Raw genomic sequence first — 144,179 nt, forward strand, 5'->3', positions numbered from 1 at the left:
AGTATTGAAAGTGACATTAAAGGACCACTCTGGTTCACACACTGGCTAGGTCAGCCAAATGAGCTCACCCCTTGATAAAACTTTGCTTGTAAAATCATAGCTGCAAATCTCTCCCTCCCTTGGAAGCCTCTTCACATTGGGAATTTGGTTAGAAGAACCAGCCATTATAAAGGGTTTGGTGGTTTACTCCCAAATGTTTCTAAGACACTAGATCAGCATTGCCTGAGTTTACCAACACTTAGCGCCAGTTAAGTCTTTCAAATGCCTAGCGCCGGGTGCGTGTCAACAGCTAGCGTCGGTTGAGTCTTTCAAACACTTAACGTCGGTTGAATTGCCAACACCCAGCGCCAATTCCGTGCCAGATGTCTAGTGCAGGTTGAGTCTTTCAACACTCAGCGCCGGTTAAATTGCCAACACCCAACGCCAGTTCCATGCCAGATGTCTAGTGCTGGTTGAGTCTTTTAGCATTCAGCACCGGTTGAGTTTACCAATATCCAGTGCCGGTTGAGCTTGTCCAAGGCTAGTGCCGACTGTGATCGAATCTCTCGCACTTGCCACAAATCTTAGTCGTGACACCTTGAACTTAGCTGTGCCAACTAACAACTGTCTCCACGTCCTTTGGTGTCTCCTTACACACACGAGCAACTGACAACCGTCATGATGACGGTTCACCTCCTGCAACCGTATGCCTTCCGCGATGGTCCACCTCCCATGACCGTTTGTCTCCCACCGAGACTTCTACAACAACGGCGGGAAACCTGCTGGAAACCTATTGAAAAACTCCCATGTCTGCAATTTTTCACCTGGACAGCAGCAGAACTTCACCGAAAACTTCTGCAAACTTCCCTCAAATTCCTCCAGAACCTCTGCAAAAACCACTAGCAATGTCGAAAAGTTACCACAATGCCGGGAAACTTCTTAACAATCCCAAGAAAACTCGTAAGACGCATGGAAATGCTCTCAGTTTCACTTCCCGCCTCTTCTACCAAAAATTGTTGTAGTCAGAATCTCTTTTGTTTCCTTGAAAACTCCTCGGAGAACATTCCTTTCCGCTTCTTTCCCTGAAACTTCGCCAAATTCTTGGAAATGTTTGCAAGCCGAAGGTCTTCCCTACAAAACCTTTGCTGGAACCCCACTGTTGGCCAAAAACCTTCCCTGCAAAACTTTTGCTGAAGTCCCACTACTCGCCGGAACTCCAACCGAGCACCCTCTCCTTACGATTAAAGAAAACCTTTGCTCATGTCATTTTTACCCTTGGTGAAAACTAAGGGAAAACGGGATCTTACTCCCTTATATAGACTACACTACCCTCAAATGCCGCTCACAAATTGGGAATTTCAATCGTGTCCAAGGGAAGCCAAGTGACGATGAGCGGGGTTGATCTTTCACTAGAGGCCTGAGGTAACTCTCATCGATCCATCCCTAGCGCTAGTTGATGTAGCGCCAGGTGAATTTCAAAACAACCCTAGTGTCGGTTGTGTTTTCAAAACAACCCTAGCGCCGGTTAACTTAACGTCGAGTGTGTTTTCAAAACAACCCTAGCACTGGTTAACTTAGAGCTGATTGTCTTCAAATGATATCACAGACTGTTCACAGCGTCAGCTAAGTCCAAACAACCCAACACTGATTGTGTTTGAGAACTCAGCACTGGTTGAATTCTTGCAAGAAATCACTAGTGCTACACTTGGCGCCAGCCGTATTTTTAGTAGCCTATTGTCACCTCCTCCATGTGGAAGTCTTGTGTGTCCTACCACTCGTCCCCAGTGATGTTGCACCCAAGCTGTGATCTGTCATCCCTAGTGATGTTGCACCCAAACTGTGACCTATCATCCCTAATGGAGTTAGGAATTATCCCACATCCCCATAGGAGTCACACCCATACTCAGCTCATTGTCCCCCGTGAAGTTAGGGTCATTCTTACCTCATCAATTTTTGGTAGGTCTGTTTCACACCAAGCCATCTTTCACCCTAGAGAGTATGCTTACCCCCCAACTAAGCCTTCATGAGGTCCGCTTCTATTGGCCATCCTTCATCAGGTTACCATTTCCATCTGAGCCCCTCAATTTGTGAATGGTCTTAACCATTTTAACCCAGGGAGTCGGATTGTCATCCACAAATCTATTCCCCATAGAGGTTCATTTACATGGATACACAACCCCGGTTCGTGCTGCATGACCTTAAACTGCACAACAATGGTCTGAACTATATGACCTTAAACTGCAGCGGAGGTCTAGTTGCACGACCTTAAACTGCACGGTCCTAGTTGTATGAATTTAAATTGTGTAACCACGGTCCAGCTATATGACCTTAAACCATAGTGCACGTCCTGACTGCATGACGATAAACTGCTTTGCACAAGTCCAGGAGGCATGACCATAAACTCGCCCCCACATACGTGCACACGCCTTTACATGCATTTTCACACATGCCTTCCCTAACCTACTTATTAGTGCATGCGCGCCACCTTCATTACCTCCCTAGTGAGTTCAATCCTTTCATCACCATTCCTCATTCCCCAGTGAGTCTCACCTGTGCTCACAAAATGGTGAACCATCCCGCCATCTATATTCATTGTAAGTTAGTGGGTCACCATCGTCCACTCACATTTCATACATCATCCATCTCTCATAGGTAGCCTAATGCCATTTCCCCAAGTGAGTCAAACCACTACCACACTCATTCTATGGCCTCCACAAACTTCCATTCATCACCATTACGATCCAGCTGTATGACCGTAAACCATAGTGCATGTCTAGGCTGCATGATGTTAAATTGTTTTGCATAGGTCCAAAGGCATGACCTTAAACACGCCTTCACAAAAAAAAAAAAATGAAAAATAATGGGCATGGTGTATACCTTAACAAGGGAACGCTATGAGTAAAAATGACGGACAGGTATTGTCACGAAACCATGAGTAAAAGAGTTCCATGAACAAAAACCAAGGGCGCGGTGAAATTACGAAAGGACATCGTGAGTAAAAATGGATGAAAAGGGTGGACAAAGCTGAAGGGTTATGAGTAAAAGAGCCCCAAAATAAAAAGAAGTTGGTGAAAACCGTCTCTATAGCGCCGCTTCCCAAGTTCAAGTGAAAATCTATAAAGGAAGTTTGAACCAATAAACAGGTTGATGTCGTACTCGTCTTAACAGGAAACTTCAGCCCTCACTCAAAATAAGAAAATCCCTGGTGTCACAAAGCCACAGCTCCAAAAATATGAGCTTCAAGAAAATGATTCTGACAGCTTAAGTCTAGTTGCAAAACGACTCGAAAGACAGAAGACTCGCAAAGACAGTAAGACAAGTCTCATGAGGAAGAAAATTATTCCCACGAGGTCACAAACACACTCTAGAAACAAACACTACAAAGGTAGGAAACTGACAAAGCAAGGGGAGACCCCGCCAGAGACGTCAGCCCGTCTAGCCGGCATGACTAAACCTTCGGGATTGACTAATAGAACCTACCCCCGGCTGGACTCGGTAGACGAGACCCATAGTTGTACTCTGAATATCAAAAGAAAACTTGGTGTAGCAACAAACCGAGCCTACTAAAGAAAACCAATGAACCTAGACCAAATGGGAACATTGCCCTTCTACATGGCACTTAATTGCCAAGCGGGCTTGATTCTGACTGACGAGGTCCATGCAAAATTCTCAGCTTTAAAATCACCAACAGTCTGCACAAGGGTGAGGACTTCGATAAGATCCCTAAAAAATGTCTCTTCTCCCCCTAAAGTATCCACGGACGGACCCGCGAAGAATGTATCCCTACGTCTAAGCAGCCTAGTTACACCATTACATGAATCTCCTCGGTGTTCACGTGCTCCTGTGACTAAGAAGAAAAACAATAAAAGCCGAAAGGAAATTTTTTGAATGATTTTCCTTCTCGCTTCTCTTGAAGCACAACATTTGGCAGGGCAAGTTATTTGAACATAGTTTTCAACACCTTGGTCCTTGGTAGGAAGCAGGTCAATAAAGTCTACAAAAAAGTGGAAATCCCCAAAAATCTCATAATGGCCCCAGAATTTTTCAAGATCTTCATCAGTACTTCAAAAGACCACCTGCTGAGTTTCATCGTGATCAGACATGCCTAAGGCAGTGAACACAAAGAAACAATGTCAGCGAAATCAGTCTCTAGGACCTTAAAATGGATCCCGTAATTAGATCTATACTTTTTGTGCATTGAACAGTTGTGGGACCACCTCCATTTGATCTAGCATTGTCGAAAACCCCTATGGATCAAGTTTCGACTTAATCGGGCACTCCATGACAAATTTATGAGTAAAAGACTAAAAAGGGGTAGGACGCACACTATTCCTATGTGGCCACCCTGCACTAAAACACCATTAAAGGTGGTTGTTTTATTAGTCATGTGTAGTAACTTTCAGGGCGTATGTCTAACTCGTTCCAAGTTGGAGTGCTCCCAAATTGGTGAGCGGGTTCATCTCATTAAGACGAACAATTCAATATACGTTACGCCCCGGAACGAAGCCCGAGCAGAGAGAAAAACTAAATGAAAGTCGCTGATCCATGAATGAAGTTGCAAAAAATTCAGCAGCAGCATGCCTTGTTCGAGCAGCCAAATCACGACGCTAGCATACCCGATCGACACAAAACCAATTGCATTATGTGCATGAGGTTCGAGATTATCTTTGATCCGAACCTCATGTACAATTAACAGTTGGCTTTCACACACGAAGGTGACAAAGCTGCTGTAAATTCCGGCTGTTGGAATCCAAGATTCTGGCCAAAAACTGAAGATGACAAAATCTTCATCCGGACAAGAAATCAAGCTACGTTCATCATTGCGACATGATCATGACGATATGCTCAATGTGATTCAATGAAGAAATCATGAAGAAATATCAAGGACTTAGCACACAGTCGATCTGAAGTTTTCAAAATTCATCTAAGATTCAAGTTTCATGATCATGGCTCATGATTCATGGCTTGAAGTTGATATCAAAATGATCGCCATGTCGAGCCCTACAAGAAAACAATAATCCTTCGATCAAACGAACATTATGACTACCTCAGGTTAGCCATGGAAGATGACACAAGCTCTCGGGCAGCAACAGGGATTGCTCTGGAATTTCACATATTGTTAGGCAGGGGCAAAACACTCCTTTTGCAGCAAGTTTTAAAATTTCTTGAAATTAAATTAAATTGTAATTATCTTCAATTCTAGCTAGTTTTTGGGTGTACACCCATGTTTTAGCCCAACTCTACATAAACATGCAAAGCTAAATTGTAAAGATCTTTTCAGTTCATTTTGGATTGATTCAATAAAATTTCCATTCCTGCTTGAGTTTGTGAGTACGTCTTGGAAAGGGAGAGAGGATAAAGAAGAAGAGGACTGATACATTTACGAAAGGTAACTTTCTCTCTCCTCCCCTCTTTTTCATATTTACCTCTTTCTCTCTCTTCTCATCTCTATCTCTTTCTCTGTCTTCTTCTCATCTTTATATCTTTCTCTCTCATCTTCTCTTCTTATCTATCTCTTCCTCTCTCATCTTCTCTTCTCTTCTCATCTCTCTCTTTCTCTCTCTTCTTCTCATCTCTATCTCTTTCTCTCTCATTTCTTATCTCATCTTTATCTCTTTTTCTCTCTCTTCTTTTCATCTCTATCTCTTTCTCTCTCTTCTTCTCATCTCTATCTCTTTCTCTCGCATCTTCTCTTCTCATCTCTATCTCCATTCGTTCTCTTTTAATGTAACTGGCAAGACCTAGTGCCGGTTGATTTTCTCTCTCCTCCTAATGCAACAGACAAGGCTTAGTGCTAGTTGGTTTTCTCTATCCTCTTTTATCAGTCGATGAGACCTCACATCGATTAATTTTCTCTCTCTTCATCTCTCTCTTCTTCTGTTAGTCGGTGAGACTTAGCACCACTGGTTTTCTCTCTCTCTTTATCTCTCTTTTTCTATCAGTCGATGAGACTTAGCACTGACTAGTTTTCTCTCTCTTCGTCTCTCTCTTTTTCTATCAGTTGGTGAGACCTAACACCGACTGGTTTTCTCCCTCCTCTGTCAGTCAGCGAAGGCTTAACATCGATTGGTTTTCTCTCTCTTCTTTTCTCCCTCTCTTATCAATCAGTGAAGGCCTTTCACTGGTTTGTTTTCTCTCTCTTCTGTCAGTAGGTGAAGGCCCAATGCTGACTGGATTTCTCTCTCCTCTTTTATCAATCATCGAAGCCTAACATTGACTAGATTTCTCTCTCCTCTTCTATCACAATCGATGAAGCTTAACGTCGACTGTGTCTTCTCTCTCTTCACCTCTATGCAACACCGTCGATGAAGCATAGCGTTGATTGCATTTTATCTCTCTTCCTTCTAAACACAGTCGACAATGCTTAGGCCTGACTGTGCTTTCCTTCCGTCTCTCCTTTATCCTCTCGTCTTTCATACTCTTCTCTTCTCTTCTTCTTCCTCCTTCCTTCTATCTCTTCTTCTCTTCTTATTCTTTCCTCATACCTTAATTCTGCCACTCCATTGTTCGACTAAGAGGGATTGAGGTTAGCCTCTCATGGTAGTCCTATCGTCTACCCGTATTGTTGTTGTACCTAGATTGCTTGGCCCGATTTATTTCCACAGACCGACCATCGTGCTTAGCTAGTCGATATTGGTAATGACATCTAGTAGTGATCCGTGAGCTATTCTTAGTTATCGAGCCCGTTTCGCTACCATGTCAGGCCGATTATCCACTAGCCTAATCGCCGATCTGATCCTCTCGCTTAGTTGAATTCTTCGCTCCCCCCATCTTTCTTTCTTCGTTTTGAATGTGCATGCTTGTATACGTTTATCAAAGAGGAAAAGGGTGAGGTCTGACCCACCTGTCCTGTAACCTTTTCCGTATGTTTGTGATTGCAGAAAAATAGAAAACAAGAAGAACTCTTCCAAGGGAGGCGATTCAGAACCAGTTTTATCACTGGGGGGTTTTCTTCGTGATCTAAGAGGGCGCCCATGCGAGTCAGCCAGAATAAGTCTCGAACCCATCTTTAAATTCTTCTCTCATCGGTTGATAATACCTGCCCCCAGTTTCGAATGGGGTTCCCGAGAGAGAGATCTCAAAAACGTCCCAGGTCTTCCCTCGAAACCCGAGACGTGCGCCGCCCTATCCTCAAAGGATCCCGAGGGCGCGATCAAGGAACCTAACCACCGGGTTCTATGGAAGTATCATTCACAAGAAGAATCAACATGGGAACGAGAAGATAAAATCCGAAATAAATACCCCCATCTGGTTCATTAACTAAATTACGATTTCGAGGACAAAATGTTTTTAAGGGGGATGGTGTAAGGACCAAGACTTCCCAACCTTGGGAAGGAACATGACGGTATAAGTCTTTGAAGAGAGACGGGCAACATCATTTGAGAAAAGAGGGAGGCAACACTGCTTATGGAGAGAAGGGCAACACTGTTTGAGAAGAGAGAGAGAGGCAGTACCGGCTGTGAAGAGAGAAGGGCAACGTCGTTTGAGAAGAGAGATGAGGCAGCGCTAGCTATGAAGAGAGAGGGGTAACACCATTTGAGAAGAGAGCGGGGCAACGCCATTTGAGAAGAGACAAGGGCAGCACCATCTGTGAAGAGATAAAGAAGAACAATGCCCTGTGTATCACTGTCGTGCATGCCAATGCCGTGTACGACATTGTCGTGCATGAACAAAATTTTTCACCTACCAAATGCAGGCTGCCACATATTCCACTTGTCCTTGTGCATGAGTGGTTCTTGCCACTTGTCCATTTTCATTTCCATCTCACGCTCACTCTCATGCCATTTTCATTTCCCCCTCTCTCTCTAAGAGCCAGCAGTTAGAGCCATTGTGAGCTCACTGTGACTGCACTTTTGGAGCCTTAAAAGGAGCTTGAAGGATGCTGTGACAGAGGATTTTGGAGGCAAACCTTCTCATTAGGTAAGTGGATAAACCACCATTGCATCAATGTTATAAGAAGGCATGAAATTAAGTATTTACAAGTATGAGATGAGTGATAAGAGTGAATGTATTTTAGCAATTTCTATGCCTTGTTTCACTAAAATGGTGTCTTTGTTGTATGATGAATTTTAGTGTTGAGAAAGAATCTATGGCTTATAAAATTCTGCAGAAAAAAAATGTATATAAATGGGTGTATATTGAGAAGGAACAGTTATTATGATGTTATTCACTGAGAATTGAAAGTTATGGACCCTTATCTTGAAGCATGTTAACTGTTACTATGAAATTCCAGGTACATACAAATTTTTGTAATAGGCTTTTGAACAGTCAAATGAGGTCCAAATGACCTCAAATCACTGCCATTAGAAATATATGTGAGTCTATTAAAATGTTTATTTTTCCCATTGTTGAAATTCGTTATAAATGTGAACTTTTATTCCAATATATATAAGCATGTCACTATTGACTTTTTTCTGAGTATTTTAATTATCACTGCAGTTGCTATTGGTTTTGACTAAATAAATGAAGTCTATTTTCTCTGAGTAGGCTTAAAATCACGTCTAGAAATTATTTCTAAATTCCTACTAGATTGAAAGTTATGCAATTATTAGTGAAGGCATGTCACTGTGTCAGAACCATCACTTTGGTTATCATGGACTTTGAATGACCAAATAGAGTCCAATCGCTTTCAAACTACCCTTGTTGGAAAGATATGTGTTTTAGCCATAATTTTGGTTTTGGAACTATTTTCAAATATCCTATGGATTGAAAGTTATATCGATGCTAAGTGAGCCATGTTACTATCTCAGATGCACAGTAGGGTACAGATAGTGAACTACCATTGCTTTGAACTTGTGAAGGGCCAAACGGGGTCCAAATACTTTCAAACTACCCCCATTTGAAAGATATGTGTGTCTAGTATAAAATTTGTTTTGAAACTGTCTCTAAATTCCTAATAGATCAACAGTTACTTCTACTAATGTGAATTGTGATACTGTTTGAAATGACGGGAAATATGAATAGTGATACTAAAAATGAGATACTGCTACTGTCATAATGTGATACTGCTACTGCCATACTGGGATATTGCTACTGTTATATTATGATACTTCTATTTCCATATTATGATCTTGCTACTGTCATATTGCGATATTGCTACTGACATACTTTGATACTGCTACTGTCATATTGTGATACTGCTACTGTCATACTGTAATACCGCTACTACCATACTATGATATTGTTACTGTGATACTACTACTGCCATACTATGATACTACTACTCTTATATTGAGATATTGATATCGTCATAATGTGACACTGATACTGTGATATTGGAAATGTGATAATGCGATACTGGGATGCTGATGTGATACTAACCACTACGCAATGGGACATTGGTAGTGACACTGTTATACTGGGATATTGCTACTGTTATATTATGATACTTCTATTTCCATATTATGATCTTGCTACTGTCATATTGCGATATTGCTACTGACATACTTTGATACTGCTACTGTCATATTGTGATACTGCTACTGTCATACTGTAATACCGCTACTACCATACTATGATATTGTTACTGTGATACTACTACTGCCATACTATGATACTACTACTCTTATATTGAGATATTGATATCGTCATAATGTGACACTGATACTGTGATATTGGAAATGTGATAATGCGATACTGGGATGCTGATGTGATACTAACCACTACGCAATGGGACATTGGTAGTGACACTGTTATACTGAGAAAACACTGTGATACAGATAAATTGTGATATACTGTGACACTGACCACTACGTAATGGGTCACCCATTGGTAGTTGGATACTATTATGCCAGCAAATGTTGACTGCACATCGACCTCAATGATAGGACTGCGGTCGGGAAGTGAAATTGAGTAATTCGGTGGGTCTCCCCCCCCAATTGTAATAAGTATTACGCATTGGGTCACCCAATGGTAGTGTAACGCTCTCTCACCAGAAGGGCATATGAGAGGGTCGCGTCTTGCAAGGCCACTGCCTATGGAAACCTCAAAGCATGCTGGGGACAAGTGCGTGTGTAAGGACAATACAAAGTGGGACACCCACTTGTCATTGTCCTCTCTCCTGAACAACGGTAGAGCTTCAAAGTTACAGGATTGACTTGACCTGATCGATGAAACTTCTATTTCAGGAGTAGGCATCTCTAACTTTTACTGTGTGAAAATGTGATATGTCAGCCTTACAGTTCTACTTAAGATGGAATGATTCATGATTTATGCATTGTATATTCCTGATAATTGAATTGGGTTTATTCTTACACTGTTAAAGCACTGAAAGTCATAAGGGGGAAATATTTTCTTTATATCTATGTAATTAGGGAGTACTGTTAACTGCTATCACTGTTTATAAAGTTGAAATGCAATGGTGTAGATCTGCTTACTGGGCTGTTAGCGCATTCCATTTATTTCCCATGATTGCAGAGTGATAGTCTCTAATCTAAAGAATAGCAAGCTGGCTTACATGCCAAACGTGTGAATCTTGGAGATTGGAGAAAGGATTCTACAGAAGCTTTTCATAATAGGTGTTTGGGGGCTGTCACTGAAGTGTTTTATGTAACTCTGTATCTTGTGGGACAGTTGTGCCTTGAACTAATTGTAAAAGAATTTTTGGATAACGGATGTTAATGGAAATGGTTGTGTTTTTGGATTTATATTTGTGTTTTTTATTGGATTTTAATTTTCTTCATGGTTTTCTCTAGATTCCACCTTTATATGCGTTGAGCCACTCCCACTTGAGTGGCGCTCGCCACCTCATGTCGCGGTCCTGCACTCTGTCGACCTCCGGTATGTATGGTTTGGGGCAAGAGGGGAGAGGTCGTGACAGCCGGCGTCCAAGTGGTATGCCCGACTTCCCTCGAACTCAGTGCAAACCTGGGAAGAGATGGAGCACTTGTTTTATAAGCGCTTCTACAAATTTGAAAGAGAAGTCCAAGCCATTGAGCTTCTCACAATGATCCAGGGTCTGGATGAGCCAGTTGATCAATTCATTGCAAGATGGAGAGATCTAATTGTGCAACAGACCACCCCTATGCTTGAGAATTATGTTGTTCAAACATGTGACGCAACATGCGGTCGGAGATCTCCCTGCATGTCGAGGCTTCAAACCCTACTTCTATATCGGATCTGATCTCTAAAGCAGTCCGCATAGAGAGCCTCTTTAAGCATCATGGCAAGCCCCAAGTGCCATCATCAAGCTGGGAAAAGGTCAAAACTCTAGTAATGCTTGGCCCAATTCTCAGGGCAATCAGTGGAGAGAGATGATCAACGTCGCTCTCACCGTATCTGATCCCAAGAAGGCCTGTCCCCAAACCCTGGATTTCTTCAATGGGTTGATCCCCACAAATACTCAAGGGACACTTCAGGCAAGTCAACAACAGCCTCAGTCCTACACTAAGGTGCCTTCGCCTCTTACCCTTTATGGAGTACCTAGAGCCCATTCTTCCATTGCCAACATTACAAGATTTCTTTCCTGAGTCAGTCGCTTTCGACGACCAAGAACTGCAGCCCGGTCTAGAGGGCATTCCTAAGCATTCCTCTACTCAAGTTCCCGATACGTTCGACATGGGTGATGACATTAAAAGTAGCCCTCAACAGTACAAGCAGGGTGAAGACCTTAGAGATCCCCTACACACGTCTGACAAGGTGGCGACATTAAAAGCACCCCTAAACGATCCAAGCAGGGTGAAGACCTTAAAGATCCCCTTGCACACGTCCGATAAGGTGGTTTGATGCCTCGAGCTTACCCTCAGCTCAGGTTGACCTGGTGGCATGGCTCCGGGTTTGAGATAGACCGGGGACTTGAGACCGCTCTCTCGTGAACCACGTAAAGAGGACGCGAAAAGGAATACCAACCTATGAGAGAGGAATTTAGTTATGAGGCGAGACTTACCTCAAGTGGGTCTGTGACACGCTTAGGCTAACTCGCATTGGCGCCCTCTTAGATCATCTAGAATGCCCCCTAGCCTGTGGCTAATTCGAAATCGCCTCCCTTGGCTTATTTTTTCCTACCTGCAAACACACACACACATTAGAATACAGACAAGTGGGTCTGAGGACCCCACCTTATCATAGGGTGAGTGCACACATGCGTGTATATTAAAAAAAAATGGAAAATAGAATGATGGAGTCTGTGTCAATTTGACAGCCTTACGGCGTCTCCTTGACAAGGGACTCTTAGTACATATGTAACAATAAAGGAGTAAATAAAAGGATGAGATAGAGAGTCAAAGAGGAAAGAAGAAAGAAAGAATGATTTGAAGGTTGGTCTGCTTTTCACCCTGTACTACAAAGAAATAAGAAAGAAGAAAATGAAGGCTGGTCTGCATTTTACCCAGTACTTCAAAGAAATAAAGAAAGAAGAAATTGAAGGTTGGTATGCTTTTCACCCAGTACTTCAAAGAAATAAAGAAAAGAAGAAATTGAAGGTTGGTTTACTTTTCACCCAGTACTCCAAAGAAATAAAGAACGAAGAAATTGAAGGCTGGTCTACTTTTCACCCAATACTTCAAAGAAATAAAGAAACGAATTAGAGGATGGTCTGCTTTCCACCCAGTACTTCGAAGGTAATGTGTATTTTGGAAATGAAAGAGAAAAGAGAGACGAAGGCTGGTTTGTTTTTCACCCAACTCTTCAGAAACAAAAAGTATTTTTGAGAAGAGAGAAAAAATGAATGAAGTCTGGTTTGTTTTTCACCCAGATCCTTAAGAAAAGTGTTTTCTTTAGAGAGGGAAAGAAGAAAAGAGATGAGAGAAGGTGAAAGATGTTTAACCGGAGAGCTAGACTGGCACAGTGGCAAGATTGGCACAACGACTGGTTTGACGTGGCAGGTAGATGGGAACGGTAACTAGACCAATACGACGACTAGGTTGCTTGACGACAAGACTGGCACGACAGCTGGTCTGGCATAATAGCTAGTCTGATGGGGCTGCTAGGCAGATAAAGAAAGAAGCACCCCGCTAGGTAGTGTGTTGCATCGCGTAGGATAGAAAGGGGGAGAGAAGAAAGAGAGTCGTGCTCAGCAGAATCCACTGCCTTGTCAGACAGTGAGAAGAGAAAAGAGAGAGTCGCGCTCGACAGTGTTCAATGCCATGTGAGACAGAAAGAAGAGAGAAGAGAGAGAAGATCATGTTCAACTATATTCACTACCGTGTGAGATAGAGAAAAGAGAAGAGAGACAAGGTCGTACACGTCAGTGTTCATTGTCGTGCGAGATAGAGAAAAGAGAACAGAGAAGGTCATGCTCGATAGTGTTCACTGCTGTGTGGACAGAGAAAAGAGAAGAGAGAGAAGGTCGCGCTCGGCAATGTTCACTACTGTGCGAGACAAAAAAAAGAGAAGACAAAGAAAGGAAAGAAGAAAAGAGATAAAGGAAAGAAGAAAGAGAAAGGAAAGAAGAAAAGAGAGAAAGGAAAGAAGAAGAAATAGAAAGGAAAGAAGTAGAGAGAAAGAGGAAAGAAGGAAGCGAAAAAGGAAAGACGAGAGAGAAAGTCGTGCTCAGCAGTATTCACTGCCATGCACGACAGAAGAGGGAAAGAGGAGATAAAAAAAAGAAGAAAGTGATAGAAGAGAGAAAAAGAAGAGAAAGAAAGTCATTCTCGACAGTATTCACTGTCGTGCATGACAGAAGAGGGAAAGAAAGAAGAGAGAGAAAAAAGAGAGAGAAAGAAGAGAGAGGATAGAGAAAGTTCCTTTGAGACTTAGGTGTACCCATCCAAATTTTCTCTGTCCTCTCTCTCTCTAAGCCGTGACCTAAAACTAAAGCAAAAGGGAATCTTTAATTGACAAAAACAAAAGGGTCCTTTACATGTAGAAAGTACGTCCTTATATAGAAGTGGGGCCCAAACATAGGTGCAAGATCAATTTCTAACCTAATTGATGAAAATTAACAGTCAAATGAATTAAAGAAAATGAAGAAAATAGGGGCAATTTTGCCCCTGCACCAACAATTCGTGAAATTTCGAATCAGTCCCTGTAATGGCCATGCAATCTTCCCGATCTTTCGGGATCTGTTAGGGTTCTGTCTGATCTTCATCCGACCAAAGGATTATTCTTTTCTTGATCGGCTCGGGATGATGATCGTTTGATACCCTTTTCGTGTCATGGATCGGACTCTCGGGTAATGATCATGAAGAAGCAAAAACATGGGAAAATGTGCGATCTTAGATTTAGGATTCAGCCCATTTCTAAATTTTTTTGGTTGATTTCTTCATTATAGCCCGTCGAACATGTTGCCACAATAATTTTGCAAGAAGGACAGCTCCATTTGGTGCCCGGACGACGGTTTTCCAAATTGGAAACTTTGGTCGGAGTTTGGATTTTGGTGGCCAGAATTGCAGCAACTTCAGACTCATCATGCGTCGAATCTGACCATCCATCATGTGCGAGGTTCGGCTCAGATGAAGCCTCTGACCTCATGCTCATAATGGGTCTGGTTTGAGGTCGATCCGACGTGCAAGCGTCGTGATATGACCATTGGATAAAGGGGACGTGTTGTTGAAAATTTCCTACTACTTTTGGAAGTTTTTTAGTGAACTTCCCTCTTTGATTTTTGTCGGCTCAAGTCGTGTTATTATGTGTGCTGCATATCAAATTGACCGGATCGTCGAGACAAACATGCTCTCAAAATTTGGGCTCCATCCGACTCGAGATGAAGAAGATATGGCCATGGAAAGCTTACCCCTGAACTTGTGATGCATAGTTTCCATGAATACAAACTGGTTCACCTAGGGTGCACCGTAATAGTGTACGACCTATCCATTTCGGGTAATATGACCATAACTTGCTCCGAAAGCGTTTGATTGTATCGAAAATTAGTACCCAAGGGTTTTCGAATGTTCTGAATCTAACGACGATGGTCTGAAGACCATTTGATGCTCCGATAATGGTGTTGTATTTCAAAGTCCTTTTTCAGCATGATAGAGGCAGAATTTCAAAAACGTTTTTATCGTCTACATTACCTTAAACTCGTCCGATTGCAACGAAACTTTGCAAGTGTTCTTAGGAGATCCTTAGCCAAGTTCTTGCACCTTCATAAGCCATTTTGATACTGTGGGAAATGTTATGTTTTGATCAAGGCTTATTGATCTACGGCTTCTGTAGTCCACAAGCATTTTGGTACCTACGGACTTAGATTACAAACTGCTCTCTCCTTATTCATGCGGGGGACACATGTGATGAAAAATGACCTCAAATAGCTTGCCGCACCGAATGTTGTGCTTCAAGAGAAGCGAGAAGTGAGAAGTGCAGCATTTGGACACAAACTTTTTCCTTCGACTTTAGTTTTCTTCCTAATCACCGGATCACACGAACGCCAAAGGGACACTCGTGCAAAGCTGCTTTCCGAAGGGGTGACCAAGGTGCTCTAACGGCTATGGACCTTGTTGTGGACCTAGACGTGGCTTTTGGGGGATATGTTTAAAGTCGTCACCCTTGTTGGACATATTGAGGGCATTGTTTGCTGCTACATTAGGTCTGCTTTGACAAGCAGGGTACCTCTGTGGGTCCCATCCTACCAGCCCAGTTGGGTACTTTTATTGGTTGTCCTGATTGTTTGGTCCAGTTAGGGAGGGATTTTTGCGAGGCGACCTTGAAAGGGTGTTACCCTAGTTACTATGGGCAGTTATTTACCTGATTTGACAGTTTGTTACCTTGTGATGGATCTTGAGGGATGCTTTTAATGTCAACACCCCGTTGGACGTCTGGCAGATTATTTTAAAGTTTGAACCCTATTGGGCGTATGAGTGGCGTTGTTTGCAGCCTCACCAGGTTTGCTTGCCCTGGATTAACAGTTTCTTGCCTATGAATGATTTTGTTTTGGGTCTCAATAACAGGGTATTTTGCTACTGAGGAATTTTCTTGAAATGCTAGCTGAAGCCGCTTATAGAGGCGACCACTGCATCAACCTGTTTATTGGTCCGAGTGCCTTGGCGGGTTTTCACTTGTACAAGGGGAAGCGGTGCCGTAGAGACAATTTTTACCAACCTCATTTTTATTAGGCTCTTTTGCCCATGACCTGACGACCACGACTGCCTTTTTCCATTTTTGATCACGGTGCCCTTTGTGGGTTTTTACCGTTCCTGATATTTATTTTATGGAACACTCTTACTCATGGTTTCGTGACCATACCCGTTCGTCATTTTTACTCAAGGCCTTCTCCTTTCGGGCTTACACTGTGCCTTTTTTTTTTGTGGGGACGAGTTTAAGGTCATGCCTCCGGGACCTAGGCAAAGCAGTTTAACGTAATGTGTCGGAGATGTGCACTATAGTTTAAGGTCATACAGCTGGATCATGATGGTGATAGATGATGGTCTGTGGAGGCCATGGAGTGAGTATGGCGGTGGTTTGACCCACTTTGGGGTGATGGCACGAGACAGTCTACGAATGATGGATTGTGTTTAGATGGAAGGTCAATAACGGTGACCCACTAGCTGACGGTAAGTATGGATGGTGGAATGGCTCATCATGATTTCGTGAGCTTGGGTATGACTCATTGGGGAATGTTACGAGTTCTTGAAGGATTATGGAGATCAAATCGCTAGAGAGGAAATGGAGATGATTGTTGAAAGGTATTATTCATCAACATGAGGCCCCTGCTTAATAAAGCCTAGCAAACAATAGAAATTCCGACAGTCTCAGAATAACACTGAAATCAGTTAAGATCATATCAAGGTCTCTTAAAAGTCTCATGTTAGGTTTCGACGTAGTCTAACATGTCTAAGGTAGTGCAGACTGAGGAACAATTCCAGTAGAATCGGCCTCAAGCACCCTAAAACGACCCCTATAACTAGGGCTACATTTTTTGTGTCTCCAATCGTTTTGGGACCACCACCATTGGATCCGGTACGGTCAAAAACATCTAGGGGGAAAAGTTTAGACCGAACGGACACTCCAAGAAGACGTTATAGGAAAAAAATTAAAACAGGAGGGGCCGCATGCTATTCCCATGCAGGCACCCTGCAACTCCACGCCATGGAAGGGACAGCAACGACCAGTGATTGTTGACACTCATATCTCACCCGTCCAAAGTCAGATGCTCCCAAATTTGGTGAGCATATTTGTCTAGTCAAGACGAGCGATTCGATATGTGGCACGCCCCATGACGACACCCGAGCACGAAGAAAAGCTAAACATAAGCTGCTGATCCGTGAAGAAAGTGCAGAAAATTCAGCAACATCATGCCTCGCTCGAGTGGCTAGATCATGCCACTCGTGATCCCGATCGTCGCGAGACCAATTCCATCGTGTGTGTAAGTTCTCGAGATATCACTGACTCGAATCTTGTACGTGATGAACGGTCGGATTCTACACACAAAGCCGACGAAGTGACCGCAAATTCTGTCGTTGGAATTCTAGATTTCGACCAAAATTTCAACGTTGCAAAATCTTCGTTCGGGCATGGAAACGAGCTATGTTTGTTACCCCGCGATCGTAACGGTATGCTTAGTGTAATTCAACGAAGAAATCACCTAAAAACATCACGGAACGAGCATACTATCGATCTGAAGTTTCAAGATTCATTCAAATTTCAAGTCACATTATCGTACCCTAAAACCATGATCCATGGCTCAAAGTTGGTATCAAATCGATCGCCATGTCGGGCCCCACAAGAAAACAATCATCTTTCGATCAAATGGGCTTCAAAACAACCCCGGATCATCCATAAAAGATCATGTAACTTTTAAGACAGCATAAGGACTGTTTTGAAATTCCAAAATTTATTAAGAAGGGGTAAATCTATCATTTTATACCTTATTTTCTAATTTCTTTTAATTCAATTGAATCTTAATTTCCAGCAGGTTCAATTTTGATCAATCCACTCATGTTTAGGCACACTTCTATATATACCACGTACTACCATTGTACACATGGCCTTCATTTTGTTTAATGAAAGTTTTATCTTGCCTATTGAGAGAGAGGAAGGAGAGCGAAATTTTTGGGTCGATTCCTTTGGGTTCAGTATTTCTCAAGTGCTCACTCCTCTCTTTCTCTTTCTTCTCTTTCACTCTCTTTCTCTCTCCTTTTCCACAATTGCTCACTCCTCTCTTTCTCTTTCTTCTCTTTCACTCTCTTTCTCTCTTTTTCTCTCTCCTTTTCCACAAATGTAGAAGCCTATCGCCGTTTGTGCTTCACTCTTTTTTCATCTTTTTTTCTTTCCTTTCTTCTTGTGGTCCCACATGACCACCAACCCTCTCTCCCCTTTTCATTTTACCCCTGTATGACCACTCCCTCCAAGTGGACCCTGGGTACCACCTCTTTCTTTTTCTGATGGTCCTATCGCCATCTCGCGGGTGAAACCCTACCAATTGCCGTCTCACGCGCCAACCTCTGCCTATCGCCATCGCGCATGCCAGCCTCCACACCATCGCCGTGTGCCTCTCTCCACCCATCATCGTGCGCCAACCTTTACCTATCGCCGTCTTGTTCACGACGGCCCAAAGCATTGCCGTGCGCCTCTATCCTCCCCATACCCACTGCCAACCCATTGCCGTGCGCCTCTATCCTCCCCATCCCCACTCGTCGTCGCTGTTACTGGCATCCTAACATTCTCTTCTCTCCTTCACCTCCATCGTCTACAACCAAGCTTCCCTTCTTCCCACCATTCTTGTCCATCTCTCTTCTTCTTCCCACCATTCTCGTCCATCTCTCTTCCCTTCTTCCTGACCCGACCAATTGCTGCTGTCTTCCACCTCTTTCTCAGCCCCTTGCCCTTCTCTCAGTCATCCCTACCATTACCATTCTCCATCTGCTACTGCTGCCCTTTCTCTTCAACGCTCCACAACCAAGCAGCAGCCTCTGTTACCCGCCTCTCTCTCCGCCATCTCCCTGGCCAGCCACCACTCTCGAACTCCCTGTGACTCCCACACCCGACTGCAGTGTACCACCATTACAGCCTCATCTCTCTTCGCTTCATCAAGCCTTTGCCTCCACAGCTAAGCCATCCCCAATCTCAGCCCTTTCTTTCGCCACCACTTGCTTCTTCCCTCACCCCGCAACCATCTCCATCTATCTGCGACACTCCCTTTCATCTCCGCTCCCTCCCTATTTTCTCGTGCTGCTTTCGCCCCCATCCTCTTGTGCTCTTTCGCGACACTCCGTTTCATCTCCGCTCACTCCCTATTTTCTCGTGCTGCTTTCGCCCCCATCCTCTTGTGCTCTTTCTTCCCTGCCATTTGACGCTTTCTCACTCTAAAAAAACCCACAATGAACGTTTCCCTTTTCCTTGTTCCCTTTTCCATTCTCTAATTGTTCTGATTTCACCCATTACCCCATTTTAGTCAAAATCTCTTTCTGTCCTTACTTAAACTTAAAATCTCTCATAAGCCAGCACTCTGCTTCTATTCATGTGAACCCACAACTCAACAACTCACTCTCTTCCTTAACCGAATCGTTTGTCGTATTTGATTAAAACATTTTCTCTCTCTCTCTCTTAACTAACAAATTCATAGGTTTTGTCTTCTATTCATGTAAACCCACATCACAACAACTCACTCTCTCCCTTAACCAATCGTTTGTCTTGTTTGATTAAAATATTCTCTCCGTCTATCTCTTAACTAACTCATAGGTTTTGTTTTATTAAAGGCTCCACTCTCCCTTAGCCAATTTCGTATTTTTATTATTATTTATTTTATTACTATTTCAGTAGCTCTTTTTACTTTATCTCATTATTTTATTTCTTTTATTGTTTTTACCCCATTTTATTTTATTTTATTTACTTCATTGATTTTCCTTATTTTATTTTATTTTATCTCATTTATTTTCTTTTCTTTTTATCCATTTTATTTTATTTTTGTTCATTTCATCTTACTTTATTTTACTCCTTTACTTATTTTATTTTATTTCATTTTAGTTCCATTTTCTAAATTTTCTTTTCATTATTCAATTCATCTCTTTCATTTTCATTTCATCTCATTCCACTTTACTTTTCATTTCACTCCATTTTATTGTATTTTATCTTTGACAAGTCAAGGTCCCCAAACCCACTTGTTGGGACGTCTTACGTGTGTGTGTGTTTGCAGAAAAGGAGAAACAGATCAAGGGAGGCAATTCCAAACCGGCCATAGGCTAGGGAAACTTTCCAACGAGATATAAGAGGATACCCAAGCGAGCCAGCCCATGTGTATCACGGACCGACGTGAGGTAAGTCCCACCTCACGACCCAAATTCCTCTCTCACTTGTAAGATACCTGCCCTTGTTCTTAAACAAGGCTCCCGAGAGAGCGATCTCAGGTCCCAGGTCTTCCGAACCCAAGACACGTGTCACCCGATCACGTAAATCAGGGGAGACGAGATCGAGGCACTAACCAGCTTGGCGACTCCACTGGGGATATGCTACCCCATCGTTGGATCATTCTTGTTTGACTTTTCTTTATTTTTATTCCTGTCCAATATACACACATCTGTCTTTGGGGTTACTTAGCCCCTTCATCCGAGTTGGGGGTTCGTAATCCCCGCACTCGTGAGTCTTCATCGGGAATAAGTTTCGGGAGCCTTGTTCCCGACCTTTCTCCTGAGCATCAACCCTATATCACGCTCCCAGGTCATCACTTGGATAGAGGTGAGGATGGACCTAAAATTCCCTCACTGCCTACCTCCTTGCAATGGTGGACCTTCTATCAACGCACCTTGCATTTGTGGCACATATGCCACCACACATAGCGCACACCCTGTTACCGGCTACTCACGTACCGATCCCACTGCTCGGGGCAGCCCAAAGGCCACCCCTCCCTCTCCCGCGACTGACAGTTCATCTGTCGTTGCTCCTAAGAGTTGCGACGAGGCTACCCACCATTATTTATCACATCGGGCCCTGTGACAAGAGGCTCGACACCAGAAGGAAGAAGCTCTGAAGCAACCACCTCGCACACATCCACCAAAGCTAGTGGACCATCCATTCTAGCTACACCTCGGGGCAAACTTCAAGTTACCTCGGGACACAGTCAGGGTTTCAGTTTCCTTGGACTTGGCCTTGCACCTCCTTTGCATGCACAGTCCACCACTCGGGGCAACCCTCAGGTTACCTTAATGCATGGTCAGGGCTCGGGTCTCCTTCGACTTAGCCTTGTACCCCTTTCACATGCATACTGCACTAATCGGGGCAATCCTCAGGTTACCTCGGGATACTGTTAGGCTTCGGGTCTTCTTGGACTTGACCCTGCATATCCTCAGGGCAACCTTCAGGTTACCTCGGGACACCCTCAGGGTTTGGCTCTTCTTCATACGGGCTCTTCACAGCCTTTGCCTATGCACTGCATCACTCGGGGCAGCCTTGTTGCTGCGTCTGCTTGAGCACACGAGCGGGAACCTCCTATTACCCCCTCCCAGCACATGCCTATTCACTCTCTGAGGGACGGTCACACAGCCGTTCCAACACACACACATGCTCACGGTACCGGGCTTCTTAAGGCCGGAGACGCTACTCGAGCCCGGGTCGACCCCTAGGTCACCCGAAGTCCTTCTTCTAAGGGCGCACACGCGCTAATCACCGCACCAGCCAATAGCACACCTTACACCGTATGCACATGCATGGATCTAGCACTACATCCAGTTCCAACGGCAATCACGAGAATGAGTTGGAAGAACAACTCACCTTCGCCCGACTGCAGTACTACCAAGCCATGAAGAAGGAAAATCACCGTCACACTCAGAAATGGGCCAAGAGACCAAGACATTGAAGGCCCAGCTCAGGGGCAAAGTAAAGAAAGTGATCGAAGACTTCTCTTCCAATGATGAAAGCCCCTTCCCCTTTGCTGACAGCACCAATGAAATAACTCCTCTGTACCCCGAAGGCATAGTGATTCCATGCAAAGCCAGTTGCATGTCATGCGTGCTGCTTGGGCGCTCCTGGCAATAACAGTACAACCTTATCCTATGAGGGTTTCACATTCCCATTGGGACGAAAAGCCCAATTCTGATGGGGCCACATCCCTTGTCATCATCCACCCAATGAGTCTTGCCTCTGACAAGAGCTCGTCACTCTCATTCGAGGAAATTCATTCCCTAATAGAGGATGAGATGGTCAACATTCCCTTCGCTGACCACCCCAATGAAATAGTGCCTCCAGCTCCTGAAGACGCCATGATTCTTTATGAGGTTGACCATATATTGGCTCAATATCTTAAATGTGTCATGGCTCCTTATGAGGACGATCGCATGTTCTTCCGATATCTTGAAAATGCTTCCTCGATGATGATGGTGTGACCTCATTGTCTTTTGAGAGTTTCACATTCTCATTAGATGATGAGGACACCCATGCCTTTGAAAATGAAGTAGGCCTGAGGGAAGGCTCAATGATCTTCGACAATGATGTTTTTGAAGCAATAGCAGCCGAATCCAAGATTGTAAGCTCCGAGGCTAGTAACAAGAAAATAGAAGAAGATTCCTCAAGTATGGCAGTTGTTGAAGCTATAGTGATCGACGAAGTACAAAAATCCTATGGAGACGAGATTGCGCAAGTCAAGGCCATGATAAGGCGATTACAAGTTGAGATGAGGTCAAAAGATGAAATAATGGAAACTTTGTGCCAGGAGGTATTGGCGTCACGTAAGCCTGAGCATACCCCGTCGGGGCACCAAACCTTCTTTATTGTCCCTCAAGCACCCCATCTGGTCCTCGAAACATCACCATTAGAAGAAAAGGCACTCCCACCCTCACGTCCCTCATTACCGGTCTCTTCCCCAACGACTCAGGTTGGGGACGAAGAATTAGTGAAGGGCATGGTAGATGAAGCATTGAAAAAGTACAATATCCCAGTGATGGAAGAGCTAAATCTTTATCAAAAGCCTTACCCAGCGTATGTTGGCCATACTTCATTTCCACCGGGCTATCAAAGACTCGACTTCCCCAAATTTGATGGTACTGACTCATCGTGTTAATAGATAGCCCATTTCATTGCAGCCTATGGCGATACAGCGAACAATGAGCACCTACTGCATCGACAATTTGTGGAAACCCTTACAGGAGCTGCATTCAACTGGTACTCTCGGTTACTATCAGGGTCAATCTCATCATGGGCAAGAATTGAGGAGGAGTTCCTTAAGCGCTTCTGGGACATAGAAAAGAAAGTGCAATTCTTTGCACTCTTTGAGGTGAAACAAAAGCCACAAGAGCCAGTGATCGACATCGAAAGGTGGTGAAATCTGGCCATCAATCTGGCCACACTGATAGGTGAGCTGCATAGACGGGATGCACCTAGAATTGGCTCGTTATATCACTTCATCATCACCCAGTACATTCGCCAAGATGGTCGACAAGGCAATTCAAATTGAAGGTTTGCTCAAACACCATCGTCTAGATGCATGACCCTAAACTACATGGTCCAAACTATATGACCCTAAACTGTAGTGCCGATCAAGATGCACGACCCTAAACTGCATGGTTCAAACTATAGGACCCTAAACTGTAGCCACAATCTAGATGCACGACCCTAAACTGCATGGTCCAAACTATATGACCTTAGCCTGTAGCAAAGGTTTAGTTGCACGACCTTAAACTGAAAGGTCCAAGATATACAACCTGAAACTATAGCACACATCCTAGTGGCACGACGTTAAACTGCACAACATACAGTCTTGGAGGCAAGACCTTAAACATACCATCAGGTCTCGGTAGATAACCTTAAAACACGCCCAATTGATGGTCACAATGGCATGACCTTAAACATGCTTTCATAAAAAAAAAAAAAAAAAAAAATTACGGACGTGGTGTGCACTCCCAAAGGCCACCATGGGCAAAATATGTTAAAAACGAAAAAGACGGGCATAGTGAAAACCCACAAGGGCACTATGGGCAAGATTTTCAAAATAAAGGGAGTGTGGTGAAACCCTTTGGGGCACTCACTCTCAAATGATGGGTGTGTTGATCCTCCCCTACTAGTCATCACGAGTAAAAATGTCAAACATCCTTGTAGCAAGACGTTAAACTGCACGACATATAATCCTACATGTCTCCATGGGGTTACCACATGACACCCTTCTACACATCCTCTACTTCATCCTTCTTCACAAGCCCCCAGTGAAAAGACACCACCCCTTCGATGTGTCCTCCCAAATCAAGGTGTACCGCGGTCGTGACTGTGAGGCTTCGAAGCAAAGCATGCATTTCAAAGCATGCGCCCACCTCTACAAAGCCATGTCTCAAAAAGGCATAACACAGTTTCGACTGTGAGGCTTCGAAGCAAAGCATGCATTTCAAAGCATGCGCTCGCCTCTACAAAGCCATATCTCAAAGAGGCGTACCACAATTTCGACAGTGAGGCTTCGAAGCAAAAGCATACATTTCAAAGCATGCGCCCGTTTCTACAAAGCCATATCTCAAAAAGGCGTACCACACTTTTGACCGTGAGGCTTCGAAGTAAAAACATTTAATCATCAAAGCCTGCATCCACCTCTACAAAGCCATATCACAAAGAGGTTTACCACAGTTTCGACTGTGAGGATCTGAAGCAGAGCATGCAATCTTCAAAGCATGCGCCCGCCTCTACAAAGTTACATATCACAAAGAGGTGTACCACAGTTCCGACTGTGAGGGTTCGAAGTAAAGCATGTAACCATCAAAGCATGCGCTCGTCTCTTAGAGGCGTACCAAAGCCTCGGCTGTGAGGCTTCAAAGCAAAGCATGCAAGGCATGCGCCCACCTCTACAAAGCAATATCTCAAAGAGGTGTACCGCAGCCTCAACTGTATACTGTTACACTTGATAGGGCACTTTCACCACCTATTGTACCCATTCCACGCATCACCATTACCTCAAGACTCTCCTGGCCTCCATTTTTCAAGTTAAGTCACACCATCATGCACCTTTAACTACTCATGACCCCACTTCTTGTCATGTGTGCCCTTATGCTAGACCCCGTTACCGCAAGGCATGTTCGACCACTATCCCCAATGGGATTACACCTAGGCTCCTGCCTGTCATCCCTAGTGGAGCTACATGAAGCCTCGTCCTTCACCCTAAAGAGTCACACTTTCCCTCTTAGTCCCCAGCGAAGCTCACTTTCACTTGCCCCTCCTCCTAGGGTCACCACCTTTACCTAAAGCTCTCTGCCTGTGTATAGCCTTACCTATTCTATCCCCAAGGAGTCCGATTGCTATCCACAGACCTATCCCCCATGAAGCTTCATCTACATGGTGACCCACATCATGGTCTGTACTACATGACCTTAAACTGCACAGCCTTGGTTCATGTTGCATGACCTTAAACTGCATAGCCATGGTCCAAACTATATGACCTTAAACGGTAGCAGAGGTCTTATTGTACAACCTTAAACTGCATGGTCCTAGTCGCATGACTTTAAACTGCATAACCATTATCTAGCTGTATGACCCTATACTATAGTGCACGTCCTGGCCGCATGACGTTAAGCTGCTTTGCCCAGGTCCAGGAGGCATGACCTTAAAGACTCCCCCACATACGCACACACATCGTTTATGTACATTTTCACGCACGTCTTCCCTCACCGACCTGTTCATGTGCGCATACCACCTCCATTTCCTCCCCGGTGAGCCTACTTACACGCACACGCCCTTTACGTGCATCTTCATGCATGTCTTCCTTAGCCGGCACATTCGTGTGCGCGTACCACCTTCACCATCATTACCATCTTTTCCCTCAGTGAGTCTTACCCATGCTCACCAAACGGTAAACCGTTTCGCGAGTCATACTCGCCGTCAGCTAGTGGGTCACCATTGTTCACCCACCATCCATCCATCATCAACTCTTCACGAGGAAACTTCATGCCATCTTCCCAAGTGAGTCAAAGTCATCACTAAGCTCACTCTATGGCCTCCACAAACTACCATTCATCACCACTACGGTCCAGTTGTATGACCCTAAACTATAGTGTGTATCCTGACTGTATGACGTTAAAAGGCTTCACACAGGTCTCGAAGGCACGACCCTAAATATACCTTCATATAAAAAAATGGGCATGGTGTAGACTTGGACATGGGAACACTATGAGTAAAACTGACGGACGGGCATGGTCATGAAACCATGAGTAAGATAGTTCCATGGAAAAACAAAAACCTAAGCACAGTGAAGACCTCAGAAAGGCACCGTGAGCAAAAATGGATGAAAAGGGTGGACATGATCGCAAGGTCATGAGTAAAAGGGCTTAGGAATAACAGAAGTTGGTGAAAACCGTCTTCACAGTGCCACTTCTCCTGTTCAAGTAAAAACCCGCAAAAGGGTGCTTGGACCGACAAGGACCACAACCTCAGCTGACATTCAATTTCCAAACAGACAGAATCCTGGCTAATGAGGTCTGCCCAAAATCCTCAAAAGCCAGCATCCAATTGTAATACCAGATGGCTCGCCAGGGAGTGAGAGCCACATAAGATCTCCCACAGTTCAAGATGGCTCATTAAGGGGTGAGAGCCGCATAAGATGCCTCGCACTTCAACCGCATGGCTCATCACGGAATGAGAGCCGCATAAGATCTCCCAACGACATGGCTCATCAGGGAGTGGAAGCCGCATAAGATATCCCAACAACATGGCTCGTTAGGGAAAGAGAGCCGCATAACATCTCCTTAGTTCAACAGCAACAACAAGAATCCTTGAGCGTGAGGACGATGACCAAAAGATCCCTCCAGAAATGCCAAGGACCATTAGGAAGGCAAGAAACTGACAAAGCCAGGGTCTAACCTACCACATGCTTCAGGGTATGCCTCGCCAAAGCCCCCTAGCCTACATGGGACAAGACTTTCGGAATGGGCCAGAAGCTCCCGACTAGACCCCGCTAGACGGGACCTGCAGAGATACCCTGAGCATCAAAAGCAAACCTGGTGTAGCAGCGAATAATACTGACCAAAGGTTTACAGCAGTCCCTTGAGGGTGAGGACTTTGACAAGATCCCTTGAAACTTCCTGAATGATTGCATTTCTCAAATCTTTCAAAGCACAACATTCGGCGGGGCATGCAGTTAAAAGGTATTTTTCATGAACATGGGGTCCCCGTTCAATAAAGCCTAGCAAACAGTGAAAATTTTGATAGTCTCAGAATAGCCTTGGAATCGGCCAAGATCTTCATAAGGTCTCTCAAAAGTCTCCTGGCAAGTTTCGTCATAGTCTGACATGTTTAAGGTAGTGCAAACTGAGGAACAATTCTAGCAGAATCGGCCTCTTGCACACTGAAACGACCTCTATAACTAGAGTTACAATTTCAATGTCTCAAATAACTGTGGGACCACCACCATTGGATTCGGCACAGTAAAAAACCTGCAGGGGTCAAATTTCAGCCCAAACAGACACTCCAGGAAGACGTTCTAGGCAAAAAAGTGAAACAGGAGGAATCGCACGCTATTCCCGTGCGGCCACCTTGCAACTCCATGCGATGAAAGGGACAGTCACGACCAGTGACTTTCGACGCTCATATGTCACCCGTCTCAAGTCGAATTGCACTCATATTTGGTGAGCATGTTGGTCTAGTCAAGACGAGCAATTCAATATGTGGTACGCCTTGACGACACCCGAGCGCAAAGAAAAGCTAGAGAGAAGTTGTTGATCCGTGAAGAAAGTGCAAGAAATTCATCAGCATCGTAGCTTGCTTGAGTGGCCAGATCACGCCGCTCGCAGGCCAGATCGTGGTGAGACCAATTTCATCGTATGTGTAAGGTCTCGGGCTATCACTGACCCAAACCCCATACGTGATGAAAGGTAGGATTGTGCACACAAAGCTGACGTAGCGACTGCAAATTTTTTCACCGGAATTCCAGATTCCGGCCAAAATTTCAAAGTTGCAAAATTTTTGTTCGGGCATGGAATCGAGTTGTGTTAGTTGCCCTTCAATCGTAACAGTATGCTCAATATAATTCAACGAAGAAATCACCGAAAAACATCAATGAACAAGTGCACTATCGATCCGAAGTTGCAAGATTCATTCAAATTTCAAGTCACATGATCGTACCCTAAAAACACGATCCATGGCTCAAATTTTATCAAATCAATCGTCATGCTAAGCCTTATAAGAAAACAATCATCTTTCAATCAAACGGGCATCAGAACAACCTCAGATCATCCAAAAAAGATCATGCAAGTTCTTCGGTAGTACAGAGATTGTTTTGCAATTCCATAATTTGTTAAGAAAAGATAAATCTGTCATTTTGTACTCTATTTTCTAATTTCTTTTAATTCAATTAAATCTTAATTTCTAGTAATTAGGTTTAATTTTTATCAATCCACCCATACTTGAGCACACTTCTATCTATACCATGTATTACCATTGTACATAGGCCCTTCATTTTGCTTTGAAATTTTTATCTTGCCTATTGTTGAGTCATGTCTTGGGAGAGAGAGGAAAGAGAGAGAAATTTTTGGGTCAATACCCTTGGGCTTAGTGTTTCTCTCTCCTCTCGTTCTCTTTCCTTCTCTTTCTCTCTCCTCTTCCACATAAGCGGAAGCCTATCGCGGTGGTCTCGGCTTCACTCTTTCTTCATCTCTTTTTCTCTCCTTCCTTGTTGTGGTCCCACATGACCACCAACCCTCTCTTCCCTTTTCATTTTACCCCTGTATGACCACTCCCTCCATATGGACCTTCAGGACCACTTCCTCCTTTTATTTTTGTTTCCGATGGTCCCTCAGGTTCGCCCGTCTCCCCTTCTTTTCTCGTCTTCCCTGACCTCGGCTCTTCTGTTCCCTCCCTCGTGGTCTATTTCTCTCTCTCCCACATCCCATGTTCTTGTGAGACCGCCATACCCCGAATGCTTCTCACCCTATCGCCGTCTCGCGCACCAACCTCTGCCCATCGCCATCTTGCACGCCAACCTACACACCATTGCCGTGTGCCTCTCTCCACCTATCGCCGTGCGCCAACCTCTACCAATCGCCATCTCGTGCACGACCGCCAACCCATTGCCGTGCGCTTCTATCCTCCCCGTCCCCACCCCTCGTGGCTGCCTCTAGCAGCCTAACATTCTCTTCTCTCCTTCACCTCCATTGCCTACAACCATTATTCCCTTCTTCCCACCATTCTCGTCCATCTCTCTTCCTTCCTCCTATGAGATCGACCATTTGCTGCTCTACCCCTGTCTTCCACCTCCTTTTCAGCCCCTTTCCCTTCTCTCAGTCATCCCTACCATTACCATTCAGCCTCTGCTACTGCTACCCTTTCTCTTCAACTCTCCACAACCAAGCAGCAGCCTCTATTACCCGCCTCTCTCTCTTTTTCCTCCCTGGCCAGCCACCACTCTCGAACTCCCTATGACTTCCACACCCCACTGCTGTGTACCACCATTACAGCGTCATCTCTCTTCGCTTCATCAAGCCTTCACCTCCAGAGCTGAACGATCCCCAATCTCAGCCCTTTCTTCCGCCACCACTTGCTTCTTCTCTCAACCCGCAACCATCTCTATCTCTCTGCGACACTCCCTTTCACCTCCGCTCCCTCCCTATTTTCTAGTGCTGCTTTCGCCCCCATCGTCTTGTGCTCTTTCTTCCCTTCCCTTTTACGCTTTCTCACTCTACAAAAAACCCACAAAATGAACATCCCCCTTTTCCTTGTGCTCTTTTCCATTCTCTCATTTGTTTGTCGTTTTCACCCATTACCCCATTTTAGTCGAAATCTCTCTCTCCTTACTTAAAACTTCAAAAAAAACAATAACATGTAAGCCACCTCTCTCGCTTCTATTCATGCAAAACTCAACAACTCACTCTCTTCCTTAACTAATCGTTTGTCTTATTTGATTAAATTATTCTCTCTCTCTCTTAACTAACTAATTCATAGGTTTTGTTTTATTAAAGCCTCCACTCTTCTTTAGCCGATTTCCTATTTTTATTAATATTTATTTTATTATTATTTCACTACCTCTTTTTACTTTATCTCATTATTTTATTTCTTTTATTTTCCTTACCCCATTTGCTTCGATTTTATTTACTTCATTGATTTTCCTTATTTTATTTTATCTCATTTATTTTATTTTCTTTTTATCCATTTTATTTTATTTTCCTTCATTTCATCTTACTTTATTTTACTCATTTACTTATTGTATTTTATTTCTTTTTAATCCCATTTCCCAATTTTTCTTTTCATTTTCAATTTATCTCTTTCATTTTCATTTCATCTCATTACACTTTACTTTTCATTTCGCTCCATTTTATTTTATTTTATCTTCGACAAGTCAGGGTCCCCATACTCACTTGTAGGGATGTCTTACGTGTGTGTGTGTTTACAGGAAAGGAGAAACTGGTCAAGGGAGGCGATTCCAAGACAGCCATAGGCTAGGGGGACTTTCCAACGTGATTTAAGAGGGTGCTCACGTGAGCTAGCCCGAGTGTGTCACAGACCTACGTGAGGTAAGTTCCGCCTCACGACCCAAATTCCTCTCTCACTAGTTGGATACTTGCCCTTGTTCTTAAACAAGGTTCCCGAGATAGCAATCTCAGGTCCTGGGCCATTCAAACCCGAGACACATGTCACCCGAATACCTAGATAGTGGGGAGGCGAGATCGAGATACTTAACGAATGATATGCGTGTGCGGACAGACTGGCTAGGGGAGGCATGCGTGGAACAATTTGCAAAGGGCGTACGTGTATTGGAGGGACACACGTGTGTGGAGGCGTATTTAAGGTCATGTCCTCGGGACCTAGGCAAAGCAGTTTAACATCATGCGGCCAGAACGTGCACTATAGTTTAGGGTTGTATAGCTGGACCATTGTGCGAAGCAGTTTATCGTCATGCAGGAAAGACGTGCACTATAGTTTATGGTTATACAACTAGATAGTTGTACGAAGCAGTTTAACGTCATGTGGCCAGGACTACAGTTCAATTGGACCATTGTGCAAAGTAGTTTAGCATCATGCGGCCAAGACGTACACTATAATTTATGGTCATATAGCTGGATCGTGGTGAGTTACCATGTATGTGGGTTGTCAATGAGCGATGCACTACATAGTTCAAGCAGGGTAAAAACCTAAAAGATCCCCTGCGCACATCTAAGTCCAGTGACGACGTTAAAAGCTACGTGGTTCGGTCCAACTTGAGTGATGACCCTAAAAGCTCTCTCCCTTCTTCTTCTTTTATCCCTGACCCTTTTACCCCTAATTCTTCTTCTTCTTCTTCTAACACATCTTTTGCAGGTCTGACTCTTAAATGCCCAGACTTTGAGGCTCTAGACAAAGAACAAAAAAATTGCAACATTAGCAGGCGACTTCAAAAACAGCTAAAACAGATGATGGGCCAAGCCGGTAGGTTCCTGACAGTTGCTGATGCCTTAGTGTTTAAAGCCAACAAGAAGTCCCATCTCACTACTAAGAAGCTTATCGAGCAACACAGGAACCTTAAGCGCAAGAAATCCCAACAGCCTTTGAGCCCGATTTCGAGCAGCTGCTGAGAGATTCGAGCAGAAAGAACTTTCACTCTCACGAAGCATGTCATATGGTGCAGATCTCTGAAGCATTGACCAACACTGACCAAATCGGTCTAAGGTCAGGGAGGAGGTTACAGTCGCTCATGCAGAAACAAAAACTCTTGAAGTATCTTAGTCCACCACTCATTGGTTAGGTGCCTTGATCTCGCCCTCCGAACCAAGATTAATTGGTGGCACAAGTCTCGGGTTTCAGGGAGACTTGGGACTTTGATGAGAGAGGAATTTACGGTGGGTTCGGGGATTACTCGAGCTTGCTCACATGGCGTTCTCTTAGATCACGAAGAAAGCCTCCCAGTCATAAAATTGGTTTGGGATCACCTTCCTTGGCTTGTAGTCTCTTATTTCTGCAATCACCCACATATGGCAAATGTGACAAGATAGGTGGGTCAAGGGACCACACCTTGCCTTCAAGTGAATGTACATAGGCATGCACATTCAAAGGATAAAAAGAATGAGAAAATGAAGATTGGGGTAAGAAGAATTCGATCAAGTGGTGAGACCGACACAATGACCTGACTAGCAGGTAATTGACCTGTCGTGGTAGTAAAATGGGCTAGGTAGCTCAGACTGGCTCAATAGAGTTACTCCTAGACAACTATAACAATACTGACCAGCTAGACACAATGACTTTATCTGCTGTGACAATAAAGTGGGCACAGTATCTATAACCGGCATAATAACATTACAGCAAAACCATAGGGCTATCATTGAAGGCCAGTCTCAACCATTCTTGATCAAAGGAGAGAGTAAAAGAAAGAAGAGATATCAGAGAGGGAAAGAAAAGAATAGAAAGAGATGAGGAATGAGAGGAGAAGAAGATATAAGAGAAGAAGAAACATAATAGGATAGAAAACCAGGAAAGAAGAAGAAGAGAGAGAAGGGAAGGAAAGGAGGAGGAGGACACAGATGGGAATGAGAGGACATGGAAAACTCAAACGACGATGGCTTCTCCTGGCTGTGAAATAAAGAAAGAGGAGAGAGAAACCATGCAGGTGGCAAAGGGCTTGCACCAGCTGTGCCATAAGAAAGAGGAGAGGGATAGCTCATTCGGCGATGACTTTTGCCGGTTGTGAAAGAAGAAAAGAAAGAGGGAGAAAACCTAGCAGGCAATAGGCTTGCGCCGACTGTTACAAAGGAGAAGAAAAAGAGAGTAACCCAGTCGGTGTTAGGCTTGTGCCGGTTGCGATAGAATAAGAGAGAAGAAAAGAAAGAGAGAGAAACCTGACCGGCGTTGGACTTACACCGATTGTGACAGACGAGAAGAAAGAGAGGGAAACCCAGCCGACGAAAGGCCTGCGGCAGCTGTGACAAAGGAGAAGAAATAGAGAGGAACCCAACCGGTGCTAGGCTTGCGCCGGTTGTGATAAAACAGAAGAGAAGAGAAGAAAGATAGAGAAAGATAGAGAAGAGAAAATAGGAGAGAGAAAGAAGGGTGGAGAAAGTAAAGAGGAGAGAGAAAAGAGGAGGATAGAGAAAGAAAGAAAAGAGGAGGAGAGAGAAAATTATGTTATCGAAGGGTACCAACCCTTTTCTTCTCTCTCCTCTCTCTTTCTCCAAGATGCACCCACAAACTCAAGCAATAAGCGAAATTTTATTGAATGAATGAAAGTTGAACTCTAGGTTTTTTCACAGTAAAGCTTTGCATGTATATATAGATTTAGGACCAAACACGGGTGGATGCCAAAAAATAATCTAAAATTGAAGATAATTACAATTTAATTGAATTAAAACAAATTACAAAAATGGGTGTGAAATGACTGTTTTGCCCCTACTTAACAATGTATGGAATTCCATAACAGTCCATGTTGCTGCTCGAGAACTGGCGTGATCTTCCACGACTGATCTGGGGTTATTCTAATGTCTATTTGATCAAAATACTATTATTTTCTTGTAGGGTTCGGCATGGCGATAGATTTGATACCAATTTCGAGTCATGAATCATGTTTTTGAGCCATGATCATGAGACTTGAATTTTGGAAGAATCTTGAAAATTTTGGATCGATTGTGTGCTCGTTCCTTGATGTTTTTTTTCCATTCTTTGTTGATTCACATTGAGCATGCTGACACGATCACATTGCAACAAACACTGCTCAAGTTTGTGTTCAGATGAAGATTTTGTCGTCTTGAGTTACAACAGCTTCTATGCCAACCATTCATCATATACGAGGTTCGGACCAGAGATAGCCATAGACCTTACGCACATAATGCGATTGGTTTCATGTCGATCGGGTACACGAGCGCCATGATTTGACAGCTGTAGTGAGGTGTACTGCTGCTGAAGTTTTTGTAACTTTCTTCACGGATCAACAACTTTTTTCTAGTTTTTCTCCCTTCTCGGGCATCATCACGAGGCGTTCCACCTATCGAAACGTTTATCTCAATGAGACGAACATGCTCACAAAATTTTAGCACAATCCGACTTAGTACGGGTGAGGTATAGGCCCTAAAAGTCACTGCCCGTGACTGTGGAAACAACCACCTTTAATGGTGCTTTGATGCAGGGTAGCCACACGAGAATAGTGTGCGGCCTACCCTGTTTTGATATTTTACCCATAATATTTTTCTTGAGTGCATGATTAAGCCGAAACTTGACCCATAGGGGTTTTTGACCGTACCAGATCCAATGTCGGTGGTCCCAGAGCGTTCGATGCACAAAAAATATAACTCTAGTTACGAGGTCCATTTTAGGGTGCTAGAGGCCAATTTTTTCAAAATTGTTTATTTGTGTTCACTACCATAGAAATGTCTGATTGTGATGAATCTTAGCAGTACATAGCGGGTCCAAAGTCATGGTTGACTTAGCCTTCTTAAGGCGTCTTTTACTTTGTTGGAATGACTTCTTTGGTGGTTTGCTGAGGAGCCTTGGGTTTGCGTTGTTTGCTACTACCCCAGGTTTGCTTTTAACGGTCAGGATACCTCTATGGGCCCTGTCTGCCAGGTCCAGTCAAGGGCATTTTTATTAGCTGGTCCCAAAAGTCTGAGCCTGTCAGCTAGAGGGAATTGTGGTGAGGTTGACTGAAGTCTCTGGCACGTTCGCCCTGACTTTGTCAGTTTCCTACATTCGTAGTGGTCTTTAGCATTTTAGAGTGTGTTTGTGACCTTGTGGGAATAGTATTCTTCCTAATGAGACTTGTCTTGTCATCTGGACAAATCTTCTATCTTTCGAGTCTTTTTTGCAAATGGACTCAGACTGTCGGAATCTTTTATTTGAAGCTCATATTTTTTGGGTCCTGGTATGGTGTTGCTAAGGATATTTCTTTTTTTAAGTGTGGGCTGAGGCCGCCTGTTGAGGCGAGTGATGCATCAACCTATTTATCGACCCAAGCGTCCTTTACGAATTTCACTTGAACTTGAGAAGCGGTGTCATAGAGATGATTTTCACCAACTTCTTTTTATTTGAGGCTCTTTTACCTATGACCTTTCAGCGATGTCCACCCTTATTCTTCCATTTTTACTCACGATGCCCTTTCAAGTTTTCACCACGTTCGGGTTTTTATATCCGGAACTCTTTTACTCATTGTTTCGTGACCCTGCCCGTCCGTCATTTTTTGTTATGGTGTTTCCTTGACCAGGTATACACCAAGCCCATTATTATTATTATTTATGTGTGAAGGAGTGTTTAAGGTCATGCCTACAGGATGTGTGCGAAGCCTTTTAACGTCATGCGGTAAGGACGTGCACTACAGTTTAAGGTCATACAGCTGGATCGTGGTGGAGATGGATGGCCATGGAGTGAGTATTGTAGTGGTTTTAGCTCACTTTTGGGGAGATGTCATGAGGCTATCTATGAAAGATGGATGATGTATGAAAGGTGGGTAACAAATGGTGACCCACTAGCTTACGACGAGTATAGGTTGAGGGATGGTTCACCGTTTTGTGAGCACAGGTGAGACTCACTGGGGAATGGTGGAGGATGGTGAAATGAATTGACTTACTGGGTGGTAGTGAAGGTGGTGCACACGCACGAATGGGTCAGTTAGGGAAGACGTGCATGAAGATGCACATAAAAGATGTGTGTGCATATGTGGGGGCGCATTTATGATCATACCTCTGAGACCTGTGCAAAGCAGTTTATCGTCATGCGGCTAGGATGTGCACTATGGTTTAGGGTCATATAGTTTGGACCATGGTTATGCAGTTTAAAGTCATGCAACTAGGACTATGCAGTTTAAGGTCATGCAACTAGACCTCCACTATAGTTTATGGTTGTATAGTTTGGACCGTGGTGTTGAGCCTTTTAACATCATGCAGCCAGGATGTGTACTATGCTTTAAAGTCAAATAGTTTGGACTGTGGTTATGCAGTTTAAAGTCGTGCAACTAGGACCATGTAGTTTAAGGTCGTGCAACTAGACCACAGCTACAGTTAATGGTCGTATAGTTTGGACCGTGGTGTTAGGCCTTTTAACGCCATGCAACTAGGATGTACTACAGTTAATGGTCGAATAGGAGTGTTTGAACGTATTTTCAGCACCTTGATCCCTGGTAGGAAGCAGGTCAATAAATCCTATAAAATAGTGAAAATTCTCGACAGTCTCAAAATAGTCCTAGAATTGGTCAAGACTTTCATTAACACTTCAAAAGACCACCTACCAAGTTTCATCGCGATCAAACATGTCTACAGTAGTGAGCACAAAGAAACAATTTCAATAAAATCGATCTCTAGCACCCTGAAATGGACCCTGTAAGTAGAGCCATACTTTTGGTGCATCAAACAGTTGTGGGACCACCACCATTAGATCCGGCAAGGTAAAAAACCCCTATGGGTTATGTTTCGGCTTAATCGGGCACTCCAAAACAACGTTATGGGTAAAATACCAAAAAGGGGTAAGCCACACACTATTCCCGTGTGGCCACACTCCATCAAAACACCATTAAAGGTGGTTGTTTTTACAGTCACCGGTAGTCATTTTTTGAGGCCTATAACTCACTCATTCCAAGTCGGATCGCTCCCAAATTTGGTGAGCGTGTTTGTCTCATCGAGACGAGTAATTCGATATGCAGTATGCCCTGTGATGACGCCCGGGCAGGGAGAAAAACGAAATGATAGTGGCTGATCTGTGAAGGAAGTTGGAGAAAATTCAGCGACAGTGGGACCTGTTCGAGCAGCCGAATCGCGACATTCGCATACTGGATTGGCACGAAACTAATTGCATTATGTGCATGAGGTTCGAGGCTATCTCTGATCTGAACCTCACGTAGGATGAACGGTTGGATTTTACACACAAAGGAATCAACGTTGCTATAATTTCGGCCACCAGATTTCAAGATTCCGCCTAAAAACAACAAAATCTTCATCCCGACAGGAAATCGAGTTATGTTTGTTGCAACGCGATCGTGACGGCATGCTCAGTGTGATTTAATGAAGAGGTCATGAAGAAACATCAAAGAACGAGCACAAAATATATTTGAAGTTTTCAAGATTCATCCAAGATTCAAGTCTCGTGATCATGGCTCAAAAGCATGATTCATGGCTCGAAGTTGGTATCAAAACGATCACCATTCCTAGCCCTACAAGAAAACAATATTCTTTCAGTAACATGGGCTCATAAGATCTCGCGCATTAGCATGGACTGTTCTGAAATTCCACACATTGTTAAGCAGGTGCAGAACAGTCTTTTTGCACCCATTTTTAGAATTTCTTTAAATTCAATTACATCGTAATTACCTTCAATTAGGGTTCCTTTTGGGCGTCCAACCATGTTTGAGCCCAATTCTATATAAAAAGGCATTGCCTCATTGTAAAAAGACTCTCAGTTCATTCTTTGATCATTAAATAGAAAATTCCATTCTTTATTGAGCCTGTGAGTATGTATTGGAGAGAGAGAGAGGAGAGAGAAAAAAGGGTCAGTACCCTTTAGGCAGGTAACTTTCTCTCTCCTTCTCTTTTCTCATCTCTCTCTCCCTCATTACAACTGGCACAAGCTTAGCTGCAGTTGGTTCTCCTCTCTCTCTTCTCTTTCATCCCTAGTGTCGGGTGGGGTTTTCCCTCTCTCCTTCTTTTTTCATCCCCAACACCGGGTGGGGTTTTCTCTATCCTCCCTTTCTTAACAATCAGCAACCCCCAGCGTCGGTTGGATTTCTTTCTCCTCCCTTTGCTAATAGTCGGTGAACCCTAGCGCTGGATGGATTTCTCTCTCCTCTCTTCCCAAACAGTCGGCAAACTCTAGTGTCGATTGGATTTCTCTCTCCTCTCTTGTCGCAGTCGGTGAAGCTTAGTGCCGCCTTGATCTGTCTCCCTTGCTTCTCTCCCGTTGCAACCTGCGCAAGCCTAGCATCGATTAGTTCTCTTCCTCTCTTTTCTTTTGACAGTCGGTGAAACCTAGCGCCACTGTCTTTTCCCTCTCTTCTCTTCTGAAACAGTTGGTAATGTCTAGCGTTGACAGCATCTTCCTTCCCTCTCTCTTTTATTCTCTTGTCTTTTCTCCCTCCCTCTGTCTAATCCCTTCTTCCCTTACGTCATTTTTTCCCCCATAACCACTACTTTGCCATTCTTTTATTCGACTAAGAGGGATTGAGGTTAGCCTCTAATGGAAGTCTTGTCGTCTAGCTGTAATGTTGTTGTGCCAGGATTGGTTGGCCCGCTTTATTGCCACGACAGACTGAACATTGTTCTTAGCTATTTGGTATTAGTATTGAAATCTAGTAGTGATCTTGTGAGACGATCTTAGTACCGAGCCTGTTTTGCTACCACGTCAGGCCAAATACTCTTCAGCTTCATCTTCTCATTCAGTAGAACTCTTCTCTCTCCTGTCTTTCTTCTCTTATTCTTTTTCAATGCGCCATCTTGTGTACGTTCATTAAAGAGGAAAAGAGTGAGGTCTGACCCACCCGTGTTACAACCTTTGCCATATATGTTTGTAATTATGGAAAATAGGAAGAATACAAGCCAAGGGAGGTGATTCCCAACCAATTTCATACTGGAGGGCTTTCTTCATGATTTAAGAGGGCACCCACGCGGGCCAGCCCGTGTAAGTCCTGAACCCACCATTAAAATTCCTTTCTCACCGGTTGGTAATGCCTGCCCCCGTTCTTGAATGAGGTTCCCGAGTGAGCGATCTCAAAAATGTCCCGAGTCTTCCCTCGAAACATGAGACACATGCCTCCCAATCATCCATATCCCAGAGGGCAAGATCGTGGCACCTAACTTGCTTGGTGACTCCACTGGGGACTTACTACCCCTTAGTCGGATCGTTCTTGTTTCGCTAGTTTCTTCTTTCAATAACTTTTCACATTCACTTATGGATGCTGGGTTCTGTAAACCTTTTATCTGGATGGGGAATTTTCTTATCCTTGTATTCAAAAGTGTCCTTAGGGAACAAGTTCCTTCTACTTCGTGCCCGATAATCCTCTTGAGAAATGACCCCCTGTCTAGCTCTCAGGTCTTAACCCAGACCGGTGTGAGGTGGGACTTGAAGGTCCCTCACTCCCCATCACTTCACTGTGGTGGAAACTCCACCAAGAAGCCTTGTGTGGGCGGCACTTATGTTGCCTCACGCAGCATGCACCTTGCTGTAGGCAAGTCCCTTGTCGATCGTGTTTCTGAGGTACGCCAGAAGAGGCCGCCCAGTCCCTTTTCGCACTAGGCAAGCAAGTTACCATTTCTTCTGGGGGTCGCCATAGAGCTACCCCCCACATTCCTACACCATTGGACTCTATCGCTAGAGGCTCAACACCTAGAGGTGAAACCCCACAGTCTCCACCCCTCACACACGCAACAAATCTCGTGGGTCACCAACTCAAGCCACACCTTGGGGCAAGCCTTCGGTTACCTTGAGCTCGTGTACAAGATCGAATCTCCTAAGGCTAGGTCCTGCACACGCTACTCATATGCATCTCATTGCTCGGGGCAACACCGTTATTACGTCAACCCGAGTGCACAGGAGACGACCTCCTCGTCCTCCTACTATGCACACACAAGCGCACCCTGTAAGGGGAAGGCATACACCTTTTCTCTTATAGACACCTGCACGTAGTTCTCGTCCTCCTAGGCCAAGATCACTTGCATGTGCTTGGGTGGACCCTCAGGTCCCCCAAGATACTTCTTCAAGGAGCGCACACGCATCGCCATCTCGGGCGTCCCCTCACCCTCAGCTCATGCCTTCTCATGAGTCAACCCTTTTCTTGCATGCTCCTTCTTCATCGAGCAAGCACCTTCAATTTGGTCATCTCTCTTAGTACTTGAAGGTTTTCCCCAAGACTACCATCGTGAACCAGCCCCATCACTTAGGTTGTGTCTCTGGAGCTCATAAGAGAGCTCGGGGCATGGACATCATGGAAGATCGAGTCCTTCATCCTCCCCAGCCCAAGAAGACTCTAATTCTTAGCCCTCATCCATTGCTGCACTTGATGGAGACAGCTCTCTCCTGTGAAAGAAGAGCTGACCAATCGTGAACTAGATCGCACTTTTGGCGTGAGGTCCATCAAAACCCCAAGGCTAAATGCGATAGAGGTCTACGAATTTTGACTAGGGAAGTGACCAAGGCGGTCGAAACAGCCAGTTTTGACGACCCCCTTAGTTTGAATCCCTTCTACCCTCTTCAGACAATAAAGCCTGAATAAGAGCTTCATGAGCCCTGTGTTGTTGCTACCGTCGCAGAAGAAGACCCGGCCACTCAACAGCCACGGTCCCGAGACCATCGAGAACTGGTCCAAAAGAGATCCATGTATAGGAGTTGCGTTCAGTCAGGGCATGCTGACCCCCTATTGACTGGCCTATCACGTACGACCCGCCAATCTCACAAGACTTCAGCTACTACTTAAGTTGACCTCCCTAGAGAAACAGTCAGTGTAATGGTCGTAAGCGAGCCCGGTGATTCACAGGAGGATCGCATGAACAAGTTTGAGGATATGGTGCACGCGATGATGGAAAAGATCGATCGTATTGACTTTGCACGTCAATCGGCAATGCCCTCCATTTACCTCACAGGACATTTCTATCCCTCATCCGGTCTCTCAGTTAGATATTGACACTATGGTCACTCGTAGCCTAAAGAACAGACAAATTCTAAGGATACAGTGCGCGATGCCTTATTAAAGACCATAACCCACCTATATTGATCAGGTCCCGTTCCCCTCAAACTATAAGAAAGGGAAGTTTCCTTTATTCAGTGGAAGCACCTTCCTAAACTAGCATATTGCGCACTTTCAGGTAGCATGTTAAGAAACAGCGGTTGACGAGAGACTTCTTCTCCGACAGCTCATTGAGACCCTCGATGGCCCGGCATTCCAATGGTATGCCCGACTTCCTCCAAACTAGGTGAATACGTGGGGGGAGATGGAGAAACTGTTCTATCAACACTTATATGAGGTCGAGAGAGAGGTTCAAACCATCGAACTTCTCACCTTGACTCATGACCCAGATGAGCCCGTGGATTAGTTCATATGAAGATGGAGAAACTTGGCTTGCGTGCAGAACATGCGACCTGAAATCTCTCTACATGTGGAGGCCTCTAATCCGACCTCCATGTTAGAGTTGATCTCTAAATCAGTTCACATGGAAAGTTTTTCATGCCATCATGGTGCGACACGATAACCATCTACAAGTTTAGCAAACAACCGGGGCAATGGTAGCTCTCGAAATAACACACGGGGAAGCCAACAGAAAGGGGTAATTAGTGCATCTGTCATGGTCACTGATTCAAATAAGGCTCCCCCCCAAACTTTGGACCTCTCTAAAGGGATAAGCACTGCAAAGGTAACACCTCAGGCTAGTGAGTAGCAACAGTTGTACAATCGAGTTCCTCTACTAGCCTACTTTGATCGGTGTGATCATTTCACCAGGCATAAGAACAAGGTCTAACCCTTCGAGAACGAATAGGTCCCTGCACTTTTTCGATTATTATTGGAACAGAATATGATCCAACTTCCAGAAACCAGGTTCACTTAACAATCTGGCCTTGACACTTAGGCGAATTATTGTGCTTACCATTGGAGGATCAATCATCCTACAGATGACCGCTACACACTGAAGGATATTTTTGGGGCCCTGATTCAGAAGGGTCAGATAAATCTTGAAGACTTAAAGAAGGCCTTCTCGGCAGTTGAGGCCTCCCATGCCATAACCATCCAAGAGGAGCACGAAATGCCTGGTATCCTCTACACATTCTATCATAATGCTTCAATAAGGCATAATCTCCCTTAAGCAGGCGAGGCAACCCCTTCTCCTTGTTAAGGGGCCTGAAGGTCGTTGATGTCCATATCATCAGATAAGAGGTCATTACTTGATAGAATGCACAACGTTCCTTGATATATTTGCAAAGAAGATGCAGGAGTGTCAAGAATTTCACAACCTCCCCAAAATTCATCCCCAAGACACTTCCCCATCAAGACAAGAGGATCTCATAAAGCAAGACCTTCCTATCAGTGACCCTGACTCTGCGGAACCCTCGACTTCTCAGCCATGGATAATCTGCCGTAGCAGAAGCAGACTCAAGTCCCTAAGGCAAGAAGCGGTTGGCCAAGTTAGAGTGGATCCCAAGCCCTTAAACAATCAAACATCATCTCACAAAACCAAGAAGAGACGGGCACGAATTGCGGCTCGCTGAAGAAACAAAATCGCTCAACCCACAGTCAAGCATGAATTTCTCAAGCCCCTTCCCCTGCTGCCAGCTTTGCTGGACTTTATCCCCGACACATTCCTTCTTTCTTCTTCATCCTGTCAAGAAGATGTTCCTACCCCATCTCCCACTCAGCAAACGTCTGATGAGGGTGACGACGTTAAAAGTACTCCCCAGCGGTCTAAGCAACGGAAAGACCTAAAAGATCCCCTGCATCCGTCCAACTCTGACGATGACGTAAAAAGCTGCTCAGATCGGCCTGATGAGGGGAACGACCTTAAAAGTCCCCCACCTTCTAACCCTACGCCTCATTCTTCTCTTGCTTCTCATTCTTCCTCATCTATGTCTCTTGCAGGTACAAATTTGATATGTTTGGACATCGTGTCTCTCGACAGAGAACTTGAGGGATCGAAACAAAGACGCAACTAAAACGATTGAGAAAGACCTTGGCACAGGCAGCAGGATTCCTAACAGTTGCTGATGCCCTAGTAGCTAAAGCTAACGTAGAGCCACCTACCACAATGAATCACAAGAAGCCGAAGCCAAAGAAACCTCACTGGCCACCTAAGCCTGACTTTGAGCAAAGATTGAGAGAGTGAAGGGGGCAAAGTTTCTACTCTCAGAAAACCTGCCACATGATACAAGTCTGTGAAGCACCAGCCCGTGTGGACCAAACACTGTAGATAGCTGCTCAAAGGCCATGTGATTCGCATTGGAATACTTCTTGCACTACAATCGTTGAATCCCAAATTCCTTGTAATCTCCAATACGAGCCCCTGTAGTTCGAGAAACAATCCTTATTAACGGAAGACCCTTCCATTCCTCAAACGGGGGAAAATGCAGAAATTATAATCCACTCTAGGCCTTTATCGGAAGCAGAGATGTCAGGATCATGGGTCTTTACACTTGAGGTCGATCAAAAGATCTTTAAAACAATGATGACGAGTTGCAAGAGGCTCCAGACGACTGGGAAGAAGGTGGTCAGGCCACGACAGACAAACTTAAAGAAATAAATCTTGGGGAGGAAGCAGATCCTAGACTTACCTTTATTTCAACGAGTACATACCCAGAAGAGAAAGTGGAGTTTACTACCTTCTTGAGAGCAAACCGGGACTTCTTTGTTTGACACTACCATGAGATGCCTGGTTTAGACCTTTGAGTCGTCGTTCACCATCTCGGCATTGATCTGACTGTCAAAATTTTTTTAAGAAGGTTCAGGCCTAATCTTGAGATGCAGATAGATGCCAAAATAACCAAACTTAGACATGCAGGTTTTATCCGTGAAGTCAAGTACCCGAAATGGCTAGCAAATGTCGTTTTGGTCAAGAAGAAGAATGATCAAATCAGGGTCTGTATTGACTTTCACGATTTGAATACCGCTTGTCTCAAGGATGACTTACCGTTGCCATTTACCAAGATGCTCGTCGCCTCTACAGCTCACTGTCAAATCTTCTCCTTTATGGACGGATACTCCGGGTATAATCAGATATGGATGGCGCCTGAAGATGAAGAGGCCACAACATTCTTAACTTTGAAAGGGGTCTTCTAGTATACAATGATGCCTTTTGGATTAAAGAATGCAGGCGCCACATACCAGAGAGCAATGACGACCATTTTTCGAGACATGATGCACACAGAGGTGGAGTGTTATGTGGATGACCTAGTGGTAAACTCTAAAGAGTAGGATGCTCCTATGAAAGATCTTGAAAAGGTGCTCAAGCGCTTGCGTCTCCATCAGCTAAATATGAACCCCCAAAAATGCGCTTTTGGCGTGCGTTCAGGAAAATTCTTGTGGTTCATTGCCAGACATCAGGGCTTGAAATTGAGCCAGTTAAGATCAAGACAATCCAAGAAATGCCATCACCGACTTAACTTCGAGAACTGCGCTTCCTCCAAGGGCATGGCATACATTCGTAGGTTCATCTCGAACCTCTCGGGTCATTGTAAACCCTTTACACACCTGCTAAAGAAAGATACACCATTCATCTGGGATGAAGCATGTCCGGCAGCCTTTGATGACAGTTAGCATTATTTACTCAACCCTCTAGTACTCTATACACCAGTATTAGGAAAGCCCTTCATTCTATACGTGACTGCTTTAAACGAGTCACTCGGAGCATTGTTAGCACAAAACAATGAAGAGGGAAAAGAGACTGCGTTATATTACCTCAGTCGTAGGATGCAAGGGGTTGAGAAGAATTATGCCCCAATAGAAAAGATGTGTCTAGCCCTGATCTTCGCAGTACAGAAACTCTGCCATTACTTGCTTGGTCATGAAGTAAAACTTATATCAAAAGCTGATCCTGTAAAGTTTCTTCTGACACTCCCATGCTTGTCTGGACACCTTGCTAAGTGGGCATTTTTGCTGATGGAGTTCGATACCATGTATGTCCCATAGAAGGCCATCAAGGGCCAGGCCTTAGCTGACTTTCTTACGGTCCACCCCATACCGACTGAATCTCCTTTATCAAGCTACCTCCCCAATGAAGAAGTATTATGTGCTGACCTTGTGCAGGCGTGGGAATCATATTCAACAGAGCTTTCCAATCAAATCGAGGAGGCGCCGGAGTAGTATTCCTGACTCCTAGAGGAGGAGTGTTGCCACTTTCTTTCTCTCTCACTCAAGCCGGTTCTCATAATGAGGCAGAATATCATACCCTTATAATTCATCTCGAGATAGCCTTTGATCTCGACTTGGAGCGGCTTAAGATCTATGGCAACTTTGAGTTGGTTATCCGGCAGCTCAAAGGGATCTATGATGTTAGAAAAGACACCCTAAAGCGTTATCACAATATGGCAAAATTGCATATAGCCCAGTTTGAAGATGTATCCCTGAGTAACATCCCCAAGAGGCTAAATTCGTAGGCTGATGCACTTGCAAAACGCGACGCTACAATTCAGTTATCGTCATAAGGACCCACACTTGTTTGGGTGGCAGAATGGAGACACATCGAACTAAGAACCGAGGTCGATGTGGATGATGAGAGAAATATCTTCCTTGAGTTCCCCCCTTATCCATTTGGAGCACATCTATTAGCCAAAGAAGTAATCAAGACTGAACAATCAATAACAAATAGTGAAGGAACTAAGGGTCGAAATCAGGAACAATAATTCTTTGACCCAATGTGCACAGAAATTGAGCAGGTAGAATATTGGAGAGAGCCCATCACCAGTTTCCTAAAACATGATAGGCTTTTGGAAGATCGTGCCGAATGTAATAACATACATTGAATATCCACCATGTGTACCCTCCTCGAAGGAGATGCTCTCTTTAGATGGTCGTTTGACGGCATTCTTCTTAGATGCATCAATATCCAAGAAGCACGTAAGGTGTTAGAAGAAGTCCACTTAGGCATCTGTGGACTACACCAGTCCGGTCCTAAGCTCTATGAACGAATACACAGGTTGGGATACGATTGGCCTTCCGTGATAGCCGATACCTTAAGCTATGCTAAAAAGTGCCAAGTATGCCAAATACATTCCAGCCTGTTTCACCAGCCTCTAGAGCCCTTATATCCTACGGTTGCGTCATGGACCTTCTCACACAGGGGTATGGACATTGTAGGGTCTATTGACCTTCCTTCTACAATGGCCATATTTTTATCCTAGCTGCAACAGATTACTTCTCTAAGTTGGCTGAAGTAGTTCCCCTTAAGCAGGTTCCTAGGACGACAATGACCTACTTCGTTCGACATCTTATCATATACTAATTCGGAGTGCCTGACTGAATTATATTTGACAACAGCTCGTAATTTAATAGTCATCACATTGGTTTCTAAGTTAATCAGTTCAGTGTTGAATGGAGGTACTCGACTATGTACCACCCTCGGGTGCATGGATTATCTGAGGCTTTCAATAAGACTCTGTGCAATGTCTTAAGAAAGTCAATATAAAAAACAACGAAGAACTGACATGAGAATCTTCCCGCAACACTGTGGGCTTATCGTACTACTACCTGAAATTCTACTGATTCCTCTAGTCTATGGGGGTGAAGCAGTTTTACCTCTTGAAATACAAATCCCTTCACTGCGAGTCACTATTCACCAAGGAATAACCGAAGATTAGAGAGTCGAGCTCAGGTATCAAGAATTGGATGCACATGATGGAAAGAGGTTAAAGGCTAAGCAGAACCTTGAACTCAACTAAGGGAGAATGAAGAGGGCTTTTGACAAGTCTGTCAGATCTACTCATTCACTTGTGGTGATCTACTCTTAGCTGTCAAGAGGCCTATTATTATGCATGGACGACATAAAGGAAAGTTTAAGTCTAAGTGGGAAGGTCCCTTTACAGTTAAAAAGGTCTTGTCTAACAGAGCCTACATGCTGACACATCCTGATGGAGAGGAGGCGATGCCCCTATCAACGGGCGATACCTAAAGAAGCATTATTCGTGATGTGTATTCAAAGGAAAGGGACTCAATGCAAAAATAAGCAAGATAGTTCAAACTAAAATGCTAACTCTTGTTATTGCAGTAAAAAAAAAAAGAGTTATTACAAGAACCCATTACTGGGGAGGTTACAAGTCTCTTGCGTCTGAGGATAAGAGGACAGTTACAAACCAAAACTTGTATTTTTGCTCTTGTATCTGAGAGTAAGAGGATGGTTACAGGCCAAAACAAATGCAAGTCCCATGAAAGGAAGGCTCCTACATGAAGATGAAGTGGAACCACTCGGAAAGTTAGTTTTAATTCATCTGACGAGTAAGAGGATGGTTACAGGCTGGAAGACAAAGCACAGCCACACCACGAATTTAGCCTCAATCCATCTGATGTGTATGTTAAACATACAATCCAAATACCTCATCTGTTGTGTATATCGAACATACGATGTAGGATCCATTCGAGGTGCATATCAAACATACGAGATGGGCTGCCCTAGTAAGGAGTTGACCTATGACGAAAAGCACACCATGTTCACAGTGGATGCGCATCCACAGAACAACACGGACACCACCGTCGTACTGCTGAATTTGGTTTCCAATGGGTACCACAGCTCACGTCACATCCTTCATCACTCTTTGCCGGCCCATGAACATCGTCACGTGTAGCTCATCGTCGAGCCCCTCACGTGACTTATCGACACATGCGAGTGTCATTCTCCACATTTTGATAAGCCACACGTGCTGATCAGCACCGACTGAAGCCAGCACCGTTTGGGTCCTCCAGAGGTCAGTGCCGGTTGTGTGCCCAACCCCTAACACTGACTGTTTTGCTTGAGGGTCGTTGTTGATTGTATCAGCACTCTAAATCATCAGTGCTGGTTACCTTAGTGCCAATTGCACTTCTGTTAGCACTGGCCCTGTCCTGACTATTCACCTCCTGAGACTCCTTATTTTTCAAAGCTTAAGTTTCGCATCCTGTTAATGAAAACACGAATTCCAAGGGTGACTGTTCACCTCCAGCAACCGTATACTTCCTCATGACAGTTCATCTCCTACAATCATACCGCCCACCTCCTGTGATCATTCGTCTTCTTTCAGAACTTTTGCTACACAACCATAAATTCATCGAAAGACTTTCCCACCTATGTCATTTGGCTTGGACTTCACCAGAACCTCACCGAGAAACTTCTCCAAACCTCCTCAAAGTTCCCAGAAACCTCTGCAACACCATGAAAATTGTTAGAAAGTCACCACAAGACCGATAAACCTCTTAAAAATTCCCTGAAAACTCCCAAGATGCGCAGAAATACTCACTGCGTCATTTCCCACCTCTTTTACCAGAAAAATTACAGCCCGAACCTCTTCTGTTTATGGGTTAACTCGCCTTTCCTCGTTGCTCTCCCTGCAACTTCATCGAATTGTTGGCAAAGACTTATCACTGAAGGTCTTCCCTACCAAATCGCAGGAATCCTGCGGTCTGCCAAAGAACCTTCCTTACAAAACTTTAGCTGGAGTCTTATTGCTCAATGGAACTTCAACTGACCAAAGAAAACTTTGTCTTAAGTTGTTTCTTTACCTTGGTTAAAAATGAGGGACAAACAGGGTTTTACCCCCTTATATAAACTACACTGCCTTCAGATGCCCCTCACAAAATGAGAATTCCAGTCGCGTTGAAGGAAAGCCAAGCGACGGTGAGCCAGGTCAGGCTTTGACTCAAGGCTCGAGGTGACTCTCATTGACCCATCGCCTAGTGCCGGGTGAATTTCTAACCAACCTAGTGTCAGTTGACCAGCGTCAGGTGAGCTTAAAAACAACCCTAGCATCGGTTGACCAATGCCGGGGGAGTTTCAATACAACCCTAGCATCGGTTGACTAGAGCTGGTTGAGTTTTGAACCACCTTAGCGCCGGTTGACTTAGCACCAGTCGTGTTCAAAGAACATCACGGCTAGCGCCAGGTGAGTTTTTGAGCACCCAATGCTGGTTGTGTTTTTGAGAGCTCAACTCCGATTCGACATTCAAAAGAAACCATGTCGTTACACTTGGCGCCAGCTATATTACAAACAGACCATTGTCACCGACTCCTAGCTAAAGCAGTGTATGCCATACTAATATTGCTAGTAGAGTTGCACCCAAGCCGTGATGTGTCATCCTTAGTAGACTTGCACCCGGGCCGTTGCACCCAAACCATGACCTCCCCCAATGGAGTCAAGAGCCATCCCTCATCCCCTAGTAAGTGTCACACCCATACTACAACTCATTATCCCCATTGGAGTTGGAGTCATGTTTACCCTTACAATCCCCAGTGGGTCAGCTTCACACAAAGCTACCTTATTCCTAGGGAGTCGATTTACTTGTCATAAGCCAACTCTCCATGAAGTCCCATCTTTCACCCTAGAGAATACGCTTACCCCCTTTAACCCTAGTGAAGTTTTCTTCTATTGGTCCTCCTTCATCAAGTCACCATTTCCATCTGAGCCTTTTGCTTGTGTATGACCTTAACCATTTTATCCCCAGGGAGTCAGATTGCCATCCACATACCTATTCCCCATGAAGCTTCACCTACATGGCGACCCACATAATGATCTAGATGCACGACCCTAAACTCCATGGTCCAAACTATATGACCTTAAACTATAGCTGAGGTCTAGATGCTTGACCTTAAACTACATGGTCCAAACTATATGACCTAAAACTACGGTGATGGTCTAGATGCATGACCTTAAACTCCATGGTCCAAACTATATGACCTTAAACTATAGTTGAGGTCTAGATGCACGACCCTAAACTGCATGGTCCAAACTATATGACATAAAAGTACATTGATGGTCTAGATGCACGACCCTAAACTCCATGGTCTAAACTCTATGACCTAAAATGACAGTGATGGTATTGATGCATGACCCTAATCTCCATGGTCCAAACTATATGACCTTAAACTGCTCAGTCCATACTGCGTGACCCTAAACTGCTCAGTCCATACTGCATGACCCTAAACTCATGGTCCAAACTATATGACCTTAAACTGTAGCGGAGGTCTTGTTGCATGACCCTAAACTGCTCGGTCGATACTGCATGGCCCTAAACTGCTCAGCCCCCATGGTCCAAACTATATGACCTTAAACTGTAGCGGAGGTGTAGTTGCACGACCTTAACACTTCTCAGTTCTAGGTGTATAAATTTAAACTACACCATGGTCCAGCTGTATGACCTTAAACCATAGTGCACATCCTAGTCGCATGACAATAAAAGGTTCAACACCATGGTCCAAACTATATGACCTTAAACTGTAGACGAGGTCTAGTTGCACGACCTAAAACTACACAGTCCAAGTTGTATGACTTTAAATTGCATAACCACGATCCAGTTGTATGGCCTTAAACCATAATGCATGTCTTGCTGGCATGACGATAAACTGCTTCGCACAGGTCTAGGATGCATGACCATAAAACTTACCCCCACATACGTGCACATGCCTTTATGTGCACTTTCACAGACGCCTTCCCTAACCTGCCTGTTAGTGTGAGCGTGCCATCTTCATAACACCCCAGTGTGTCCATTCACTATGTCACCATATATCATTCTCCAGTTAGTCTCACCCGCACTCACAAAATAGAGAACCATCTCTCCATCCAAACTCGTTGTAAGTTAGTGGGTCACTAAACGTCTACTCACATTTCATACATCATCCATCCTTCATAGGTAGCCTCAAGCCATCTCTCCAAGTGAGTCAAACCACCACTATACTCACTCCATGGCCTTCATAGACTTCCATTCATCACCATCATGGTCCAACTGTGTGACCTTAAACCATAGTGCTCGTCCTAACCGCATGATGATAAACTGCTTCACGCAGGTCTCAAAGGCATGACCATAAAACACGCCTTCACAAAGAAAAAGAGAAAAGAATAATGAGCATGGTGTATACCTGAACAAGGGAACTCGATGAGTAAAAATGACGGACGGGCATGGTCATAAAATCATGAGTAAAAGAGTTCCGTAAATAAAAAAATCGGGCATGGTGAAAATCCGAAAGGGCATCGTGAATAAAAATGCACAAAAAGGGTGGCTATGGCCGAAAGGTCATGGGTAAGAGAGCCCCAAGTAAAAAGAAGTTGGTGCAAACCGTCTCTACGACGCCGCTTCCCTAATTTAAGTGAAAACCCATAAAGGGCGATCGGAGCAATAAAATCAGCTTAATGCAACATTTTCTTACACAAGCAACCTCAGGCAGCACTCCCTTCATCATCAAGACATTCAACATGCTGTAGACGTTAAAATCATCCCTCATCTTCCTTCTTCAGTCCTAAGTGAACTGGTAGCCCAGTCGACATCTTTCTTTAGTCCTGGGTGAACAGGTAGCTCAGTCGATGTCCTTCTTCAGTCCTAGGTGAACAGGTAGCTCAGTCGACATCCTTCTTCAGTGCTTGCTAACAACTTGCCCGATAAACATCTTTCTTCAAAGCTGGGTAATGACCTACTCAGTTATCATCCCTACTTCAAAGCTGGGTAACAACCTGCCCAATCGATCTCCCTCTTTAGTCCTGAGTAACGACTTGCCCAGTCATCATCCCTTCTTCAAAGCTAGGTAACAACCTGCCCAGTCGATCCTCCTCCTCAGCCTTGGGTAATGACCTACTCAGTCATCATCCCTTCTTCAAAGCTGGGTAACAACTTGCCCAGTCAACATCTTTCTTCAAGGACCCTCTCCCCATGCATGAAATGTGCATGCCTTCTCCTTTTCTTATGGACCTTCTCCCCATGCATGAAATGTGCATGCCTCCTCCTTATCTTATGGACCTTCTCCCCATGCCTGAAATATGCATGCCTTCTCCTTTTCTTATGGACCTTCTTCTCATGCACGAAATGTGCATGCGTTCTCCTTTTCTTATGGACCTTCTCCCCATGCATGAAATGTGCATGCCTTCTACTTTTCTTATGGACCTTCTCCCAATGCATGAATTGTGCATGCCTTCTCCTTTTCTTATCGGCCTTCTCTCCATGAATGAAATGTTCATGCCTTCTCCCCCTCTTATGGACCTTCTCCCCATGCATGAAATGTGCATGCCCTCTCCTTCTTCTATTATGGACCTCTCTCTCCATAAGGCTAGGTGACAAAGTATCCTAGTCAAGGTAAGAAGCTGACAAAGCTAGAGCGGATGCTGCCAGAGACATTAGCTCGCCTAGCCGGCACGACCAGACCTTCGGGATCGGCTAATGGAACCTGCCCCCGATTGGACTCGGTAGACGAGACCCATAGTGGTACTCTGATCGTCAAAAGAAAACCTGGTGTAGATAACATACGTGGCACCAATTTGTCTCTTCTCCCTCTAAAGTCTCCATGAACATACCCACGAACAATGCATCACTAATTCTGAGCATCCTAGTTGCACCGTTACGTGAATCTCCTTGATGTTCACGTGGTCCTATGGCTAGGAAGGAAAAAGTAAAATCCGAAGGAAAAATTTTGAATAATTGTCCTTTTTACTTCTCTTGAAGAACAACAATAGGTGGGGCAAGCTGTTTGAATGTATTTTTCAGCACCTTGGTCCCTGGTAGAAAGCAGGTCAATAAAGCCTATAAAACCGTGGAAATTCTTGACAGTCTCAAAATGGCTCCAAAATTGGTCAAGATCTTCATTAGCATTTCAAAAGATCACCTGCCAAGTTTCATCATGATCAGACATGTCTAAGGCAGTGAACTCAAAGAAAAATTTCAACGAAATCGGTCTTTAGCACCCTGAAATGGCCCCCATAACTAGAGCCACACTTTTGGTGCATCAAACAGCTGTGAAACCACCACCATTTGATTCAAAATGATTGAAAATCATTTTGGGTCAAGTTTCAGCTTAGCTGGGCACTCCAAGACAATATTATGAGTAAAATACTGAAAAGGGGTAGGCCACACACTATTCCTATGTGGTCTCACTCCATCAAAAACAACATTAAAGGTGGTTGTTTTTACAAGTTAGATCGCTCCCAAATGTAGTGAGCATGTTCATCTCATTGAGACGAGTAATTTGATATGTGGTGTGCCCCATGATGACGCCCAAGCAGGGAGAAAAACTAAATGAAAGTGGTAGATTCATGAAGGAAGTTATAGAAAATTCAGCAGCAGCGCACCTTGTTCGATCAGCTTGATCACGACACTCGCATACCCGATCGACATGAAACTAATTACATTATGTGTGTGAGGTCCGAGGCAATCTCTGGTCCGAATCTCACGTACGATGAACAGTTGGATTTCACAAACGAAGGCGTCAAATCTGCTATAAATTTCGGCCACCGGATTTCAAGATTCTGGCCAAAAAACCAAAAACAACAAAATCTTCATCCGGACACGTACGTTTGTCGTAACGCAATCGTGACAGCATGCTCAGCGTGATTCAATGAAAAAGTCACGAAGAAACATAAATGAACGAGCACACAATTGTTTCGAAGCTTTCAAGATTCATCAAAGATTCAATTCTCGTGATCATGGCTCAAAAACATGATTCATGGCTTGAAGTTGGTATCAAAATGATCGCCAAGCCAAGCTCTACAAGGAAACAATAATCCTTCGATCAAATGGGCATCAATACACCCTTGGGTCAGTCATGGAGGATCACGCAAGATCTCGGGCAGCAGTAAGGACTGTTATAAAATTCCACACATTGTTAGGCAGGGTCAAAACAATCTTTTTGCACCCATTTTTAGAATTTCTTTAAATTAAATTAAATTGTAATTACCTTTAGTTAGGGTTACTTTTGAGCATGCACCGTTGTTTGGGCCCAATTCTATATAAATAGGCACTGCTCATTGTGAAAAGACTCTAAGTTCATTATTTGATCATTCAATAGAAATTTTCATTCTTACTTAAGCTTGCGAGTACGTCTTGGAGAGAGAGAGAGGAGAGAGAAGAAAAGAGCCAATACCCTTCAAGAAGATAAATTTCTCCCTCCTCCCCACTTTCTCTCCTCCCCTCTTCTCATCTCTCTCTCCCTCATTACAACTGGCACAAGCCTAACGCCGGTTGGTGATCCTCTCTCTCTCCTCTCTTTCATCCCCAATGCCAGGTGGGGTTTTCCCTCTCTCCTTCTTCTTTCATCCCCAACGTTGGGTGGGGTTTTCTCTCTCCTCTCTTCCCTAACAGTCGGTGAACCCCAGCACTGAGTGGATTTCTCTCTCCTCTCTTCCCTAACAGTATGTGAATCCTAGCGTTGGTTGGATTTCTCCCTCCTCTCTTCCCTAACAGTTGATGAGTTGGATTTCTCTCTCCTCTCTTATCATAGTCGGTGAAGCCTAGCATTGGCTTGATCTCTCTCCCTTGCTTCTCACCCATTGCCACCGGTGTAAGCATAGTGCCGGTTGGTTCTCTTCCTCTCTTCTCTTCTGACAGTTGGCGAAGCCTAGCGTGGACTGTCTTTTCTCTCTCTTCTCCTCTGAAACCGTCGGCACTGTCCAACGCTGACTACATCTTCCATCCCACTCTCTTTTATCCTCTTGTCTTTTCTCCCTCCCTCTGTCTATTCCCTTCTTCTCTTACTTCATTCTTTCCCCCATAACCACCACTCTGCCATTCTTTCGTTCGATAAAGAGGGATTGAGGTTGGCCTCTCATGGAGGTCTGGTGGTAATGTTGTTGTGCTAGGATTGCTTGGCTCGCTTTATTGCCATGACAGACTGGCCATCGTGCATAGCTAGTCGGAATTGGTAATGACGCCTAGTAGTGTTCCCATGAGCCGATCTTAGTACCGAGCCCATTTTGCTACCACGTCAGGCCAAATACTTGCCAGCTTGATCCTCTCACTCAATGGAACTCTTCTCTCTCCCATCTTTCTTCTCTTCTTCTTTTTGAATGCGCCTGCTTGTGTACGTTCATCAAAGAGGAAAAGGGTGAGGTCTGACCCACCCGTCTTACAACCTTTTCCTTATATGTATGTAATTGCAGAAAATAAGAAGAATATGAACCATGGAAAGCGGTTCTGAACCAATTTCATTACTGGGGGGATTTCTTCATGATCTAAGAGGGCGCCCACATGAGCCAGCCCAAGTAAGTCCCGAACCCACCTTTAAATTCCTCTCTCATTGGTTGGTAATACCTGGCTCTGCTCTCTAATGAGGTTCCAAAGAGAGCGATCTCAGAAACGTCCCTGGTCATCCCTCGAAACAACTCCTGATCATACAGATCTAGAGGGCAATATCCAGGCACCTAACTAAGGAGCCTTGCCCATTTGACTCTCTCAATCTCTGATCAAATTCGGGCTCTTTCTTTGGCTTCGACTTATTGTGCTTCTTTGAAGAAGGTGGCTCTGCCTTGGCTTTAGCTGCCAGGGCATCAGCAATTGTTAAGAATCCTGCTGCCTGCACCAGGGTCTTTCACAATCGCTTCCGTTGCATCTTAGTTATATTCGATCCCTCAAGTTCTTAGTCAGGAGCCTCAAAGTCGAGACACATCAAGATTGTACCTACAGAATAGACAAAAGGGGGAGAATAAGAAGCAAGCGAAGAAGAAGGAGGAGAAGGGTTAGAAAGTGGGGAACTTTTAAGGTCGTTCCCCTCATCATACCAATCTGCACAACTTTTTGCGTCATCATCAGGATTGGATGAATACAAGGGGTCTTTTAGATCTTTCCCTTACTTAGACTGTTGGGCAATGCTTTTTAATGTCGTCACCCTCATTGGACGTATGCAGGGGGGCTTTTAGGTTGTTCCCTTACTGAGACCATTAGCAACTACTTTCAAAGTCGTCACCCTCATCGGACGTGTGCTAAGTGGGAGACGGCACGGGAACTTCTTCTTGATCGGAAGAAGAAGGATGAAGGATCGTGTCAGGGATGAAGTCCAATAAAGTTAGCAGTGGAGGAAGGGGCCTAAGAAACTCCTACTCGACTGCTGGTTGAGCGGTTTTGTTTCTTGGGAGAGAAGCCCTTGGTGCCCATCTCTTTCTTATTTTGTGAGGTGATGTTTGATTCACCTCACTGGGGTGGCAAACCGCTCTAGCTTGGAGAATAGCTTCACGCCTTAGGGACTTGAGTCTGCTTTGGTCATGGTAGATTACCCATGACTTGAAAGTCGAGTGTTATGCAGAGTCTAAGTCATTGATTGGAAGGTCCTGTCTTGTGAGATCTTCTTACCTTGATGAGGAACTGATTTGGGGATCACTTATGGGGAGCTTGTAAAATTCTTGACACTCCCGCATCTTCTTTGAGAATATGTCAAGGAAAGTTGTGCATTCTGACAAGTAAGTACCTCTTATCTGATGATATGGACACCAATGATTTTCGGTCCCCTAAACAAGGAGAAGGGGTTTCCTTGCCTGCTTCAGTGTGATTATGCCTTCCTGAAGCATTATAATGAAGAAGGCGTAGAGGATACCCGACATTTCGTCCTCCTCCTAGATGGTTACGGCATGAGAGGCCTCAGCTACGTCGAAGGCCTTCTTTAGGTCTTCAAGCTTTATTTGTCCCTTCTGATTCAAGGCCTTGATAATGTTCTTCAGGATGTAGCAGTCATCTATGGGATGATTGATCCTCCGATCGTAAGCACAATAATTTGCCTGAGTGTCAAGGCCAGATTCCTCAGGAAACTTGATTTCTAGAAGATAGATCATATTTTGTTCCAATAATAATTGGAATAGCGCAGGGACCCATTCCTCTAGAAGGGACAGAAGTTGTTCCTATGCTTGGCTAAATAATCACCCCGATCAAGGTTTGGTTGGTGGAGGTACCCGATTGTACGATGGTTGTTGCTTGCCAGCCTGGGGTGTTACCTTTGCTGCGGTTACCCCTTTAGAGAGGTCCAAAGTTTGGGAGGGAGCCTTCCTTGAATCAGTGACCATGACGGCTGCACTGATTACCCCTTTCGATTGGCTGCCATGTGTGTTATTCTGAGAGCTACCATTGCCCCAGTTGTTTGCTGAACTTGTAGATGGTTGTCATGTCCCACCATGGTGGCGTGATAAATTTTCTATGCAAACTGATTTCGGCATCAACTTTGACATGGAGGTTGTATTAGAGGCCTCGACATGTAGAGTGATTGGGCCGCATGTTTCGTACGTAAGTTTGGACTGCGTCCTTCTCAGGCATAGGATTAGGATAGTGGGAAGCCAAGTTTATCCATCTTGATATGAACTGATCCACGAGCTCATAAGGGTCTTTAGTTAGGGTGAGAAGTTTGATGGTTTGAACCTCTCTCTCAACGTCATAGAAGCATTGATAGAATAGTTTCTCCATCTCCTCCCATTTATGCACCGAATTTGGACGAAGTCGGGCAAACCATTGGAATGCTAGGCCATTGAGTGTCTCAACGAACTGTCGGAGAAGAAGCCTCCTGTCAGTCACTGTTTCCCGACATGCTGCTTAGAAGTGTGCGATATACTGGTTCGGGGACATGGTTCCACTGAATAGAGGAAAATTCCCTTTCTTATAGTTTGAGGGGAACATGACCTGATCAATATAGGAGGGGTATGGTCTTTGATAAGGCTTCACACCCTCTATGCTCATAATTTGTCTGTTCTTTAGGCTATTGGTAACCATAGTGTCAATATCTAACAGAGAGATTGGATGGGGTACAGAATTGTCCTGTGAGGTAAATAGAGGAGGCTGTCGTGGAGGTACACCATCAGAGTGATGGGAATTAACCTCGTGGTTAGCCGACTGGCGTGCAACGTCAATACAATCGATCTTTTCCATCATCGTGTGCACCATTGCCTCAAACTTTTTCATGCGATCCTCCTACGCACCATCGGGTTCATTTAAGACCATTACGTTGACCGTTTCTCTAGAGAGTTCAACGTTAGTGGCTGGTGAGGGCTTGCACGCTTGATGCGTTGTACGTAGGGGGTTAGATTGCCCTGACTGAACTTGACTCTTATTCATGGATCGTGTTTGGACCAGTTCTTGACGTTCTTAGAACTGTGGCTTTTGAGCCGGTTCACAACAGTCTTAAGACCATGGTTGTTGTGTGGCTGGGTCTTCTTCTACGATAGTAACCATAGCATAGGGCTTATGGAGGTCTTATTTAGTCTTCATTGTCTGAAGGGGGTAAAAGGGATTTAGGTGAAGAGGGTCATCAAAATTGACTATTTTGACTGCCTTGGTCACCTCCCTAGTCAAAAATTGCAGACCTCTATCGCATTTAGCCTTGAGATTTTGATGGACCTTGTGCCAAAACTGCGATCCAAGCTGTGGCTGGTCAACTCTTCTTGCACAGGAAAGAGCTATCTCCATCAAGTGCAGTAATGGATGAGGGTCAGGAACTGAAGTCATCTTGGGCCGGGGAGGATGAAGGACTAGATCTTCCATGAGGTCTGTGCCCCGAGATCTCTTATGAGCTCAAGAGACATGACGAAAGTGCTGGGGCTAGTTCAGGATGATACTCTTGGGGAAAACCTGCGAGTACCAATGCTGAAGTTGCTTGCTCGATGAAGAAGGACCAGGCAGGAAAAGGGTTGACTCATGAGAAGGCCTGAGTCGAGGGCGAGGGGATGCCCAAGACAGCGACGTGTGTGCCCCTTGAAGAAGGATTACAGGGGACTTGGGGGTCCACCCTGGCTCATGCAAGTGATCTGGCCTAAGGAGGCCGAGAACTACAAGCAAGTGTCTGTAAGAGAACATGTGTAGGCCTGCCCCTTACAGGGTGCACTTGTGTGTGCATAGTAGGAAGACGAGGAGGTCGTCTCCTGTGTACTCTGGTTGGCACATTAATGGAATTACCCCGAGCAATGAGATTCATATGAGTAGCATGCACAGGACAAGGCCTTGGAAGGTTCGATCTTGGGCACGGACTCGAAGTAACAGAAGGGTTCCCCTAGGTGTGGCTCGAGTGCTTGACCTACAAGCCTTGTGGTGTGTGTGAGGGGTGGAGACCGTGGGGTTTCTGTCTCGAAGTGTTGACTCTCTAGGGATAGAGACCAATGGTGTATAAATATAGGGGTTAGCCTTATGGCGACCCACATAAGCAATGGTAACTCGCTTACCTTTTGCAGAAAGGGACTAGGCAGCCTTTTGACGTACCTTAGGAACTCGACCGGCAAGTGAATTGCTGGTGGCTGGGTGTATGCTGTGTGGGGCAAAATAAGTGTTGCCCATGCAGGGAACCTTGGTAGAGTTTCCACCAGAGCAAAGAGATGGGGAGTGAGGGACCTTCAAGTCCCTCCTCATACTGGTCCAGGTTAAGAAAGTCCCTCCTCATACTGGTCCAGGTTAAGAGCTGAGAGCTAGACAAGGGGTCTTTGCTCGAGAGGATGGTCGGGAATGAAGTCGAAGGAACTTGTTCCCTAGGGACACTCTCGAATACGAGGATAAGAAATCCTCGATCCAGATAAATGGGTAATAGAACCCAGCAGCCATAAGTGAATGTGAAAAGATAATGAAAGCAGAAAACAAAAGAAGAAACTAGCCAAACAAGAACGATCCGACTAAGGGGTATTAAGTCCCCAGTGGAGTCCCCAAGCTGGTTAGGGACTTACTCGGGCTGGCTTACGTGGGCGCCCTCTTAGATTACGATGAAAGCCCCTCAGTAATGAAACTGGTTCGAAATTGCCTCCCTTGGCTCGTATTCTTCTTGTTTTCTGCTTTTCTACAATCACACACATATATGGAAAAGGTTGTAATATAGGTTGGTCAGACCTCACCCTTTTCCTCTTTGATGAACGTACTCAAGCAGGCGCATTCAAAAAGAAGAAGAGAAGAAAGCTGAGGGAGAGAAGAGCTCGACTAAGTGAGATGATCAAGCTGGCGACTAATTGGCCTGACGTGGTAGCGAAACGGGCTCGGTAACTTAGACTGGCTCACATGATCACTACTAGATGTCATTACCAACACCAACTAGCTTGGCATGATGGTCAGTCTGCCATGGCAATAAAGCGAGCCAAGTCATCCTGGCAAAACAACATTACGACTAGATGACCGAACTTTCTTGAGAGGCTAACCTCAATCCCTCTTAATCGAATGAAAAGATAGCTGAGTGGTGGTTATGGGGGAATGAATGAAGTAAGAGAAGAAGGGAGTAGACAGAAGGAGGCAGAAGAGACGAGAGGATAAAAGAGAAAGGGAAGGAAGATATAATCGGTGCTACACATTGCCGACTGTTTCAGAAGAGAAGAGAGAAAGCAGTCGGTGCTAGGCCTCACCGACTGTGTCAGAAGATGAGAGAGAGGAAGTAGTCAGTGCTAGTCTTCACCAACTGTGTCAGAAGATGAGGGAGAAAGGAAGTAGTCGGCACTAGGCTTCACCGATTGTGATGGGAGACAAGCAAGGGAGCGAGATCAAGTCGGTGCTAGGTTTCGCCGGCTGCAATAAAAGAGGGAGACATCCAATGGGCGTTAGGCTACGTCGACTGTGGCAACAGAGGAGAGAGAAATCCAACTGATGCTAGGCTTCACTGACTGTGACAAGAGAGAAGAGAGAAATCCAATCGAAGCTAGGGTTTTTCGATTGCATTAAAGAGAAGAGAGAGAAATTCAATCGGCACTGGGTTGAAGGAAGAGGAAAGATAACCCCACTCAACGTTGGGAATGAAAGAAGAAGAAGAGAGGGAAAACCCCATTCGATTTTGAAGATGAAAGAAGAAGAAGAGAGAGAAAACCCCCACCTGATGCTGGGGATGAAAGAAGAAGAGGGAGTGAGGAGAACCAACCGACGCTAGGCTTGTGCCAATTGTGATGGGGGAGAGAGATAGAGATGAGAAGAGAGAGAAAGAGGGGAGGAGAGAGAAAGAGGGGGAGGAGAGAGAGGGAAGGAGAGAGATTTACTTGCCTGAAGGGTACCAATTATTTTCTTCTCTTTCCTCTCTCGCCAAGATGTACTCACAGGCTCAAGCAAGAATGGAAATTTCTATTCAATCATCAAAGAAAGAACCAAGAGTCCTTTTACAATAAGGCAGTGCCTGTTTATATAAAATTGGACCCAAACATGGGTGGATTCATCAAATTAAACCTAATTGCTGAAAATTAAGATTTAATTGAATTAAAAGAAATTGTAAAAATGGGTGTAGAAGGACTATTTTACCCCTGCTTAACAATGTATGGAATTTCAGAACAGTCCCTACTGCTGCCCGAGATCTTGCATGGTCTTCCGTGGCTGACCCGGGGTTGTTCTGATGCTCGTTTGATCGAAATATTATTATTTTCTTGTAGGGCTTGTCATGACGATCATTTTGATACCAATTTTGAACCATAGATCATGTGTTGAACCACGATCATGAGACTTGAAATTTTGCTTGAATCTTGAAAACTACGGATCAATAGTGTGCTCGTTCCTTAATATTTTTTTTTTATTTCTTCATCGTAGTTCACTAACCATGCCATCACGATTGCATGACAACAAACATAATGCGATTTGGAGCCTGAATGAAGATTTCACAACTTTTGAGTTTTGGCCGGAATCTGAAATTTGATGGACACAATTTTAGTTATTTCGTCGGCTTCTTGCATGAAATCTTACCATCCATCGTGTACAGGGTTCGGACAGATGACGGTCCTGGAACGTACGCACACAATGGAATTGGTTTCGCATTGATCCGTTGTGCGAGTGTCATGATTTGGTCCATCGAGCGAGGCGTAACGCTACTAAATTTTCTGCAACTTTTTCACGAATCAACGAATTTAATTTAGTTTTTCTCTTTGTTCAGACGTCGTCACGGGGCGTGCTACATATCGAATTGTTCATCTTGATGAGACAAACACGCTCACCAAATTTGGGAGCGATTTGACTTGGAACGAGTGAGATAGAGGGGCCCTGAAAGTTACTACCTGTGAATGTAAGAAAAACCACCTTTAATGGTGTTTTGGTGCAGTGAGGCCACACAGGAATAGTGTGCGATCTACTCCTTTTTAGTCTTTTACCTATAACTTTGTCTTGGAGTGCTCGATTAAGCTAAAACTTGACCCATAGGGGTTTTCGACCATGATGGATCCAATAGTGATGGTCCCAGAACTGTTTGACACACCATAAGTATAGATCTAGTTATGGGGTCCATTTCAGGGTGCTAGAGACCGATTTTGATGAAATTATTTCTTTGTGCTCACTGCCATAGACATGTATGGTCGCAATGAAACTTGAGAGGTGATCTTCTGAAGTGTTGATGACGATCTTCACAAATTCTGGGGCCATTCAGAGACTATCAGGAATTGCCATTGTTTTGTAGGCTTTATTGACTTGCTTCCTACTAGGGACTAAGGTGTTGAAAAATATGTTGAACCATGCGACTCTCATGGTTATTACCCCTTCAAGCCCGACCCTTGAATTTGGTGTTCTTTCAATGGTGATGGACCCAGCTATACCCTCCAATCCTATTTTTAGCGGGGTTTTTGGCATAATTGCAGACGTGCTCCGTTTAGGTCTCTAGGGTTTAAGGGAGGTACCTTTTGCTGAGCTGGGTGAGGAACTAGCCAAAATCAGAGAATTTGTACTGCGACCACTGTTTTTGGGAACACACCAGAGTCCTCTCTCATTTTGATGCTACCTTAAATGAATTTGAAGAGCTAGAGGTCAAGAAGATTGCATCATGAGGCAGAGACCAACAGACTGGCTTCGTTAGAGGTGTTAATCTCAAGTCTTCATGAGGAAATTGATTCCTAAGCTTAGAAGAAAGCCACTATGGTTGCCCATTAGCTCGATCTCAAGATGGACGGGAGAACTTGCTTCAACAAGATGGCTAGAATAAGGGCCGAGATGCAAAAGCTATGGAACAAAGTTAACGAACTTGAGAAGGAGATGATTTATAGAAGGTCCTTGGATGCTTCTTTGATTGAGGATTTATCAGAACTCACTCGCACCAATGAGTTAGATACTGTCTCCATGGAGCCGGAGCCTCAAATGGTGATCGAATTGATGGAGCATATTCAGGACACCGAGGCTTCTTCTACAGGATGCAGAGCGAAATCAATAAGATAATTGATCATTTTTTATAGTGTCCTTTGTTTACTTTTCTTTCCTTCTCTGTATGCCAGCAATTGTACAAATTTTGGGTTTATGAATGAAAATGCCTCCATTTCCCTTCTGTCTCACTTTGCTGCATAATTTTGTTTTGCTGCATCTCATCTCTCGCTCTTAGATAGACAACATCTCAGGCCATTTACTACTTCTTCCCTTTCACCGAGGGAAACCCTAAGCCCTAGTTTGTCATGGGACAAACTGTTGACGTTCCAATGACCTTAAACAAAGGAGCAATTGCTTCTTCTCCTCTTAATGTTTTATTGGACAGGGCTCATAATTCATTTTTCTCCACATTTTATGAGCCTGCTGACTATAAATAGTCCAATCAAGAGGGGTTTTAGCTTCTATTGAAGGCATATTTACTTCATGTTCATCATATCCCTTGGTCTCAAACACGAACTCCTTTAGATGTTTTGAAGCGATACGCACGACCTCCAATTGGCTCTGGAGACTGCGAACCTTGCTTCTAAACTCTGCCATGGGATCCTGTTCTTGAGGGTGTGAAGGATGTCTTTTCTCTAACTGCTCTCCTTCTATAGAATCAAGAAAATGCAGGACCTGAGGAACATCCTCCTTACCTACGACAACTGAGGTTTGGAATATCTTCCGTGGTGGCTGGCGTGCCAATTCGACTTTCAAGAGCGCAATAGGAAATGCAGGACCTTTTGATGATCTAGTGTACAAGTAACCTTTAGAGCTGGGAGTTATGTCCCCATGACTTCCTTAATCTTAAGAGAGACTTCGGGTCCATCTTCTTGCGAAAGTGGCTCAGAACAAGGGGTAGAGGGGGAAGCCTCATCTTTATGTGAAGAAGGAGACTCCTTAGGGATGGTGAATGGGATGTTGGGGTGAATGGGAGTCAGAGGGAGGATTTGGTCTTGTCTTTCCTCTTCTTTAAACATGTTTGCCAATGTTTGCCCAACGTCCTCAACATCCTCATGAGGAGAAGGTTCTGTCTTCGTGGTAGACTTGTGATCCCTATTATTCGGCTTTTCGGGTGAAACCAGATCTGTGATGTAATACTTAGCATCAACATAGTGAGTTTCGGCTATAGGAATAGTTCTTTTATTAGCATAGACCGTATGCTGTCTCCCATCTCGACTATACTTGAAGCACTGATGCAATGTCGATGAACCACCCCCTGGTCATGGAGCCACCGGCAGCCAAGAAGAATGTTGTAGGATGTGTGGGTGTCAATTACATGAAACTTAGTGTAATCGTTTAGTTCACCAATTTTGAGACGAAGATGAACTGTGCCACTCTGCTTTTCTCCTGATTGGTTGAACCCCTAAACTGTGATGTGGGTTGGAGTGAGATCTTCTTGGGATAAGGTTGGCTGTTGACCCTCCATCTAGCATACTTCGGTTGATGGGGCATGCGTTTAGTTAACCAGTAACGAAGAGAGGGAGATTGTAATAAGGACCCCAATTTTCTAAACTTAGACACTCACAGCAGTAGGGTGGACGAGCCGATGCCCGATGCTAAAGAACAAGGCTATCACCACACATGAATGGAAGTATCGCCACCCGCGTAAGAGGTAATGCCGTGAGTGTAGCGTCGTGAGGTGCATTTTGTGGAGCCTTGCTGTCAGGAGCATCATCGTGTGGAGCATTGTAGGAGGAGCATCGCCATGTGGAGCCACACCATGAGGAGCATCGCCGTGTGGAGCGTCGCCGTGAGAAGTATCACGTTGTGGAGCAATGTTGTGTGGAGCCTCACCATGTGGAGCATCGCCGTTTGGATTAACGCCGCCTGGGCTAACGCCGAGGGTGAAGACGAAGGAGTATCACCGCGTGCATAAGGCAGTTTCGCCTTGCGCGTAAGGGAGTATTGACGTCTGCGTAAGAGGCTATCGCCACACGCGTTGAGGGCGAGCATTGAGGAGAATGTGGCCATGCGCCTGTGGTTTATAGTAGTTTTGGGAGTTTCTTCTAACTCATGTGTGCCAAGGGGTAAATGCTGTTATACCCACAATGACGGTTGTCTCCAATGCTTGCTGAGCCCATAATAGTGATATCCCCCATGCTTGCCCTTCTCTCTCTCCTCTTGCATACCACTTGTTATTTGTGTGATGCCACTTGTCCCATGCTACAACCACTTGTCCACTACATGCTGCCACCATATGTGATTATTTATTCACCCCACCACCCATGAAATGGGCTTTCTAGCTCTCTCACCCACGTTCACCTCTCCTCCCTTGGTCATTTGAGCTCTCCAAACCATGTTCCTTAAGCTTGGACCTTAGCCATTGAAGTTGAGCACTCAAGGTGTAGTTGGAGGAAGACTTTGGAGTTTTATTTCAAGTAGGTAAGTGGATCTAACTTTGATGTTTCTCACTTTTGTTTGCTGTATGCTATTTAGATCATCAAAGTGTGAAGTCCAAGCATGAATATGGATGTGATAGTAAATATGTGTGTGAATGTATGACATCTGGCTGGAATATGCTTTGTATTTTCCAGAACTGTGACTCTTATTCTTGTGATAGGAAGAGTATTGAAAATATCTATGACGGTTATGATAAGAAAGAACCCCTGTGAGTAAATTTTAATATAGAAAAGACCTTGGTTTAATATTATTTTAGTTTGGATGTTATTAGTCATTTTCTGAAGTTTGCGAAAACTATGTAATCAAATTCTATGGAATTTACATCATTTGTGATGGACTTTTGACTAAGAAAATAATATCCAATTGGTCTCAATCTCTACCATTTGAAAGGTATATGAGTCTAATTTGAGTTTGTTGTGTATGACTGGCTGAAATTCTTGAGAGTTTGGGAGATATGTTTTTTGGCCACTGCCAAAATTCTTTACGAAAATAATGTTATGTTTCAAATTAAGAGGGTATATCACTGTCGACTGTTTTCCAGGATTTTTCCCTAATACTACTGTGGGCAGTGATTGTAACTAACCAAATGAAGTTCATTTTCGACCAAACCATAACTATTTGAAATATACTTGAATGAGATAAAATTGGCATGCAGAAACTATTTTGAAATTCTTCTTGAATTGAAAGTTAAACTTTGTTTTATGAAGATATGTCACTGTGGAGAGCTTTTATAGAACGCAAAATTTATACCTCAGTTGCCATGGATTTTGAATGAACAAAAGGGGTCCATTTTCTTCCAAACTACTTCCATTTGAACGGTTCATGAGCAATATTAAATTCACATGTTGAGCTATTTTAAAAATTTCTTCTGGATTGTGAGTTATGAAGTAAACTTTAAGGACATGTCACTGCCTTCATTGCATAGCAGATTTCAGATAAAATATTTTCATTCCTTTGCACTTTTGAGGGCCTAAAACAAGGTCCAATTGTTTTCAACCTACCTTTATTTGAAAAATAGGTGTGTCAAGGATAAAATTTGTTTTGGAACTGTCTTCAAATTCAAAACGAATCAAAATTTATGACCCTATTTACAACCAGATGTCACGGCTTGAAATTGCAGTTGAACACTGTTATTCTGTGATATGAACATTGTTATTCTATGATATGGACACCATTACTCTGTGAGCCTAATGCTGCTAAAATGTGATGTGACACTACCAAAATGTGATAGTGTTGCTTGTGTTATGTGAATGGGTACCTACTGTGTGAATGATGGTATCATGTTGTTATCTGTTATGTGAATGGGTACTTGTTGTGTGAATGATGATACAGTGCCGCTTACGTGTTATGTGAATTGGTACCTACTGTGTGAATGATGGTACCGTGTTGCTTATGTATTACGTGAATGGGTACCTACTGTGTGATTGATGGTACCGTGTTGCTTATATGTTATATGAATGGGTACCTACTGTGTGAACGATGGTACCGTGTTGCTTATATGTTATGCGAATGGGTACCTACTGTTTGAATGATGGTACCGTGCTGCTTTTCTAATATGTGAATGGGCACCTACTGCGTGAAGGATGGTGCTGGCAGCTAAGAACTTTCCCTAACTCCCCATTATAGGAACGGAGTCAGGATGTGAATGTGAATATTTGGGAGTGTCGCACTCCCCAGATCTATATGAGTACTAGACAATGGGTCACCCTTTGATAGTTGGATATTGTGACACTGCGATAGTTATGTGATTATTTGAGATGTCATATTGACTTGAGATATATGATTATCTGAGTTATGTGTCAGATCTAAGTTAAGTGTTAGGCCTGATGAATAGGGCTAAAGAGTGTATTGTGGCTAATGATTTGGTTATGATCTCCTGTTTGTGTGAATCTGTTGAAATCTCATAGATTGCTTGTGTATATGATATCTTACATCTTATATTGTGCCTACTCTACCATGAAAAGCATCATCCTATAATTGTGATATAATTGTGATGCATGAGTCCTATTATATGAGCATGACTTAGAACCTTGATTTGTGATGTGTGATATTATTCGTAGGTAAGGATGCATGGAACCAACGATGCATGATACTGTGATCTACTTACTGGGAGTTTTAGCTTATTCCATTGCTTCAACCCTTGTAGTTTAGCGGCTGCAGGTCTAAGATAGCTGGGCGGTGATCGTGTTTGGTGGACCGCAGGCCCGAGCTAGACTAGAAGATCTCCTTGTTTTTTAAGGTGTCAGCTGGCCATCGGCCGTTTTGTTCTATTTGTGAAGCTTTGAAATTTTGTTCATAGGCTTTGGTGCCTTCGATGAATTCTAATATTCTGGATACTGTAGTTATGAATTTTGAGAATGCATATGGATATGAAAGGTTTTAATTTATCCAGCTTTTGTTGTTATTTCTTGTGGGAGTTTGTGCTTCTTCTTGTGGTTTGTTTGAATTCCGCATTTATAACACGTGTTGATGCCACTCCCACCTGAGTGACCATATGTGACCTCCGGTCGCGATATTGCACTTTGTCGCCTTTCAGTTGGGTACGGTAGGGGTAAGGGGGCAGGATCGTGACAGTTATGGTATCAGAGCGGCCAGGATAAGATTCTTGACGTAAGAAGTTTAGAAGTGTCTTGGGAATAGTTTTGGGTAGATTAGTAACTGAGTGCTTGTGTCTTAGATTGAAGAGCCAATAATGTAGGTTCTAGTAATGAAAACACCGAGGCCCTCAGTGAGTTTATCAAGACCTTAGGGGCCATGACACATATGATGAAGGAAGCCTTGCCGATGCTATCCACCCCTACCCCAAGACAGAATGATAATAAACCTTACAGAGTTGTTTAAGAAGCTAGCACCTCCAACTCTCTTAGGGCAAGGAAGTGTAGAGAACATAAAGAGATGTCTAATGCAAGTGGAAAAGATTTTTAGAGTCCTACAGTGCTCTGATGAGCAGAAGGGGATGTCGAACATTAGTAGCATTTGGTTCAGCAGGCCTGGGAAGAGGATGAGATAGTACCTACTTCGGAAGGATTTTTAGAGGCCTTCAATGAAAGGTATTTCCTTGAATCAATAAAGTAAAGGAAGGAGGCTGAATTCACGGAGGTTAGAGAGGTAAGCAATTTTGAGAGAGGTTTGTGGCCCCATATCAGAGGGAGAATTTTGTTTACCAATCTTAAGGCCTTTTTACGATTGGTGAACTTGGCTAGGAAGGTGGAAAAGGACTGTGACGACTATCAACTAAGGAAAGAGAAGCGAAGGACTGGGCCTCTACCTTCTGGGGGTCCACGAGAAAAGGGAATATGGAGGAATGGAAAGACCCAAAAGATCTCCCAAGGTGATGTCCATGTGGCTTCTGAGTGCTGGCTGAACACCAGGACATGTTACTATTATGACAAGTCTGGCCACCTGATTAGAGACTGGCCGACATTGAAGAATGAACCCAAGTCAAAAGCTCAGGGTTGGGTCTTTGCAATTAAAGGAGAAGGAGCTAAGGCCTCGACTTTGGGGAACTAGGAGTGTGTTTTGATTTGAAATGTAGAATCTAAAGTTTTGTAAGACCTTATTTCCTCTCACAGTTATTGTACTACCATAATTTGGCATATCTAATGAAATTTTGACCTTTACTAACTAATTGTGCTTAAATTGTGTGCTCTTGATTTGGGGAATCCTTAGAGATCCTTTTTTATGATAACTGTGTGGAACTTTGCTTGAGGGGTGTGTCCTCCTCTAGCTAGTTAGAACTAATATGTGCCCTGTGATTAAAGTGATAAGTGTTTATGTTGTGACATGTGTGGTCAACCTTATAATGAGTAAAATGTGATGTGTGAGACATGGTATGAATGTAGTTAGGTGCCTACTTTGAGTATATTGTGGGGCCTGACCTTGTGATTTTGTTAAGTACCTGCTTTGAGCATATTGGAAAGCCTGACTTTGTGATTTGTTAGGTACTTACTTTGAGCCTATTGTATGGCCTGACCTTGTGATAGTTAGGTTCCTGCTTTGAGCATATTGCAGGGCCTGACTTTGTGAATTGTTAGGTGCCTACGTTGAGCATATTGTAGGGCCTGACCTTGTGATTTGTAGGTGCTTGCTTTGAGGGTATTACATAGCCCGAATTTGTGATTTGTTAAGAGCCTACTTTGAGCATATTGTAAGGCCTGACCTTGTGATAGTTTGGTGCCTGCTTTAAGCATATTGCAAGGCTTGACTTTGTGATTTGTTAGGTGCCTACTTTGAGCATATTGTAGGACTTGAGCTTGTGATTTGTTAGGTGCCTGCTTTGAACGTATTGTAGGGCCCGACTTTGTGTTTTGTTAGGTGCCTACTTTAAGCATATTGCAGGGCCTGACTTTGTGATTTTTTAGGTGCCTACTTTGATCGTATTGCAGAGCTTGACTTTGTGATTTGTTAGGTGCTTGCTTTGAACGTGTTGTAGGGTTGACTTTGTGATTTGTTAGCTGCCTGCTTTGAGCTATTGCAGAGCCTGCCTTTGTGATTTGTTAGGTGCCTGCTTTGAGAGTATTGCAGGACCTGATATTGTGATTATACCATGGTGCCTACTTTGAGCGTATTGTAGGGCCCAACTTTGTGAGTCTGTGGTGCATTCTTTGAGCATATTTCATGACCATGACCGAGACTGTAGGGTGCCTTCTTTGAGTGTACTGCAGGACCTAATATTGTGATTATACCTTGGTGCTTGCTTTGAGCATAACCCGACTATATGATTCTGTGGTGCATGCTTTGAGTGTATTGCATGACCACGACTGAGATTGTAGGGTGCATGCTTTGAGCGTATTGCAGGACCTGATATTGTGATTGTATCGTGGTGCCTACTTTGATCGTATTGTAGGGCCCTGCTTTGTGATTTTGTGGTGCATGCTTTGAGCGTATTGCATGACCACGATCGAGATTGTAGGTTGCTTCCTTTGAGCGTATTACAGGACCTGATATTGTGATTGTACTGGGGTGTCGTCTTCGAGCGTACTGTATGGACTAACTTTGTGACTGATATTAATAGAAAGCCTACTTTGAGCTTGTAGAAGGGCCTGACCTTATGATGGATAGTAGTGAGGCATCTTCTTTGGGCGTATTGCAGGGCCTAGTTTTGTGGTTGTGATTATGTGATGTGTATTTTAAGTATATTGTATGACTGATGCTTGTAAGGCGCCGCTCTGTGAGTATTGCCAGACCTTATTTGCAAACTAATTCTAATCGTCAGCTGGTAGTGGTTGAACTGATGAAATTGCTTAGAGTTGAATGGCTTGACCTATGTTTGTGTGTGTATCAACTTGTTAGCAATGGTTAAATGGATTGATGGAATGTCTATAATGCTAAGGCATCGGAATGGTTTGTGCATGACATTGTGTGAAATGTGAAGTATAGACTATGTAATGTTGAGGATATGACAATAGAAAGTTGTATGGTAAAGTAGTGGATGGGTGGGTGTCCTTCCCCGGTTGTTGGATTTCGTACGTATAATTTTGGGGACAAAATCTTTTTTAAAGGGGGGATAATGTAAGGATCCCAATTTTCTGAACGTAGACACTCACTACAGTAGGGAGGAGGAAGCCCACGCCTGAAACTAAGGAAGAAGGTTATCACCATGCATGAATGGAAGTATCACCGTGAGCCTAAGAGGAGCATCGTCGTGTGGAGCCCCACCATGAGGAGCATCATCGTGTGGAGCCCCACCGTGAGGAGCATCGTCGTGTGGAGCATCGTCGTGTGGAGCATCGCCGTGCGGAGCCTTGCCATGAGGAGCATCGTTGTACGGAGCCTCGTTGTGAGAAGCATCGTAGTTTGGAGCATCGTCATGTTGAGCCTCGTCTTGTAGAGCATCACCATTTGGAGTAACATCGCTTGGGCTAATGCAGAGCGTGAAGATGAAGGAGTATCACCCCACGCATTAGGGAGTATCGCCGTGCGTGTAAGGGAGTATTGTTGCTTGTGTAAGAGGCTATCATCACGCACGTTGAGGGCGTGTGTTGAAGAGCAAGTGACCTCGTCCGGGTAGTGTATAGTTTAGGGAGTTTCTTCTCTCTCGTGTGTGCCAAGGGGTACAGGCTGTTATACCCACAATGATGCTTCTTTCCCATGCTTGCTGAGCCCATAATAATGATGTCCCCCATGCTTGCCTTTTTCTTTCTCCTCTTGCATACCATTTGTTATTTGTGTGGTTCCACTTGTCCCATGTTACCACCACTTGTCCATTACAGGCTGCCACCATAAGAGATTATTTATTCACCCCACTACCCATGAAATGGGGTTTCTAGCTCTCTCACCCATTTTCACCATAGGTCCATCACATTGGAGTTGGACAGTCAAGATGAAGTTGGAAGAAGACTTTGGAGTTTTATTTGCAGTAGGTAAGTGGATCTAGCTTCCATGTTTTGTACTTTTTCTTGATGCATGATGTTTATATCCTCAAAGTGTGAAGTCAAAGTATGAATATGGATGTGATGGTAAATATGTGTGTGAATGTATGACATTGAGATCTGGCTGGAATGTGTTCAATATTTTCCAGAACTGTGACTCTTATTCTTGTGATAGGCAGACTATTGACGATGATGGTTATGAAATTTGGTGGGAAAGAATTCCTGTGAGTTTAATTTAAGACGGAAATGACCTTGTGTTAATATCTATTTTCGTTTGGATGTTCTTAGTCATTTTCAGAAGTATGCCAAAACTGTGAAATGGAATTCTAGAGAATTTACTTACTTTTGTGATGGACTTTTGACTTAGAAAATGATATCTACTTGGTCTCAAACATTTGAAATTTCTATGAGTCTACTTTGATTTTGATGCGTATGACTAGCTGAAAAATCTTGATAGTTTGGAAGATATGGCTCGTTCAATGCATGTATGTCACTGTTAGCAGACTGTGATAATTTTCAGGAATGTTATGTCTGTGATACTGAGAGTTTGACTTAGAAATTAGAGTCCAAATAACACACAAATATTGGGATTAGAAAGATATTCAAATCTAGTAAAATGTTTGTTTTTACGCACTGCCAAAATTCATTTATGAAAATGATGTTATGTTTCAAATTGAGAGGGTACATCGTTGTTGATTGTTTTCCTTAGTTTTTCACTAATACTATCGTGGTCAATGATTTTAACTAACCAAACGAAGTTTATTTTCAGCCCAAACACAAGCAATTGAAATATATTTTAATGGGCTAAAATTTTCATGTGGAAATTATTTTGAAATTCTTCGTGGATTGAAAGTTATACTTTGTTTTATGAAGATATGTCACTAAGAACAGATTTTATAAAACTCATAATTTATGCCTCTGTCGCCATGGATTTTTAATTACCAAATGGATCCATTTTCTTCCAAACTACTTCCATTTGAACGGTTCATGAGTAAGCTTAAATTCACATGTTGAGCACTTTTTGAAATTTCTTTTTGATTGTGAGTTATGAAGCAATGTTTAATGACATGTCACTGCCCTTACTGCATAGCAGATTTGAGATAAAATATTCTCATTCTTTTAAACTTTTGAGAGCCAAAAACACGGTCCACATTTTTTCAAACTACCCCGATTTGAAAGATAGTATGTCTAGTATAAAATTGGTGTCGGAACCATCTTCAAATTGAAAACGAATCAAAAGTTATTACACTATTTACGACAAGATGTCACAACTTGAAATTGCAGCTGAACACTGTTATTTTGTGATATGAACACTGCCATTATATTATATGGACACCATTATTCTATGAATCTGATATTGCTAAAATGTGATGTGCAACTACCAAAATGTGATAGTGCTGCTTATGCGTTATGTGAATGGGTACCTACTGGGTGAATGATGGTACCGTGCTGCTTATGTGTTATGCGAATGGGTACCTACTGTCTGAATGATGGTACCATACTGTTTATGTGTTATTTTAATGGGTACCTACTGTGTGAATGATGATACCGTGCTGCATATGTGTTATGTGAATGGGTACCTACTATGTAAATGATAGTATTGTGCTTTTTATGTGTTATATGAATGGGTACCTACTATGTGAATGACAGTACCGTGCTCCTTAGGTGTTATGTTAATGTGTACCAACTCCATGAATGATGGTACCATGCTGCTTATGTGTTATGTGAATGGGTACCTACTGTGTGAATGATGGTACCGTGTTGCTTTTGTATTACGTGAATGGGTACCTACTGTGTGAGTTATGGTACCATACTGCTTATGTGTTATATGAATGGGTACCTACTGTGTCAATGATTGTATCGTGCTGCTAATGAAATATTTGAATGAGCACCTATTGTGTGAATGATGGTGTTGGCAGCTAAGATCGTTTCCTAACTCCCCATGATAGGACAGGAGTCAAGATGTGAATGTGAATATTTGGGAGTGTCGCACCCCCCATATCTATATAGGTACTACGCAGTGGGGCACTTGAATATTGTGACACTGTGACTGTTATGTGATTATTTGAGATGTGAGATTGACCTGAGATATATGATTACCTGAGTTTTGAGACTGATCTGAGATAATTGTTGGGCCTGATGAATAGGGTTAGAGAGTGGGTTGTGTCTGTTGATTTGGTTATGCCCTCTTGTTTGTGTGGATTTGTTGAAATCTGATAGATTGCCTGTGTGTATGATATCTTACAACTTATATTGTGCCTGCTCTATCATGAAAAGCATCATCCTATAATTGTGACATAATTGTGATGCATGACTCCTATTTAATGAGCATGGCTTAGACACCTTGTTTTGTGACGTGTGATAATATTCATAGGCAGGGAAGCATGATATTGTGATCTACTTACTGGGCTTTTTAGCTCATTCATTTGCTTCCACCCTTATAGATTATCGGCTGCAGGTCATAGACAGGTGGGAGGTGATCATGTTTGGTGTACTGAAGGCCCGCGCTATACTAGAAGATCTCCTTGGTTTTGTAGGTGTCAACTGGCTATCTACCGTTCTATGTTGTTCGTGAAGGTTTGTAAGTTTTTTTAATAGGCTTTGGTGCCTTGGATGAATTGTAATATTCTTGATATTGTAGTTATGACTTTTGGAGAATGCATATGCATATGGATATGAATGGTTTTAATTGATCCAGCTTTTGTTGTTTTTTCTTGTGGGAGTTTGTGCTTTTTCTTGTGGTTTTCTTTGATTTCACATTTAGAACACGTGTTAATGCCACTCCCACCTGAGTGACGATACATGACCTTCGATCACGATCCCACACTTTTTTGCCCTCCAGTTGGGTTCAGTTCGGGTTCGAGGCCAGGGTCGTGACAATTATGAAATTTTTCTTCTAATTGTAGATCATCCTCTGAGAAGTTGATAGACATACATCCACTTAAAATTGCTGGGTCCACTTCAGTAGGTTCCACCTTAGTCTCGTACACCTCTGGATTGAAAAGAGCTTGAACCAAGCCATCCGATAATCCCTCGATAGCATGAGAGCATCGTAGTTGCTGGGAAGGGCTGGACACTTCTTCAAGTGCCCTATCACATCGTACTTCACCTTTTCCTGGTTAGCCCTTTGTGCTCTTGGGGCCGCCACTGGTTTGGGTGGTATAGAGGCTTGAGGAACATGTTTAGGTGAAAGAGGTTTGTTTCGATCAGTTGACTTGCTTGGTTGCGCAACCAGCTTGGTTTGGGTGGTCTGGATAGGTTGGGTGATAGGGATTTGTTTAAGATGAGTGGATGTTTGAGGATGGAGCTTTGGAGGTGGTTGGGTATGTGGGATTAGAGGCATACCAGGGAATTGGAGGATAGGTGGATTGTTTTTGGTATTTGGGCAAGGAAGGCACCCAAGGAGTTGGAGGATCGGTAAATTATTTGAAGAATTTAGGTGAGCGAGAATTGGAGGACTAGGAGATTTCAAGATGCCTGGCTTTTGAGGTGGAGGTTGCTGCATTTTCCCTGACCTTATGCTCATTTGCCATGTGCTGGGTGATGCTTCTGAGATTTACACCATGTGACAGGCTTCGTGAGAATAGAAGCTCTGCCCTCTAGATTGTCTCCATCTCTGCTCAAAGTCAGGCTCAAGGGGCCACTGGGGTTTCTTTGGTTTTGACTTCTTATGCTTCCCAAAAGAAGAAGACGGCTCTGACTGGGCTCGAGCCGCTAGAGCGTTAGCGACTATCAGGAATCCAACCGCCTGGGCTAGTGTTTTTCTCAGCCTTCTTCGGTGCGTTCTGCTTATATTAGTTCGTTCAAGTTCTCTGTCGAGAGCCTCAAAGTCCGGACACTTCAAACCTATAGAAGACATAGAAGAGGAAGAGGAAGTAGAAGAAGGGTTAGTAGGTGAGGGAGCTTCAAGGTCATTCCCCTCATTAGACCGATCTAAGCAGCTTTTCACGTCATCGCTAGAATTGGACGTGTGCAGCGAGTCTTTTAGGTCGTTCCCCAACTAAGACCATTGGGGGGTGATTTTAATGCCGTTGCCCTCATTGGATGTGTGCAAGGAGTCTTTTAGGTCTTTTCCCTGCTTAGACCGTTGCGGGGTGTTTTTAATGTTGTCACCCTCATTGAACATGCCCTGAGTAAGAGATGACCCAAGGGTATCCTCTTGATGAGGTGAAGAAATAAGGTCGATGGTGACTGGTATGAAGTCTTGTAAGGTCAGCAACGGGGGAAGAGGCATAAGAAACTCTTGCTTGACAGGCGGTAGGCACCTTATTCTTTTGGGGAGCATCCATGGAGCCCGTTTTCTCCAGGTTTTCATCGGAAGTGCTTGAGTCATCTCGCTAGGTTTGTGAACAACTCTAGCTTGACGAACTGCCTATCGCTTCAATGATTTGAGTCGGCTTCACCCATGATGGACTCTCCATGGTTGGGAAGTTGAGGGTTCAGCAGGATCTGAATCATCATTACTAGCGTTTTTTGTCAGGAGGCCTTCTTACACCAATGAAGGAGCGACTTGTGGATCTCCTTTCGAAACATTACAAGGTTTTGGGAATCCCTGTATTTTCTTCGTAGTTATGTCATGGAAACTGGAGCACTCGCTTAATTCGTGGCCCCATATGTGATGATATGGGCACTAATGGTTCTCAGTTCCCTGAGCATGATGCTTGAGTTGCCTCACCAGCTTTGGTGTGATGCGGCCTTCTTGAAGTATCATGACGAACAAGGTGCGAAGGAGATCAGGTGCTTCGTCTTCCTCTTGGATTGTCACTATGTGAGAAGCTTTTGTTGCCCCAAATGCCTTCTTTAACTCTTGGAGTTTTATAATCAGAGCCTCAATGATGTCCATGAGGGTGTAGCATTCCTCCGTGGGGTGGTTAATCCTCCAATGGTAGGCACAGTAATTCGCATGAGATGTTGAGTCCAACTTGATTAGGGAATTTAGACTCAAGCCGCTCCATCATGTTCTGTTCCAACAATAGTTGGAGTAACACGAGAACTCATTCTTTTTCAAAAGGGTATACACTATTCTTATGCGTGGGCCAATAATCATCTCGATTAAGGCTCGCAGGTGGGGGTACTTGGTTATATTGCTGCTACTTACCACCTTGAGGCACTGTCTTTGTTGTGCCTACCCCTTTGGAGAGGTCCAAAGTCTGAGAGGCAGCCTTCTTTGAATTGCTAACTGTGACAATTGCACTGATCACCCCTTTTTGCTGACTAGCTCGGGGGTTGGTTCAAGAATTACCGTTAACCCAGTTATTTATTGAGCTTGAAGATGATTGACATGACTCACCATGGTGGCGTGATAAGCTCTCTATGAGATTTGACATGGAGGTTGAATTTGAGGCCTCAACATGTAGAGCGATCTCAAGTCGCATATTTCACAACAAGGTTTGAACTGCTTCCTTCTTAGGCATGGGATTGAGGTGGTGACCAGCTAAATCTCTCCACCTTCCTATGAATTGGTCCACTAGTTCGTCAAGCTCTTGGGTCAGGGTGAGAAGCTCGATGGTTTGGACCTCTCTCTCGACCTCATAGAAATGCTGATGGAACGATTTCTCCATTTCCTCCCAAGTACGTACTGAATTTGCGGGAAGTCGAGCACACCACTAGAAGGCTGGGCCATCAAGAGTTTCAACGAACTGATGGAGGAGGAGTCTCCCATCAGTCGCTGTCTCTAGACATGCCGCTTTGAAGTGCACAATATGCTGGTACGGGGATGTCGTACCATTGAATCCAGAAAACGTCTATTTCTTATAGTCTGACGGAAACAACACCTGATCAATGTAAGAGGGGTACGGATTTTGGTAAAGCGTTGCACCTTGTATACCCAGGATTTGTCCGTTTCTCTGGCTGTGAGTCACCATAGCATCGATGTCTGCCCGTGAGAGGGGGTGAGGGACAGAATTGTCTTGTGAGGTGGGAGGAGGAGACTTCCTTGGAGCTGTATCATCTGTATAATGGGAGTATGCCTCATGGTTAGCCGAGTGTCACGCAGTTTCCATGCGATCAATCCTCTCCATCATTGCATGCACCATGTCTTTGAACTTCGAGAGTCGCCAGGTTCAATGACAACCATTACACTGACCATTTCTCCAAGGAGGTCAGCTTTGGGTGTAATCGAGGGCTTTCGAGCTTGGCGGGTTGTGTGTGGCAGATCGGTCAGCAAGCACATGGCCTGACTACACTTGACTCTTGTATCTCGAGTGTGTAAGGATCAGTTCTCGATGGTCTTGGAACCGTGGCTGTTGAGTGGCTGGGTCATCTTCTACGACACTGACCACCGTGATGGGTTCTAGCACCTCTTCTTCAAGCTTTGTCTTCTGAAGAGGGTAAAAGGGTATCTGATGCAAAGGGTCATCAGAATTGGGCGCCCCGATTGCTTTGGTTGCTTCCCTAGTCACGATGTGCAGACCTCTATCACACTTGTTTTTGAGATTTTGATGAACTTCATGCCAGAACTGTGATTGGGACTGTGGTTGGTAAGCTCTTCTTGCACAAGAGAGAGCTATCTCCATCAGGTGCAGAAAAGGGTGTGGGTCAAGAAATGGAGTCAATCTGGGCTGGGGAGGACGAAGGACTTGATCTCCCATCAGGTCATTTCCCTTAGCCTTTATATGTGTTCCATAGGCATGACTGAGATGACGGGGCTAGTTCATGATGGTACCTTAGGGAAATTCTTCGAGTACCAAGGTTTGAGCTGCTTGCCCGAAGGAGACGGGGTGAGGGAAGAGTCGACTCATAATGGCACCAGAGTCGGGAGCGAGGATCGGCAGTTTGGGAAGGCGGCACGTGTGCACCCCTTGAAGAAGGATTAAGGGTGACTTGGGAGTGAGCCCTGGCTTGAACAAGTGGTCTGGCTAAGAGCCATGAGCAAAGTGTCTGCAAGGAAACAGGAAGAAGCCTGCCCCTTACAGGGTGCTCTAGTGTGTGCTAAGTGGGAGGACGAGAGGATCATCTCCCTTGTACACGAGTTGACACAACAACAACATTGCCCCAAGCGGTGTGGTACAAATGCATAGAGTGTACCGGACCTGGCCAAAGGAGGCCGACCCTTGAACACTGACTTGAGGTACATAAGGGTTGCCCCGAGGTGTGGATCGAGTGGAAGACCTATGAGCCTTAGTGTGTGTGCGAGAGGTGGAGGCCCCAGGGTCTCCTCCTCTATGTGTTGAGCCTTTAAGCATAGAGACTCGAGGTGGTGCAGGAATTCAGGGGGTGGTCTTCCGGCAACACACAGGAGCAACGACAACTTGCTTGCCTTTTCCAATAGAGGACAGGGTAGCCTTTCGGCATACCTCAGCAATAAGACCGGCAAGTGACTTGCTGGTAATAGAGTGCATGCTATGAGGGCTAGCTGAGGAGCTACCGATGTAGGGTTCTTTAGTAAGGGTTCTACCAAAGCTAAGATATGGGGAGTTAGGGACCGTCAGGTCTGGTTAGGTAACTCGATTCACCATTCGGATCCTTTTGGGGATCGGGCAGCATGCTTCTTGGGTTTCTGTAGGAAGACCAAAGAGTTTTGTGAGATCGCTCTCTCGGGAACCTCGTTAAAAAAAGGGAGTAGGTGTTACCAACCAATGAGAGAGGAATTTAAAGGTGGGTTTGGGACTTAATCAGGTTGACTCGTGTGGGGTCCCTCTTAGATCACGAAGAAAGCCTCCCAGTAATAAAACTAGTTTGGAATCGCCTCCCTTGGCTTGTATTCTTCTTGTTTTCTTCTTTTCGGTAATCACACACATATATGACAACGATTATAACATAGGTGGTTCAGACCTCACCCTTTTCCTCTTTGATGAACGAACACAAGCATGTGCATTCAAAAAGAAGAAAGAAAGACAGGGGAAAAGAATTTCACTAAGCACGAGGATAAGAGAAGTGACTAGGTTGGTGGATAATTGGTCCAATGTGGTAGAAAAATAGGCTCGTTAACTAAGAACGTCTCACAGGATCACTACTAGTCACTATTACCAATACCGACTAGCTAGGCACGATGGTCATTCTATCGTGGCAATAAAGCTGACCAAGTAATTCTGGACAGCTAAATTACAGCTAGACGATAAAACTATCATGAGAGACTAACCTGAATCCCTCTTAGTCGGATGAAGGGTTGACAGAATTAAGATTGCAGGGAAAGCATAAGAAGAGAAGAAGGGAAAGAGAGAAGGAGGGAGAAGAAAGGAAGAGAAGAGTATGAAAGATGAGAGGATAAAACAGTGAGGGAAGGAAGGCATAGTTAGGGCTTAGCATTTTCGACTATATTAGAAGTGGTGAGGAAATCCAGTCGGTGCTACGTTTCATCGACTGATAGAAGAAGAGAGAGAAGACAAATCAATACAAAGTTACCGACGGACAGAAGAAGAGAGAGAAGATCGATCGGTGCTAGGTCTGACCGACTGACAGAAGAGGAGAGAGAAACCCAGTAAGCACTAGGTGTCGCCGACTGACAGAAGAAGGGAAAGAAAACTAGTCGGCGCTAAGTCTCAAACTGACCGAAGAAGAGAGAGAAAACCAGCCAGTGCTAGGTCTCACCGACTGACAAATGAAGAGAGAGGAAACCAGTCGGTGCTAGGTCTCACAGACTGAAAAAATAAGGGGAGACGAAGAAAGAGAAAATCAATCAGTGCTAGGTCTTGCCAGTTGCATTAGAAGAGAAGAGAGAGAATTAGTTGGCATTAGATCTCGTCGATTGATAGATGAAGAGAGAGGAAACCAACCGACGCTAAGCTTCACCGATTGACAGAAGAGAAGAGAGAGGAAAGGGATATAGGGGAGCAGAGAGGATGAGAGAGAGAGAGATGAGAAGACGAAAGAGAGTAATGAAAATATAATGAAAGTCTTCAAAGGATGGCTCATCAACCTCTCGACTTCTAGCTTCAAATCCCCAATGGTCACACACCTTAAGCACAGTTGTCAATACTCTTCACTTTATAGTAATGAAAATAAGATGGAATCAGCTACAATTCTAGTAAGCATATCTACACCATTGCATTTCAACTAGCATGATAGTAATAAAAAAATACGCCACACACACATATGTACATATACACATGTATCAAATAAAGTCCCTCAACGTGCTTCTCAACACTCTAACGGAAATGTGAGAAAGGCAGTTCAATATGTATAATGCATAACTCACAAAAGACAGCAAATCACCATTACAGTTAAAATCTCATGCAGAAAGCGTAAATAAGTCCAACAAACAGATCTATCTACTCCTGAAGTAGAAGCCACATCAGTCAGGCTAAGCTAATCCTTTACTTGGGACTTCTACCCTCACTCAAGAGGGTGGACCATGACAAGTGGAAGAGCCACTTTCTAAAGCCCTCACACATGCACACATCCTCAATGCGCTTTGGGGTTTTCGATAGGCAGAGGCCATGCAAGACACTATCCTCTCCTTCCACCCTTTTGGCGAAAGGGCGTTACACTAGCATTGATCCAATGCCTAGTGCCCTCATAGATCTAGGGGGCGTGACCCACCCAACTACTCACATCATGAGTCCCATCCTATCATAGGGAGTTAGGGAAAAATTGCAGCTGTCAGCATCATCATTCACACAGTAGGCGCCCCTTTCACAAAATATAAGCAACATGATACCATCATTCACACAGTAGGTATCCATTCACATATAACATAAGCATTATGATACTATCATTCACACAATAGGTATCCATCCACATATAGATAAGCATTATGATACCATCATTCACACAGTAAGTATCCATTCACATATAACATAAGTGTTATGATACCATCATTCACACAGTAGATATCCATTAACATATTGGATAAGCATTATGATACCATCATTCACATAGTAGGTATCCATTCACATATAGCATAAGCGTCATTAAAATCATGCAATTCATATCGCAACAGGGTATTCATCATAATCATGCTTCCATGTCATAACAAAGAATAACTTCATTATCAAGCATGCATACGTGCACTCACAATTGAGGTCCTAACTTTTGGACCAATTAGAGTTTGAAGACGATTCCAAAATCAATTTCGTACCAAACACACTTACCCTTCACTTGGGAGTGGTTTAAAGACAACAAGATTATGTTTGACGTCTTAAAGGTTTTAGGAAAATAACAGTTAACTAACTGCCCCTATTGTGAACAGTAGACAACAATGTACCTTATTTCAAATCAATATAACATTCAAATCGTAAGGCAACTTGTGACAAGTACAAAACAAAAGTTCAAGCCAACACATATATCCTTTTGGCAAACCAAGTTTCAAAGAATTAAGATTCCATTTGGTGGTTCAAAACGCTATGGAAAACATGGTGATGGTTCTAATTTTCAACAATACTACCCACAATGACATTGTTTGAACATATTTTTCATCATCTTGGTCTTTAGTAGGAAGCAGGTCAATAAAGCCTACAAAACCGTGGACAATTCTCGATAGTCTCAAAATGGCCCCAAAATTACTCAAGATCGTCATTAGTACTTCAAAAGACCACCTGCCAAGTTTCACCATGATTAGACATGTCTAACGCAGTGAACACAAAGAAACATTTTTCAGAAAATTGGCCTCTCGCACCATGAAACGGACCCTACAATTGGAGCTACATTTTTGGTATCTCAAATCAGTGTGGGACTATTGCCATTGGATCTGACATGGTCAAAAACTCCCATGGGCCAAGTTACGGCTTGATCTGACACTCGAGAACAAAGATATGAGTAAAACATTGAAACAAGAGAAGCCACACACTATTCCCGTATGGCCTCACTACAAAAAAACACCATAAAAGGTGGCTATTTTTACAGTCACGGGTAGTCACTTTCGGGGCTGGTAACTCACTTGTTCTAAATCGGAACGCTATCAAATTTGGGGAGCATATTCATCTCATCAAGATGAACAATTCAACATGTGGCACGACTCGAGACGATATCCGAGTAGGGAGAAAAATTAGAGAGAAATTGCCAATTCGTGAAGAAGTTACAGAAAATTCAGCAGTGACACGCCTCGCTTGATGAACCAAATCACGACGCTCGTTCAACGGATCGACATAAATCAATTCCATTGTGTGTGTAAGGTTCAGGGCTATTTTTGGACCAAACCACTTATATGATGGATGGTCAGATTTCATGCACGAAGCTGATGAAGTTACTTAAATTTCGACCGCTGGATTCTAGACTCTATCTAAATCTCAAAAGACACGAAATCTTTGTTCGGGCTCCCAATCACATTCCAATTATTGCCACACCATCGTGATGACATGCTTAGTATGCTACGATGAAGAAACCAGAAAAACACATTAAGGAAAGATCGTATTATCGATCCGAAGTTTCCAAGATTCAAACAAATTTGAAGCATCGTGATCATGACTAAAAAACATGATTCATGACTCGAAGTTGGTATCAAAACAATCGTCATGTCGATCCTTGGAAGAAAACAATAATCTTTCGATCAAACGAGCCTCAAAACAACCCTAGTTCAATCATAAAAGATCACGCAAGTTCTGGGGCAGTAACAGGGACTGTTCTGAAATTCCACACATTGTTAGGCAGGGGCAAAATAATCCTTTTGCACTCATTATTAGAATTTATTTTAATTCAATTAAATCGTAATTTTTAACAATTAGGTTTAATTTTGATCAATCCACCCATGTTTGAGTACAACTCCATTTAAAAAGGCAATGCTTCATTGTAAAACGGATCCCCCACCACCTCTCTGTCTTGAGTAGATTGTTTGAAGATTCAATAAAATTTTGATCTCTCGCTTGAGTCTGTGAGTACGCTCAGAGATAGAGCGGAGAGAGAGGAAAAGGGATTGATACTCTTATGGCTCGCAACTTTCTCTCTCCTCTCCTCTCTCTTTCTCTCTCTTCTCTCTTTCTCTCTCTTCTCTCTTTCTCTCTTCTCTCCCTCTACTCTCTTTCTCTCTCTTCTCACTCATTTTTCTCTCTCTTCTCTCTCTTCTCTCTTCTCTCTTTCTCTCTTTCTCTCTCCTTTATTTCTCTCTCTTCTCTCTTTCTCTCTTTTCTCCCTCTCTTTCTCTCTCTCCATCTTTATCTTTCTCTCTTTTTCTTCCCATCTATATCTTTTTTCGATCGCATCTTCTCTTCTCATCTCTATATTCTCTAACTTCTTCTGTCAAGTGGGGAGTACTAGCGTCGGTTGATCTTCTCTTCCTTCTTTTTATCAGTCAACGAGACTTAGCAACGGTTGGTCTTCCCTAGTTCTATCAGGCTGCAACACCTAACGTCTGTTGACCTTCTCTCTCTTCTAATATCAACTGACGAACCTAGTGCTGCTTCGCTTTCTTTCTCTTCTTCTATCAGTCGGCGAGACCTAGTGTTAGTTGGTCTTCTCCCTTCCCTTCATCAGCCTACTAGCGAGACCTAGCGCCTGTTGGACTTCTCTCTCTTCTTCAGGCAACTGGAGAGACCTAATGTTGTTTGGTCTTCTCCCTTCTCGTCTTCTGCCAACTGGTGAGACCTAGAGCTGGTTGTCCTTCTCTCTCTTCTTCTGGCCACTAGCAAGACCTAGCACCGGTTGGCTGTCTTTCTGTTCTTCTGTCAACTAGCCAGACCTAACGTCTGTTGGCTTTCTCTCTCTTCTTCTATCAGTTGGCGAGACCAAACACCAGTTGGTTCATTTCCTCTCTCTCCCATCTTCTGATACAGTCGGTAATGTCTAACGTCGACTGCATCTTCTCTCCCTTCTACACCCTCCTCCCTTCCTTCTTCTCTTTCTTTCTGTCACTCCCCTTCTTCTCTTTAACCATTCCTCTGCTACTCGCTCACTAGACCGAGAGGGATTGTGGTTAGCATCTCATGGTAGTCTTATTGTCTAGTCGTAATGTTGTTACGTCAGGCTGCTTGACCCGCTTTATTGTCAAGGCAGACCGACCATCTTGCCTAGTTAGACGATATCGGCAATAACGTCCTGTAGTGATCCCGTGAGCAGGTCTCAGTGACTGAGCCCGTTTCGCCACCACGTTTTCTCAATTATCCGCCAGCATAATCATTGCTCTGATCCTCTCACTTGGTCGAATTTTTGTCTCCCACCATCTTTCTTTCTTCTTCTCTATTGCGCATGCTTATGTAAGCTCAATAGAGAGGAAAAGGGTGAGGTCTGACCCACTTATCCCGTAACCTTTGCCATATTTGTTTGTGATTTCATAAAAGCAGAAAGTAAGAAGAATACGAGCCAAGGGAGGTGATTCCGAACCAGGTTTATTACTGGGGGCCTTTCTTCGTGATTTAAGAAGGCGCCAATGCGAGTTAGCCCGAGTAAGTCTCGAACCCACTTTTTAAAGTCATTTCATTGGTTGGTAATACCTTCCCTAGTTTTCAAACGAGGTTCCTGAGAAAGCAATCTCACAAATGTCTCAGGTCTTATCTGAAGGGTGAGATTGAGGCACCTAACTAGCTTGGCGACTCCATTGAGGACTTACTACCCCTTAGTCGGATCGTTCTTATATGGTTAGTTTTTTCTTTATCTGCTTTCATCATCTATTTACATTCACTTATGGCTGCTGGTTTCTATAACCCATTTATCCGGATCGGGGATTTTCTTATCCCCTTATTCGAGAGTGTCCTTAGGGAACAAGGTCCTTCGACTTCGCTCTCGGCCATCCTCTTGAGCAAAGACCCCTTGTTTAGCTCCCAGGTCTTAACTTGGACCGGTGTGAGGAGGGACTTGAACGTTCCTCACTCCCCATCTCTTCGCTCAGGTGGAAATTCCACCAAGGCGCCTTGCATGGGTGACATTTTTGTTGCCCTACATAGCATGCACCCAACCACCGGCAAGTCACTTACCGGTCATGTTTCTGAGGTATGCTGGAAGGCTGCCCAGTCCCTTTCTGCAAACGAGAAGCGAGTTTCCATTGGTTCTGTGGGTCGCCATAAGGCTACCCCCCACATTCCTACATGGGGGGTCTCTATCCTTAGAGGCTCAAAACAAAGAGGCAGAAATCCCATGGTCTCCATCCCTTATACACACCAAAAGACTCGTGGGTCACCCACTCGAGGCACACTTCGGGGCAACCCTTCTGCTACCTCGAGTCCGTGTCCAGGATTGAACCATTCGAGGCCAGATCCTCCATACGCCACTCATGTGCTTCTCACTACTCTGGCCAATGCCATTATTGCTCCAACCCGAGTAAAGATGAGATGACCTCCTCGTCCTCCTCCTCTGCACACACAAGTGCACCCTATAAGGGGTAGGCTTGCACCTTTTCTCTTATAGACACTTGCTCATAGTTCTCGGTCACTTAAGGCTAGCTCACCTGCACGAGCCTCGGTGGACCCTCCGGTCCCTCAAAATCCTTCTTCAAGGGGCACACATGCGTCACCATCGCAGGCCTTCCCTCGTCCTCAACTCGAGCCTCCTCATGAGGCAACCCTAGTCCCGCTTGCTCATTCTTCATCGACCAAGCACCTTCAGCCTTGGTACTCAAAGGTTTGCCCGAAGAGTACCATCCTTAACCAGTCCCAACACTTTGGTCATGTCTCTGGAGCTCATAAGAGAGCTCGGGGCATGCACCTCATAGAAGATCGATTACTTCATCCTCCCCAGCCCAAGATGACCCCAATTTCTGACCCTCATCCTTTACCACACCTGATGGCGACAGCTCTCTCTTGTGCAAGAAAACTTGACCAGCAGTGATCTAGATCACAATTTTGGCAAGAGGTCAATAAAAAATGCAAGGCTAAATGCGATAGAGGTTTGCAAATTTTTACTAGGGAGGTTACCAAGGTAGTCCAAATAACCAATTTTGGCAACCCTCTTCACTTGAATCCCTTCTACCAATGAACCCTACGTTGTGATTAGTCGAAGAAGAAGGCCCAGCTACTCAACAACCACGGTCCCAAGACTGTCGTGAACCTACCCGTAGCCATTGTCTCAAGACCATCGAGAACCAATCCAAAGGTGATCTGCGTACAAAAGTCAAGTTCAGTCGGGGCATGCTGACCCCTTACTGACTGAGCTACCATGTCCAACCTATCAAACTCGCAAACCTTCTCTCACCACTAACGTTGACCTCCCTTGAGAAACAATCAGTGTAATTGTCATAAGCAAACTCAGTGATGTGTAGGGGGATTGCATGAACAAGTTTGAGGATATGGTGTGCATGATGATAGAAAAGATCGATCGTATTGATACTGCATAGAGGTCCGCTAGCCATGAAGTCAATTCCCATCACTTTGATGCTATACCTTTATGACAGCCTCCTCCATCTACCTCACAGGACAATTCTATCCCTCATTCGGTCTCTTAGTCTGATATTGACTCTATGTTCACCCATAGCCTAAAGAACAGACAAATTCCAGGCATACAGGTGGCAACGCCTTATCAAAGACCATACCCCTTCTATATTGATCAAGTTTTGTTCCCCTCAAACTATAAGAAAGGGAAGTTTCCTCTATTCAGTGGAACCACCTCCCCAAATTAGCATATCACCCACTTTTAGGCAGCATGTCGGGAAATTACAGCTGACGGGAGACTTCTTCTCCGCCATTTCGTCGAGACCCTTGATGGCTCGACATTTCAATGGTATGTTCGACTTCCTTCGCACTCGGTGCATACATGGGAGGAGTTAGAGAAATTGTTCTATCAATGCTTCTATGAGGTCGACATAGAGGTTCAAACCATCGGCCTTCTCACCCTGACTCATGACCCCAAAGAACCTGTAGATCATTTCATATCAAGATGGACAAACTTCGCTTGCCACCATCCTAATCCTATGCTCGAGAAGGAAGCAGTTCAAACTTGCATACGAAATGCGCGACCTGAAATCCCTCTACATATCAAGGCCTCCAATCCGACCTCCATGTCAGAGTTGATCTCTAAATTAGTTTGCATAGAAAGTTTGTCACGCCATCATGGTGCGACATGACAGCCATCTACAAGTTTAGCAAGTAACCGAGGCAATGGTAGCCCTCGTAATGACACACGGGGCAGCCAACAAAATGGGGTAATCAGTGCATCCATCATGTTCACTGATTCATAGAAGGCTTCCCCTCAAACATTGGACCTCTCTAAAGGGGTAACCGCAGCAACAGTTACACCCCAGGCTGGCAAGTCACAACTATCATACAATAGGGTACCTCCACCAACTAACTTTGATCAGAATGATTATTTCTCCAGGCATAAGAATACGATCCATCAGTTCGAGAAGGAAAATTATTGTGCTTACCACTGGAGGATTAATCATACTACAGATGACTGCAACATGCTGAAGGACATCATTGAGGCACTAATTCAGAAGGGTCAGATAAAGCTTGATGACTTAAAGAAGGCCTTTGAGGCAGCTGAGGCCTTCCATCTTGTAAGCATCTAGGGGGAGGATGAAGTGCTTGGAATTCTCTACACCTTCTTCATTATAATGCTTCAGTAAGGCATAATCACACCAAAGCAGGAAAGGAAACCCCATCACCTTGTTAAGGGGACTGAAGATTGTTGGTGTTCATACCATCAGATAAGAGGTCATTAATTGTCAGAATGCACAACTTTCCTTGATAAATTGGCAAAGAAGATTTGGGAGTATCACGAATTCTACAATCTTCTCGTAAGTGATACTCAAATCATTTCCTCATCGGGGCATGAAGATCTCACAGGGCAGGACCTTCCCATCAATGACTCAGACCCTACGGAACCATCAACTTCTCAACCATGGATGATCTACCATGACCAAAGCAGACTCAAGTCTTTGAGGAGAGAAGCAGTTCATCAAGCTAAGGCTGTTCGCCAGCCCAGTGAGATGAATCACACATTACCTCGAAAAAGCAGAAAAATACGAGCACCAAGGGCTACTCGCCAAAGAAACAAGACCTCTCAACCCATAGTCGAGCAAAAATTTCTCAAGCCCCTTCCTTCGTTGCCAACTTTGTTGAATTTCATCCACGACACTATCCTTTTTCCCTCTTTATCCTGTCAAGAAGACATCCCTATGACATCTTCCACTCAGCACACGTCCGATGAGGGTAACGATGTTCAAAGCACTCCCCAACTGCTTGAGTAAGGGAAATACCTAAAAGATCCCCTGCACCTGTCCAATCCTGATGATGATGTAAAAAGCTTCCTAGATCGGTCTGATGAGGGTAATGACCTTAAAAGTCCCTTACTTTCCAACCCTTCTCTTCCTTCTTCTCCTGCTTCTCATTCTCTTATGTCTTCTGCAGATATGACCTTGATATGCTCAGACTTCGAGGCTCTCGACCGGGAATTCAAAGGATTCAATATAAGTGGGACATAAGAGAAGCAATTGAGAAGGACCTTGGCACAAGCAGCAGGATTCTTAACAGTTGCTGATGCCCTGGCAGCTAAAGCTAGCCAAGGCAGAGCCACCTTCATCAAAAAAGCGTAAAAAGTCGAAGCCAAAGAAGCCCCAGTGGCCCCCTGAGGTTGACTTCAAGCAGAGATTGAGAGAAGTCAAGTGGGCAAAGCTTCTATTCTCAGGGAGCTTGCCACATGGAGCAAATTTCAGGAGCAATACCCACCACAGGATAGATAAATCTCAGATCAGAGAGGATGTTGTAGCCTCCTCCGCAAAAGTCGAGCACCTTGAACTTCAGTAGTCTGCCACTGCCCCCTAATCCAAAGACTAGTCTACCTATCCTACAACTCCCTGGGCTCCCTCCTTATCCCAATGCACCTCTTCTCCAATTCCCTAAGGCTCCTTTGACCCCATTCACTCAGTCTATCTTAAAGCCCCAAACTTCCTTCACTCAACCAAGCCCGCTGTGCAATTAAGTCCCCCAGCTAGCCAAAATAAACCCCTCTTTACCCAAACCTACTCCTCAACCAAATATTCCCAGCAACCAGTGGTAGGACCAAGAGCACAAGGCCTTGATCAAGGGAAGGTGAAATATGATGTGATAAGGCATCTACAAAAGCTTCCATCCCTTCTCAATGTTGTAGACACCCTCATGCTTTCAAAGGATTACTGGATGGATTTGGTTCAAACTCGCTTTGACCCAGAAGTGTACGAGACCGAAGTAGAACCTATCGAGGTAGACCCAGCAATTCTACAAGGATGTATGCCAATCATCTTTTCAGAAGATGATGTGCAGCTAGGGGAAAAGTTTCATAATCGCCCTCTCTTTGTTGCTGGTGAATTACATGCATGCCCCATCAATAGAATCATGTTAGATGGAGGGTCGACAGTCAACCTCATTCCAAGAAGGATTCTTACTCGATTAGGGTTGGGATCTGAAGACCTTACCTCGACCCACATCACAGTTCAGGGGTTTAACCAATCAGGAGAGAAACCAGCAGGCACGATACGCCTTCGTTTTAAGATCGGTGAGTTGAACGATTACGCCTAGTTTCATGTAATTGGCACCTACACTTCTTACAATATTCTCCTCGGTCGACCATGACTCCATGATCAGGGGGTGGTTCCATCACCATTGCACCAATGTTTCAAGTATAGTCGAGACGGGAGACAGCATACAGTTTGCTGACAAAAGACCATTCCGTGTGGCCAAAACTCACTTTGCAGATGCAAAATATTATTTCACAAATCTGGTGCCGCCTCAGAAGCTAAGAGAATAAGGTCATGTGTCTACAAGCAAGACTGTGTCCTTGTCTCGTGAAGATGTTGAGGATGATTGGAGGACGTTGTGAACATGTTCAAGGAAGAAGAAAGGCAAAGCAGAATTTTACCCTTAACTACTCTTCATTCCAACATCCCAACTATCCTCTCTCAAGAAACTCCTTGTTCGTTCGAAAAAGAGTCCTTTCCCTCTGCCACCAGTTCTGAACCACCTTGACCAAAAAATGAACCAGAAGTCATTCTTGAGATTGAGCAAGCCATTGGGGTAGGTAGAATTCCCAGCTTCGACGGTCACTTATATGTCAGACCATCAGAAAGTCCTGCATATCCACATTGCACTCTTGAAAGCCGATGCAGCACGACAACCGTCATGAAAAGTCTTTTAAAATCTCGTTGCTGGAAGTTTAAAGGATGTTCTTTAGACTGTTGTCCAGCCAAAAGTTTTACTTTTCCCAGACCCCTCAGGAGAGAAGTTCGGAGAAGGGCAACTTCCTTCCCCTCATGGGCGGATCCTCTAGCAAACTTGAGAAACGAAGTCCACAGCCTCCAGAGCCAATTAGAAGTCTTGCGTATCACTTCAAAGCATCTCAAAGAGTTCGTACAAAAGACTGAAAGCTATGATGAGCTTGAAGTAAAAGTGCCACTAATGGAGGCTAAAGCCCCTCCTGAAAGGACTATCTATGGCAATCAGGCTCACAAAATCATGAGGAAAATGAAATATGAGCCTTTGGCCAATTGGACATTGAAAGGAGAAAAAGCAATGACCCCCTATTTTGAAGCTATCCAAGCTGTGGAAGCCCACCGTGGGGCAAAACAAGGCATAGGGTATTAGTCTATTGGGACAATGGAAGAGTCAAGAGGCATTCAAAAGAATCACACGAAGAACAACAAAAGTAAAGAGAAAATAAATTCATGCAATAACGTCAATCAAAAGAGAGAAGCGCTTTATTTATCAGTCAAAAATTTTATAGGTGTAAAAGAAAAAAAAAAGGGAGAATGACATGCTCCGAAATGATCAATCATCCTATTGATCTTAGCGTTGCATTCTTCAGGAGAAGTCTCAGTGCCTTGAACAAGTGCCTTCAGCTCCACCACTGTTTGAGTCGCTTTTGTCATCATCACAGTTTTCGACTCAATTGTGCCATCGAGTTCGGACAAATCTATTACCAAAGAGGCCTCCATGGCCTTCCTTTGAGCCATCTCCATCTCAAGGCCCGTGAATTATTCCTTCAATATTCACATTGCCTCCCGAACTTCAATCGTTCTCTTAAATCTTCCTTGTGCCTCCTTCTGGACGTCCTACTGACGGCCGGCTATCAGGCCTTCTTCTCAATATAAGCATCTATCTTCTCACGACTGTGCTAGAATAACTCTTCCAAGGAGACTACCCTTCTGGTTTCTTCCTCGCGATGCAACACTCCCAACTACTAGTTCTCCAACTCGTTCAGAGTTGCATTAAAATGAGAAAGTACCTTTGGCGTCGTCCCCACTGCAGTAGTCCCAGCAAACTCCCTCAACCTGACCAAAGCTTCTCCCAGCTCGTTGAAAGGCAGCTCCCTCGAGCCCTGAAGGCTTGCTTTAACCATGCCTTCAATCATGCTAGAAACACCACCAAAAATAGGCCTGGACGGTGTTGCTGAGGCCACCACTGTGGAAGACACCTCGACCTCAAGGACCAGGCTTGTTGAAGCGATATCCATCTGAGCCACTGATTCCTCTGAAACGAGGGCAAAGCCTAGAGCATCTTTCCCGTCAACCTCATAAGCAGCCTCGTTCTCAATCTGCATCAGGGTCTTCGAGGCTTGCCTCTTTGTCTTGACCCTTTCTTAAGGGGACCTCCACTTCTATCTCAACAGGCTGCAGAGGATATGTTCCCTTTTCTCTTCACTCTCCTGAACTGTCGCCTCAGCATCACCAAGTTCAGGAATTTCCACTTCTCTTTGGCCTTTGCCAGCCGACTCACCCTTGACAATGGCTTCCTCCACTTGGCCCTCTCCTTCAACAGCCAGAACTTCGGCCACAAAGAACTCGATCCCTTCATCTTCGTGACTCGGGACCATAGGAACAACAACCTCTTGGTGCTTGTGCACGTCATCAACTTCAGGCTCTTCTTCTTGAGCCACAGCCCTTGCCTCGGTCGAGGCACTAAACTCCTCTTGCATGGAGGCCACAACAACATCAGAGCCCCTCTGTGCAGTAGTTTCTTCAGGGCTTTCATCCTCCTCAGTCCCCATCCTAACCGCCTCTGACTCAAGAGCTACCCATGGACTCGAGGGCTCCTCCTTAAGATCTGGAGTCCCCTCCCGATCAAAAGCAATGTTAATAAGCTCAGAGCGCTCAGAGTCGTCTGCCTCAGTTCCTGAAGAAAAAGAAAACATTTTAGCAAAAGCTGAAGATGGTTCAGAAAGCACAACGGGGGATACTAGAAGAATTCTTAAAAGATCAGAAGAGGAAGGGCTACCTCCTGGTTTTGACACCACAGGAAGCTTGTCGCTCTGCCGCCTTCGAGTATGCCCACTAGCTGAAGACGTTACACGGGTATCTACAGCAGTCAGGCTCTTTCTTTTCTTTCCCCTACCAGAGTAGGAGCAGCCACCTAAGATCCACCCCCTTGAGGAGGCCCTCCAGCTAATTTTTTGTGGGGACCGCTCCCGAATAGAGCATTCAGGTCCTGTGGTGGGCTCTTCTCATAACTAGGGACTTGTCGCCCCTCATCCCATTCGAAGATCGAGCTAAGATTGTCGAAGATATTCCCAGTCATTGTCTTCATCTCAAGGAACTCTGGCAAGGCCTCGTCAACTGTTATCTCGCATGGAAGCCCTAAACCCCACTAGTTGGAGGGATAGTCCAAGATGAATACCTCACCTAAAGCAAGAGCATCTGCCAGCCAAATTTGTTGGTGTCCTGATGCCAGCTGCGATTCACATATTTTCAAGGGTGATCCTTCTTCCATTAGCCCTTACTGGTGATTCTCCACCAGTTCGCATATGCCGTGGTTGTTCAGACTTTCCTACTGAAGTGAGGTAGCACATATTTGCTGGTCTCTGTCATTTCAAGACACATGGACCAAGCAGTTCATATATGTTTAGGAACCCAACACTCCCGAAATGTTCTAAGCTCCTCTGTGCTCTCCTTATACACCTTACTCTGGTGCTTCTTGAAGAATACTGAGAAGGGGAAGCTTTAGTCAAGCCCATGCTGACGAGAAAAGTGGTGGGGGAAATATCCCTGTAGCCGGGCACTGTGTGGAGTCTGATAAGGTAAGACTCCCCCTCTGATGCTCATCTTGAACATGAGTTCTTTAATAGTTTTCGAAGCACCTTCAAGCTCCTCTCCTAACTCATCGACGAAAGCACGGTTTGTGAAGCTCCCGACGGAAAAGGGACTCTCCTCATGTTCAAAGAATCATTTCCAAATGGACCCCGAGCTTCCCTTGGGGTGTGGAAGATGGCCTTCTGGTTCGCTAACTCCATCAAGAAGTGCAACAACTTATTTCTTGAGCACTAATGCTTGACGTAGGTGTCAGGGAAATAAGCCCCTAGCCACCCGTACACGTAATGCATAGGGAATGGGGTTTTAAAGTCCTCAGGAAAAGCTTCTCCTCCTATGATGTCGTTCCGTCTCTCCTTGCTCTAATAGGCCTTTCTAAAAGAAATGGCCCCCAAGCCATGGTATATGTTGCACAGGACTGTTTGAGCAAGGGCAAACTCACACCCTCTGGCCATGTCGCATGCCACATATAGTACCCCTGGGTGAATGTCGTCTCTCAAGCCAAGCAGCACAATTTGCATAAGAATAAAGGTAGGTAGATGGCCAAGAAGACACGGTCATCATAAGCCTCGAGGTAATATATAGGAGGTGTCTCCTTTGCAACTACCTTCCCTTTCCCCTTTGGAGTACCCTGACCTCCCTCACAATAATCCCCGCAAAACAATTTCACCCAGCCTGTAAAGGTGAACCTACCATTGCTTGATCAACCAACAATTGACTGGTAGAACTCAAAGATCTTGGGAAGACTGGCCGGTGGCTCTTCACCCCCCACGTGAACATCACCAAAGATGACTGAGTTTGAGGGCACAAACGCGTCATACATAGCTCTGAGTAGCAGCAGACCTCCAATAAAGTGAAGATCCAGTAAAGAGATTCCCACTTTGCCCTGACCAAGAAGCCAAGTATTGCTCACATATCTCCATGTCTCCAGCAATACCTTTATTGTATTAGAGCAATGATCGTAGTAGCTTCCCGAACACTGGATAGCGGCTAATAGCGAAGCACGCTCAAGAACGCTTCCATGCGAAGCCAATACCTTGACAGTCCAGGGAGCGTATCCCTTCAGGTATTGGTGCTCTCCCTGAATCCGGAGGCCTTTGTTGACCACCTTAATAATCGCTTTGCCTAGACTGTTCGCCTCCCCAAGGTAAGCAAGTTTTCCCCAGAAGCTATGTTCCGAAGCATATAGTGAAGAAGTGTCATCCCTTCTTCAATACAGACATTGCCACCATTGCCCTCCTGAAACTTAAAGCATACGGGGTCAGTAATGAAAGTGACACTAAGAGGCCACTCTGGTTCACACACCGGCTGGGTCAGCCAAATCACCTCTTGATAAAACTTCACCTGTAAAGTCATGGGCGTCGATTTACCCTTCCCTGAGGAGCCTCTTTACATTAGGGATTTAGTAAGAGGAACCGTCCATTACAAAGGGCTGAGTGGTTCACTCCCAAAATTTTCCAAGGCACTGGAGCAGCACCAGTTGAGTTTATCCAACAATTAGCACCAGTTGATCCTCGCAAAGTACTTAGCGTCGGGTGAACATCTTAATGCTCAGCGCTGGTTGCGTATTAACGATTAGTGCCAAGTGAGTTTGTCAAACACTTAGTGTCGGTCGAGCTTCTCAATACCCAACGTCGGTTGAATGCCAACAATTAGCGCCGGTTGAGTCTTTCAGCACTCCGTGTCGGTTGAATGCCAACACCCCAGCACCGGTTAAGCTTGTCTAAGGCCAGCACCAACTGAAAGTGAATCTCTAACACGTGCCTCAAATCCTAGACGTGACACCTCGAAATCAGTTGTGCCAACTGACAGCTGTCACCACATCCTTCAGCGTCACCTCACACACGTGTAACTGATAACCGTATGATTTCCAAGGACAACGGTTCACCTCTAGCAACTGTATGCCTTCCCCACGACGGTTCACCTCCTACAGCCATACGACCCATCTCCCACGGGCGTTCGTCTTCCGCCGGAATTGCTCCCACATGGCCGAAAACTCACTGGAACCTTTCATGCCTGTCGTTTTGGTCTGGACCTCACCAGAACCTCGTCGATAAACCTCTGTGACACCACTAACAATGTCAAAAAGTGGAGATAACCCCAATAAAACTCTTGAAAGTTCTTGAAAACCTCTGCGACACAATGAAATTGTTGGAAAACTTCCACAACTACCGTGAAACCCCTTAAAAACCCCCAGAAAGCCCTCAAGACATGTGGAACCACTCACTGATGTGTTTCTCGTCTCTTCCCGAAAGAAAAATAATAGCCGAAGCCTTCTCTTCCTCCTGAAAAGATTCCCGAAAAGCTTCCCTTTCCCTTCTACTTTCTCTGCAAACTCACCAAATTCTTGGTGAAGCTTGTTCAACGAAGGTCTTCTCTGTAGGACCCTTGACCAAATGCCTGTTGCCTCTCAAAGAACCTCCCGGTAGAGACTGTTGCTGAAGTCCCACTGCTCTTTGAAAACTTCAAACTAGCGCTCTCTCCTCACAGTTAAAGAAAACTTGTGCTTAAGTTCTTTTTTACCTTTGGTGAAAGTAAGTGAAAACGGGATTTTACCCCTTATATAGATTACACTGCCCTCAAATGCCCCTCACAAATTTGGAATTCCAGTTGTGTCCAAGGGAATTCAAGCAACAACAAGCAGAGTCAGGCTATACATGAGTCTCAAGGTAACTCTCATCAATCCTTCCCCAATGTTGGTTGACGCAACGCTAGGTGAATTTCAAAAACAACCCTAGCGCCAGTTGACTTAGGGCCGGACGTGTTTCCAAATCGATCCCTGGTGCCGGTTGATGTAGCACTGGGTGAATTTCCAAACAACTCTAGCACCAGTTGACTTAATGTCGGGTGTGTTTCCAAATACAACCTTAGCACCGGTTGACTTAATGCCGGGTGTGTATCCAAAAGAACCCTAGCGCTGGTTAACTCAGTGTCAGTTGACTTTAGATAATATCATGAGTCATTCACAATGCCAGCTAAACAGTGCTGGTTGTGTTAGAATGCAGCATCGACTGTGTTGTGAGACCTCAACGCTAATTGAAAATTAGCAATAAACCATCAGTGCTACACATGGTACCGGTCGTATTTCAAGCAGTGTATGCCCTACCACTATCCTTAGTGGACTTGCACCCAGGTCGTAGCACCTAAACTGTGACCTCCCCAATGGAGTCATGAGTTGTCCCTCATCCCCCATTATGAGTCACACCCATACTACGACCCATCATCCTCAATGAAGTTAGGGTCATTCTCACGTCCGTAATACTCAGTGGGTCAGCGTCTGTAATCCTCAGGAAGTCGGGTTACTGGTAAAAAAGTCTCATCTTTCACCCCAGAGAGTACCTTACCCCCTTAAAAACCAAAGCAAGGTCCACTTTTGCTGGTCATCCTTCATTAGGTCACCATTTCCATCTAGCCCTCAGTTTGTGAATGGTCTTAGCCATATTATCCCATTATCCCCAGGGAGTCAGATTACATCCACAGGCCTATTCCTAATGGAGCGCAACCTACATGGCAATCGACACAACGGTCCATGCTACATGAAACTGCACAACCTTGGTCTAGATGAAACTGCACAATGGTTCGTGCTACATGAAACTGCACAACCTTGGTCTTGATGAAACTGCACAACGGTCCGTGCTACATGAAATTGCACAACCTTGGTTTAGATGCATGACCTGAAACTCCACGGTCCAAACTATATGACCTTAAATTGTAGTGAAGGTTTAGTTGCATGACCTTAAACTAGATGGTCCTAAGTTGTATGACTTTAAACTACATAACTATGGTCCTAGTTATGCGACCTTAAACTGCAAAACCATGGTCCGAATTATATGACCTTAAGCAGTGGCGGAGGTCTTGTTGCACAACCCTTAACTGAATGGTTCAAACTATATGACCTTAAATCATAGTCTACATCCCAGTCACATGACGTTAAACTGCACAACACCATGGTCCGAACTATATGACTTTAAACTGTAGCAGAGGTCAAGTTGCATGACCTTAAACTGCATGGTCTTAGTTATATGACTTTAAAACTACACAACCACAGTCCAACTATATGACCTTAAACAATAGTGGACATCCTAGCCGCATGACGATAAACTTCTTTGCCCTGGTCAAAGAGGCATGACCATAAACTCCCCCTACATACGCGCACACGCCTTTACGTACACTTTCACGCACACCATTCTTAACCTACCTGTTATTCATCACCTCCCCATGAGTTCATCACCTTACATCATTCCGCAGTGAGTCTCAATCATGTTCGTAAAATGGTGGACCATCCCATCACCCATACTCATTGTATGTCAGAGGGTCACCATCGTCCACTCACATTTCATACATCACTCATCTTTCATACATCACGCATCTCTCATGGGTATCCTCGAGCCATCTCCCCAAGTGAGCCAAACCACCAACATACTCACTCCATGACCTTCATAAACTTCCATCCATCACCATTACGGTCCACTTGTATGACCTTAAACTATAGTGCACATTCAGGCCGCATGATGTTAAACTGTTTCGCACAGGTCCTAGACGCATGACCTTAAACATGCCCTCATAAAAAAAAAGGAAAGAAATAACGCGCATGGTGTATACCTGAACAGGGCAACGCTATGAGTAAAAATGACAGACAGGCATGGTCACGAAACCATGAGTAAAAGAGTTTCGTGAATAAAAATTGGGCATAGTGAAAACCCGAAAGGGCATCGTGAGTAAAAATGGATAAAATAGGTGGACATGGGCCAAAGGTCATGGGTAAAAAAGGCCCAAAATAAAAAAAATACGTTGGTGAAAATCGTCTCTACGACGTCGCTTCCCAAGTTCAAGCAAAAATCTGCAAAAGACGCTTGGACCAATAAACAGGTTGATGCAACATTCACTTCAACAGATGACCTCAGTCGGCACTCCCTTCATTGTCAAGACGTTCAACAGGGTGTAGACGTTAAAATCACCCCTGGACATCCTTCTTCAGTCCTAGATGAATAGGTAGCTCAATCGACGTCCCTCTTTAGTCCTGGGTGAATAGGTAGTCCAGTCGACATCCTTCTTCAGTCCTAGGTGAATAGGTAGTCCAGTTGATGTCCCTCTTCAATCTTAGGTGAACATGTAGCCCAGTCAACATCCTTCTTCAATCCTGGGTGAATAGGTAGCCCGGTCGACTTTCTTCTCTAGTCTTGGGTGAATAGGTAGCCCAGTCAACATCTTGCTTCAGTTTGGGATAATAGTGATCCCAGTCAACATCCTTCTTCAGTCTTGGGTGAATAGGTAGCCTAGTCGACACCTTCGTCAGTCTTGGGTGAATAGGTATCCCAATCGACATCCTTCTTCGGTCTTGAGTGAGCAAGTAGCCCAATCGACATCGTTCTTTAGTCTTGGGTGAATAAGTAGCCCAATCGACGTCCTTCTCCAGTCCTGGCTGAACAGTTAGTCCAGTCGACATCCTTCTTCAGTTTTAGGTAAACAAGTAGCCCAGTCAACATCCTTCTTCAAGGCTAGGGGACAACGTAGCCCACTCATTATCCTTCTTCAAAGACCTTCTCCCCATGCATGGAGTATGCATGCCTTCTTCTTCTCTTATGGACCTTCTCCCCATGTGTGGAGTATGCATGCCTTCTTCTTCTCTTATGGACCTTCTCCTCATGCATGGAGTATGCATGCCTTCTTCTTCTCTTATGGACCACCTCCCCATGCATGGAGTATGCATGTCGTCTTCTTCTCTTATGGACCTTCTCCGCATGCATGAAGTATGCATGCCTTCTTCTTCTCTTATGGACCTTCTCCCCATGCATGGAGTGTGCATGCATTCTTCTTCTCTTATAGACCTCCTCCCCATGCATGAAATGTGCATGCCTTGTCCCTCTCTTATGGATCCTCTCCCGGTGCATGAAATGTGTATGCCCTCTCCTTCTTCTATAGACGCCTCTCTCCATGAGGCTAGGTGACAAAGTAGCCCAGTCATCATTCTTCCAAGGGAGAAACTGACAATGCCAGGACAGAACCGGCGAGAGACTTCAGATCACCTAGACGGCACGACCAAACCTTTGGGATCAGTTAATAAAACCTTCTCCCAACTGGACCTGGTAAACGAGACCAATAGTGATACTCTGATCGTCAAAAGAAAACTTGGTGTAGCAGCAAAAAAAAACCACCAAAAATTCTCTTCTCCCCTAAAGTCTCCACGGACAGACCTGCGAACAATGCATCCCATCATCTAAGCAGCCTAGTACACCATTACGTGAATCTCCTCGGCATTCACAAGGTCCTTTGGCAAGGAAGGAAAAAAGTAAAAGCCAAAGGAAACATTCGAAATAATTGTCCTTCTTGCTTCTCTTGAAGCACAACATTAGGTGGGGCAAGCTATTTGAACATATTTTTCATCATCTTGGTCCCCGGTTGGAAGCAGGTCAATAAAGCCTACAAAATAGTGGAAAATTTCGAAAAGTCTCAAAATTGCTCAAGATCCCCATCAGCACTTCAAAAGACCACCTACCATGTTTTGTCACGATCAAACATGTCTATGGTAGTGAACACAAGGAAACAGTTTTCGAAAAATTGGCCTCCACCACCCTGAATGGGACCTACAACTGGAGCTACATTTTTGGTGTCTCAAATCGCTATAAGACCACTACCATTGGATCTAACACGGTTGAAAACCCCCATGGGCCAACTTTTGTCTTGAACAAACACTCTAAAACAAAGATATGAGCAAAACATTAAAGTAGGAGAGGTCACACACTATTCCCGTATGGCCTCACTGCACCAAAAAACCATTAACTCACTTGTTCCAAATCGAATCTCTCAAAAATTTGGTGAACTAATTCGTCTCATCAAGACAAACAATTTGATATGGGGCACACCTTGAGATGATATCCAAACAAGGAGAAACACTAGAGAGAAGTTGTCGATCCGTGAAGAAGTTGCAAAAAATTCAACAGTGACATGCCTCACTCAATGAACCATATCACGATGCTTGTGCAACAGATTGACACAAAACAAATTCCATTGTGTGAGTATGGTTCAAGGCTATCATTGGATCGAACCACATACATGATAGACGGTTAGATTTCATGCTCGAAGCCAATGAAGTTACTGAAATTTCGACTGTCGGATTCTAGATTCTGGTCGAAACTCAAAAGTTGCGAAATCTTCGCTCGAGCTCCAAATCGCGTTCCGATTGTTGCCACACAATCGTGATGTCATGCTTAGTGCGCTACAACAAAGAAATCACAAAAAAACATTAAGGAAAAATCACACTATAGATCTGATGTTTCCAAGATTCAAACAAATTTCAAGTCTCGCGATCATGACTAAAAAACATGATTCATGGCTCAAAGTTGGTATCAAAACAATCGCCACGTCGAGCCTCACAAGACAACAATAATCTTTTGATCAAGCAGGCATCAGAATAACTTCGGGTTAGCCACTGAAGATCACGCAAATTCTCGGGTAGCCACAGGGATTGTTTTGAAATTCTACACATTCTTAGGCAGGGGCAAAACAGTCCTTTTGCATCCATTTTTAGAATTTATTTTAATTTAATTAAATCTTAATTTTCACCAATTAGGTCTAATTTTGATCAATCCACCCATGTTTGGGCACAACTCTATATAAACAGGCACCCCCTCATTATAAAACAGACCCCGCACCACCTCTCGATCTTGAGTGGATTCTTTGAAGATTCAAAAAAAATTTTGATCCTATGTTTGAGTCTGTGAGTACGTCTCGGAGAGAGAGAGATAGGAGAGAGAGGAAAAGGGTGGGTACCCTTTAGGCAGGCAACTTTCTCTCTCCTCCCGTCTCTCTTTCTCTATCTTCTCTCTTTCCTCTTATCTCTCTCTTCTCTCTTTCTCTCCCTTCTCTCTCTCTTCTCTCTCTTTCTTCTCTCTATCTCTCTTCTCTCTTTGTCTCTCTCCTCTCTTTATCTCTCTTCTCTCTCTTTTCTCTCTTCTCCCTCTCTTTCTCTCTCTTCTTCCCATCTCTATCTTTTTTCTCTCCCTCATCTTCTCTTCTCTGACTTCTTCTATCAACTGGCGAGAGCTAGTGCTAATTGATCTTCTCTTCCTTCTTCTATTAGTCAACGAGATCTAGCGGCGGTTGGTCTTCCCTTCTTCTATCAGTCGGCAAGACTTAGCGCTGGTTGATTTTCTCTCTCTTGCTTTGTCGACTGGCGAGACCTACTGCTGATTGGCTTTCTTCCTCTTCTTCTGTCGATCTGTGAGACCTAGTGACGGTTGGTCTTCTCCCTCCTCTTCTTTTGCCAATTGGCAAAACCTAATATCAGTTGACCTTCTCTCTCTTCTTCTGGCAACTAGAGAGACCTAGCACTGGTTGGTCTTCTCCCTTCTCTTCTTTTGCCAATTGACGTGACCTTGTGCTAGTTGGCCTTCTCTCTCCTCTTCTGGCCATTGGCTAGACCTAGCGCCGGTTGGCCTTCTTTCTCTTCTTTTGTTAACTGGGGAGACCTAGTGCCGGTTGGCTTTCTCTCTCTTCTTCTATCAGTTGGTGCGACCTAACGCCCGTTGGTTCTTTTCCTCTCTCTCCCATCTTATGATACAACCGACAATGTCTATTGTCGACTGCATCTTCTCTCCCTTCTTCTGCCTCCTCGTTTCCTTCTCTCTCCTTCCGTCTATCCCCTTCTTCTCTTTAACCATTCTTCTGCTGCTGTCTCATTCGACCAAGAGGTATTAGCATCTCATGGCAGTCTTGTCGTCTAGCCGTAATGTTGTTGCACCAGGTCCGCTTGGCCCGCTTTACTGCCATGACCGACGAACCATCTTACCTTGTTACTCGATATCGGTAATAACGTCTAGCAGCCATCCTGTGTGTCGGTCTCTGTTACCGAGCCAGTCTTGCTACCACATTATGTAATTATCTGTCAGCCTAGTCATTGCTCCGATCCTATCTTTATTTCTTCTTTTGGAATGCGCATGCTTGTGTAGGCTCATCAGATATGAAAAGGAGGTTTGACCCACCTGTCCCGTAACCTTTACCATTTATGTTTGTGATTGCATAAAAGCAAAAAACAAGAAGAACACGAGCCAAGGGAGGTGATTCCGAACCAATGATATTACTGGGGGGCTTTCTTCGTGATCTAAGAGGGCGCCCACTCGAGTCTGCCAGAGTAAGTCCTGAACCAACCTTTTAAATTCCTCTCTCACTGGTTGGTAATACCTGCCCCCATATTCGAACGAGGATCCTGAGAGAGCGATCTCATAAACGTCCCAGGTCTTCCTCGAAACCCGAGACGTGGGCTGCCCGATCGCCTAGGGATCTGGAGGGCGAGATCGAGGCACCTAACCATATATACCTTCATAAAGTAAGGTATAACTTTCAATCTAAGATGTTTTTCAAAATAGTTTCCACATGAAAATTTTATCCCATTCAAAGTCTTTCAAATGGCTATGGTTTGATCGAAAATGAACTTCATTTGCTAGTAAATCAGTGACCACAATTGTAAATATTAAAAATCCCGGAAAGCAGTCAGTAATGATATACCTTCACATTTTGAAACATAACTTCATTTTTGTAAATAATTTTAGCAATGGATAAAAATAAACATTTTACTAGACTCATATATCCTTCCAATGGGGCTGGTTTGAGGTCAATTGGACCCCATTTGGCTGTCCAAAAACCTCTTACAAGAACAAGCAAACTTCTGGAATTTCACTGTGGCATACAACATGTCTCAAGCATACATTCCATGATCTTCATTTCATGATGAGGCACATGATAACAACCATTCTCTCATAATGTGAACACACACATAATCATGTATGACATGCATTTCTTACATAATCTAATAATCATGCATTCATTCTTGACATTCACCATTATCATAGAATAAGAGCCCCAATTTCTAAATATCATTGGTGATGGATCCACTTTCATGGTCATTTTACATGCATCCTTTCGACTATCATGCAATGGTGATGGATCCACTTACCTAAACAACAACGACGACTTCTTCCCTTCTCTCTCACTGCTCTCACCCACCCAACAGTGGCTGCCCACCAACAGTCACTTGTTCCCACCTTGTGTCTTAGAGAGAGAGAAATGAAGTAAGAATGAGTGGCATGCGTGAGGAAAGGGGCTTTAGTACTCTTGGGTTGAGGAGGCTGGCCAAGTGTCACCAAGAGATTGTAAAATCTGGACATGTGGCACTCAATTAGCATGCACATAAAAGTGTCATACACAACTCATGCATGTTAGAGACACAGCCGGTGCTGAATGCAAATCCACCTGGCACTGGCTCTTCCAACTAGCGCTGGCCTCTTGTCCAATTCCACTCGGCACTTGCTCTTCCAACCAGCGGTGCACACAACTTCAACCTCCCCATCCTACCATGCCTTTTAATTGGTCGGGAAAAGTTTGGGTCGTCACACCTTTCCCCCCTTAAAAACAGATTTTGTCCTCAATCGTTAGTTGAATAAATGGGGGTGGAAGGCCCAGATTCATCTTCTCGCTCCCACATTGATTCTTCCCTCGAGTGATACTGCCATAAAACCTGGACTAGAGGAATCTCTTTGTGATGCAATACCTCGACTCTTTTATCCAATTTCTCAACAGGTTGTTCTATATAAGTTAAATCCTCCTTGATTGGGATCGGCTCATACTTTAGGACGTGGGACAGATCGGGCTGATACTTCCTCAATAATGACACATGGAACACATTATGAACATTAGCTAACTCGGGCGGTAGGGCCAATCGATATGCCATGACTCCAATTCTTTCTAAAATCTCAGAGGGTCCAATAAACTGTGGACTCAGTTTCCCCTTCTTGCTAAATCTCATGATACCCTTAGTTGGTGATACTTTCAGAAAAACCTGATCACCCACCACAAATTCAAGTTCCCTTCTCTGATTGTCAACATAACTCTTCTGACGACTTTGAGCCATTCGAAGCCTTTCCCAAATCAAATCGATCTTTTTTGAGGTCATTTGAACAATCTCTGGTCCCAACATTCTTCTTTCACCGACCTCATCCCAACATATGGCCGATCTACACTTCCTCCCATACAATGCCTCAAGAGGCGCCATCCGGATACTGACCTGGAAACTGTTGTTATAAGAAAACTCTATCAAGGGTAAGTGATCATCCCAATTTCCTTTGAAATCTGAAACACAAGGCCTCAACATATCATCCAAGGTCTGTATGGTCCTTTCAAATTATCGGGATGGAAAGTTGTACTGAAAGTAAGTTTGGTCCCCATAGCCGACTGTCGGCTGTTACAAAACCTTGAGGCAAATCAAGAGTCTCTGTCAGACACAATACTAATAGGCACCCCATTGAGTCTTACAATATCCTTGATGTATAATTGGGCCAACTTATCCATGGTATGAGTAGAAACGACCGGCAAGAAATGAGCAGCTTTAGTGAGCCGGTCTATAATGACCCAAATACTATCATGCCCCGAACTTGATTTTGGTAGGACGGACACAAAGTCCATAGTTAGGTTCTCCCACTTCCATTCTGACACAGGTAAGGGTTGTAACTGTCCCACAGGTTTCTAATGTTCAGCTTTAACGTGCTGACAGGTTAAGCACTTGGAAAAAAATTGTGCTACTTCTCTCTTCATGTTATTCCACCAAAAGACTCTTTTTAAATCCTGATACATCTTTGTGCTACATGGATGCACTAAATAACAGGTGTGATGTGCCTCCTCTAAAATAGCCATTTCTACCTTTTCATTGTTAGGAACACAAACCCGTCCCTTGAATATTAACATATCATCACTGCCCATAGCAAAGTCCTCCTTACCTTCCGACCTTATTTCCTAAAAAATTTCATGAATCAAGTACCCTCCTTTTGTGCCACTCGAATTTTTTGAATGAGATGTGGCCCTATTCTCATACATGAAATTAATCCTTTCCCACCATCAAGGGGCAGAGTTGGATGCCAGTCTATTGCGTCTTCTAGTAACTTCATTTCTCGGAGCATCATGTGAGCCATTGACTCCCCGGGCTTCCTACTTAAGGCATCTACCACAACATTGGTCTTACCTGGATGGTAGTTGATGGTACAACCATAATCATTGAGCAAGTCCATCCATCGTCTTTGTCTCATATTCAATTCTTTCTGAGAAAACAAGTATTTGAGGCTCTTATGATCAGTGAACACTTTAAATTGAGTTCCATATCGATAATGTCTCAAGATTTTTAGGGCAAAAACCATCATTGTCGTTTCCAAATCATGGGTGGGATAGTTCTGTTCACAAGGCTTTAATTGCCCAGAGGCATAACCGATAACCTTTCCCCTTTGCATCAATGCACACCCAAGTCCTTTGTGTGAGGCATCAGTATAAACTACAAAATCTTTATTCCCCTCAAGCCAGGTCAATATCGGGGTTGTAGTTAATCTTTTCTTCAATTCTTGAAAACATCTCCCGCAATTATCATACCATGCAAACTTGACTTCCTTTTAGGTTAGGCGGGTTAGGAGAAGTGCTATCTTCGAGAATCCCTCTACAGTCCTAGGAAACTACGGACTTTAGATACAATCATTGGTCTCTTCCATTTAAGCACATCCTCAATCTTGCAAGGATCAACTTCCACCCCATCTTTAGAAGCAATAAGCCCAAGGAAAGCCACACTTGGAAGCTAGAACTCACTCTTATTGAGCTTAGCATACAACGTTTCCGCCCTTAGAGTCTGGAGGACCATTCTTAAATGTTGTTCATGATCTATCTGATTCCTAGAATACACCAAAATATCATCAATAAAGACCACAACAAAATCATCCAGATGGGTCTAAAAACTTTATTCGTCAAATCCATAAAGACAGCTGCGGCGTTCGTCAATCTAAATGGAATGACTAAGAACTCATAGTGGCCATAACGAGTCCTGAAAGTAGTCTGGGAGATATTACCTTCCTTAACAAGCAGTTGGTGGTACCCAGACCGAAGGTCAATCTTTGAAAATACTTGGGCCCCTTACAGTTGATCAAATAAATCATTAATTCTGGGCAACAGGTATTTATTTTTTATTGTAACCTGATTCAACTGTCTATAATCAATGCATACCCTCAAAGACCCGTCTTTCTTCTTCACAAATAAAACCGGTGCGCCCCATGGTGACACACTAGGTCCGATGAACCCCTTATTCAATAATTCCTGCAATTGTTCCTTCAGTTCTTTTAACTCAGCTGAGGCAATCTTATAAGGTGCTTTAGAAATAGGAGTCGTACCAGGGGCCACCTCTATTTTAAATTCAATTTCTCTAGCCATGGGCAGAGAAGTTAACTCTTCAGGAAAGACTTCTGGATATTTCCTTACTACCGGTATCTCTTCCAATTTAGACTGAACACCCTTGTTTTTTACTACCTAAGCCAAGTATCCAACACATCGTTTCACCAAATGATGAGAGGCCCGAAGGGCTGAGATGATGTGTAAAGGAGAAACATCCTTAATGCCCTTAAAATGTAGTTCAAGTTGACTAGGGCATCTAAAAGTTACAGTCTTATCAAAACAGCTCAATGTAGCATAGTGGGTAGACAACCAATCCATACCCAAAATAATATCAAAATCCTGAATATAAACAAGAATCAAATCTACAGGCAACAAATGCTCTTCAATCACAATCCCACATTTTTTATACATCATATCAGTTTCTATTAATTCTCCCATAGGCATACATACTATCAAAGTTCAAACAAGTCGTACAGGTTTTACATTCAAATGACATGAAAAGTGTGGTGCAACAAATGAATGGGAAGAACCAGGATCAATTAAAACTCTCGCTTCCATTCCACACACCGAAAGCGTACCTACAAAGGTTGATGCCTTGGCTTCTTGCTCGGTCAAGGTGAACACCTGCCCTTGAAGTCTTTCATCTGATCCTTTGACGGGGAAGTCTTTAATTCTATGGCCCAATTTATCGCACCGAAAGCAGACCCTGGTCTTTCTGAAGCATTTCACTGCCTTATGGTTCCCCGATCCATAGTGGGGCAAGTTGGGGGTCCGTTGCCCCTTAAATCATTTGGGAGATCTTGACACCACCTTGATTGTTCCTTCCGTTCTACTCCCTCTTTCGAGGGGGTCGTGTCTTCTTCTTAAAACTCTCGGTCTGGGCGACACCCAACCTTCCATCCAGCAGCGGGGCAAACGTCTTAACGTTTGCTGCAATAATCCTTCTTCTTATATCGAGCCAAAGGCCCGTCTCAAATTTACTAACCTTTTGTGCCTCAGTTCTAACAATATCCGCCGTATATCTGGAGAGTTCAACAAATTTTGCTGTATATTGCTCAATAGACATATTCCCCTATTGCAGCTCTATGAATTCTACCTCCTTCCTTTCCCTTACAGAGTCAGGGAAGTATTTTCTCCTGAAAGGCTTCTAGAAAACTCTCCCAAGTAGTCCCAACTCCTGACCCTTCCTGTGACTGTTTTACTAAGCTCCACCAGTGCTCAGCTTGTCCTTCGTGCATAAAGGTACCTGCTTGACTTTTTGCTCGTCGATGCAATTTAGAACCTCAAAGATCTTTTCTATCTACCTTCTCCATATCTCAGCTTTTTCTACTCCCCCATGCCCTACAAAGCTTGGAGGTGCCATCCTCCTGAACCTTTCTATCAAATTACTATTAGTCATATCAAGGGGCGGGGTAGAAGGGACCGGCCTTGCTTCCCTCAACACATGTGTCAAGGCCTCCAAAGTTTTGACGAGTTCACCGAAGGCCTCGATGTTCTCATTACTTGAACTCGCATTAATAGTAGGAGTCCTCGACATCTCCAACCTAAAAAAGAAACACTTAGTTACTAGCCTATCAAAACTACCCTACAGACACTTCTACGACTCTCTAGGCCAAGAATCCGAACCTGGCTGCTCTGATACCATAACTGTCACGACCCTACCCCTTGACCCCTGTTGGAGGGCAATAGAGTGTGGGATCACGACCGGAGGTCGCAAACGTCACTCAAGTGGGAGTGGCTCAGTGCAAGAAAATGTGGAACCAAGAGCAAACCAAGAAAGAACCTAGAATAAAACCATTCATCAAACAAAAAACATTTCAAAAGTACAACCATCTCATTCATATCAGTGTTAAAAGTCTTTACAATTCCTTCAAGGCACTACTTACTCAAAATACACAAAATGAGGTACACCACACACTACTGAGACAACCAAAACATACAATGAAAGTCTTTAAAGGATGGCTCTTCAACCTTTTGACTTCTAGCTTCAAATCCCCAATGGTCACCCACCTTAAGCACAGGTGTCAACACTCTGCACTCTATAGTTATGAAAATAAGATGGAATGAGCTAAAGACCCAGTAAGTAGATCTACACCATTGCATTCCAACTAGCATGATAATGACAACAAAATAAGCCACACACACTTACGTACATATACACATGTATCAAATAATGTCCTTCAACGTGCTTCTCAACACTCTAACAAAAATGTGAGAAAGGCAGTTCAATATATGTAATGCATAAGTCGCAAAAGATAGAAGATCACAGTTACAGTTAAAAGCTCATGCAAAGCGTAAATAAGTCTAGCAAACAGATCTATCTACTCCTGAAGTAGAATCCACATCAGTCAGGCTAAGCCAATCCTGAACTTGGGACTTCTACCCTCACTCAGGAGGGTGAACCATGAAAAATGGAAGATCCACTTTGTAAGGCCCTCATACACGCACACATCCCCAGCGCCCTTTGGTATTTTACATAGGCAAAGGCCTTGCAAAACACTACTCTCTCCTTGTACCCTTTTGGCGAGAGGGCATTACACTATCATTAATCCAATGCGTAGTGCCCAAATAGATCTTGGGGGTGCAACCCACCCAACGACTCACATTCTGGGTCCCGTCCTATCATGGGGAGTCAAGGAAATATCACAGTTGTCAGCATCATCATTCACATAGTAGGTGCCCCTTTCACATAACATAAACATCATGACTCTTGGACCTCTGCAAAGTAGTTTATAATCATGTGGCAGAAACGTGCACTATGGTTTAAGGTCATACAACTGGATCGTAGTTATGCAGTTTAAAGTCAAATAACCAGGACCGTGCAATTTAAGGTTGTGTACACCTCCGCTACAGCTTAAGGTCATATATTTCGAACCGTGGTGCTAAGCCTTTTAATGTCATGCGGCTAGGACACACATTATGGTTTAAAGTCATGCAGCTGGACCGTGGTTATGCAGTTTAAAGTCATACAACTAGGACCGTGCAGTTTAAGGTCGTGCAACTAGACCTCCATTACAGCTTAAGCTCATATAGTTTGGACCGTGAATTTAGGGTCGTGCATTTCGATCGTGGCTATGCATTTTAAGGTCGTGCAGCACGGACCGTGCAGTGTAAGGTCATGCAACTAGACCTCTGCTACAATTTAAGGTCATATAGTTTGGACCATATTGTTTAGGGTCATGCATCTAGACCGTGGTTGTGCAGTTTATGGTCGTGCAGCACGGACCATGAAGTTTAAGGTCGTGCAACTAGACCTCTGCTACAATTGAAGGTCATATAGTTTGGACCATGGTGCTGAGCCTTTTAACGCATGGGGCTAGGACGTGTACTATGGTTTAAGGTCATACAGCTGGACCGTGGTTATGCATTTTAAAGTTATACAACTATGACCGTGCAGTTTAAGGTCGTGCAACTAGACCTCCGCTACAGTTTAAGGTCATATAATTTGGACCATGCTCCATGGAGAACAGATATGTGGATGACAATCTGATTCCCTGAGGATAAAATGGTTAAGACCATTGAAAAACGGAGGGATCCGATGGAAATGGTGTCTTGATGAAGGATGGCCAACAAAAGCGGATTTCACTAAGGCTCAGTAAGGGGTAAGCATACTCTCTAGGGTGAAAGATAGGTGGGTGTGAAATAGACCCACCAAAAATTGGATAGGTAAGAATGACCCTAACTTCAATGGGGATAATGGACTACAATATGGGTGTGACTCCTTTGGGGATGAGGGACAGCTCCTAACTCCATTAGGGAAGATAGGCCACAATTTGGGTGCAACAGCCTGGTGATGACAGGTCACAACTTTGGTGCAACCCCACTAAGAATAAGTGGTAGGACGCACAAGACTTCCCCCAGGAGTAGGTGATAATAGGTGCTGAAAATACGGCCGGCGCCAGGTGGCACGCTAGTGACTTCTTGTGAGTATTCAATTGGCGCTGAGTTCTCAAAAACACACCCGGCACTAGGTTGTTAAAGGGTCTGCTGGCATTGTGAACAACCCATGATATTATTTGAAGACAACTGGCGCTAAGTTAACGGTGCTAGGGTCATTTGAAAACACACGCAGCGCAAAGTCAACCAACACGAGGGTTGTTTGGAAACACTCCTGGTGCTAAGTCAACCAACGCTAAGGTTGATTGAAATTCACCCGGTGCTACATCAACTGACGTTGGGGATGGATCGATAAGAGTTACCTTGGGCCTCGAATCAAAGCCCGACTCGGCTCATCTTCACTTGGCTGCCCTTGGACGCAATTAGAATTCCCAATTTGTGAGGGAAATTTTGGGGCAGTTGGCCTATATAAGGGGGTAAAATCCCGTTTTCCCTTATTTTTCACCAAGGGTAAAAAATCTTAAGCACAAGTTTCCCTTAACCGTGAGGAGAGGGTGCTCAGTTGAAGTTCCAACGAGCAATGAGACTTCAGCAAAAGTTTTGCGGGGAAGGTTTTCAGCCAACGGTGGGACTCTAGCAAAGGTTTTGCAGGGAAGACCTTTGGCGTGCAGACTTTGTCAGGCGAAGTTATAGGGAGAGTTTTTTTTTTTTTTTTTTTAGCACAAGGGATTTTTTGATGAAGGGAGAAGGTTCCAAATGATGTAGTTTTGGTAGAAGAGGCAAGAAGTGAAACTGTGAGCATTTCTGCACGTTTTAGGAGTTTTTAAGAAGTTTCTCGAAGATTGTTGCCACATTTTGACACTGTTAGTGATGTTGCAGATGTTTCCGGGAACTTAGAGAAGTTTACAGAAATTTTCTGTGAGGTATTGGTGCTGTCCTGGCCAAAAACATAGGTGGCAAAGTTTTTCAGCGGGTTTTCGATCATGTTGGAGAAGTTCCAACGCTAGACGAACAGTTATGGGAGGTGGACAATCGTGGAAGGTATATGGCTGGAGGAGGTGAAACATCGTTGGGGAGGCATACGGTTACCTCCAAAAATTTTGTGTCCATTAGGGAGGTGCGCAAACTTAGGCTTTGAAAACGAGGATTCTCAAGAAGAGAACAATCACGACAGAGCTAGCATTAATCAGAAGTGTTGTCATTGCTAGGGCAACTGGCGCTGATGGTTTGGAGTGCTAACACAACCGGCGTTGAACCTCAAGAAAGGCAACTGATGCTAGGGGTTAGAATCACAACCGGTGCTGGCCTTTGGTGGACACAGCTGGTGCTGGTTTTGATTGATATACACATTGATATACACATTAGATGAGATATCTGTCTTGTACGTTTGGCATACAGGTCGGATAGACAGAGGCTAACGTTTTGGAGTGGCTCTTCTTTGTCTTCTGACCTGTAACCATCTTCTTACTCGTAAGATGAATTAATGCTAACTCTCCATGTGGTTTCGCTTCTTCTTCATGAGGAAAGCCTTTCTTTTGTGGGTTTGCTTCTCCCTCATGGGGCAAGCATTTGTTTTGGCCTGTAATCGTCTTCTTATCCTCAGATGCAAGAGCAACACTGTAGGTTTTCGATTGTAACTGTCCTCTTATCCTGAGATGCAAGAGACTTGTAACCTCCCTAGTAATGGGCTTCTTGTAACTTGTAACTCATTTTTACTGCAATAAAAAGATTTAGAGTTTGTTTGGACTATCTTGCTTATTTTTGCGTTGAGTCTCTTTCTTTTGAATATGTATCATGGATAGTACTTCTTTAAGTATCGTCCATTGATAGGGGGCATCGCCTTGTCTCCATCAGGTTGTGTCAATATATAGGCTCCATTGGGCGAGACCTTTTTTACTATAAAGGGACCTTCCCACTTAGGCTCAAACTTCCCTTTACGCCGGTCGTGCTTAACAATAGGTCTTTTGACAACTAAGACTAGATCACCACGGGTTAATGCGTGGACTTTGATAGACTTGTTGAAAGTCCTCTTCATTCTCCCTTGGTTGAGTTCAAGGCTCTGCTGAGCCTATAACCTCTTTCCATCGAGTGCGTTCAATTCTTGATACCGGAGCTTAACTCTCTCATCTTCGGTTATTCCTTAATGAATAACGACTCGCAGCGAAGGGATTTGTATATCAAGAGGTAAAACTGCTTCACCCCCATAAACCAAAGAATAAAGAGTGGAGTCAGTAGCATTTCACGTAGTAGTGCGATAAGCCCATAATGCTTCGAGAAGCTTCTCATGGCAGTTCTTCCTTGTATTTGATATTGACTTTCTTAAAACGTTTCACATAGTCTTATTGAAAGCCTCAGCTAATCCATTCACCCGAGGGTGGTACATAGTCGAGTACCTCTATTCGAAACTGAATTGGTTAACTAAGCGATCTATGTGATGACTCCTAAATTGAGGACCATTATCAGTTATACTCCTGTCGGGCATTTCGAAGCGATATATGAAATGATGTTGAACGAAGTAGGCCACCACTATCTCAGGAACCTGCTTAAGGGAGACTACTTCAGCCCACTTAGAGAAATAATATGTTGCAGCTAAGATAAAAACATGGCCCATTGTGGAAGGAGGGTCATTAGGCCCAACGATGTCCAAACCCCATTGTGAGAAATGCCATGATGCAACCGTGGGGTGTAAAGGCTCTGGAGGCTAGTGAACTAGGCTGGAATGTATTTGGCATACTTGTCACTTTTTAGCATAGCTTAAAGAATCGACAATCATGGAAGCCCAATAGTATCCCAACCTACGTATTCGTTTATAGAGCTTAGGACCGGACTGGTGTAGTCCACTAATACCAGAGTGGACTTCTTCTAACCCCTTATTTACTTCTTGGATATCGACGCATGTAAGAAGAATGGCATCATACGACCATCTGAAGAGAGCATCTTCTTCAAGGACGGTTTACTTGGTAGACATTCGACGTATGCTATTATGTTCGGTACGATCATTTGGGAGCCTGCCATGTTTTAGGAAACTGGTGATGGGCTCTCTCCAATCTTCAACCTGCTCAATTTCTAAACACATTGGGTCAAAGAATTATGGTTCTTGATTCCGACCCTTAGCTCCTTGACTTTGTTCTATTGCTTGTTCAATCTTGATTACTTCTTTGGCTGATAGAAGTTCTCCAAATGGATAAGGATGACACTGGGGGAAGATATTTCTCTCATCATCCGCATCAACTTCAGTTCTTAGTATGATGTGTCTCCAGTGTGCCACCCAGACAAGAGTGGGTTCTGATCAGGACCAATGAATTGCAGCACCGAGTTTTGCAAGTGCATCAGCCTGTGAGTGTAGCCTTCTGGGGTTGTAACTCAAGGATATGTCCTCAAACTGAGCCATATATGATTTTACAGTATCGTGATAAGACTTGAGAGTGTCTTTTCTCACATCATAAATCCCCTTGAGTTGTCCGATAACCAACTCAGAGTCGCCATAGATCTTGAGCTGCTCCAAGCCAAGGTCAAAGGCTATCTCGAGTCCGATTATAAGGGCCTGATATTCTACCTCACTATGAGAGCTGGCTTGAGCGAGAGAGAAAGAAAGTGGCAATATTCCTCCTCTCGGAGTAAGGAATTTTACTCCGGTCCCTCCTCGATCTAATTGGAAGGCTCTGTCGAAGTACAATTCCCACATAAGAGTAAGGTCTGCACATAATACTTCTTCATCAGCGAGGTCGGTTGATAGAGGAGATTCCGTCAGTATGGGGTGCGCTGCGAGAAAGTCAGCCACGGCCTGACCCTTAATGGCCTTCTATGGGACATACATGATGTCAAATTCCTTCAGCAATAATGCCCACTTAGCAAGGTGTCCTAACAAGCATGGGCATGTCATGAGAAACTTTACAGGATCAGCTTTTGATATAAGATTCATTTGAAGACCAAGCAAGTAATGGCAGAGTTTTTACACTACGAATATCAGGTCCAGGCACATCTTCTCAATAGGGGGATGATTCTTCTCGACCCCTTGCCTCCTACGGCTGAGGTATTATAACGAAGTCTCTTTTCCCTCTTCATTGTTTTTTGCCAATAATGCTCCGAGTGATTCGTCCAAAGCAGTCACGTATAAAATGAGGGGTTTTCTCAATACTGGTGTAGAGAGTACTAGAGGGTTGATTAAATAATGCTTGATGTCGTCAAGGGCTGCCTAACATGTTTCGTCCCAGATGAATGGGGTATTTTTCTTTAGTAGGTGTGTAAAGGGTTTACAGCAACCTAAGACGTTCGAGATGAACCTGTGCATGTATGTCAGCTGCCCTTGAAGAGAGCACAGCTCTAGAAGTGTAATCGGTGATGGAATTTCTTGGATTGACTTGATCTTGACTAGCTCGACTTCAAGGCCTCGATGTCTGACGATGAACTCCAAGAATTTTCTGGAGCGCTTGCCAAAGGCGCATTTCAGTGGGTTCATTTTTTGTTGATGAAGGAGAAACCACATGGATACCTTTTCAAGGTCTCTCATGTGAGCATCCTTCTTTTCATATTTTACCACTAAGTCATCTACATAACACTCCACCTTTTTGTGCCTCATGTCGTTGAAATTGGTCGTCATTTCTATCGGGTATGTGGGGCCGGGATTCTTTATTCCAAAAGGCATCATTGTATAACAGACGACCCCTTTTGGAGTTAGGAATGCAGTGGCCTCTTCATCTTCGGCCGCCATCCTTATCTAGTTATACCTGGAATATTCATCCATGAAGGAGAAGATTTGAGAGTGAGTTGTAGAGTCCATGAGCATCTCGGTGAATGGCAACAGGAAGTCATCCTTTGGACATGCGATATTCAAACCGTGAAAGTCAATACACACTCTGATTTGACCATTCTTCTTCTTGACCAAAACAACATTTTCTAGCCATTTTGGGTATGTGACCTCACAAATAAAACTTGCTTGTCTGAGTTTGGTCACCTCAGCATCTATCTGCATCTTGAGGTCAGGTTTGAACCTTATCGATTTCTGTTTGACGGGTTTGATAGTGGGATCGATGCCGAGATGGTGAACGCCTACTTTAGGGTCTAAACAAGGCTTCTCATGATAGTGCCAAGCAATGACGCCTCTATTTGCTTTCAAGAAGGTGATGAAATCTTCTTTCTCTTCTAGAGACATATTAGATGAAATGAAAGTGGGTCTGGGGTCCGCTTCGTCTCCAAGATTTTTGTCGACTTCGTCAGCTGTGGCCTGACCACCTCCTTCCCATTCTTTTAGAGCCTCTTGCAATTCTTCATCGTCTTTTTTTGAGATATTTTGATCGACCTTCAAGTGCAAAGACCCATGATTCTGACATTTCTACCTCTGATAGAGGTCTAGAGTGAATCATAATTTCTGCACCTTTCTCAAACCAAGTTACAGGAAGGTCAACCTCAAAAGTGGAAAACTTGTTAGGTTGAAGAGACTTATCTTGAAAGTTAGAGGAAAATTGAGGTTCAGTGATAATGATATGAAGAGTGTATCGCATGAATCACGGGTATTTGTATAAATTCTTAAAGTGTTTACTCCGAGCCGGATGGTTCTTCACAGACTTGTATCATGTGGCAAGCCTCTTGAGTGTAGAAACTTTGCCCTCTTGCCTCTCTCAATCTCTGCTAAAAGTTAGGCTCAAGGGGCCACTAGGGTTGTTTTAGCTTCGACTTTTTACACTTTTTTAAAGAAGGTGGCTCTGTCTTGGCTTTAGCTGCTAGGGCATCAAAAACTGTTAGGCTGCCTGTGCCAGGGTCTTCCTTAATTGCTTCCACTGTGTCCTACTTATGTTGGATCCTACAAGTTCTCAGTCTAGAGCCTCGAAGTCGATGCATATCAAGGTTATACCTGCAGAAGAGACAGAAGAGAGAGAAAGAGAAGTAGGAGAAGAAGGAGGAGAAGGGTTAGAAGGTGGGGGGCTTTTAAGGTCGTTCCCCTCATTAGACCGATCTAGGCAGCTTCTTACGTCATCACCAGGGTTGGACAGGTGTAGAGGGTCTTTTAGGTCTTTCCCTTACTTAGACTGTTGGGGAATGCTTTTAACATCCTCACCCTCAATAGACGTATGGTGAGTGGGAGATGGCACGAGGTTGTCTTCTTGACAGGATGAAGAAGGGAGAAGGCTCGTGCCAGGGAAGAAGTTCAGTGAGGTTGGCAGTGGAGGAAGGGGCTTGAGAAATTCCTTCTCAACTGTGGGTTGAGCGGGCTTGTTTCTTCGGTGAGTAGCCCTTCGTGCCTGTCTTTTTCTGGTTTTCTGAGGTGACATTTGATCCATCTTGCTAGGCTCCTGAACAACCCTAGCTTGGCAAACTGTTTCTCACCTTAAAGATTTGAGTCTGCTTCGGCCATGATATATTTTTCAGGGCTGAGGAATCAATGGTTCTGTAGAGTCAAAGTTATTGATAAGAAGGTGTTTCTTTGAGAGATCTCCTTGCCCTAATGGAGAAGTGACTTGGGGGTCATGTACAGGGAGATTGTAAAACTCCTGACACTTCCCCATTTTCTTCGTGAATATATAAAGGAAACCTGTGCATTTTGATACGTAATAACCCCTTATCTGATGGTATGGGCACCAACGATTTCTGCCCCCTTATGCCTTCCTGAAGCACTATAATGAAGAAGGTGTAAAGGATACTGGCCATTTCGTCTTCCTCTTGGATGGTTACGACATGAGAGCCCCCGGCTTCCCCGAAGGCTCTCTTTAAGTCTTCAAGCTTTGTCTGACCCTTCAAAATCAGCACCTCGATAATATCCTTCAACATGTAGCAGTCATCTGTGGGATGATTTATCCTCCGATGGTAGGCACAATAATTAGCCTGAGTGTCAAGGCCAAGTTGTTCAGGGAATTTGTTTCCGAAAGCTGGATCATGTTTTGTTCCAATAATAATCAGAATAGTGCCCAAATCCATTCCTTCTTAAAGGGGTAGACCTTGTTCTTATGCCTAGTGAAATAATCACCCCGATCAAGGTTGGCAGGTGGGGGAACGTGATTGTACGATTGTTGTTGCTTGTCAGCCTGGGGTGCTTCCTTTGTTGTTCTTACTCCTTTAGAGAGGTCCAAAGTTTGGAAGGGAGCCTTCTTCCAATCAGTGACCATGACGGCCGCATTGATTACTCCTTTCTGTTGGCTACCCCGTGTGTTATTCTGAGAGTTACCATTGCCCTGGTTGTTTGCTAAACATGTAGATGGTTGTCGTGTCACACCATGGTGGCGTGATAGACTTTCTATGCAGACTGATTTAGAGATCAGATCTGAGATGGAGGTTAGATTAGAGGCCTCAATATGTAGAGCGATCGCGGGTCGCACGTTCCTCACGCAAGTTTGGACTGCTTCCTTCTCAAGCATAGGATTAGGATGGCGGGAAGCCAAGTTTCTCCTTCTTGATATGAACTGATCTATGGGCTTATCGGGGTCTTGAGTCAGGATGATAAGTTCAATGGTTTGAACCTCTCTCGCGACCTCATAGAAGCATTGATAGAATAACCTCTCCATCTCCTCCCACATATGGATTGAATTTGGAGGAAGTCGGACATCCCATTGCAATGCTGGGCCATTGAGGCTCTCAACAAATTGTTGGAGAAGAAGTCTCCCATCAGCCGTTGTTTCTCGACATGCTTCTTGGAAGTGGGCAATATGCTGGTTCAGGGACGTTGTTCCGTTGAATAAAGGAAACTTCCCCGTCTTATAATATGAGGGAAATGGGACGTGATCAATATACGAGGGGTATGGCCTTTGATAAGGCGTTGCGCCCTATATCCCCAGGATTTGTCTATTCATTAGACTATGGGTGACCATTGCGTCAATGTCTGTCTAAGAGACTGAATGAGGGATAGAATTGTCCTGTGAGGTAGAAGGAGGGGGCAGTCGTGGAGGTGCACCATCAGAGTGATGGGAATTGTCCTCATCAGAGTGATGGGAATTGTCCATCATCGCACACACCATATCCTCAAACTTGTTCATGTGCATCGCTGGGCTAGCTTACGACCATTACGCTGATTGTTTCACTATGAAGGTCAACATGAGTGCAAACAGAGGGCTTGCGAACTTGGCAGGTTGTATGTGGTAGGTCAGTCAGCAGGAGGTCAGCATGCCCTAACTGAACTCAACTCTTGTATGCTGGTCGTGTTTGGATCGGCTCGCAATGGTCTTAGGACCGTGGCTGCTAAGCGGTTGGGTATTTTTCCACAACAGTTACCATAAGACAAGGCTCATGGTGCTCTTCTTCAGGCTTCATCGTCTGAAGGGGGTAGAAGGGATTCAAGTGAAGAGGGTCGTCAAAATTGGTCATTTTGACTCCCTTGGTCACCTTTCTAGTTAAGATTTGCATACCTCTATCGCGTTTAGCCATGACGTTTTGATGGACCTCATGCCAAAGCTGGCATCTAGGTTGCGACTGATCAGGTCTTCTTATGCATAAGAGAGTTGTCTCCATCAGATGCGGCAATGGATGAGGGATAGGAACTGGAGTCATCTTTGGCCGGGGAGGATGAAGGACTCGATCTTTCATCAGGTCGATGCCCCGAGGTCTCTTGTGGACTCGAGAGACACAACCAAAGTAATGGGGCTGGTTCAAGATCATACTCTTAGGGAAAACCTTCGAGTACCAAGGCTGAAGGGGCTTGCTTGATGAAAAAGGAGTGGGTTGGAGCTGGGTTGATGCCTGTGGAGGCCTGAGTCGAGGGCGTGAGGGTGTCTATGATGGTGACGAGTGCGCATCCCTTAAAGAAGGGTCACGGCTGACCTAGGGGTCAACCCGGTCACTGGTGCGCTTGTGTGTGCAAAGTACGAGGACGAGAAGGTCATCTCCCTTGTACTCGGATTGGCATGGCAATGACGTTGCCCTAAGTAGTGAGATGCATATGAGTAGCATGCATTGGACGTGGCCTTAAAAGGTTCGATCTTGGACACGGTCTCGAGATAACAGCCCCATGGTGTGGCTTGAAAGGGTAGCCCATGAGCCTTGTCATGTGCGTGAGGGATGAAGACCGTGGGGTTTCCACCTCGACATGATCCTCTAGGGATAGAGACCAATGGTGCAGACATGTCGGGGGTAGCCCTAGGGCGACCGACAGAAGCAATGGCAGCTTGTTTGCCTTTTGCAGAAAGGGACTGGGGAGCCTTCCGACGTACCTCGGGAACACGACTTGCAAGTGACTTGCCAATGGCTGGTTACATGTTGTGTGGGGCAACTAAAGTGCTATGAATGCAGGGTGCTTTAGTGGAGTTTCCGCTAGAGCGAGGAGATAGGGAGTAAGGGAATTTTTTGTCCCACCTCACACCGATCCTGGTTAAGAAAGGATGGTTAGGAACGAAGTTGAAGAAACTTGTTCCCTAGAGATGCTCTCGAATACAGGGATAAGAAAATCCCTGATCCGGATAAGTTGGTTACAGAACAAGCAAGCCATATATAAAATGTGAAAGACAATGAAAGCAAATAATAAAAGAAGAAACTAGCTAAACAAGAACGATCCGACTAAGGTGTAGTAATTCCCTAGTGGAGTCGCCAAGTTAGTTAGGTGCCTTTATCTCACCCTTCGAATCAGTTTAGGGATCGGGCGGCACATGTCTCGAGTTTCAGGGGGAAGACCCGAGACATTTGTGAGATCGCTCTCTTGGGAACTTTGTTCGAAAACAGCGGTAGGAGTTACCAACCGGTGAGAGAGGAATTTAAAGGTGGGTTCAGGACTTACTGGGGCTGACTCGCGTGGGCGCCCTCTTAGATCACGAAGAAAACCCCCAAGTAATAAAACTTGTTCGAAATCACCTCCCTATTCTTCTTGTTTTCTGCTTTTCTACAATGACACACATATATGGAAAAGATTATAAGAAAGGTGGGCTAGACCTCACCCTTTTCCTCTTTGATGAATGTACACAAGCATGTACATTCAAAACGAAGAAAGAAAGATGGAGGAGGAAAAAGAATTCGACTAAGCGAGAGGATCAGCGTGGTGATTAGGCTGGTGGATAACTGGCCTGACGTGGTAGTAAAATGAGCTCAGTAACTAAGATCGGTTCACAAGATTATTATTAGACATCGTTAATAATACTGACTAGCTAGGCATAATGATTGGTCTGTTGAGGCAATAAAGAGGGTCAAGTAATTCTGACACAAACAACTTACTGCTAGACAATAGAACTACAATGAGATGAGAGAAATCTAGTCGGCACTAGGTTTAGCCAACTGACAGAAGAAGAGAGAGAAGACCAACCAGTGTTAAGTCTCACCGACTGACAGAAGAAGAGAGAGAAGACCGACCAGCACTAAGTCTCGTCGACTGACAGAAGAGGAGAGGGAAAAATCAGTTGGTGCTAGGTCTCGCCGACTGACAGAAGAGGAGAGAGAAAACCAGTCGACGTTAGTCTCGTCGACTGATAAAAGAAGAGAAAAAAACCAGTCGACATTAGGTCGCATCGACTAATAGAAGAAGAGAGAGAAAACTACTCGATGCTAGGTCTCACCGACTGACAGATGAAGAGAGAGGAAACCAGTCGGTGCTAGGTCTCGCCAACTGATAGAAAAAGAGAGAGACAAAGAGAGAGAAAACCAATCGGTGCTAGATCTTGTCAGTTGCATTAGAAGAGCAGAGAAAGAAAACCAGTTAGCGCTAGGTGTCACCGATTGACGGACAGAGAGAGAGGAAACCAACCGATGCTACGTTTGTTCGATTGAGAGAAGAGAAGAGAGAGAAAAGGAATAGAGGGGAGAAGAGAGGATGAGAGAAAGCGATAAAGATGAGAAGCAGAGAGAGAAAGAAATAAATACTAAATGAAGAGAGAGAAAGAGATGAAAATGAGAAGAAGAGAGAGAAAGATATAAAGATGAGAAGAAGAGAGAAAGAGATAAAGGCGAGAAGAAGAGAGAGAAAGAGATAAAGATGTGAAGAAGAGAGAGAAAGAGATAGAGATGAGAAGACGATAGGGAAAGAGATAGAGATGAGAAGAAGAAAGAAAGAGATAGAGAGGAGAAACATAGAGAAAAGGGGGGAGCAAGAAAGAGGGATAGAGAAAGAAAGAGGGGAGGAGAGAGAAAGAGGGGAAGAGAGAATGAGGTGAGGAGAGAAAGAGGGAAGGAGAGAGAAAATTACCTGTTACCGACCCTTTTCTTGTCTTTCCTCTCTCTATCTCCAAGACGTACCCAAGAACTTCTGTAAGAATAGAAATTTTATTGAATCAATCAAAAAAATGAGTTGAGGCCCTTTATGCTTTGCATGTTTATATAGAATTGAGATAGAACATGTGTCTATACGGAAAAACTAGCTAGAATTAAAGATAATTTCAGTTTAATTGAATTAAAAGAAATTCCTTAAATGGGTGCAAAAGGATTGTTTTGCCTCAGCCTAACAATGTGTGGAATTCTATAAAAGTCCATGTCACTGCCGGAGAACTTGCGTGATCTTTCATGGCTGACCCGAGGTCGTTCTGATGCCCATTTGATCAAAAGATTATTATTTTCCTATAGAGCTCAGCATGACGATCATTTTGATACCAAATTCGAGCCATGAGTCATCTTTTTGAGCCATGATCATGATACTTGAATTTTGAATGAATCTTGAAAACATCAGATCGATTGTGTGCTCATTCCTTGACATTTCTTCGTGATTTTTTCACTAAATGAAACTGAGCATGCCATCATGACCATGTTGCAATGAACATAGTTTGATTTCGTGTCCGGATGAAGATTTTGGTGTCTTGAGGTTTTGGCCGGAATCTTGACATCTAGCCGCTCGAATTTACAGTAGCTTTTACGCCTTCGTGAGTGAAATCTAGCCATTCATTATACGAGAGGTTTGGACCAGAGATAGCCCTAAACCTCACACACATAATGTAATGGGTTTCGTACAGATCGGATATGCGAGCGTCATGATCTTACTTCTCGAATGAGGTGTACTACTGCTTAATTTTTTGCAACTTCCTTCATAGAGCAGCGACTTTCAATTAGTTTTTCTCTCTGCTTGAGTGTTGTCATGGGGTGTACCACATATCGAATTGTTCATCTTGATGAGACGAACTCGCTCACCAAATTTGGGAGCGATCCGACTTGGAACGAGTGAGATATAAGACTCGAAAGAGACTTCCCGTGACTGTGAAAATAACCACCTTTAATGGTGTTTTAGTGTAGGGTGGCCACATAGAAATAGTGTGCGGCCCCCTTTTTAGTCTTTTACCTAAAACATTATCCCGGAGTGCCCGATTATGTTGAAACTTGACTCATAAGGGTTTTTGATCGTGTCGGATGTAATGGTGGTGGTCCCACAGCTGTTTGACGCACCAAAAGTACAACTCTAGTTACGGGATCTATTTCAGGGTGCAAGAGACTGATTTCGCTGAAATTTTTTCTTTGTGTTCATTGCTTAGACATGTTTGATTGTGGTGAAACTCAACAGGTGGACTTTTGAAGTGCTGATGATGATCCTGACCAATTCTGGGGCCATTCTAAGACTGTCGAAAATTTCTACTGTTTTGTAGACTTTATTGACCTACTTCCTACCAGGGACCAAGGTGCTGAAAAATACCTTCATACAAGGTCCTTGCTCACACCTTTCCAAGGTAAGACTTGGGAGCTAGATACTAGTTTTTGCTCAAAAGAAAAGTTGGGAATGAAGTTCAAGGAACTTGTTCTTGGAAGACGCTCATAGAATGCGGGGATGAAAAAATCCTTGATCTGGATGAATGGGTTAAAGAACCCTGATGCCACGTGGAAATGATGCAGAAAAAAAAGAAAAGAAACTAACTAAACAAGAACAATTTGACAAAGGGGTAGCAATTCTCTAGTGGAGTCGCCAAGCTGGTTAGGTGCCTCGATCTCGCCCTCTAGGTCTTGATGATCTGGCGGCATGTGTCTTGGGTTTCAAGGGATCCCGAGACTTGAGATCGTTCTCTCGAGAACTTTATACAAGAACAAGGGCAGGTATACCAACCGTTGAGAGAGGAATTTAAGGTTGGTTCGAAACTTACTCGAGCTGGTTTGCGTGGGTGCAGTCTTAGATCACAAAGATAGCCCCTAGTCTTACAACTAGTTCGAAATCGCCTCCCTTGGCCTGTACTCTCATGTTTTTGTAATCACACATGCATGGTTAATATTACAAGACAAGTGAGGTAAGGGACCCCACATTGTCTTTGAGAGAGAGTACACAAGTGTGCACGTCCAAAAGAAGAAGGACATAATACGAGAATAGAGATTGGGGTGAGAAGAATTTGACTGAGCGGTTAGACTGACACAGTGGCTAGACTAGTAAGTGATTGACTCGGCTTGGTAGCAAGACAGGCTCGGTAACTCAGACCGGCACAACGACAGTACTACTAGGTACCAATACCGACCAGCTTGATACGATGGCTAGTCTGTCGTGGCAGTAAGACGAGCACAATAACTCTAACTGTCACAACGAAATTATGGCTAGATGATAGGAGTACCATGATAATACTAGTCTCAACCTCCCTTGTAAAACGAGAAAGGAAGAATAAAGAAGAGGAAAAAGAAAAAGAGCGAAACGGAAAATAACACAAGAGAGAAGGGGAAGAAAAGAGGAGAGAGTAAGGAGAGAGAAGAAGAATAGAATGAAAGAAGGGAAAGGAAGTAAGAAGGAAAAGGGAGAAAGGGAGAGAGAGAAGGAAGCGAAAGAAGAGAGAGATAAAAAAAGGAAGATGAGAGAGAGACAAAGGAGGAAGAGAGAGAAAGACAAAGGAAGAAGAGAAAGAGATAGAGGAAGGAAGAGAAAGAAGAGAAATAAGAAGGGGAAACATGGACGCCGATTGACTCCCGTAGTCCATGATAGGAGAGAGAAAAGAGGAAGGAACATGGTCGACGATAATCTTCCACCATCCATGATCGAAGAGAGAGAAAGAGCAAAGCAAAAAAAACACAGACAGCGATAAGCCTTCACCACTCGTGACAAAAGAGGGAGAGAGGATGAGAACATGAACGACGATGTGCTTCTACCATCCATGACGAAGAAATGATGAGACAGAAATCATGGACGACAATGAGCTTCCACTGTTCATGACGAAGAGATGAGGAGAGAGGAAACACAGATGATGATGAGCTTCCACTATTCATTACGAAGGGATGTGGAGAGATAAAACATAAATGGTGATGAGATTCCACCATCCATTATGAAAAGATGAGGAGAGATAAAACATGGACAATTATGAGCTTCTATCATACATGATGAAGAGATGAGGAGAGAAAAAACACGAATGATGACGAGCTTTTACCATCCACGATGAAGAGATGAGGAGAGAGAAAATACGGATGGTGATGAGCTTCCATTGTCTGTGATAAAGAGATGAGAAGAGAGAAAACATGGATGGTGATGAGCTTTTACCATCCATGATAAAGAGATGAGGAGAGAGAAAACATGAACAGTGACGAGCTTCTGTCGTCCATGACAGAGGAAATGAGGAGAGGGAACACATGGACGATGATGAGTATTCACTTGGTTAGGAGCCTCGATCTCTCCCTTCAGATCTAGATGATCAGACAGCATGCGTCTCGAGTTTCGGGAGAACTCGAGACTTTGAGATCGCTCTCTCGGGAACCTCGCTCAAGAGCGAGGGCAGGTATACCAACCGATGAGAGAGGAATTTAATGTGGGTTCAAGACCTACTCAGGCTGGCTCACATGGGTGCCCTCTTATATCACGAAGAAAGCCCCCCAATCGTAGATGTCATTCTAAATCACCTCCCTTGGTCCGTATTCTCTTGTTTCTGTAATCACACACACATGGTTAAGTTTACAAGACAAGTGGGCCAAAAGAGACCCCACCTTATCTTGAAGAAAATGTACATAGGAGTGCACATCCAAAAGAAGAAAGGGGAAGAAAATAGATGAAAGAAGAAGAAAAGGGTAAAGCAAAGGGATGGGGAAGATGAGAATTTGACTAAGTTACTAGACTAACACAGCAGCTAGACTAACAAGTGATTGGCCTAGTGTGGTAGCAAAGAAGGCACGGTAGCTAGATCGGCGCAACAACAATACCACTAGACGTTAGAACGATCATTGGCCAGTCTGGCACAATGGCTAGCTTATCGTGGCAATAAAGCAGGTACAATATCAATGAGAGTGAAGAATAACAGAGGGAGAAGAAAGAGATAAGGGAAAGAAGGAAGAAGAAGAAATATAGAGAAGGGAGAAGGAAGAACCTTCACAACAATGAGAGAGAATAGAAAAGAACGTGGATGACGATGAGCTTCCATCATCCATGGCATAGGAATAAAAGAAGAGAGAGAAGACATGGGCGATGATGAGCTTCCATCGTCCATGACAGAGAATGAAAGATAAGAGAGAGAAAACATGGGTGGCAATGTGCTTATCGTCTGTGAGGGATAAGAAGAGAGAGAAGACATGAGTAGTGATGTGCTTCTGTTGTCCATGACATAAGGATAAGAAGACAGAGAAGACAAGGGCGATGATGTGCTTCTGCTGTCCGTATAAAAGGGATAAGAAGCGAGAGAAGACATGGGCGATGATGTGCTTCTGCTGTCCATGACAGAAGGATAAGAAGAGAGAGAAGACATGAGCGGCGATGGTGTTTCCGTCGTTCATGATAGAGGATTAAGAGAAGAGTGAGAAGACACGGACGGTGATGGTTCTTCTGCCATCCATGTCAAAACGATATGAAGAGAGAGAAGACATGGGCGACGATGTGCTTATATTGTTGATCGCAGAAGGATAAGAAGAGAGAGATGACATGAGCAGCGATGTGCTTCCATCATTCATGTTAGAGGGATGAGAAGAGAGAGAACGTGAATGGTGATGAGTATCCCTCGTCCATGATAGAAGATTAGACTAGAAAGCTTTAACAGAGGCCCGACCCACCACTCGGGTTAAGGTTCGGCTCACTGCTTGCGTCCTTGAAACAAGAGGACATCATGCCATGAAATAGATTTCGTTATGCATTAACAGAGAAAGGAAAGAGAAAGAGAGAGAACACAAAGAGAAGGAAAGAGAGGAAAAAGAAAGGAAAGATAAAAGAGAGAGAAAGAATGTGGATAAAGAAGATCAGGGAAGAAAAAGGAATGAGAGATATAGACGAGAGGAAAGAGAAAGAGGAAGAAAATAGGGGAGAGAAAGATAGAAAACAGGAGAGAAAGTAAGAGAGATGAGAGAAAAGAGGAGGAGAGAGAAAGAGAGAGATGAGAGAGAAAACAGGAGAGAAAGTAAGAGAGATGAGAGAAAAGAGGAGGAGAGAGAAAGAGAGAGATGAGAGAGAAAAGAGGAGAGAGAAAATTACCTTATCGAGGGTATTTTCTTCTCTCTCCTCTTTCTCTCTCTCTCTCCAAGATGTACCCACAATTTCAACATGAAAAGCTCTAAATTTTGTTGATCATCTCCAAAATCGAGGGTCCTTTGACAATTGTGCTTAACATGTATTCATAAAATTGGGCCCAAACATGAGTGTACACCAAAAAACTAGCCTAATTGATGATAATTACAATTATTATGAATTAAAAAAAATAAAAAATTAGGGCGCAAAATGATTGTTTTGCCCTGCCAAATAATTCAAGAAATTTCAAAACAGTCCCTACTACTGTCATAGAACTTGCGTGATCTTTCTTGGATGATTCAGAGTTGCTTTGATGCCCTTTTGATTGAAAGATATTTGTTTTCTTGTAAGGCTGGGTATGACGATCAATTTGATACCCATTTCGAGCCACAGATCATGTTTTTAAGCTATGATAATGACACTTGAAATTTGGATGAATCTTGAAAATTCTGGATCGATAGTGTACTCGTTCCTTGATGTTTTTTCTGTGATTTCTTCACTAGATCACACTAAGAATGTCGTCACGATCTCGTGGCAACAAACGCTGCTCGATTTCATGCCCAAACGAAGGTTTCACAACTTAGAAGTTTTGACAGGAATCTGGAATTTCGACACTGGAATTTTCAATCACTTTATCGGCAACTTCTCTCTAGCTTTTCTCCATGCTCTGACGTCGTCACAGGGTGTGCCACATATTGAAAAGCTCGCCTTGTAAAGACGAACACGCTCCAATCAGTTTGAGCATGATCTGAAAATAGCCACCTTTAATGGGGTTTTTGGTGCAGGGTGGCCTCACGAGAATAGTGTGTGGCTCCTCTTGTTTCAATCTTTTACCCATAACGTTTTCATGAAGTGTCCGTTTAAGCTGAAATTTGACCTTTAGGGGTTTTAAACCGTGTTGGATATAATAATAATGGTCCCACATCAATTTGATGCACTAAAAATAGAGTTCTAGTTATAAGGGTCCATTTCACGATGTTAAAAGCCAAATTTTCTGGAATTGTTTCATTATGTTACTTGTTGGAAGGCGACAAAATTTAGCAAGTGGCCTTTCTGATTCCTTATGATGATTTTGACCAGTTTTGGGTTTATTATGAGACTGTCAAAAATTTCATTATTTGTCAGGCTTTAATGATCCGCTTCCTCTTTATTTTGCATCGGGGATCAAGGTGTTGAAAACTGTGTTCAAACAGCTTGCCCCACCGAATGTTGTGCTTCGAGAGAAGCTAAAAAGACAGCATTCAGAAAATTTCCTCGACTTTATTACTGTTTTCTTTGTAGCCCCAGGACCACGTGAACGTCGAGGAGATATCCACGCAATGCTGTAACTAGGATGCTCAGATGTTTGGATGCAATGTACAAGTCCATCCGTGGAGACTTCAGGGGAAGAAGAGACTATTTTGAGGGATCATGTTGCAGTCCTCACCCTCAAGGGACTAATTGTGATTCTAACAGTTGAGGATTTTGTACGGACCTCGTGGGTTAGAATCAGGCACATCTGACAGTCGAGTGTCATGTCTAAGGGCATTGTTCCCATTTTGGTATGGGTTTGTTTGTATCCTTTAGTGTTGATCCACATTTCGAGGATTTTGTTTGTTTGTTTTGGAAGGTTTGTTGAAGAGCTTCAATCGGCGTCGTCTGGGTTATGCACCAGTTATTCCTTGATAGGCAGGGTACCTCAGTTTATCGAGGTGATCAGCTTTGGGTATAACCCCTGCCTACTGCTTTGCAGTTTCAACAATCAAGAGACCTCTCTTCTTTGTCCAAGGTGACACCTGAGGATTCAATCCTAATTGCTGCATCACATGCCTAAAGTGAAACCATGGATTTTGAAATGTGTTAGCGACCTTGTGGTATCAGTGCTCTCCTTCATGAGATTAGTCTTTCCTTCTTGGCATGTTTTCTATATTTCGAGTCTTTTTTGTGAAAGGAATCAGGTTGTCAGAATCTTTTCCTTGGAGCTTGTTTCGTTTTTACGGTCCTGGTATTGGAACACCAAGGATTTTTCTCTTGAATGCAGGCTGAAGCCACCTGTACAGGCGAGTGCTACATCAACTTGTTTATTGGTCCAAGCATCCTTTATGGATTTTCACTTGGATTTTGGAAGCGGCATCGAGAAGACGGTTTTCACTAACTTCCCTTTATTTGGGGCTCTTTTAGTCATGACCTTTCGATCATGTCCATCATTTTCTTCCATTTTTACATACGATGCCCTTTCGAGTTTTCACCGTGCCCAGGTTTTCATTTTCATGGAACTCTTTTACTCATGGTTTCGTGACCATGCCCGTCTATCATTTTCACTCATGGCGTTCCTTTGTCTAGGAATACAGCATGCCTGTTATTCATTCATTTTTTTTTTTTTTTTTTTAGAAGGCATCTTTAGGGTCATGCCTCCGAGACCTATGCGAAGCCTTTTAACGTCATGCAGCCAGGATGTGGACTGCAGTTTAAGGTCATACAGTTGGACCATGGTGGTAATTGATGACAATCTATGGACACCACAAAGTGAATATGGTGGTTGTTTGACTCACTTGGGGAGAATGGCACAAGGGTACCTTTGAAAGATGGATGGTATATGGATGAAAGGCGGAAAGTGGTGACCGACTAACCGACGGCGAGTATGGATGGCGGGATGGCTCGCCGTTTCGTGAGCATGGGTGCGACTCAGTGGGGAATGATGGAGGGTAATGAAGTGAATAGATTCACTGGGGAAGGAATAATGGTGGTGCACACATGAACGGGTCGGTTGGGGAGGGCGTGCATAAAGATGCATGTAAATGGCGTGTCCACGTAATGTGGGGGAAAGTTTAAGGTCATGCCACCTAGACCTATGCAAGGCAATTTAATGTCATGCAGTCAGGATGCACACTATGGTTTAAGGTCATATAGCTTGGACCATGGCTATGTAGTTTATAGTCTTGCAGCTTGGACCATGCAGTTTAAGGTGGTGCAACTAGACCTCTACTGAAGTTTAAGGTCGTATAGTTTGGACCATGGTGCTAAGCCTTTTAACTTCATCAGCTAGGACGTGCACTATAGTTTAGGGTCATATAGTTTGGACCATGCAGTTTACTATCGTGCAATTAGACCTCTGTTATAGTTCAAGGTCATATAGGTTGGACCATGCAGTTTAGGGTCGTGCACCTAGTTCAAGGTTGTGCAGTTTACGGTGATGGAGCGCATACTAAGGCTATGCAATTAACGGTCATACAGCATGGACCAAGGCTGTGCAGTTTAAGGTCATGCAGCGTGGACCATTGTGCGAGTTGCCATGTAGGTGAAGGTACGTGGGGGATAAGTCTACTGATAGCAACTTGACTTCCTGAGGATAAAATGATTAAGACCGACAAGGGATTTAGATGGAGAAGAGACTTTAGTGGGGGTTAGGGGATACGTATGACTGCCTGGAGCTAATAATGAGGCTCCATAGGCTTATAGGAAGTAATCCGACTCCTTGGGAATAAGGTAACCAAGTGTGAAGAGACCCGCTAGGGATTAAAGAGGTAACAATGACCTTAACTCCATTAGGGGTCAATAGACTATAGTACAGGTACCGCTCCTATTGGGGATGATGGCCTGCTCCTGACTCTATTGGAGATGACAAGTCATGGCCTAGGTGGAACGGCCGTGAGTCATGATCTCAGTGCAACACTACTAGGGATAGTGGTAAGACACACAGAGTGATGACTAGGCTCTAGGACGCGTGGCGCTAGAACATGCATGGTGCTAGTGTGAGGAGTGGAACACACACGATAATAGGCATTGACATGTACAGTGTTCAGTACGGGCAGTGGCAACACACATGACGCTAGTGGGTGCATTAGCAACACACGTGGCAGTAAACTTGGGAACACAGGCAGCACTGGTCATAAAAGAACATAGTGGACGCTGGGTCATTGAGAACACAACCGACGTTAGATCATTTAAAACACAACCGGTGCTAGGGCTTTAAATCATAGCCCGCGCTAGATCATTTAAACACAGTCGGTGTTGAGTCTTTAAAAACACAGTCGACATTGGTATTTGAGAACACAACCAGCGTTTGGCAAGGGCTAGTGTTCGGGCCTCCAGCCCAAGCCTGACCCTATCTTGGTCTTGAGTTTTCATGGTCGGTGGTAGACATTCATTCAAGCCTCGAGTCTGAGCCCGACCAGATCTAGCCCACCATTGTTTGGCTTTCTAGGATGCAATTGGCGTTCCTGGTTTGTGGGGGGTACTTCAGGGAATCGTTTCCTGTATAAGGGGGTCAACCTCATTTTTACTATTTCACCGGAGGTAAAAATAGCTAAGTCTTTAAGTAGTGATGGTGAGAGAGCTCCTGACAAGAACTCTAGAAAGCACGCAGAGCAGGTAGTCTCCAAGAATATTCTGGCAAGCAGATTCTGGCTGAGAGGGTAGAAAAACAGTAAGGGAATGCAGGGACCTCCGCGAGGGTTACTGTCCTTGGAGTTAGGAAGCAAGGAGTTTTGCAAGGGTTTGCCGGAATACTGACAGTGGTCTTTGGGGTACCAGGGAAGGCGAAATAGAGTGGAATTTGCAGTAGAGGGCTGCTTGAGAACTTTCGCTGGTTTTTTCGGTGATTTTCTGGCAAGTGAAATTTGTTTATGGTGTTGGGAAGGAGAGGGAGAAGTGGTTTTTCCGGTGGGACCAGGGGAGTTTTCGACGGGGAACTGAGAGGTCACAAGAGGCCAACAGTTACTCAGAGATGAAGGATCGCAGGAGGTGAGCAATCACCGGAGATGAAGGGTAAAGTGGATCGCTGTTAGTCCATCCATGCGAGGACGTGCGTCAAGCCACATCATGGCAACAGTCAGTGATTAGTCATGTTCTATTGTGATCGTGCATGGTGATGACTGGGATCAGTGAAGGTCGGTAACCCATGGTAAGACTTGGCTTATAATGTCAGTGGGAAGCCAAGTCCTCCAACACAGCAGTGAAGTCCATGTTGTTCTGTGGAAGGGCACCCACTGTGACAGGGTATGCTCTCTATCATAGGTCAGTTCCTTGCCAGAGAAGTTTGTTTTGTATGTTTGATATACTCCTCAGACTAATTAAAGCTGACTCGAAATGGTTGACTTCTTCTTTTGGCATGTAACCATCCTCTTTATGAACACCGGACAGATGAACTGAAGCTGACTTGCAAGTGGTTTTTCTTCTTCTTCATGATGAGGGCATTTATGTTTTGCCTGTAACTGTTCTCTTATCCTCAGATGCAAGAGTAACACTACGGGTTTTGTTTTGTAATCATCCTCTTATTCTCAGATGCAAGAGATTTGTAACCTCCCTAATAATGGGCTTTTGATTGTAACTTGTCACTCCTGTAAATGCAATAAAAAAAGTTAACTTTTTTTTTACTTTCCTGCTTGCTTTCTTTCAACCTTTCTTTTAACTCTTTGTTGTTGTATATTGAGTTTGTTGAGCATAAATCATGGGTAGTATTTCTTTAAATATCGCCCATTGATAAGGGGCATCGCCTCCGCTCCATCAGGATGTGCCACTATGTAGGCTCCATTCAGCGAAACTTTCTTGACTATAAAGTGACCTTCCCACTTAGGTTCAAACTTCCCTTTTCGCCGCCCATGCATAAAAATTAGCCTTTTGATGGCTAGAACTGGATCCCCATCGGCGAATGAGCCGACTTTGACTGACTTGTCAAAGGCTTTATTCATTCTCCCCTAGTTAAGCTCGAGATTCTGCTGCGCTTCCAACCTCTTTTCATCGAGTGCATCTAATTCTTGATACTTAAGCCTGACTCTCTCATCTTCAGTCAATCCTTGATGTATGGCGACCCTCAATGAAGGGAGCAGAATTTCAAGGGGAAGAACTGCCTCAATCCTATAGACCAAAGAATAAGGGGTGGAATCAGTAGCATTTCATGTAGTAGTATGATCAGCCCACAAGGCTTCAGGAAGCTTCTCATGCCAATTTTATTTGTCTTCGATATTGACATTTTGAACGTATTTTTCATCATCTTGGCCCCTGGTAGGAAGCAGGTCAAGAAAGCCTACAAAACAGTGAAAATTCCTGATAATCTCATAATGGCCCCAGAACTGGTCAAAATCTTTATCAGCACTTCAAAACACCACCTGCCAAGTTTCATCACGTTCAGACATGTCTATGGTAGTAAACCCAAAGGAACAATTTTTGGAAAAATTGCCTTTAACACCTAAAATGGATCCTACAACTGGAACTATATTTTTGGTGTCTTAAATCACTGTGAAAATGCTTATGGCCCAAGTTTTGGCTTAATCAGACACTCCAAAACAAAGATATGAGTAAAATAATGAAATAGGAGGGGCCACACACTATTCTCTTGTGGCCTCACTTCACCAAAACACTATTAAAGGTGGCTTTTTTTGCAGTCAGAGGCAGTCACTTTCGAGGCCCATAACTCACTTGTTCCAAGTCGGATCGGTCTCAAATTTGGTTAGCATATTCGTCTCATCGAGACGAACAATTTGATATGTGGTACACCCCGAGACGATGTTCGAGCAGGGCGAAAAGCTAAACATCAAGCGAACATGCCTCGCTTGATGCACCAAATCACGACGCTCGTGCAACGGATCAATGTCAAACTTATTCCATTGTGTGCGTAAGGTCTAGGGTTTTCATTTGTTCCAACCCCGTACATGATAGACGGTTAGATTTCATGCACAAAGCAAACGAAGTAACTGAAATTTCGGCAACCGGATTTTAGATTCCGGTCAAAACTCAAAAGTTGCAAAATTTTCGTTCGTACTCCAAATCTCATCATGCTTGTTTCCACACGATCGTGATGACATGCATAGTGCACTACGATGAAAACTTATAGAAAAACATCAAGGAACGAGAGCACTATCGATCCGAAATTTTCAAGATTCAAACAAATTTCAATTCTAGTGATCATGGCTCAAAAACATGATTGATAGCTCAAAGTTGGTATCAAAACGATCGTTATGTCGAGCCCTACAAGAAAACAATAATATTTTGATCAAGCGGGCATTAGAGCTACCCCAGGTCATCCACAGAAGACCACGCAAGTTCTAGGGCAGCAGCAAGAACGGTTTTGAAATTCCACACATTGTTAGGCAGGGGAAAAATAGTCCTTTTGCACCCTTTTTTAGAATTTCTTTGAATTCAATTAAATCTTAATTTTCAGCAATTAGATCTAATTTTGATCAATCCACCCATGTTTGGGCACAATTCTATATAAATAGGTACTGCCTCATTGTAAAGGGACCCCTCGGCCTTCAGTTGATTTTTTTGAGAATTGAATTAAAATTTGGATTCCTTGCTTAAGCTTGTAAGTACATCTTGAAGAGAGAGAGGAGAAAGAAGAAAAGGGTCGGTGCCCTTCGAGTAGGAAACTTTCTCTCTTCTCCCTCTCTGTCCTTATTTACTTTCTCTTTCCTTCTCTTCTCTCTTGCTCTCTCTTCTCTCTCTTTATTTCTTCTCTCTCTTTCTCTCTTTCTCTCTTTCTCTTTCTCCACTCTCTCTTTCTTTCTCTCTATATTCTCTATCTCTTTCTCTAACTTCTCATCTCATCTTTATCTCAATTTGTTCCCTTCTAATGCAACTGGCAAGGCTTAACGTCGGTTGGTCTCCTCTCTCTCTCTTTGTCAGTCAGCAAGACCTAGCACCAACTGAGCTTACTCTCTCTTCCTCTATCAGGTGGTGAGATCTAACACCAACTTCTTTTCTCTCTCTTCTGTTATTAGTCGATGATACCTCACATCAATTGGTTTTCTCTCTCTTCCTCTATCAATCGACGAGACTTACCGCTGACTGAGCCTTCTCTCTCTTCCTCTATCAGTCGGTAAGACTTAGCACCAATTGGTCTTCTCTCTCTTCTTCTATCAGTCAATGAGACTTAGCGTCGACTGGTTTTCTCTCTCTTCCTCTGTCAGTCAGAATGACCTAGCATCGATCTCTCTCTTCCTCTTTCTGTCGGTGAGACTTAGCACCGACTGGTTTTCTTTCTTTTTTCTGTCAATCAGTTAGACCTAACGCCGACTAGTTTTCTCTCTCTTCCTCTGTCAGTCAACGAGATCTAGCATCAACTAAGTTTCTCTCTTTTTCTCTGTCAATAGGTGAGACCTAACACTGATTGGTTTTCTCTCTCTTCCTCTATTAATCGGTGAGACCTCACGTCGATTGGTTTTTTCTCTCTTCCTCTGCCAGTTGGGGAGACCTAACACCAACTGGTTTTCTCTCTCTCTTCTTCTGTCAGTTGGCGAGACTTAACGTCAACCACTTCCTCCCTCTCTCATCTCGTAAAATAGTCAACAATGTCTAGCGCCGACTGCATCTTCTTTTCTTTCTTCTCCCTCTCCTCTTCCTTCTTCTCTCCCCTTCTGTCTATTCCCTTCTTCTCTTAAAACCATTCCTCTGCTACTCCTGCGTTCAACCAATAGGGATTGCGGTTAGCATGTCTTGGCAGGCCTATCGTCAAGCCGTAATGTTGTTGTGCCAGGATCACTTGGCTACTGTCATGACAAACCGACCATCGTGCTTAGTTGGCCGATATTGGTAAACGTCTAGTGGTGATCCTGTGAGTCAGTCTTCATTACTGAGCCCATTTGGCTACCACATTATGTGAATTATCAACCAGCTTAGTCACTACATTGATCCTCTCTCTTGGTTGAATTCTTCTCTCCCCCTGTCTTTTGTTCTTCTTTTCGAATGCGAATGCTTATGTACGTTCATCAGAGAGGAAAAGGGTGAGGTCTGACCCACCTATCCCATAACCTTTGTGATATACGTGTATAATTGTAGAAAAGTAAAAAATAAGAAGAATACGAGCCAACGGAGGCGATTCTGAACCAGTTTTATTATTGAGGAGTTTTCTTGGTGATCTAAGACGGCACCCATCCGAGTCAGCCTGAGTAAGTCCCGAACCCACCTTTAAAATTCCTCTCTGGTTGGTAACACTTGCCCCCATTTTCGAACGAGGTTCCCGAGAGAGCAATCTCATAACTGACCCTGGTCTCCCCCAAAACTCGAGATGCGCATCGCCCAATCCTTCAGGATCTGGAGGGCGAGATCGAGGCACCTAATCAACATAGTGACTCCATTAGGGATTTACTACCCTTTAGTCGGTTCGTTCTTGTTCGGCTAGTCGCTTCTTTTATTTTCTGCTTTCATTCTCTTTTCATATTCACTTATGGCTACTGGGTTCTGGAACCCATTTATCCGAATCGAGGATTTTCTTATCCCCTTATTTGAGAGTGTCCCCAAGGAAAAAGGTCCTTTGACTTCATTCCCGACCATCCTCTTGAGCAAATACCCTTGTCTAGCTCCCAAGTCTTAACCTGGACCAATGTGAGGAGGTTTAAGATTGATGTGAGGAGGGACTTGAAGGTCTCTCACTCCCCATCTCTTCGCTCAGGTGGAAATTCCACCAAGGCGTCCTGCATGGGTGGCACTTTTATGGCCCCACAAAGCATACACCTAGCCACCGGCAAGTCCCTTGCCAGCCGAGTTCTTGAGGTATGTCGAAAGGCTGCTCAATCCCTTTCTGCGAAAGGCAAGCAAGTTGTCATTACTCCTGTGGGTCGCCATAAGGTTATCCCCCACATTTCTGCACAATTGGTCACTATCTCTAGAGGCTCAACACTTCTAGGCAAAAACCTCGTGGTATCCATCCCTCAAACACTACAAGGCTCGTGGGTCACCCCCTAGAGCCACACCTCGAGGCAATCCTTCTATTACCTCGAGTCTATGTCAAAGATCAAACCTTCCAAGGATAGGTCCTGCGGACTCTACTCATATGCATCTCACTGCTCGGGGCAATCCCATTACCACGCCAACCCAAGTACACAAGAGACGACCTTCTCGTCCTCCTACTCTACACACACAAGTGCACCCTGTAAGAGGCAGGCCTACACCTGTTCTCTTATAAACACCTACTCATAGTTCTCGGCCTCCTAAGGCCAAATCACCTGCACGAGCCCTGGTGGAACCCCAGGTCCCCCGAGATCCTTCTTTGAAGGGCGCACATGTGTCGCCATCTTCGGCATCCCCTCGCCCTCAACTCATGCCTCCTCATGAGTCAACCCTGCTCTTGCCTGCTCCTTCTCATCAACCAAGCACCTTCAGCCTTGGTACTCGAAGGTTTTACCCTAGAGTACCATCCTGAACCAACCCTATCTCTTGGGTCATGTCTCTGGAGCTCAAAAGAAAGCTGGGGGCATGGACCTCATTGAAGATCACGTCCTTCATCCTCCCCGGCCAAAGATGACTACAATGCCTGACCCCCATCCATTGTCGCATCTGATGAAGACAACTCTCTCCCGTGTGAGAAGATTTGACCTGCCGTGACCTAGATCGCTGTTTTGGTGCGAGGTCCATCAAAAACTCAAGGCTAAACACGAAGGAGGTCTACAAATTTCTATTAGGGAGGTGACAAAGGTAATTAAAACAACTAATTTTGATGATCCTCTTCACATGAATCCCTTCTATCCCCTTCAGACAATGAAACCTGAAGAAGAGCTCCATGAGCCCTGTGCTTTGGTTACTGTCACAGAAGAAGACCCAACCACTCAGCAACCATGATCACAAGACTGTCGAGAACTGGCCCAAACACAATCCGTGTACAAGAGTCGAGTTCAGTCAGGGCATGCTGACCCCTTATTAACTGATCTACCACGTAGGATCCGTCAATCTTGCAAGCCTTCAGTTGCCACTAACGTTGACCTCCAAAGAGAAACGGTCAGCGTAATGGTTGTAAGCGAGCCCAGTGATGCACAGGAGGATCATATGAACAAGTTTGAGCACATGGTATGTGTGATGATGGAGAATATCGATTGTATTGATGTGGCACTCCAGTTGGCTAACCATGAGGTCAATTCCCATCACTCTGATGGTGCACCTCCATGGCAGCCCCCTCCGTCTAACTCACAGGATAATTTTGTCCCCCATCTGATCTCTCATTTTGATATTGATGCCATGGTCACTCATAGCCTAAAGAATAGACAAATTCTAGGGATACAGGGTGCGACACCTTATCAAATACCTTACCCCTCCTATATTGATCAGGTCATGTTCCCCACAGACTATAAGAAAGGGATGTTTCCCTTATTCAGTGGAACCACCTTCTAGAACCAGCATATTTCCCACTTTCAGGAGGCATGTTGGGAAACAACGACTGATAGGAGACTTCTTCTCCGATAGTTCGTTGAGACCCTCAATGGCTCGACATTCCAATGGTATGCTCGTATTCCTCCAAACTCGGTGCATACATGGGAGGAGATGGAGAAATTGTTCTATCAATACTTCTATGAGGTCAAGAGAGAGGTTCAAACTATCAAACTTCTCACCCTGACTCAAGAACCAGATGAACTAGTGGATCAGTTCATATCAAGATGAAGGAACTTGGCTTCTCGCCAGCCTAATCCTATGCCTGAGAAGGAAGCAGTCCAGACTTGTGTGCGGAACATGCGACCTGAAATCACTCTACATGTCAAAGCATCCAATCCGACCTCCATGTCAGAGTTGATCTCTAAATCAGTTTGCATAGAAAGTTTGTCCCACCATCATGGTGGGACACGTCAACCATTTACAAGTTCAGCAAACAACCGGGGCAATGGTAGCTCTCAGAATAACACACGGTGCAGCCAACAAAAGAAGGAAATCAATGCAGCTGTCATGGTCACTGATTCAAAGAAGGCTCCCTCCCAAACATTGGACCTCTCTAAAGGGGTAATCGTGACAACAGTAACGATCCAGACTAGCAAGCAACAACCATCGTACTATCTGGTAACTCCACCAACCAACCTTGATCGTGGTGATTATTTCACCAGACATAGGAACAACGTCTATCCCTTCGAGAAGGAATGAGTCCCTGCACTGTTCCGGTACTATTGGAGCAGAATATGATCCAGCTTCAAGAAACTAAGTTCCCTAAGCAATCTGGCCTTGACACTCAGGAGAATTATTCATCCTACCATCAGAGGATCAATCATCCCACAGATGACTGCTATACACCAAAGGATATCACTGAGGCCCTCATTCTGCAAGGTCAGATAAAGCTTGAAGATTCTAAGAAGGCCTTCGGGGCAGCTAAAGCCTCCGATGCCATAACCATTCAAGAGGAAGACGAAATGCCTGATATCCTCCACGCTTTCTTCATTATAATGCTTCAAGAGGCATAATCACACCGAAGCCGACAAAGGCAACCCCGCCTCCTTGCTAAAGGGACTGAAGATTGTTGGTGCCCATTCCATCAAATAAAAGGTCATTATTTGTCAGAATGCACAACTTTCCTTGATATATTCGCAAAGAAGATGCAGGAGTGTCAAGAATTTTACAATCTCCCCATAACTGATCCCCAAATCACTTCTCCATCAGGGCAAGAAGATTTCACAAACCAGGACCTTCCTATAATTGACTCAGACTCTACGGACTACTCGAATTCTCAGCCATGGATAACCTACCATGGCCAATGAAGACTCAAGTCCTTAAGACGAGAAGCGGTTCGCCATGCTAGAGCGGTTTGCCACCTGCGAGACGAATCAAACATCGTGTTAGAAATTCAGAAAAACACAGGCATCAAGGGCTGCTCGCTGAAGAAACAAGACCGCTCAACCCATAGTCAAGCAGGAATTTCTCAAGCCCCTTCTCCCATTGCCAACCTTGCTATAATCCTTTCTCCTTCGTCATCATGTCAAGAGGATGCTCCCGTCTCATCTCTCACTCATGACTAATGAGGATGACGATGTTAAAAGCACTACTCAATGATCTAAGCAAGGGAAAAACCTAAAAGATCCCCTTCACCCGTCCAACTTTGGCGATGACGTAAAAAGCTTCCCAGATCGGTCTGATGAGGGGAAAGACCTTAAAAGTCCCCACCTTCGAACGCTACTCCTCCTTCTTCTTCTGCTTCTCATTCTTCCTTGTCTATGACTCCTGCAGGTACAACCTTGATATGTCCAGACTTCGACTCCCTCGATTGTAGACACCCGCTTTAAATCTGGCAAGTTCTATGTTTTTCTTAAACCCTTAGGATCAAATTGGTCTAGTAAACCCAAAATCCATAGGTCACACAATTTACCTTGCGAGCTGGAACCACTGTGCTAACCTAGAATCCAACAGATGCCTGTTTTAACACAGAATCCAGTAAACCTGTTGTTTTACGGAACAATCATTAAAAATAGTAAAGAAAATATGTTTTGACTCAAAATTTATCTGAGAGGTTCACAAGAGTCTGAGGAAGACACCCAAATTGGAAAACATCAATTTGGACATGTTTTGATTTAGGTGACATGCAGCGTGTCGCCCCAGTAACACAGGGCATGTTGCCCAAGTCATCATGTAAATGCCCTATTTTACCTAAAAAATAGTTAAAAATAGCAAAAAACGTTTGCTGCTCAGACCCTTTTTTCCCCAACTACATTTGAATAATTTTTCTTGTTTTTAGGGTTATCTTGTGGGTGGTTTGGCCGCGTGATGCTAATCGCGTCGGTCAAATCCGAATTTTTAAAAAAGTAAAGTATTGGTTTGATCAAGGGATTTATTGGTTACGGGATAACTCTCCCCCAACAAAATCCCTCGTTCAGATGAACTCACTTTGAGTGACCATAAAGGAATAAAAAACTAGAGGATTGGAGAGGGACGAGACTTTTAGAAACTTTAGGTTGGCAGAGAAACCCTAGGAGAGTAGAGAGACCTTCTGTGAGAAAACCCCAACTCTCATCTTAAGCCTGAGTAAACCTAGATCTAGGGCACAACAACTCTAGATCTAAACCATTTCTAGGGCACAACCACCCTACTACTATCAGAGACTTGCTGATGGACATCTGGACCACAAGGGCAAAAGGAACCAATTTTGATACGGGCGAGCCCTCAAAGGCTCAGGATGCTCGGGCCATCCGGCCCGATTCAGTATCTTCTCCATCATTTCCTCTATTATTTTATTGTATTTATATCATTTTGATCTGGCTTTATTCATTTTGATTGAAAATTGTGTTTTGAAATGCTTCAAATCATGCTGGCTCTGCCACAGATCTGAGAGCATATCTGCTCGTTTCTAGGCAGATCTGATCTCAGATCGGAATTCAATTGTTCCTACTATCTCTACCATTTATTTTTCATTTATTTTTTATCAGTTGAAAGTGTTAGATCTGAGAGATCTACATCGTTAGATAGATCGACTCTACGCTATAAATAGTTTGGCAACCACCGTGGTGCTTAATCGAGCATGATCCGAGCATCAAAATTTCAAAAATATCATAATATTTTGAAACTTTTCACGAACGTTCTAGGTACCATTTTGTGTCTTTTCCAAATTTTTCAAGCCAAAATAAAACATTTAAAAATAAAAAAATACATTTTTTTGTTAGATCTACTGTCGCTTGATTTTAATTTATTTTCATAAAAGTGTATTTTATTTTTTGCTTCTCTATATATACAGTAAAAAAATAAAAAAATAAAATTTTTTGGGTGACACTAGGCGTGCCGCTCAGGCAACACAAGGCGTGCCGCCTAGGCGACTCGGGTCGTACCACCCAAGTCCAGGGTGACATGCCCTCTGGTGGCCCCCGTCGCCCAAGTCATATTATTTTTAAAATTTGTGAATCTATTCTATGACCTCTCTGGAGTCAGCTCACAAAATTTTAGTGCAAACCAAAATGTTTAAAAATACCAAAAACATATTTTACTTGATACAGGTCTGTCCTACCTAATCTTCCTTGTTTTCCAGTTATTTTAATTTTTTATTTAAATTTTTTTTTTATTGTTTCTGAAAGTTTACGATAGTTTTATTGCATCAAAATCCATCATAAAAAAATATAAAATAAATAAAATAAAAATATTTTTTTTAGCGAAAGACCTGGTGTCTCCCAGCTTTCAAGGGCGACAAGAGTTGTGTCGCCCAATCTAAAATGTCTTAGATTGTTCTAAAACACTGTAGGTATCTTCCAGGGACCATTAGCTTCATTCTAACAAAATTTCAACTTAAAATAAAAAATGTAAAATACCAAAAAAATATGTTTCTTCAGGTAGGTCTGCTCTATTCTTGACTTTCTGATTTCATTCTAGTTAGTTAATTTTGGTTGAATTACTATTTTCCTTGCTTCCATCATGATTATTTTAATTATTTCTCATAAAATTTAAAATTAAAAAATATAAAAAAAAAAAAACTGATGTCGTGTCCCATTCAAGTCATCCTCGACTCGGGTCGCGCTCCACTTAGCACGAACTGTGCCTGGTTTCACTGCTTTGACCATACAATCTTAGGGGTTCCTCACCACTCCATCTATATTGTGCCTCAGTTTTGTGTGTTTTCTTGCTTATTTCTTGTTGGTTAATCTTAGATCGCAGCCCGGACCTGTCTTTGGTTAAAGCCGAACTCTGGGTCCAAGTTCAGGCTTTTACTCAGCCTGGCCCAGGTCTGAACAAGGTTTCGCCTTGGTCTGAACTTAGGCCCCTCTTTGTCTAAGCCGAAAGCTCGTTCCTAGCTCATCTTTGATCTATTTGAAGTTAACACCTAGTCTGATCATTAAAACTCTCCGGGTCCAAGTCCAGGCTTGTCCCCAGCCTAGCTCAAGTCCGAATCAGATCACACCCATGTTCGAACCTAGGCACCCTGTTGGTCCTAGCCGAAGGCTCGTTCTTATTTCAATCTTGATCTAGTTCGGGTCCACATCCGGTCTGAGTTTCACAACCCTCTAGGTCCAAGCTCAGGCTTGCACCCAGCTCAAATCAGGTGCGAGCCAGGCACGCACCACTCTTGGTCCAAGCCGAGACTCTCACCCATCTAATCTAGATCATAGTCTAGGTTCTAGCATAGGTCTGAGCAAAGAGCTGCCTCTAGAGCTAGACTAGGCCTACCTGAGTTTAGGGTCTGAAACAAAACCCATTAGGTTTAACAAGTTTAAGTCCCAGTCTAGTCTTAGCCTAAGTCTTAATCAAAGTTTTGCCTCTGTAGTCAGGAATTGAGCTGCCCTAGGTCATCGAGTCTAGATCTTATCTAAGTCTAGACTTTAAAACCCAGCCAAAGAGAGTCGCAATGTCGGTTACCCAAGGCCAATATGATGATCGCTCCACAGCTGACTCTAAACGAAACCTTCTCAAACCTAGGGATCAGTATGCTGCAGTCCCTTGGGATTACGGCCAGTACTCGGTCCAATCCATTATCCATCGTCTAGGTCTTCAAGTAGAAGCGAGTCTTAGGGATCCACTCCTAACCCTGAGCTCTGTATGCTCCGAAAAGTTGGCTCCGCCCAAAAAAAATTGAACAGCCACGGGGTTCTACCGGGCATTATCCTATAGGGAACCTTACGTAGCCAAAGCAGGAGCCGCACAAGGGAAGAAGTTCATAAAGCATCTAACACTAATACCCACAACTCGAACCAAGATAACCCCGAGATACAACAGTCTCAGAAACCAAGACCCACCTAGGTCTAGGAGATCCAATCCAACTTCGACCCATGGTAGTACAACCCACGATTTCTTGAACACTATATGTAGTTGAGGCGTCAATCTTGACCAACCCTTAGGTGAGATAGGCATCCAGGCTGCCCTCAAAAGTCTAGTTGACGTAGGTTACCTAGTTCATGCCCCAGTTAATGGGTCGGTCCAAAACCAACCTAACAGCATTGGTCAACCCATAGCACAACCGAGTCAGCCGATTCTTCAATCGGTCCCTCCTGTGTATTCGTTCCAACCAACCGTGTAGTTTCTGCAACCGATGGCGATGCCTATGGGTCAGTACGCCCGTCAAGGACAAATGAGCCTAACCACCCGGATAATCGCGGATCATCCATCATAAGCCCAAGTAGGCCAACATCTACCCCAAGTCTTGACTCATCAGTTTATGCTTGGGAATCCACCGACCGGTGGGCCAACTCTCATGCCAAATACTCATCAAGAAGGCACTTTAAAACTAATGAAGGATATGCTCATAAGGATGGGTATGCATGAAATCCAACCCCCAAAGGCCTATGGTCATGAGACCCTTAGAGGCATGGAAGACTTTCCCCCTGGGTTTGTCATTCAGAGTTTTAAAACAAATTCAATGGGAAGAGTGACCCAGATATTCACGCCAATGTGTACCTCCTCTCCCTCTGAGCCTTGCGAGACATGCCTAACCAGTTGAAGGCCCTATTTTCGTAAACTTTGACCGGTGTGTCTTTAAACTGGCACCAGAGATTAATGACCGCTCAACTACACATAACTCCAGATGAAATGTTCAACCAGTTCGTCTCTCATTACCGTGGGTCGACACCAAGATCTCTTTCCCTGGGCGAGCTCAGTGCAACCAAACAAAACCCAAGAAAATTCTTCGAGCATTTTATCGGTTGATTCCACGAGGCAGCGATGCCAGTCATCGAATGTCCACTTACGGACTCAACTAAAATCTCCATGGCCTTAGAAAATGCAGCTCTTTAATACAGGACCTTCTTTACCCAAGGACCTATCCCCCACTCTTTCGACTCCATGATCGAGCAGATGGCGTGACATGAAAGGGCTAGAGGGACACCCCTCAGTACCAGGCTTGATAACAAACCCATCACGACTCCCCAGAATAAAAATAAGAGCAACAACAAGGGGAAAGCTTCCTGTCAGATTAACGAAATTATCGTTAACGGACCGACTCAGGGTTCAGCTACTCAGCACAATAATAGGAATCAAAATCAAAGGGGTTAGCTAAGAGCTAACACTCAAAATAACAATCAAAGGCAAGAAGACAACTTCACTCCTCTCAAAGACCCGTTAGAAAAATTGCTGGAGTTACTCTTGAAGAAAAACATGGTTCAACTCCTGCCAACATCTGAACCACCATTTGAGGTTAAGGATAAGAACAGATGGTGCAAGTGGCATAGAAACCGTGCCCATGATACCAAAACTTGTTTTTACTTGAAGCGGGTGATTCAAGGGTTGATTAGTAGGGGCGACATCACTGTCGGACCTAGAAATCAACCTGTTGAAGAATCTAATCAAAAGATGGGTCTATTCACAAACCCTCTCTCAAAAAATACAGCCACAATGACTGAAGAAACGAGAGCTCCGAGTAACTCAAAGGAGGATGTTATCATTCACATGATTGAAAACTGAGATGCAGAGGATGATCCCAACCAATTCATATTTGCTTGTGATCATCATCTCCAAGAAGTTGAAGAAGATCTTTTGAGTCTTCTTAGAGGAAACAGTTCGTCCCCGAACTCTGATGATCCTCCTAAGTTGAACCAGTATGACGAAGATGATGCCCTAGAGATTGACATGGTCAAA

The 144,179-nt window shown here is 44.0% G+C and overlaps 1 protein-coding gene across 1 annotated transcript; it reads right to left on the reverse strand.

Annotated features, from left to right (window-relative positions):
• Positions 1–103,094: 103,094 nt before the first annotated feature.
• LOC148779789 (uncharacterized) lies at positions 103,095–103,721 on the reverse strand. Its single transcript, XM_088850595.1, has one exon. It carries the CDS (start codon positions 103,719–103,721, stop codon positions 103,095–103,097), a length of 627 nt encoding a protein of 208 aa, XP_088706721.1.
• Between the last annotated feature and the right edge of the window lie 40,458 nt (positions 103,722–144,179).

This window comes from Amborella trichopoda, chromosome 11 (genome assembly GCF_054954075.1).
Source record: "Amborella trichopoda isolate Santa Cruz 75 chromosome 11, AtrichopodaSantaCruz75HAP2 v2.0, whole genome shotgun sequence".
Lineage (NCBI taxonomy): Eukaryota > Viridiplantae > Streptophyta > Magnoliopsida > Amborellales > Amborellaceae > Amborella > Amborella trichopoda.

What these genes read in the sequence shown, in the direction of transcription:
- LOC148779789 (XM_088850595.1), bottom strand. Translation starts at nt 103,721, where the DNA reads ATGGCGCCTCTTGAGGCATTGTATGGGAGGAAGTGTAGATCGGCCATA.